This window comes from Strix uralensis, chromosome 29, assembly GCF_047716275.1.
Source record: "Strix uralensis isolate ZFMK-TIS-50842 chromosome 29, bStrUra1, whole genome shotgun sequence".
Classification (NCBI taxonomy): domain Eukaryota; kingdom Metazoa; phylum Chordata; class Aves; order Strigiformes; family Strigidae; genus Strix; species Strix uralensis.
In genome coordinates this window covers 2448172-2590483 of record NC_134000.1, presented here as the reverse complement: position 1 = coordinate 2590483, position 142312 = coordinate 2448172, and the positions used below count along the sequence as shown (strand labels likewise).

General features: G+C 46.1%; 3 protein-coding genes across 10 annotated transcripts in view; 2 read left to right on the top strand and 1 right to left on the bottom strand.

Annotated features, from left to right (window-relative positions):
• Positions 1–35561: 35561 nt before the first annotated feature.
• On the top strand, positions 35562–87057 carry PRDM11 (PR/SET domain 11). Of its 6 annotated transcripts, XM_074852557.1 has the most exons (9): positions 35562–36329; positions 53925–54043; positions 54623–54726; positions 55648–55910; positions 56882–56949; positions 72904–73091; positions 76175–76825; positions 77661–79426; positions 80289–87057. In XM_074852557.1, the coding sequence occupies exons 1-9, from the start codon at positions 36081–36083 to the stop codon at positions 80298–80300; spliced, it is 3420 nt and encodes a 1139-aa protein (XP_074708658.1). In that variant the 5' UTR covers positions 35562–36080; the 3' UTR covers positions 80301–87057. The 6 variants fall into 6 exon arrangements, with proteins under 6 accessions (XP_074708658.1, XP_074708656.1, XP_074708659.1 ...); XM_074852555.1 differs by having other exon boundaries at positions 77661–87057; XM_074852556.1 differs by having other exon boundaries at positions 35796–35802; positions 77661–87057.
• Positions 87058–94023: 6966 nt separating this feature from the next.
• On the bottom strand, positions 94024–112592 carry SYT13 (synaptotagmin 13). 3 transcript variants are annotated; one of them, XR_012626654.1, is made up of 7 exons: positions 112097–112592; positions 106825–107047; positions 104774–104914; positions 102873–103186; positions 98841–98970; positions 95743–98556; positions 94024–95615 (listed from the first exon to the last, which is right to left on the bottom strand). XR_012626654.1 is itself a non-coding variant. In XM_074852545.1 (6 exons), the coding sequence occupies exons 1-6, from the start codon at positions 112277–112279 to the stop codon at positions 98252–98254; spliced, it is 1296 nt and encodes a 431-aa protein (XP_074708646.1). In that variant the 5' UTR covers positions 112280–112592; the 3' UTR covers positions 94024–98251. The 3 variants fall into 3 exon arrangements, 2 of the variants coding, with proteins under 2 accessions (XP_074708646.1, XP_074708647.1); XM_074852545.1 differs by having other exon boundaries at positions 94024–98556; XM_074852546.1 differs by having other exon boundaries at positions 94024–98556; positions 104774–104908.
• Positions 112593–132152: 19560 nt separating this feature from the next.
• LOC141935866 (astacin-like metalloendopeptidase) overlaps positions 132153–142312 on the top strand; it is an 89387-nt gene continuing 79227 nt past the window's right edge. The window contains exons 1-12 of the mRNA XM_074852513.1: positions 132153–132221; positions 132454–132478; positions 134752–134768; positions 135494–135518; positions 136468–136539; positions 137543–137677; positions 138296–138413; positions 139207–139385; positions 139509–139593; positions 139960–140087; positions 141112–141227; positions 141636–141861. Coding sequence (XP_074708614.1) covers positions 132153–132221; positions 132454–132478; positions 134752–134768; positions 135494–135518; positions 136468–136539; positions 137543–137677; positions 138296–138413; positions 139207–139385; positions 139509–139593; positions 139960–140087; positions 141112–141227; positions 141636–141861 — 1195 coding nt within the window. The remainder of the gene's footprint in view (positions 132222–132453; positions 132479–134751; positions 134769–135493; positions 135519–136467; positions 136540–137542; positions 137678–138295; positions 138414–139206; positions 139386–139508; positions 139594–139959; positions 140088–141111; positions 141228–141635; positions 141862–142312) is intronic.

Below are 142312 nucleotides of genomic sequence, written 5' to 3'. Positions count from 1 at the left end.
CCCCTCCCCAGGCCTTGGGGACCTGATCATTGCTCATGCCAGACCACAATACTCCCCTGTTTCCTCGCTCTGTGACAAACGGTGCTAACCTCTGGTGCTACGCTTGCCCATGTCACGCACAAATTTGTCCCAGTACTAAGCCTGCTGTTTGCACAGGCCATTCATTAGGGATAAGTAGAGCAGGGAGCAATGAATGTTGCTAATTGCATATAATTATAGATCCCAATTCTCTTCTTATGCTGTATGTGTGTGTCTGTTTATAGGGCAATTACACAGCAAATAGGATGCAATTAGAGTGATCTATGCTGAAGGGCTGCACTTGTCACTGAGTGCTGAACTGGATGGACTCCAAATGGGGATGCCATCTCCTTTTACTGGAGTTCCCCCAGAATCAAGATCTTGTCAGGTTTTTCAGCTTCAAGCCTGACCATCAGAGGTAATTTTCACAGGTTTGTCTTGTTCTTCTGCCCCTGCAGCAAACAGATGTCTCAGTAATGCACTGTCTCTACTAACTATCCTCTTCTCTTAGTTGTCCTTCTCCTGCCATTCCTTTTCTCTTGGCTGAAACATATGTGCTACCCAGAAACATGTGTCACAGCTTTAGGTCAGGGTCCTACTAAACCAGGATTTTGATGGCAGCCTAAGTAGGTGGTGAGTGATTAGCTGATACCAGATGTTCACACTGTTTCCTGCATGAAATGAGTTTGCAGGTCTTGGTCTGGACAGAAAAAAATCCGCAGTATGTAGCTGTAGCGACATTGGGAGTCTCAGGGGATTGAAAGGTAATTTACTCTCCTGGTCCTGCTTGCTAGAATGGAAGAGGTTATCTATTTTTACAGTGCTCAGCAGAGGGAGTGTAAACTGGTTGGAGCTCCTAAACAGTGATTCAGTATGAATATTAAGTAATAAGAAAAAATTTGGCAGGGAGTGCTGGGAAGGAAGCATTCTCTATTGCTGTCTTTTCTCTCGGTTCAGAGAATAAACAAACCTCAAGTCCCTGCAGTTGTCAGTCCAGCACTTTTTACCAGAACAGGCATCTTAAGCAATACAGATGAAGTTGGGCCAATGAAGTTTCTGCTAAGAATAGCTGTACAAACATTGCTTTGGGCTTCCAATAACATTTGTCTGTGAGCTTCTCAAATCCTATCTACAGAGACTACTCAAACAGGCACATTGTTTAGTACAACCTTTTTGTCTGGCCATGAATGCAAAACCTGAATTCAAGTTGGACTTTGGCCACATCAGAAAAATGTGTCAGATGAACTCTGACTGTGAAATCTTTCTGGCTCTTCCTGAGGTTGGAGGAAACCATGATGCAGTTCGATGGGGTTTTGTTTTCCACTCTGAACTTTTACTGTATAAACAGGTATCTCAGTTTAGTTTCTAGCATAGAGATGCTACTGCTGGAAAACTGAATGCTACCAAGATTTGGAAAGCCACCTATGACAGAAAATAAAAAATCAGATTTCAATAGTTTTCACCCACAGGCTAATGGTTTCACAGGGAAGTTTCTGGGTTGTTCAATGCAGTCAGCTTGGGACTGCTTGGCACAAACAGTTCTTTCATCACCTCTGTGAAGTGGATCAGGTGGAGGAGCCCCCAGTTCATAACATCCCTTGAGTCAAAACAAGCCCAGAACTTTTGTCACCCAAAGAAAAGGTGAGAGATGTAGGCAGGACTATCTCCTAGCTCTTTGTGAGTGTTTTCAGGGAAGGTGGAAGTCACACCAACATGGGCCAGAGCATGGGGGAGATGCAGGTATTGCTACTTCTTGGGTGCATCCATGCTCACCAGGCAAAATGAGTTCTAATTTTCAGCCTTTTCAGCTTTATACCTTTAAATGTTGGACAAATAAATACATGCTTCTTTGAATTTCTCACCATGCACAGAAGATCTCTGCCTGAGCAATCCCTCTCATTGGAAATGGGACTAGACAGTGCCATGCTCACCTCTTCATGGTGAACTTGTGGACACTTCCACATTTAATTCTCCCTTCATAGGAAAGGACTTTGAAAGGAGAGAGGGCCTGGGCTTACTAGCCCTGGCAATAACTGTCAGACTGGTCTGCATTTAGTCTGGTGAGAAAGCAAAATGAAAATGCTTGGCAGGGCAACCATGGTCACAGAAAAATCCAAGACTGAAGGAAAGTGGCTTTTCTGTGAGACTTGTGAGTGGTCTCCATCTCATTTTCCATTGGAAAAAACACCTGAATGATGGAGCCTTGACCAAGTCCATTTAAAACCCAGAGATCAGCTGCTAACTTAGGTCTGCTGGGGACACTCTGGTTCAGCCACTTCATCTCTGGAAAAAGAGCTGGAATGATGCATAATACCCAGCAGGCAGAAATTCAGGATTTGGTCGCAGATATGAAGGAGCTAAAGCTGGGCAAGACGATCACCCATATACTTTCATAGGCTTGAACAATCACAGGTTCTGGGAATGAAAACTTTGAAACTCTGGGAGCTTCAAAACACCTGAACTGGAGAATGCACATTCATCTCTTCAGATCTGCACAAGGTTGACCTGAGTAAAGTCTGGCACGGAAGCTTGCCATCTTAATTCACTACCTTCTCAGCCTGTTCCTTCCTGTTCCCATTTGAGAAAGGCTTGTTGATCTCAATCCACCTACCTCAGATGGTTCAGCACAGCTGGAAACTGCCACCACACACCTTGCTAGCCCAGACAAAACTGCCTGACATACTGAGATTACCTGTCAGACGGCTTTTGGCAACTAAATGGCAAACCCCTTCCTGCCCAATGGAAAGCTGGTACCTTACTTTCCCCAGGGAAGGTTTTTTTTCTTTTATAAGCATGGAATGGCTCTTGATGATCCTTCAAAGATTTCCCTAGCAGGAGAGAAAATTAAAGGCCATGAAGGAATGCGTTAGAAACTGAGGAAACCTTACTAAAGATATCACGAGAGGGTTCAAAGAATGATACTAGTGCAGCTCCTGTCATTGTGTATTCAAGAATAGGAACTGGTTTATTGTCACATGTTAGACCAAATTTTCTTCTTGAAACTCTCTTGACTGGAGGTTTTCTATCTTCATCCCAGGTTGAGCTGTTTTAGGGAGTGCTGAAGTTCATCTTTATGATATCATGCCTAGAAGGGCTGGGCATAAGCTCCATGGATGTAAAAGATTCATGCTCTTGCCAGCAGATGTCCAGTAAGGGCATTAGTCATGAAGCCTCAAGCAGCAAATGTCCCTCTTCAAGGAGTTTTTCTTCACTGTTTATGGAAGGACCCTAGAGAAACCAGCTTTCTTATCCTACCTGTAGAGTCCATGCTGTCATGATTTGAGTGATTCAAGCACTCATCCTCTACTGGAGTGATGCTTTTCCCCATGCTTCACGGACAGCAAATCATTATCTGATCACACCCACTTCATCACATCTCATCAAGACTGGAAACAGCAACCTAGATATGAAAGAGTTTATTGCTCGTGCCCAGTCCTTCTGTGTTCCCAACGGCACAGGTGAACTGGGCATGCTGGAGCAGAGAGGTCCAGTGAAAGAGCTGCAGTAGCTCTGTGATGGTGTTTTCCTCTGAAAAGAGTTAACTCCCTACCATGGCATTCTTGATGTGTTCATCTATTTCCCACAAATATTTGATGAAAGTGCATAAAATCTTGTCTAGAGAAAATGGCATGCATTTATTTGTGCGGGGCATAGTCTCACAGCTATCCCAAAAACCTTGGAGTGGGGTGTGAGTGATGTGGGCATCATGCTTGGCTGGGAAGAAAAGCAATAGTGCTCCTACATTCCCACAGTGCAAGCACTTGAAAAGTCATTAATCGACACAGTTAGAGACTGTCTGTGTTGAGCGGCCACACAGCAGTGTTTGCAGGACCCATTTGGCAAACATTTCAAAATGAGGAAAAAAAAAAAAAGCATTTATTTTTTGGTGTCTAACAAATCCAAAAGGAAACTAAATCCTGCCAATAAATGGATCTTAGAAATTAACTCAGGATGCTCTAAGTCCATTCAGTTTTTTAAGCTTATTATCCCAGGGACTTAGGAAAATGCCTATGAATTTCTCCATTTTGGAGATAACTTAAAAGAGACAAATTTAGCAGACAGGACTCAATACAGTCATCCCGAAAGTGAAGTCCAGTGAAGCTGTGTTTGCTAGGAGCCCCACAGACTGTGGGTGCCTCTAAAAGTGTGCCCTCTCCTTGTGCTACCAGCTTTGACCCTCCACCCTGAACAAGGGCAGCAGCACCTGCACCACGTTGCCATCAGAACAAGCCCCAAAGCCACCTCTCCGGAGAGTGAGAAAGGAAACCCCATGGCACTGAGGAGCAGACGTGCCAGGGACTCGCACCTGGTGGGAAATTCCCTCCACCTACTCTCACCTCTTCAAGTTATCTTCTCACAGATTTTTTCTTTGCCCTGGCACCCATGCTGGTGATTGATCACGTCCCATGTCTCACATGTTGGCCCTTTAACTCTTTTGGTAGGCCTAAAACCAGTTGAACATAGCCCTGTATTATAGCAGAAAATGTTTATAACCACTAGAAATGGAACATTGCATGAATATGAGTAGTGGCTTAGCATGAATGACTAACTGTAACAGGCATCTTACATCATCCTTGCTTTAGTTAAGCGAAGTGGAATTTAAGTGATGGACAAATACTGGAGGTGAGAGACAGAGATGAGTCAGGACTTTCCATGAGAAAAAGGTCAAAAGACTCATCTTGCTGGCAAGTACCAACAGACATACTCTTCATCTTATTTAGAACAAGGTAGGATGGTAGAAACACACTTAATTAGCTCATCTGTAGTCCAATATTTTGTATTATTGATTAAGATCATAAAAAGGGGGTCTCGCATTGAGGGTGACTTTCTCTGACCTGTGTCCCTGCAGAGGTTCTCATCTGCAGTGGCTGAGTCCGAGGGTGACTTTCTCTGACCTGTGTCCCTGCAGAGGTTCTCATCTGCAGTGGCTGAGTCCTTCCTAAAACATAATCTCTATATTTAACTGAGAGAATCCTTAGCAAGGATTCTCTTTCATATCTCTGAATTAACCCTTACTTTTGATTTTTTTTACATGTCTTTCTTACTTTCATTATACAGCCACATAGTCTCCATTTGCATCGATTCCCAACAGACCAGCACATGAACTCCCTGTGTCACATCCCTTTGCTCCTCAGCGTGCTGTGCGATCGGACCGTTAGGTGATCTTCTACTCACCTGTTTCCATGCAAGCTGGTTCTCTTTGAGGTGGCTTACTGGAGCTTTTGTGGCTTTCTGGCCAACGTCTGGGGGTTAACACACCTCTCCTCTTGAATGCCAACTTCCTTGAGGCAGGAGACAGTCTTTAAACGCCGGAGTCTGAGATGAGCGCACAGCTGCATGTTTCTATTCATACAGACATGGCTGTCTGTCAAATACATATAATTGGATATTTATCCATACATTTGCATGAGGAATCAGAGGAACTGTCTACAGAAGCAGAGACCCTGCATTTCAGGGGCTAGCTTGGATCCCTTCTGCCTTTAAAATGTCAGCCTCCGGTAGCTTCCCAGAGGGTCACTCTGTACCCAGAGCAATTACAGCTGCAGATTTGAGCAAAAAGTTAATTATGAATAATGAAAAGAATGGAGGAAAGAACTCTGTGCTTTGTTCTTTTGGCATTAGGCAATTACTGCCCAGCTGATTTCAGAGGTTTATGCTTTTTTTCATTTAGCAATGCCTGGTTGATTTCTCCTTGTGTGGAACTAGAGTATACCATCAGTATTTACCTTTTAGCTCAGGAGCCCTCTTTTAACCTGGTGCTTTGTGGCTGCCTCTGGTGCATATGTTTAATAAATATTTAAATGCTGGAAGAACTTTATACTCTGTGCACTTAATCTTTTAAAATCATGCTGCTGTCAGAATACCCCTCCCATGAAGTGCTAGTGGCAAAGTGCCTTATCTCCTCTGAAAGCTTTTTTGACTCCCAGCTGTACTCTCTCTTGTTTTTTAGCCAGGCTTTCAAAATGACATACACAAACAACCAGCTGCTAGATATTTATGTGGAACATTAGCCTTGCAATTAAAGGGAGAGAAAAAGAAGCTCTACTTTGGGGTCCTTCAGAGTTTCATCACTGCCTGTTCTGCTCCATTACTGCATTTCTTTGAAAAGTGAACTGCATTAGGGGGCCCAGCTGCAAGCAGGTCCCATTGATCACCAGCTGCCTAAGGAATTATCCATGCTAAGCCAAACGAGTAAAGTTATGCTGAAGGTTATGAGTGACTCCCCAGTCCTATCCACAGCTTCTTCCTTCTGGTCAAATGAGCATGGTGAAAAAAAAGGTCCCAGGCTGGAGGTGGAGCCCATCTACAGACACAGTGGCTACACCGTCATCGTCATCCTGCTAGCGGGTTGCTTACTACATCCTAGTCAGGAGAAGGCTGCAGTGCTGGTGCCTCCTGCTTGGGTTGCACTGATCCATATTCCCAGCCCTGCCATTTCACCCTGTATCTCTTCTGGACAGGATTTAGCCTGCCAAATTTCAGCCCATGCTGTTGGAAGCACTTTGTAAACATTTAATCCTAACTCAATCCTAACCAAGTTCTTGTGGGCCCAGCAAGCAGAGGTGGAGGGCATTAACTTTGAGGACCAATGACTAGCAATGAAATGCAGAGCACAGAAAATCCTATCATCTGAACCATAAGCCAAGCAACTAGGGAAGGCTTTAAAAAAAGTAAAGATTGTAAGGATTAGGATATTTTTTAAGAATCTTGTGGTAACCATATTTGCTGTGATGCTGTAGCTGAGGGATCAGGAGTGAACACATCTCCAAGCAGGGGTGTATATTCTGATTTCAGAGAAAGCTATTGGGAGAGGGAGATGCCACTGCCTTGCTTGATAACACTGTCTCCAGTTGGTGAGCAACAAGAGCTAGGGAGGAAAGGGATCACCAAGTCAGCAGAAGAGCCCAGCCTGCTGTTGTGCATCTGGCATGCAGAACAGATTCTCTCATCTCCCACCCAAAGGATGCTTGAAAGGCTCATTAAGGGTAGCCTTGTGGCTGGCGGGAGTTCATAGCACCCAGTAAGAGTCATACATGACACATTTCCTTAGGACAAGAGACTTGTGGGTCTGTTACTGTTCACTGTGGTCAGCGGAGAAGGGGAGTCAACACGGACCTGCGCATGGGGAAGGAAATGTTTTCCCTGCAGCCTTCCAAAGCATTTTACCACCAAAAGCTCACAGTGCTCCCGCGGTAATTTTATTATTTACATTTCACATATGAGAACAATGAATGACACTGTGGCACACAGAGTGAAAAATAAGTTTCCTGGTTTCTATTTCTAGATCTACATCTAGCTATTTGTCTGATCTCCAAACCAGATAGTTATCCTGATCAACAGCACTTCATTTTATCTCTCTGCAAAATAGCAGTAAAAAAGAGCTGCCCTGTAGGAGGACTGTGAATATCCCCTTCACTGCTTTTAAAGCAATTCTTAATCAGTTTTGAACAATGATGTATATATGAAAATAATTTAATTATTATTAACTTATACTTTGTAAAGAGAAAGCTCATGTGGCAAGTAAATGCAGTCAGGAACACCCACACTCGAGATCTCACAACCTTTGACAGGATGCTCTCTGCCTAGACAGAGAAATAGTTGGCGTCTGGACTCCAAGAGTTTTGCCATCTGACAGGATTTAATTAAAATCTGCTTCTCTACACATCAGGGTGGCTGTCCCCACCACACCAGCATCAACCCCAGCGACAGTGCTGGTGGGATGTCTCGCTGCGCATGGCCATGCTGGGGGCAGGTCTTTGGCTTCCCTTTCTCCCTTTGTCCAGGGCCAAGTCCTCTCAAAATGCCTGACAATGGCTGAGATTGTGCCTCTCTTGCAGCAAGGCTGGCAGCACTGGTCGGGCTTCCCTCTGAGCTGCGGATGGACAAACAGTGTTGACAGCACAGCATCAGAAAACACCGCCTCATGAAAACTGAGATACCTTGTGGGAATACTTGGTGTCAGTTTTGAGAAAAATGTTGACCAAAAGGGTTTCATAAGCAACTTTCTGATTTCATTTTGGTTTGATTTTTGTGAACTACTTTGCTGTCTTTTCAAAAAGTTTTAGCTATTAATTGATTTTAACTGTGTGCACATATAACATATGAAAGTTTAAGAACGTTGCATTTTTATCTATGATACTATGATACCTATTTACATTATGGAAACAAAATATTTTAAAACTTTAAAACTTAATTGTCAATGAAATGTATCTTTGTGGTTAGAAAATGGAATAGCTGGATTTTGCCTTTCCTCAATAAATTTTGAAAATACGTTTTGCTCCAACTCAGAAGTCCGGCTCTCCAGCTATAGAAGCTTCCTCTGTTCCATGCAGCTCTGTGTTCAACCTGCTGTCATCAACAGGTGGGGTTTTCAAAAGTGATCTGTGATTATGAGGGTGTGGCAAACACAAATCAGGCATCCAAATTCCTACAGGTTTTACTTCTACCTGACTGAGCTACCTTCTTGGCTACAAAACCTTTAACACTTTGTGATGCTTCCACATCCCTGGCACACTAGTCATTCAGCTGGGGCTTGGGCACACTCTCCAGATGAGACTTGGGTGAAAAGCTGAAGGAGTTTTTAGTAAGTGAGTTTCAGGACAGAAATTGTTCTGTTTGGATTCCCTTCACTTTCTTTCAGAGTCATTATCTCCAATTTGTGTGTGGAAGGCAAAGCTCCTAATTATACACTGCAACGAGTGCATTTTTTATAAATAGCACCAATTGTTCTGCTGGGACATTCTCATCTGAATCAGCTCCTATTCAGCTTCGCAGTCTCTGTCTTCCATGTTTAAGGAGAATATTTTTTACTTACGAAACTCAAGCGCACCACATGTGACACAAAGGCTGAGGCACTAGAACGGGATTTGGGAAATTTGGATTCTGCTGCCTGCTGACAACAGTTTCACCTGCTGTGTCACCCTGAAGTCACTTCACTTCCTTGTAATTCTGGCCCTTTGTCACTCTTGAGTCCCTGGTACAAAGCTCTCTGGATTAGGGTTGTTGCTAATGTGACCGGTCTCACTGCACATGAAAGTGTTACTGTAATACTAAAAATAACAATTTCAGAGTGCTCTTTGGAGCACACCCCAGCTGTGTCATCCCACAGCAGACGTTCAAACCTGGGTTGGTAAGCATCGGCTCTGAAAAATTTATTTTGTGGGGTGCTTTGCTTCTCACCCTGCAGGAGAGAACATTTGGTGTGACCCCTTGCCAATTTTGGCTGATGAGAGAGGGATGCTGCTCAGCTGTCAGGAAGCCCTGATAGCAGATGAGAGGTGGTGACTTTCAAGTGGAGAGGTAGAAGGATATGAAAAAGAGGGTCTAACCAGGAGTAATTTGGGAGATAAATCAAGACAAGATGACAGAGGTATTCATAGTGTATTTTGTTTTAGCATCTTCCCTGCCTACAACCTTCTGATTTAACTAGCTGCGTCCTCAGCTGTCAGCTTTCTGTAGAAACGCCTCACGACTCCATACAGGGAAGAGGGGGCTTTGGACACCCACCTGACTACACACAGGTTGTTAGCAGAGGGCTTCTTGTGCACCCCCATTGATCCCTCTCAACCACTGACTGAGAAGACCCTGTTCTGTCCTGCTTCTACGTGGACCTGTGATGAGAAAAGCCCTTCTCAGCTCTGGTCGAAGGGGATACAGATGCCTAGTTTCACAGCAAGTACTCTTTCCATCCTCACAGAGGGCTTTTCCCCTTCCCTTCCCTTCCCTTCCCTTCCCTTCCCTTCCCTTCCCTTCCCTTCCCTTCCCTTCCCTTCCCTTCCCTTCCCTTCCCTTCCCTTCCCTTCCCTTCCCTTCCCTTCCCTCCCTTCTTTTTTTTCTCCCAGTAAGGCCTCAGTGTATACAACTCCTCTGGGTTTTTTCTCTGAAGATCATGGATAAGGCTCAAATACCAGAGCAGACAGAAGCCCTGGCTGCGCTGCAGTAAATGTCAGTCACTCTCCCCATCACCCCAGAGCCTCACACGGGCCATGGGGCCCAGACCCTGTTGACGGGGTGGGAGCCCATCTGCAGAGGCTGAGCCAGCTTCCACCAAGAGTCCCTCTCCCTGGTCAGCCCCCACGTCCCAGCCAGGCCTCAGCAGCACCCATCCCGACAGTATAGCTGGATCCATGGGTGGGACTTGCCCGCAAACGGCCATGGCAAGAGACCGCGTGCACAGAAGAGGGGACACATCTCTAGCTGGTTGTACCCTCCAGCCAAGGGCAGGGAGAAATTGCCCCATCTCACCCCAGCAGGACCCCAGAGGGGCTCCGGAGAGCCCCCAACTCTGCTGGAAATTCAAACCATCCCTGATGCAGCCCAGTGTCGGAGGCTGTGTTTATGTGGCAGTGAATATGTCACAGAGATGAAATCTCAAGCGTGCTTGGGGCGAGTGATTCACAGGCTGCTCAGTTTATGAATACAGCTCAGCCAGGAGCGTGTGTTTAATTGCTCAATGTACTGTAACACCCGTTGCTTCCTGCATTATCCACTTGCCCCAGCACTAGAGCTGCCACCTTCTCAAAACAGTCATTTCATGAAGTGAATTGCCTTTCCATGATTATCTTTTTATGCAATTAATATATTCTCAGCGAATCACAGATCACTCTACCTCCTCAATATCTAAAGCAATTAATGAGCCCCAGCTGGCAGCCATGGCTGAATGAGTCACTCTGCTGGAGAAAAAGATATCACTGTTGCATATTCTCCCCTCGTGCTGTCACTTGCCAGTTGATATTTTGGACTAAGGGTACTTGTCTGTCATTTCCATGATGGAGCTGGACCAGCCCTCTGAACCTGCCAGGTCAAGAGGCTGCATGTTCAGAGGACTCAGTCCCCTCTCCCTGCTTGTCCTGGTTGCCACCTCTGCCCCAACCATGGCTGGTGAGAAAACAACACTGCAGGCTCACTTCTGGCCAAGCTATAGGTGGGAAAGGCTCCTGCTGGAAAATCATAGCCCACTTGACTTCTCTAATAGGGTTTATGAACTTCTGAGAGCTATTTCGTGCTCCATGCTTTATGAAATTAAAGCACTTTTACAGTCGTTTTCAAAGAAAACTAGCTGGGACATCCCTGGGGCAAATTCTGGATTATTTTTTTAAATATATATACATCAAACCTATATGTCTTTCAGCATGTATGTCACAGGCATGTTTCAGTACATTCCTCCATCTCATTCCTCTTACAGCATGCCACAGTTAGCTTTCCTGACCGAGGTCCAAAAGGCTTTTTTGAACTGTCTGCGATGATGCCTTGGTATCTTCCTTATCTGACACAGCTAATGTGGAAACTTTTACACTGTACAAACAGTTGAATTGCCTTCCTGCACTGAGCCTCTAAAGAAAAAAAAATAACACTGAATTTCTTTTGTTGCCATCTACCCATCTGATTCCACATGAAGTTGCTTTGAGTTCCCTTTCATCTCTACTGACTAAAGAGACAGCTTTGTCATCAGCATATTATTTGGTCTTTCTGCTCACTTACTGTCTTTCCAAAGAGCAAGAAATGTGATTTGTAGGGGGCCATCTGAAGGAGATGAAGGCTCCTGGCTTAGCTCAGGAAAGCAGTTGTGTATATGTCTCAAGAGCTGGAAACTTTTGTACATCTGCAAGAAGCAGACAAGCAAAGCGTTTAGGCCAGCATCACCAGCAAAGAGCACAGACAGCCCGATATGTTACCCTTGCTGACAAGTGGGATAAACAGAAGCCCTGGAGGTAGGGGTCAGGATTCAGAATCTGAAATGACACAAAACCGGGCCATGGCAGGGAGCAGGCAGCAGGGGCAGGACAGGCGAGGAGATTAAGTATAGCTGGAGAGTTTGGGGAGAAGCATCACGCAGGCATTAGTAAAGCCTGAGAAGGAAATCGAGCCAGAAGAGGCAAGGGTTACTTGGATGGCAATTTAGCTGGCAAGCAGAAGAAAATCCAGAACTAAAAAAAATTCACAATGGAAAAACCCAAAATCCTATACTGATGGTTCAAATTCCCTTCCTGACTCAGCTTTGTATAATTTTTCTCCTAAGGTTGTAGTGTCACCTCTTCAAAGTAAAAATAGAAGAAATGCACATAAGAAGGAGGTTGCAGCGAGCAAGGGGCCCTCAAAGTCTACTGAATCACACTGTTCATGTGTTGAAGCTTTGTTTTCAGTCACAAGAACACTCCGGGTCTGCCAAATTGTTGTGTGGCTTTTAGTCTGAAGCTGTTAGCCATCATTTTAGGCAGTAAGCAAAGAAAACCCTCTGGATAGTTTGTAGATTATTTTCGTAGATGGGATTAGTAGTGAGTCCAGCTATATTATGGCTTCTTCCACTCAGGAAGCACTCCTCCAGACCATCTCCTTCCCATACAAAGCGGGGCTCAGGAGGCCTTGTGATGCCCTTCCCTGGATGCCTTTGTTGCTGCCTATTGAACCAAAGACATGTAAGAAAGACACAGCCCACGCATTAGCCTCCTCCTTTCCCCAGCATTGAACAAGATCCAGCAGAACAATACAGACTTCTACTTTGCACATGGCCCTTCCAGTTAATGTTTCTTTTAGAGGGGAGAAAATCAGCCCACCATTATTATTTATTAACATCTACTTCATGCCAGATCTCAATTTCTGACCTACATTGTGCTTGAGCAAAGAGCTCGTTGAAGGAGAATCTTGCCTAGAGTAAGGACTTCAAGTTTAGGCCTATTAATTATTAATTGTTCTATTTATTTATTCAAAAGCCCTGGTGAAATGGGAATATTAGCTGTTTTCCTTCCCCATGAACTCATTCCCTTGCCTGGTCTCATCTGGCTTTGCACATGTTCTTCCCCAAAGAAATGAGTCAAAAAGTGTGTGTATTTGTGGAGGGAGAGGGTAAGAATTTTTGCCAGGCAGGTCAGGGTAGAGTCACATTTATTCTTCTCACATGCTGCTTCGTAGAACAACAAGCTGGCAGATAGAATGAAATATTAGCTTCATTTCCTGCAGATTTGAATTTAAAAAAAAAAAAAAAAGCCAAGGATGGAAGAGGCTGAATTTAGAACAATAAACACCAAAGCTACAGAGACTCTGGCAGTCAAAGAAAATCTTTCACTGTAGGGATTTATTAATTTGGAAGATGCTGTAGAAGATCCTTCTTCATCAAGACTGTTCACTTATAAGCCCATTGGGTTGTTCAAGGTTTAGAGGATATATCTATGCCAGTCAGTGACACTCTTATGTCTTTCCAGCTTATTCTGCCTCCATTGTGTTTTCAGTTTCTTGATAACCCAAAAGAGCAGGAGTCCATAACCTTCCCTTTTGCACTTTCCTCCACACCATCTGCAGCAGGCTGGTGTGTCCTACAGCCAAGCCAAGGCAGCAAGGGTGGCAGGGGATAATTACCCTGTTCTGTGCTGTATAAAACAGCCATAAAGAAGGAGCCTTCCAGCTCACGTGGGACTGGGAGCCAACTCTGGGTGGACATCTCTGAGCCTAACGCTCCTGCAGAAAGAGCCACACTTGTGCCGCTTGCACACTGGCAAGAAGAAATGGCTGCTTCTGAGCCCAGGCTTCAGGGACTAGTCCAAACACACATCACAAAATAAAACAAAAGGATCCCATAGAAACAAAAACCCCTGGATGCTTTCAGGGAGGAGGGACAAAGCCACATACCTTGAGAGAGCTGTAGTCAGACCTGCCAGGCACTCAGGTGTGAGTGTTCAGATGGGACATATTGACATTTGCTAATTTAGACCCTTGACATCTGCAGACATGTCCTAGGATACAAGAACATTGTATCTTTGTACTTCTTAGTGTCACCTACAAATCCAGAAAGAGTAAAGAAACCTTCTTGTCTCTCTGCTTGAGTGTAACTTGGTTTATTTTCGAGGCAGACAACACAGTTGCAGGCTGCTGGCCTTCTGACACTTGTGATGTTGCAGGCATCAATGTCAATAATCCTCATCTCTCTCCTCCAAATGGCTCCTGAAACATTTTGTGTTCAGGAGTGAACAATTGAGGGCATAGACTTTTATTTGAGTGCACTATATTTCTGCTCCTGTGAAGGTCTAGATATTGCTGCTGCATAAATACTGCCCCAAGGGGTCTCCCTGGCAGCTTCTGGGATAAAGTTGTTTTCTTCCTCACAGGGGTGTTCATATTGAGGAAATAAACATGAGATTTCTATCCAGAGTCCTTTGCTTTTCTTTTTGGGTGTTTTGGCAGCTCAGATAAGAGGAGATAAGAAAGTGGTCCTCTCCCCACTGTGCTGCTGACAGCCTGAACTTCTCTCCTTCCTCTCCCTGACATGTCCTGCAATGTTCATTGACCCCAAACCCCACCAACTGCTCCATCAGTAAGTTGTTTGTTGCCTGTGGCTCAATGTGTCACCATGTTGTTAGGAAAAAAAGGCAGCCACACATCCCTTTAGCAGGCTGCTTGTTTCAGTGTTCTAATTGTGCATAGAGATTCCCCGATTAGGTTAAGGGATTATATCCATCACCCAGTGAGAGTGCAGATAAAGACATAACTGCAGGTAATGGCAGTGTAAAGAAGTGCAGACAGGGCAATAGATAGGAACTCTATTCTCTGAAAGCAAAGCAGGGAATAATCTTTTTGGGCTAGATCACCGCTCCAAACATTTGCCTCTTTGGGAGGTAGTTAAGGCAAATGATGTGGTGGGAGCAGGTCTAGGAGGAATTGCAGCAAAATGCCCCCCAGATGTTTTGGAGGGCTGGCACCCTGCATGCTACCCACCTGGGCAGGACCCAAAGCACTGTGCATGGCGATGGCAGGTCTTCTCCACAGTGGGAAACATGAAACATCAGAAATCTTCTGTTCTTGTGGGGTTTCCAGTCTTGCTTTGCAGATGTAACAGTTTGAGCCAATTTGGGGAGATCCAGAGAAGCCTCAGAAGCAGATCCTGGCTTGTTTGGTGTCTTGGCATGGAACAGGCTCCCTTCCTCAGCTCCAGGCTTCCTGCCCCAAGCCAGCCAGGCTGCCACATCTGGGGGTCTGAGCTCCTGAGAGCTTGCTGAGGTACCGCGGGGGACTGTGGAAAGACCTGCTACCAGCCAGCTAGCACCCCAGCTGCTTGGGCATCACCTTTGCAGAGCCTTCTCAGGAAGGACTCAGAGTGTCTCACAAACCTTCACCCATCACATTGGCCCCACTGCTCTGCAGTGCTGGAGGCAAAAATAACACAGACTGGAAAGAGAAATGCAAAGAGAGAGAGAGGCTTGGTAAAGGTCAAAGTAGTGACAAGTAGCAGCAAACTTCACACCACCTCCTTACAGCCTTCAAGGAAAGCTGACTCCTTCCAGGCCTGAGTGGTGCATCTTCTCCCTGCTCATCTCAGCAGACTCCCCACCTCTGCCTATGCAACAGGCTCCCTGCCTCTTTGCTGAAGCTCCTTTTCCTCCCACCCACCTCTTCCCCACCCCTGCATGCCCGGGACTTCTCTCACTTTTGCAAACTCAGTTTCTCTCTTGGCCAGTGTGATTTCTCCCTACACCCAGAAATCCCCATTGGAACCTGAACGCAATTACCAGGACAAAGGAGCAGGCACTCACCCAGCCGCAGAGCACGCAGGCTGTAATAAACTGCAAACAGATAAATGCAAGAGGTATCATCCATCAGAGCAGAGAAGCCCCTAATGTCTGTTGCAGGTCTACACTTCTATGCTTTAACCCAAAGGCAGATGGTTAAAACATGTGAATGTTGGATACAGCAGTTCCAGTTCAGACCTATTCTCATTTCTGAGAATAACAGCACTCTGCATAAGTGTTTGGCTGAACAATTTCCAGCCCATCATTTCTCTTCAGATTGTTTTGCTTCCATACATCATTGTTCATGACTGCGGATGTGTAACTGGTCAGTAGGCGTTTTTTCCTCTCGCTGATTGTATGGTTGAAATGCCTAAACTGGAGAATAATGACTACCCGAAGGTGAATATTGAATCTCATGACTCTGGTACCAACTTCCAGGCAAGTAATAACTCATACTAGATATACTGGATCTCCAAGAGCTTCTGAATATTTTCACCATATTATGCTCAAAGAATTGTTTGGGCTTTGGGGGTTTTGGTGGGGTTTTTTTAGTTTTTTTTTCTGAGGATTCCTTGTTTCACTCTAGGTTTTGGGTAGAAAGCAGGGATTTGGAGTTTTCCTCACCACCACTACTGCATGGGGCTGGTTGCACCTTCTACAAACTAAATCTAGAAAATTTCTGGATGAAAGTAAATTTCTTTCACAGGAGTTTTAAGAGAAATTTATGAGCTGTTTTCTGTGTGCCTGCATGCGTGCATGTGTGTGTGAACACACAGGGAAGAGGTCAGCGGCAGTGGTCCATGTGCAGTACAACCGTGTAGGAGAGCAGATGTGATGGGGGCAGGGGAGCTGTGTTTGCTACACCTAAAATGTCATTTTTGAGCAGGCAGGAGTTTTCAGGACTCAGTGTAGGCTGCAGGGAGGGGGGACCCAGGGAGAGGGGCTGTCTGCCTCTGGGGAACATCAGCAGCCCCTGGGGAGCTGGGCCCTGCCGGGAGCAGCGGGGAGAAAGCCCCTGAAAAAGAATGGGGTTTCCTTCCATATGGCATTAGCTTGCAGCTCTGCTTCAGCAGCTTTGCCTCTAAGGAGAGGCTGCAGAGTTTCCCATAGCAACATTTTTTAGTAACAGGCAAAAAGAGCATCAGCAGCCCCTGAAGACACCAAAAGAAGGTCAAGCTGCAGGAAGAGTCTTCACGCTTCACCCACCTCACCTGCAACTTACTTCTGCTCTCACAACAACCTGTGGCCCAGCTCTGTCCCCACTCCCATCTCACCCCCTTATCCAGCAGCCTGTCAATGCCACCGGGGGCGGGGAGTGAGCCTGGGTCCTCCGAAGGAGCAGAGCCCCTCGCAGCACTCTCCCGCAGCCCCAGCAGGCGAGGAGGAGCAGTCCTGCAGCACCAGCACTGCCTCACACACCTCCTCTAGTGATGGGTGCCCGAGGAGGCTGTGGAGCAGCTGTCCCCCTTCCCCAGGGCACACCTCAGAGCAACACCTCCCTTCACACCCCACCGCCCCTACGCCTCTGGACAACCCCATTTCTTCCACTGCAGATGCTCACTCTTCTTTCAAAGTGAAACAAGGGCCAAGCTCAGTGTGGCGATGTCCAGCACTACCCTTCCAGCCAAGTGTTTGCATTCGGGGGTTTGCTCACCCTCTTTTTAGGGATGCCACCATTGGCTGGCTTTTCTGAGTTACTGCTGGGTGGCCTTAGGGACCAGGAAAGAAGACACCAGGCTATCAATGCCCATGGGGCAAATGCCCTGTTCTCCCTAGCCGGTTTTGTACAGCTGTTCCTGCAGGCAACAGAGGCAAGCTGCTGGGTTAAGGGCCAGAATAGTGTGTTAGATCTGGATAGTACCATGGGGAAAATTAGCAGACTAATTGTAACTGCTCAGGGTGAAACAGAGCAAGATATAAACCTCTTTCTGTTCTTCCCTTCTCCTCACATATGTACTTTGCCTTTTTAATAAAGACCAACTTATTTTTTAATTGTCTTCTATTTGTTTACTAGGCCTAAAGCTCTACAGAAAAAAATGCGTCGTCCAGACAAGACTACCAAGTGCTGCCAGCTGTATTTACAGCCCCACCACCCCTTGCTGAGATGTTGCTTTGGAACAGCGCTGGCCCTGAAGAAGCTGTTACCTTGCCCAGCAGTTACGAAGGTAAGCTTGGTGTGTCTCTGCCCAGAGGTGCTGGCACTTGCAGAGGGGGGGACAACGGGCATCCCTGAAGAAGGATGCTTGCCCCAACCTGCCTCTGTGACCCCCACACACATGGCCTCTTCCTTTTCCCCATGGAGGCACTGTGCAGACACTGAAGGTGCTGGAGTGGATGCAAGAGCACAGGGAGGAGAGGGAGCCTCAAGCAGAGAGCCGTTAGATAAGAAGCCTCTTGCGGTGGCTATTAAGTGCTGCTAGATGAATATATAATCACAAGCTTGTCAGGGCTTGATTTATTTTGGTTATCTGCCTGATGCTAAAAACATACACATCTGTTTCTGAAATCACCACATGGTAAAATGCCACTGCCCTCGCCCCTGATCTTATGGGAAAATTAATTGGCTTCAAAAAAGAAACTCAAGGCAGAGCAGAGACTGTGTCTTGCAAACTCCCTCCCCTCCAGGCTGCAGTGGGAGGGGAGGGGGGCAAGGGCACTGGCGAGCCACCCCTAAGTGTACACAAGGCCAATGACACCATGAGCTGGGTTGGGGGATATGTTCTTCCAAAGTCCTAGCCTGTCCAGGGGCTCCTCTGCATTCAGCTCGTGGTGGTAGGGCAGTCAGGGGCTGCCTGGGACCCCTGAGGTTTAGAGGATATAGCTTCCATTATATTTTACGTGTTGGCTAGGAATGGAAAAATTTCCATCTAGCTTCCCCAGAGGAAATCTACTGCATCAGCATACAACCTCCCCTTGTCGGGGAGTGAAAATGAAACAGCCCTAGTGGGTCCCTTCTGGGCCATTTCCCTGAGAAAAGTCAGGGGGGAGATTCTCTCTTCCAGCTCATTTTTTCTGACGCTTTTTCAGTCTTACTTGAAATCTGGCTTCCCACGTTATTCCTGTGATACTGTCTCACAGCCACATATCCAGCGTCCATATGTTCCTTCCTAAACCTTCCCTGTACCTCCCTGCTTTAGTGCTGTCATTTCCAGATGGAGGTTCCCCTTCAATTCAGCTAGAGGCTCTCCCTCCTCCCCTGCTGTCCTGTAGGTTGATGGATGCTGTACTGGTGCTCAGCCATAGCTTACATGAGTGTTGTAACTTGGCCTCTCTTCATCTCACCTCATGTCCATCCCTGAAACACTTTTGCAGCTGCTCTCTAGGCTCAGTCCAGGTTGCCAGCATCCTTCTGGTGCCACGTGTCTTGGTATTGAAGGCAGCAGCCCTCATTCTCCCTTTCCTCACAGCCTCTGCCCAGATGTTTAATCTTTCCAGAGGGTAAAATCTTAATTTTCAGGAGGAGGCTCTGAACAGACACCTGGGAGCAAGGCAATGGGCCTGCTGTTGGCTGCTGGATTGATATGACACATAACCGATAAACCCAGTGATTGAAGAAATTAATAGCAAAGGCGGTTAACTGGGAAAGAAATCCTTTGTGGACCAGTGGCTTCTCTGTTTGCCTGTGATCTGTTCAATACCATAAGATCCTGCAGATATATAACTCCTTTGCCACTGTCTAACTCTCACAACACACAGAGGCAGGTGCTGTGTTGGGCAGGAGGAGCCCAGAGCCTCCCTGCAGTTTGAGGAAGCTGTGTGCTGCTCCCCATGGGGCACTGCCTCTTAATTACCTCTGTTAAAATGACTTAAATGAGCCCTGTGGCTTGTAGAGTCAAGAGGCTCCTAAGGCTGCTGTGATGCAGACTTGGTCAAGGAAATATTAAGATAGCAGCAAGGAGAGATGGCACATTCCTGCCTGGAAGGGAGAGAAGCAAAGAAACGGAGCTCCCAGAGGCAGCTGAAATGTAGAGGAGAGGCCACTGGCCGTGGGCACACACACCCCCCTGCAGACAGGGTCCGTTGCCCATCCAAGGGCACAGCATCTTCCCTCCTTCAACACGCAGGAGGCACTGACAGCCAGTCACACCTCCCCATCGCTGGCACCGACACAGCACTTCACTGTCAGCTGCCACCAGGCGCAGAGCCAGTCATGTCTCACTCAAATTGGTGCTTTGATGAGTTGTCCCCAAGCGCAGCGAGGCGGGGTGAGGGCGAGGACCACTGCCGGCAGCACTCCTCCCGCGGCACCCTCTCACTGCAGGCTGCCCAACCGGGGAGTTGCACTTTTTGGATGAATCAAGGCCTGAAAGTTTCAAAGCAACCTGGGAACACAGTCCTGCCTCATGCAGCAGTTTTAATGGTAGCTGTGCAGATAAATCCCCTGGACAGCTTTGAATATCACAAGAAAGATCTGGAACAGCGAGTCATCAAAGGGCTCGTTATATTTCCCACAAGAATTAATTGTCCGCCGAGAATTCCAGATCAAGAAACCACATTTTGCTTCCACTTCTCACGTCAGCTGCATGCGAGATCTAACTCATGCTCTGCTCTGAACCTCTGTTGGGTATTGTTAGCCAGCCTCTGTGATGTGTTCCAGCTGCAGAGGATGAAATAGTGCTGCTGTCTCTTACTTTCCCTTCGGGACACCGAGGCTTTGTTCTGGCAGACTTCCCACTGGTGAGCCGTCCCACTGAAGTTGGTCCGATGGTGGCAGCGATGCTCTTGCGGCTCAGCCCAGCTCAGCAAATGACTCTGAGCCTCTTCAGGCTGAGAACTGCTCAGGAGGGGGTAAAGCGCATTGCTGTTACTGCTGCAGATATTTTTATGAGTTGCTTCCTGCTAGAGCCCCACTCCGCTCTATTAGTCTCCAGGTCACCAGCAGCAATAAATGCTTCTCCTTTCTTCCACCTTTTGCAAGAGTTACATGCAGTAGAAGCAGGGCAAAACTGCTTCTAAATCCCTTTACTGTTCATGAAAGTGGATCACATCAAAGATAACCTTCCCCTCCATTCCTGAGAAGGAGATGGTATCACCCTGCAGACTGGCTCCTCCTTACAGTTGTTTAAATCCTCAAAGAAAGGACCATTTTTCAGTGCTTCCCACAAAGTGTTTTGTGCTTTTCCACCAGTCTTGATCTGTGGCCCCTAAATACCTTCAGTTGCCAGGGCAGAGAGCTGCACTGAGAATTTAGGCACTGCCTTGGCTTAGTTTTCCTTTGCTTCCTTTCAAGGGTCCCACAGGAGCAGACCATGGACTTCCCTGTGCCTGCAGAACACAGGCAGAAAGCTAAACCATCCCTGAGCATAATAAATGCTAGTTTGTGTCATATATCAGCAAGCTCCTTCACAGAGTGTATCCAAGCCTGTTTCTCAAAGAACAGGGAACTATAAAGGCCAAAATTTATTTCCATTTTAATCCCATCATAATTCCAGTAGGTGATTGTGAAGCAGAAAAGAGTGGCTCTTTCCATTATAGAAAGCTGAATAATTCAGACAACTTCTTTAGGCCTTTTCCTCTCTTCCCAAGATAATAATCATCCCACATTTTAGTGCTGCAAAAAAACCAGCCACCCAGGACTTCACCGTATTCACTAGGCTTCATACTGACAGGAGGAGAAAGCACAGATCCTCTTGCCCAAACTGGTGCAAGAGATAGCATGAGGGTAGCATCAGAGAGCAGTCTGCCAACGTGTTGTAAGCATTCATTTGATTCAGTCCTAGGTGGCTCAGAGATGCACAGAAACACGCACTCTCTGGACTTCAAGACAGCTTTGCCAAAAACCCAGCAAGCCATGGTGAGGTAGATTCAGGCTTCAGCTGAAGATCTCCCATGCCCCTTGCTGGAGAAAATGTGCAATAACAGAGCTCTGGACAACACTGGAAACAGTAAAGTGGAAGAAAAAAAGCCAAGTACATCATGAATCTATAGCCCCACGGATAAAAAGGTTGCCCAAAACTTATTTCCGGTGGTAGAAATTAACAAATAAACCCATACAACTTAAAATGTAAAATAGCACGGGCCTGTCATATTTTGGAACTGTATGAAATACAGTGCATATTCTTGTGTTTTTAAAACCAGAATGACCACTTCAGAGACTATGGTACACGGGAAATTATATTGGATGCTCATATGGCATAGAGGAATATGGCATAGAAATGACTGTGTTGTAGTATAAAGGTACTAAAATTAGCTTCAAAATAACTGGCTAGTGTCCTGATGGCCATTTGGTGGTCAGGTATTTTATTAGCCCACACTGCACTCTGCATTGCCACAGGCTGTTTCCATTGCTCGAGTCAGCAAGCTCCAGGTCAGCTCAGGAGCCTCCACTTGGCACCGTGTGTAATCTGGCTGCAGTGTGGAGATACCCAAACCTTCTGAGTAGCTCTTGCACACAGCCAATTAATGGTAGACAAAGAGTAAAGAACAAACTTAATTCAACATGGACAAGCGTAAGGTCTTGCACCGGGGACACATAATCCAGGAGCGCAGCACAGGCTGGGATCTACCCAGCTGGGGAGCAGCTCTGTGGAAAGGGACCTGGGTGTCCTCGTGGACAACAAGCTCTGTATGAGTGAACAGTGAGCTGCTGCAGCAAAGAAAGCCAACGGGGTGCTGGGTTGCATCAACAAGGGCATCACCAGCAGAGATAAAGTCATTATCCCACTCTGCTCAGCGCTTGTCAGGCCACACCTGGAATACTGTGTTCAATTCTGGTCCCCATTGTGAAAAAAAGATGTGGCCAGGCTGGAGAGGGTCCAGAGAAGGACCACAAAGATGGTCAGGGGACTGGGCAGCCTGGCACGTGAGGAAAGCCTGAAAGAACTGTGTTTGTTCAGCCTTGAGAAGAGAAGGCTTAGGGGAGACCTTATCACCATGTTCCAGTGTTTAAATGGTAGCTACAAGAGAAGATGGAGACTCCCTTTTTACAAGGAGTCACATGGAAAAGATGAGGAGTAATGGGTATAAGTTACTCCCGGGGAGATTCAGATTGGACAGAAAAGGAAAATTTTTCACAATGAGAACAATCAACCACTGGAATAATCTTCCCACTGATGCACGGAAACAGACTCTACAACTCAGAGAGAGTTATACAGCAGGTATGTTTACTCCAGCACCGGGGTGCAAGGGGATTTCTCCACAAAGCTTGCACCCCAACAGCACATTTTACCAGAAACTTATAGAGTGTGGATATACATATTCATTGGATTACAGAATACAAATATCCATATGCATGAGTAAGGCTGGGTTAGTTCGAAAGGCTGGTGTCAGCAGTTTATGTTCTCTTTGCACCTGCGCATTGCCTCCTGGGGGGTGTCTTCGGGGGTCTGTTGGAGGAAGGCTCGCAGTCTTCTTCACCTTGTACTTTTCCTCGGAGCATGCGCAGATTCTCTTAGCCAATTTCTTGAACAACAAGAGTGTTTCCTGCTGGTTTACCACCTCTATCTTATCTAAAAGCACTAGCATATTAGTTTCTACCGTCCATATATGGCTACAAAAACTCAACTTGTTAGAACCCATCTGCTTTCCAAGGACATGTCTCTTATTTTTGCCGAACACAGTAATTCTTGGTAAGTTTCCACAGAAAACTGCTTTGTCTTGATGGACACAGTAGCCCTTGGTAAGCTTCCCCAGAACAGTCAGGGCAAGCAGGATTATTAAGCCATATTCAGAAATCATTATAAGTTGCTATAAGTAAATAAGTTGCAAAGTAGGTGATCATTTCCTTGTATCACCAGGGAAGTGTTGAATTCCCCTACATTGGACACCTTTAAGTTTCAGCTGGACAGGGTGCTGGGCCATATTGTCTAGACTGTGCTTTTGCCAAGAAAGGTTGGACCAGATGATCTTTGAGGTCTATTCCAACCTGGTATTCTATGATTCTATGAACTTAAAAAGAGAAGTGATTTTGATTTGCTGCAGTTATATAGAAAAAGTTAATGCTACATTAACACGAGCCAGCTGCCCACATGGGCAGTTGCCATCCGGAAGGCTTTGCTGTTGGTTGAGGGATCAGAAGTCCTGGGTGCAAAGGGGCTTTGCAGGGTTCAGCATTATTACTAAAAGTGATACTTTGAGTTCCACACCCCACGGTCTCCCGTCAGTGCTTTTCTTTCCCCTCTCCTTCACCCCACATTGTTCTCTTTCTGGAACAGGCTCTCCCAGTCCCAAAATACCTTCCTGACAATTCCCTCTAGCTCTGGCTTGGTTTCCATCTTCAGGGCGATATCTTCCTTGGAAATGAACTCTGGTAGGAAAAATATGGAAAACCCCATATTTAGAGACACAACTTTGTTCACAAATCAATTTGCACCTTCTGATTCACCAAAGGAAAGAGAAACAACCCCGTCCTTTGTGGGAGGAGTACTACACTTTATTTGCTGTGCTTCAGGTGAAGGAGGAGCTCCAGGGAAAGCCTTGCAAGATACCACTCTAAAGCTGCTGTTCTGCCTCCATAGTCTTCAGGAAGCCTGATGAAAGCCCAGTTTTGTTTAAAATATCTTTTTTTTTTAATTATTTGGCAAACATTTAATGTGTCCCTAATGGAGCATAAAGTAAGTGGACTCGTCTTTTAACATTTCATTTCCTCCTTTATGCTTTGTCTATTGGTAGTGACAGCAACTGAGTGGGCCAGAGGGAACTGGCAATGAAATTTCTGTAGCAGCCCAAAACGAAATTGTTTTTAATCTAGGTCCTGCATAAATGAATAGCTAATTCTCTGACATCCTTTGTTCTAATTCTTAATTTTCCAAAGTTAAAAGCAGCAGCAGCCACACATTTCTGACAACTGCAAGGGTGCATAAAGATTTTTACTCTCAAAAGAAATTTTTGCATTTTATGAGAAATTAGCAAATTTTCTAGTTTTATCAAATAATTAAAAATTTAGTAATGAAATAAATAATAAAAATTTGTCTCAGGAATAAGTATGTCAAGTAAGAAATTGGAAAGGAGAAAATATGTTCTAAAATGTCCCTGAAAACCAGCTAGATGCAAAGGAAATAACCAAAAAGGAAGTGCTTAGAAACTGCCAGAGATGTTTCCTGCATAAATTGTTTTAAATCAGTATGTGTTGATCATGAGAGAGGGACCCTTCCAGGGAGGGGGCAGCCACAACGTCTCTGGGCAACCTGTGCCAGTGTCTCACCACCCTCACAGGAAAGAATTTCGTCCTTGTATCTAATCTAAATCTACTCTCTTTCAGTTTAAAACCGTTACCCCTCGTCCTATCCCTACACTCCCTGATCAAGAGTCCCTCCCAATCTTTCCTGTAGCCCCTTTAAGTACTGGAAGGCCACTATAAGGTCTCCCCGGAGCCTTCTCTTCTCCAGCTGAACACCCCCAACTCTCTCAGCCTGTCCTCACAGGGGAGGTGCTCCAGCCCCTCGATCATCTTTGTGGCCTCCTCTGGACCCGCTCAAGCAGGTCCGTGTCCTTCTGATGTTGGTGCTCCCAGACCTGGACACAGCACTGCAGGGGGGTCTCGTGAGAGCGGAGTAGAGGGGGAGAATCCCCTCCCTCGCCCTGCTGCCCACACTGCTCTGGATGCAGCCCAGCACACGGTTGGCTTTCTGGGCTGCGAGTGCACATTGCTGGCTCACAGTCAGTTTTCCATCCACCAATACCCCCAAGTCCTTCTCCACAGGGCTGCTCTCAATCCACTCACCACCCAGCCTGTGTTTGTGCTTGGGATTGCCCCAACCCATGTATGGGACATTTCTTCCTTATATCTAACGTAAATCTACCCTCTTTTAGTTTAAAACAGTTACTCCTTGCCCTATCTCTTCAGGTCCTGGTAAAAAATCTCTCCCCATCTCTCTAAGCCCCCCTTGAAGTACTGAAAGGCCGCAATAAGGGCTTCGGAGCAAAGGACATGGCGCAAATGAAGTTACACGACGATTACACATGCTTTTCGTAGCTCGAACCCCAAATCAGGCTGGTTTTTGTTGCCCACATTTCAGCGCTGCTGAGCCCCCCGACACCGTCCCTCCCTGTCACCAGGAGGGTGCTGAGGGTGCCCGACCCTGCGTGGCTCCGGGGGCACCCCCAGGTTGCTGAGAGGTTTTGGGGCACCGGGTGCCTGCAAGGTCCATGAGCCTGCCAGCAGCTGGCCGTGTCCCCCCCCCCCCCGTCGGGTCCCGCTGCCGGGTGCTAGCCCAGGGACGCCCGGCAGAGGGGGGTATCTCGCCACCCGTGGGAGCGCCCGGCTCCGCCAACACGCGGGGGCGCAGCCCGGGCCTCGCCCGCGGCCGGAGGGCAGCGGTATCACAGAATCACAGAATCATCTCGGTTGGAAAAGGCCTTGAAGATCATCTAGTCCAAACATGAACCTCACACTGACCGTTACACCAGCCCAATATGCCACAGGAAGGCCCCGCCGGTTTGATAATGCCAGCCCGCATCCCCAGCCGGGAAGCGGGAGGAGTGAGAGGCTGGGATGGAGCATCCTCACAGGCGGCCCACTGGTGATGCCTCCACGTGAAAAAGTCGTGGTTAATGAAAGCGACAGGTATATCGGGATCTTCCCGTGGGGCCTGGCTCCGTGGTGGGGACAGAGTTGGGTTTCTGGCCCAGGTGGGTAGTCTCCAGTTCGGCGACATTGGGGAGCCAACATGGAAAGCAATGCAGCTCCACGAGAAGGGCATTCAAAACCTTTGGCACCAGCCAGTTTGAAAAAACGATTTGAACCCAAAAGAGGCTTATACCTGCAAGGGTTTGTGGGTCAGCTTGGGCATTTTCTCAATTCTTCTTTAAAGTATGAAAGACCCACACAAACAGGGGAAGTTGCCCATACTGGGGAAACAATGAAAGGGAATATACACAATGTACTATCATATTCACAAAGTAAATTGGGAAAAAAAAAAAAACCTCCAACTTATTTTTTCCTCCTACTAGAAGGGCTAGTCATAAAAACATGAGACAAACAATCTTCAGACAAGTCTGGATGAAACTGACAGTGGAAATTTAAATAAAATAAAAACATTCTTAGTAGGAAAATCCACTGAATCTACCCCATATTTTTATGGCATTTCTTTGCTCGCATGTTCTTACAACTGACCAAAATATGAAAATCCATTTTGGTGACATTTTTTAAAGTGTTGAAGCTGTTTTAATTTTGAAACAGTAAAAAAAAATTGCAAAGATTTTACAGATTTCATCTTCAGTTTGCATCTATGTTTATTGAAACAGTTATTAAAAACCCTTTTGACACTTTCTATTAGCCAAACAGCCTTTTCCTTGATAAAGCAAGTCATTAACAATCTTCCTAGCTAAAAGAAAATAGTATTCAGTCTTTGGGGGAAACTAAATCTTTCACTGGCCAAAATCATGCTATTTTAGCCCCACCTAAAAATGAAGCTTATGTGCTAAAAAATAAAAGGTAAAGAAAATGAGAAAAGAATCTTTTCTCATTTTTTAAAAAAGGTATTTTTTGAAATATCTTATCCATGCAAGTCTTTCCCATGGAAACCTTGTTTTCAGCTCAGTGAGACTTTTTTGATGGAGCTCTTCACCTTGAACACTTTTAGTGTTCATGCTTTTGATAAAGTAGTTTGTTTTGCTTTAAAAACACCCTGCATTGTAGTCATTGTTATTACTGATATTAGTCGTTATTATGACTTGTATCAGTGGAAGATGCTGAGACTGTAAGATGACCCAGATGTTACTCAAACGCAGAACACAAAAGGGTGGTTCTTGACTTAAACAGGCTGTCTTTAGGCAGGAGCGCTGCCAGCCTGCAGAGTTCAGAAAAAAAAAAAAAAAAAAGCCAGCCACTGAGCAGCCAGAATTAGATTTAAAATCATGACATTTAAAGTAATAATAAAAAGGTGGCTGCCTTTTATTTACTTCTAGCTTAGGAATCTTTAAATATTTTGTACAGAAGCTCAGGTTTTCTGCAACCTCTTAGCCAGAAGAAAAGAAAGCACTATTTTTAAAACGAAAGCTGAGAAACCTGTGTAATCAGAAGCTTTAATGAAAATACCAAGTGTCATGAGAGTTGGCAACACTATAGTTCTCTACCACTGTTTTTCTTCAGATCCTGGTTTTAATGCAAAATTAAAGGCTGTTTTCCCCTTACATTCTTCAATACTACAGTTAAGTGCAATGTGTTGCCCTTCAAGTGAATGCTCTTTTTACAAAGCAATTTGATTATACTCAATTATGCTATTATCAACAGCTGAGATTAGTAAAATAATCAAAGTTTTATAAGTATATCCAATTTTCTTCTCATTACAGACAATAAGGTCTGGACAGTCATTTTGCATTTTGTTTATTATTAGCTTCCAGTCATGATCCTTTTCAGACTCAGATGAATTAGAACAACATGAAACAATTTGGACTGCAAAAAAACAGGCAACAAATTACTTGCTACAAAAGTCTTTTTTTTTCCTCTAGGACTTCAAAACCATGTGGAAGTATTTATTTGATGTAGATGAATTTGGTTACTTTAAATAAAACTTTAATTCAGAGCTAAATTTGATCTACACATCTCTAATTTGGAAGCGAGAATCCTGAGATTTATAGATCATGTTCTCATGATGTAGTGCCCGTAACATAATACGCCGGTGCAGCATGAATGGCGGGGGCTCCGCCTGCAAAAATCTGCTGGAACTATTTGCTTTGGAGCTCTCTGCTCTGGTCGTGCAGTTGAATTAACCTCGTTTAATAAAATAGCCTGTTAAGGATAACATCAGCTAGTAGATAACTGTAGCACAGATTGTAATGTACCACGTTAGCATTTCTGGAAGTGCAACTCTCCTGCCCCCACAATAAAATGAAATATTAATAAATTATGTGTGCAGGAGGCATTCCGTCTGGCTGTCTTGAAGTCAAACTGTAAGTGCTGTCTGACAAGGGCCATCTTCTCACCATGAAGTAAGTAGCAAAGGGGGTCCCCCAGCCTTCCCAAAAGCAGCAAGGAGTAGCTGTGACCCTCTGGTAAGAGAGTGGGTGGAAGGTTCATCAAAGGTCAACGCAGAAAAAAACTACAACATGTACTGCAAGACTTGGGCTGGAGCGACGATAACCTCTCTCAGATTGTGTCCCCTGCTCAGGAGCTCAGCCTCAAAGGTACTGAAATAGATAAACAACTAGTAACGATCTGATAAATATCCCCAGGAGAGGATATGCAGTTGAGAAAATGATGCAGCAGCATCTGGAGCTCTCCCCATGACACAGACAATGCCGTGGATCTCAGGACGGAGCTGAAAGCCTTCCCAGCTCTCTTCTCAGCAACGTGCTGGTCCCATGGGACAGAGGAGCCGAGGGTACTGGGGCCTACCCCTTGGGGTGCAGCCGGAGAGAAGCAAACGTCGGCTCAGCGAGCTGTCGAACGGCACCCAGCACCGAGCTGGACCTGCAGACACACACCGGGGCTGAGCCCGGGCAGGTGACAGCTGAGTGGGTCAGGCCGGGCACCGCTGTGACGGCTGCATGGCAGGAGCCACCTTCGGCCCGCTGGGATACGCTCTCACATTCAACGTATCCTGAACAGATGAAACCCACGTAGCTGCATATAAGAGAAGAATTATTTTCTCTCCAGCTTAGAAGCTAATGCAAGGAGTCTGTGCCCCTGGGATAGGAATAAAATGCATATTATCAGCATTACAGAAGCCTGGTAAATTAATACCAATGATATTTTAATCAATCCAGAATAGCATGGTTTATATTAATAATGCACCCATTAACTAGATTAAGAACTGTTTCCTTTCAGATCTCAGATCAAAATTGGTGGAAAATGCCCAGCAAACAAAGACGGTGCTGCGGTAAGACTTTCTAAGAAGCAGTATTTACATCTGCCTTATTCAGTGTTTTAATCAGTGACCAGAAAGTTAAATATAAAATTACTGCCTACAAAAATCACAGGTGACATCGAGATTAGCAAACTAGGGAAGAGCAGGCGTTATGCTATCTGATCTGAGAGTGCCTGATGTCAGGAGCACGGGCCCATTCCCAGAAAGGGGGTTTGCGGGCAGCGCCATGCACAGCGGTGCAGGCACGGGCCATTCCCACCGAGGGATGGAACATCCCCTGGGTAACAGCAGCTCTGGAAAAGGTAAAAGGATGAACAGTTCATGGGGAACTTGAGGCGTCATGACATGATGAAATCTTAGGGTGATCCTGAAAGCATAGCTGTAAAGAAGAAATTTGTGTATATATATAGATATGTGTATTTTTGGTTAGGTGGACCCTAGATTGCCAGGGGCAGTTCAGGCTACCATATTTTAAAAGAGATGTTGAAGAACTGGACAGGGTTCAGAGGAAAACCGGGAAAACAATATAAGGATTGGCAAAAACCTCTTTGTTGAGAGGTTTAAAGAGATCAATTTGTTAACTTATCCAGAAGGCAATATTTTGAGTTGACTAGACTACAGTGTAGATAGCATCTCCCCAAGAAGAAAATATCAAGAATGCATCAAAGTATAAAGGAAAACATAAAAAGAACCAGTGGCTAGAAGGTGGATGCAGCCAAATTCATATAGAGAATCCAAGCCCACATTCATAATGAGGAGAGTGAGAACAAAGGGAAAGATAAATTCTTTATCTCTTGGTTTCTTCAGATCAGAACTCAGTGTCTTTCTTAAAGACAGCTTTATAGTTAAACACAAGTTATTCGGCTCAGGACAGGGTAGCTGCTTGTGATATACAGAAGTGCGCATTCCTATGGACTGCCAAAACACGTGACCGATGCCTAGAAACAAACCACTGAGTTTTGAAGTACTTGTGAGCAGAGACATTCCTCACTTCCCAGTCTTTGGGGCAGCTACAGAGAGACCATTTCGTATGGAAAAGCAGTTCTGATTATTCATTAAAAACACACCAGAGCAAATTTTCAAACCCCAGTTTCTGAAAAAGGCACTATTTGTATGTGCCTCATCTAGGTCAAAGTATTTCAGGACTGGTCTTGGGCAGGTGATCTAATCTCTGGGTTTCTGGCCTCGGTTTGAGTGCTCATTCCCATTGCCGTCCCTGCAGCCCGGGACACGGGAGCCGATTTGGGTAAAAGGCAATCCCCACGCATGCACCAATACTACAATAACTAAGCAGCTTTCTTCTTTTTTTTTGGTGGATTATTTTTAACCCATTTCAGTTCTCTGCTCCTGCAAACAGCCTTGTCAGCATGGCCGGGGCTGGGCAGCCATGGCAGCACCTATCCGCTGCCAAGCAGGAAATCCTAAAGCCGGCACTGCCTCAGAGGCACGGATGCAGAGGCTGAGCCAGTGGCTCACTGTTGCCATGGGAGAGGTCCGGCTTTCCTCCTCTCCCCCGACAGCACAGTCCCACCACTTCCTTTTGCTGGTGTTGGCAACTGCCTGGCTAGTTGTCTGCTGGGTTGGCCAGCCAGCTCAGAGAGGGCAGCCGTACCAGCCTAATGGACCATGCCTGCTGGGGTGGCTCTACCTACCTGTTGCATCATGGCATCTTTATCATCCAACCATACCTTCGAATTCCCATATAGCTCTACAGCATTCCTAGGGAGGGCTCCCTGGCTCCGTACACTAATCTAAACCCCAGGCAGGATCATCCCACCCTCTGCACTGTCCCTAGCAGTGCCTTTTCCTCCTCTCTTGTTAGCACCAGAGCTGCTGTGGCCAGGGGGTGAGCAGGCTCGAGTCAGCTCTCAAGACAGGCTCGGCAGATGGTGGCACAACTGCCAGGGCCTGGAGAAGAGAGAAGAGGGGAGAAGGTTGCACCCGAAAGTTTCTTGCTTTCCAGTTGAACTCAGCAACATCTATCTGCCTCCTCGGGGGATGGTTCATCAGGCCTAATCCAGTGACATCCACAAAATTCATGGAGAGCACTGCATTGCTAAAGCATTTGGATTCTTCTACCGGTAACGGTGAAAGACTCATATAGCATGGTGAGGAAAAAGACACAGCACTGCTGGGTAAATGTCATCGCCGCTTCTATTGTACAGCAGAAATAAACACAAGCTGCAGCTCTGCAGAGTTATGCGGTCTTCAAAGGGCTCTTCCCCCGCGCCTCTTTTGGGGCCTGTCCCACCCTGCTGCAGTCATTTGTAACTATGGGTTTCTGGCCGAGTTTCCTTCTCAGTCATGTAATTTCCTTTTTCTTTTCTTTTGTGGGACATTTTAGATATTCAAAGGGAAAAATCTGCGTTCCGATTCACCATCCAACAACCCATCAGTGTGGAAGAGAAATGTCCCTAATTTTGCCATGGCTTCTTACCACTGTTTTTAACTCTACAAGCCAGTTAACAGACTTAACAGCCAGCTAACTTCCCACTGATTGAGAGCATCAGCCCGATGGTCCTGCTTATTTGAATCTTTTCCGTGTGCAGGAAAGGTGTTGCCTGGGTAATGGCAGTAGGATTTTCCTTTCTGCTTGCAACCGAGCGACCTTTCCTGGAGGAAGAGGCAGTCTGGCCCCAAGCAGCTCGTTCCTCGAAGCCTGGGAAGCAGACACCAGCCTCTTGGTATTGATGTGGTTATGTAGGATGTTAACCATCTTAAACGAGAGAATATTCGGTAACGTGACAGCTGCTGTGCATGTCGGCTTGCAGAAGAACCCGAACACTTTTCTACCTTTCCCTGGGCATCCTGTTGAAGACATCCAGGCATCTCCAGGGAAGGCAGCCCCCCCCCACCACCCCACCTCCATCACGGGTCCTGACATCCCCCCTCTTTGCAGTGTTGCGCTTGAGCCACGGAGCATTTTTAGAGGATGACATGTTCATCGCACAAAATACACCCAGTCGCTTCTGCCACAGGGGTCGGACTTTGCAGCTGACAGCGGTACCTGCCGACTCCCAGCATTTTGAGCTCTGAACACCATTTAAGCATAGTTGTTAACAAGCTGGATTCTGTTTTATCCACTTCTGCTCGCGTTACTTTTTATACCATTGGCTAAAAGCTCAGCGTCCGTAGAATAACGCTTTTGCCTCTCTGGGAGACTATCCAGCATTTCATGGAGGAACAGATTTCACAGTCTAATACTGGAAAGTTGACACCTAATTACCTCATTCCTAACTGATGTTGCCGTTGGTAAAGCTTTTTCTGAGAGTCCGGTGTACAGAGGGAAATTGCTGTGGGGAATGGAGTGGGGGCTGAAGGCAAGAAAAAAGTACTGAAGCACTCATTTAAAAAATTAATCCTGTAGCTTCTTAATAAGTGAGGGGGCAGTTTGCTGAGAAAGGGGGAGCCTTTCAAGCCCCAAAGGTAAGATTTTTGCAGAGAGAGTACAAGCTTGCATTGTGTTCCTTCTGTAATTAGTTTCTGGACAGAAAAGACACAAAATCATCTTCATGGGGATTTTATCGCCTGATGTAGTGGGCTGACTCTGTCTGGCCATCAGATGCCCACCAAAGCAGCTCTATTACTCCCCCTCCTCATCTGGATGGAGGAGACAAAATATAATGAAAGGCTCGTGGGTCAAGATAAGGACAGGGAGATCACTCAGCAAGTACCACCATGGGCAAAACAGGCTCAACTTGGGGAAATTAATTTAATTTATTACCAATCAAAATCAGAGTAGGATAATGAGAAAATAAAATCTTAAAGCACCTTTCCCCCACCCCACCCTTCTTCCCAGGCTCTGCTTTGCTCCCGATTTCTCTACCTCCTGCCCCTCAGCAGTGCAGGAGGATGGGGAATGGGGGTTGTGGTCAGTTCATCACCCGTTCATTGTCTCTGCTGATCCTGCCTCCCCAGGGGGAGGACTCCTCAGACTCTTCCCCTGCTCCAGCGTGGACAGCAGACAGTCCTCTACAAACTTCTCAGCATGAGTCCTCCCCATGGGCTGCAGTTCCTCACAAACTGCCCCAGCGTGGGTCCCTTCCAGGGGTTCTGTCCTTCAGGCATAGGCTGCCCCAGCGTGGGTCCCCCATGGGGTCACAAGTGCTGCCAGAAAATCTGCTCCAGCGTGGGCTCCTCTCTCCACGGGCCACAGCTCCTGCCAGGAGCCTGCTCCAGCGTGGGCTTCCCGTGGGGTCACAGCCTCCTTTGGGCACCCACCTGCTCTGGCGTGGGCACCTCCCCGGGCTGCAGGTGGGTGTCTGCTCCCCCGTGGATCTCCCTGGGTGCAGGGCACAGCCTGCATCACCATGGTCTTCATCGTGGGCTGCAGGGGAATCTCTGCTCTGGTGCCTGGAGCACCTCCTCCCCCTCCTGCTTCACTGACCTCGGTGCTTGCAGAGTTGTTTCTCTCGCATATTCTCATTCCTCTCTTCTGGCTGCAATTGCTGTTGTGCAGGTTTTTTTCCCCTTCTTAAACACGTTATCCCAGAGGTGCTACCACCGTCACTGATGGGCTCGGCCTTGGCCAGCGGTGGGCTCTGTCTTGGACCCGGCTGGCATTGGCTCTGTCGGAATGGGGGAAGCTTCTGGCACCTTCTCACAGAAGCCACCCCTGTGCCCACCTTTCATGACCAAAAAACTTGCCACGCAAACCCAATACACCTGACTATTAAACATATAGAGACAACAGGCACATATTAAGGCAAGACAACTCCCTCCCAATAAATTAGCATGCCTGTGTTTGCAAGGAGACATAATGGCTGTTATTTATATTGTATTACATATTTAATTTTCTTTATAAATAAAAGCTTTATGCCTCCCTTTGAGCCTGCTCTTACAGCCTTAGACTCCAGCAGCTACAGAACTATTACTCGAAATTAGCATGGCATTCAGTGTGCATTTGTATTACTTCCCTGATTTTTATTGTTTTTTTAATTATTATTTTTTCTCTCGGTTCATTCATCAATCATATTTACAAGCCCATTGTCGTACTTGCTGCCAGTTTAGTGTTCTCACACATTTCAGCACACAGACAGAAACTGCAAACTAGGGCAGCTCTATTAGGATCTCTAATATTTCTGAGGAGTCTGGAGGTGCTGACAGCTTATGGTATGTCTTTCCCAGGCAAGTGCAAGTGCCTCAAAGTCTATCTATCTGCGATTACTGGAAGGGGTAAAATTACACAGCACGCTTACCCTCCGAGTAGGAATCCTCTCCCCAGAGGTTAGAAACGGGGAACAAAAAGCATACCACAGCTGGAGATCTGACGAATGATACTCATGTGAACTTCCAAATAATCATCTCTGCCACACTGGCTGCCTTTGCAAAGCTATCTTGCTTTGAACCCGAGTTGATTCCCTCCCTCGTTGTTTTGCCAGAGAAATTATCTTCTGCCAACTTAAGTGATACATCAAGACCTGATCCTGCAGTCCTCCCACCCCCCAAACTCTCAGTGATGGCAGCGACAGCAGCTCGACGATGGCAGAAGCGGGCCTCGATTTTGCTTGGGATACGTCCTTTTTGACTTTGCACCCTCACTGATTTTTCTCTGCTCCACACCATCTTTTTATAGTAGGCACCTCAGGGTGGAGGATATTAGGAAACAATTTTATTTCTTGGGACTGCAGAAAAGGGCATTTCTCAGGGCTGCAGAAAAAGGGAAGTAGTTCCAAGTATCCAAGCATGCACATTGTCACCACAGCCCTGTTCACATACAAGCCTATTGTCAACCAAAGGAACTGGAAAATTATGGCTATTTATCCCCCTCTCTCTTTACCCCCCGCTGTGCCTCTTTTGGCAAAGCAGCTAAACAGTTTGCATTGTTTCAAATTTACTGCTTGCAGATGGTTTTATTTAGAATTTGTTTTATTGGTGAGACATGCTTCCTCCATTTATTAAATTATGCCTACGTTTTGTCATCCGTCGTGTTGCCCGTAATTTCTGCACAGAGCTCGAGGGTAGGGTTTGCTGGTTGTTGTTGCTGTTGGGTGGGTTGCTTTTTTTTGGGGGGGGGAGGTGTAATTTGAAATACGACCGAGCTCCGAGCATCGGGGAGACACCGCGCCTTCGCATTTCTCTTTTTGCTCGCAGAAGGCCATGAGCCTCCAGACGGGCGACCAGAGGCGCGCACCGGCGGGGGCCAGCGGCCCTCGCCCGGGGCTACTCGGACTCGTGCCCCGGCCGGCGGAGGCTCGAGCCCCGCGACACGGCCCCAGGGGGGGTTGGAGGCGGGGGGGGGCGCGTCTCACCGCCGTCGCCCAGCGGCGGGCGGCCCCGAGGGCGCGGGCGGGCGGGCGGCTCGGTCCCGTTCCGCGGTCGCCGAGCGGCGGCAGGTGGTGGCCGCGGGGTGTGTGTGTGTGTGGGGCGGGGGGAGCCCAGTGGCTCCGCCGGGCCGGGCCGGGCCCCCTCGGCCAGCGGCTCCCCCCGAGGGCCGCCCGGACGGTTTTTGTCCTTAAGAGCCCCCCCGAGCCCCCGGCCGACCGCGGGCGCAGATCGCCGCCGGCTCCGCGCGGAACTCGCCGGCTCCGGAGCAGGAGGTGGGAACCGGGGACGGTTTGGGTTTGCTCGGCTTTTTTTTTTTTTTTTCCCCTGCTTTGTGCGGCTTTTTGGGTTTGTTTTTTTATTATTTTTTCCCTCCCCCTCCCCTCTCTCTCTCGCGCTCCACCTCGGGTATTTGGAGGGAAGGCGGGAGCGCCGCGGCCCCGGAGAGCCCTGGCGGGCCGGGCCGGGCCGGGCCGGGCGGGCCGGCGGCGCCTCCCCCCGGTTCGGGGGGTCCCCGGGCTCGGCCCCCGAACGCCCCTCTCTTCCGTTCTCCATGTCATTTCCTGTGCTAATAAGATGGTGGTCACGGCCGGGAGGGAGGGAGCCGCCGCCGCCGCCTCCGCCGAGCCCGGCCCGGCCCCGGGACCCGTCCTCGCCTGGGACTAGCCAGCGGGGCCGGCGGGGAGGGAGGGCACAGCCAGCCGGGCTCTCCCCCCCCTCCCCTTCCCCTCCCCTCCCCATCTCCCCGGGCGGAGTGGGCCCCCCGACGCCGAGGCGGGCCCCCCGCGCCCGCAGCGCCGAGGTGAGTCAGCCCCGCTGGTAGCCAAGGTGGCCACGAAAATGGCTGCGGAGCGCTGGGCGGGGGGGGGGGGGGGAGACCCGGCCAAGCTCCGGCGCGGGGGAAGGGGGTGTCCGGGTGAAGGGTGCCCGGCGGAGGGGTGCCCGCAGCGGGCACAGGTAGCCCCCCCTCGCCTCCGCTTTCCCCTACGGGGCGGGCGGCGCTGGGCCCGGCCCGGCCCGGCCCGGCCGCTCCCCTCCCGCCCTTCCCCTCATCGTCCCCCCCCCTCCCACTCCTTCCCCTCCTCCCGCCCTTTCCTTCCCCACGGCCGTTAGACGGGGCCGGTGACTGACGCGGCCGGCGGCCAATGGGCGGCGGAGGCGGGCAGGCGCGCGCCACATTGGAACGCGCGGCGGGGCGGGGCCACGCGGGGCGCTCCCCGGGGGTGACGGCGGCGGCGCCGGGAGCCCGCCGGGATGTTGCACCGGGGGTTGTTTTGGCGGGGCCGAGCGGCTTCGTCGCGGTATTCCCGTCGCTCCGGGCTTCCCGCGGCGAAGCCCGGAGCGGCGGGAACCCTGCCGGTATCTGCATCGAGCCCGCAGACATCATGCCCGCAACATCTCCCGTTTCAGAGTTGCGACGGAAAGAGTTGCCCTTGCACCCCTTAGCCAGGCCACTTCGTTGACTCGTGTGGAGAAACTTCACCAAACGCATATTTTTTCGGCCTTTTCCCCCTCTCTTTTAAGTTATTGAATCTTTCTGGCTTCTTTGCTGCACAACACCGTGATTTATATATATATATATATATATATAATTTTTAAACCCAGGTCCTCTATTCCTTGGCGTATTCCAAAGGGAAAAGGAAGATGCTGCCAGCGTCCCATTTCAGATCCCCGGGGAAAAAAAAAAAAAAAAAAAAAAACCTGGCCCATGGGCAAAACTGTTGGCTTGGTGTTGCTTCCTCTTCATTCCCAGTGATTAATGCTTCTCATTAATGGGAGGAGAACTGGCAGAACCAGCTTAAAAAAAAAAAATTACCGACCTGACCGTAAGAAAGGGCTGTTTTCCAGCACTGCAGGTGCGCGTGGCGTTTTGTTGAGCGGCGAAGGAGCCCCAGCCCCAAATACGCGGCAGCAGCCTGGGTCTGGTTCTGCCGACGAGGTGTGACTCCCCGTGAGAGCAGTGGAGCGCTGCCAGGGTTGGGCTTCGTGTCCCCTAAATTTCTATTTGGGCAGTCACCAAGATAGAAGCAGTGAAAGTGGAAAGGGAAATGACTCTTTCAGCTTTCTAATGTGTTGTGTATAGACGTGCATCCCTGATGAGTACGGCGCAGTTTTTGGTTTCAAGTGCAAGCTGCGATCGGAAACGAAAGTATTCAGATGATGCGCGTTTGCTGCTTGCAAGGGGTGCTTTGACCAAAGGTGCTTCTGCTCTAAGAATAATAGTTTAGCCACACAGCTGAGCAGCGTGGGGCTCTTGAATCACGTGCGGCCTGCAAAGAGTTCGAGCGTCGGGACTGTTGGTGTGGCCAGCGGAAGGACTGTGTTAGCGAAGGAAAGTCTGGTTAGCTGCCTCCACTCACCCGGGAGCATCTGAGGTAGCCACAGGCAATGCTGAAGGTTGCCCTGGCTCTTGGCTAGATGCTGAGTTGACCAATCCCACTGCGGTGTGGAGTAGCAGGATCAGAAGAAGCCACTGTTCCCTCCTGCCTGGGAGTCGTGTCAAAAGCTGCTGCTGGTTCTGACTGTCCGTGGGGCGTGAGGGAGGTCCCGCGGCTCCCGGCTCAGGGCTGGCTTTGCTGCGGAGCTTGCTGGTGTCGGGAGAGAGGCTTGTTGCTCCTCTAGCATCTTTGTGGACCATGCGTGAAGGATGGTGCTTTCTGGACCAGTTTTGGGGGGACTCTCTCATTGTGAGCCTTACTGGTCACTGGTAGCAGTTACTCGTGCTTTTCTGACAATTTAAGGGGGAGGATTATTATGAGGGTGATACCTGATTTTAAATAATAAGGACGAAAGGAAGGACTTGTCCGAAACCTTATTTTTGATGTACTGAGGCAAGGTCGATCTTACTGGGATGGGGTGTGGGCAGCTTCTTTGCTCATATTCCTTTCTGGAAAGCGGTGGACCTGCTCGAAATGAGTAGGAGGGGGGTAAGGTTGTGTCCATGAGCAGTGCAAGAGGAGCCCAAAGCGGGAGGGCTCCTCCCCTGCAGCAGGCTGGCTTTGCAATCAGGGGGCCACGAGCATTGCGGTGAGTGGAAGTTGCCACCCTGAGTCAGGAATCACAGTAAAGTATGTATATTGAGGAGAAAAACGACAAGCCCAGGCAAGAGTGGTCTCTGGTCTTTTTATATAGAGTACCTTGTACACTTTATCCTTCTAGGTTTTTTTTTAATATTCTTTTTTTCCTTTCATAACTTCTGTCTCATGCTGGTTAATTCCCAAGCAAAGCTGTGTCTTTTTGAGTTTTCTTTTCCCCTGTGTTCATTTATGCAAGAGAAGAATGTGCTTTTACCTATCTCTTTGTTCTTAAAGTTGCTGTTAACAGAGCCTCCCTCTTGCTGGTTTGTCTGTAAGCACTACTAGCTATTTCCAGAACTCTTAAAATACTGCCTAATGTTCATGACATTATTGCCTATCTGCTGTTGTTGGCATGTGTGTGAAAATTTGCATGGAGAAACTAAACATAAGTCCCAAAGACAAAATAGTTTGGGTTTTTTTTGTTTGACAATCAGATAATAATACTGGAGATTAACTGGGGGACCTCCAGAAGAAGAAATAAGGTGCTAAAACTTGATCTGAAGATACAAGGCTGGGTAGCTGTAAGAAGTGAGGACTCCTGTTCCCAGTGGTGTGAGCGCAGGTGGAAACTTTTGATGCCTCCTTTGCGTTAGGAACATGTGTATCCCAGACCTATGAACAACCGCTTTTCCTAAGCCAAAACAAGCAAACATGGCTTTTATTCCTCAGTTTGGATTGCTGCTTTCTGGCATTTTAAGAAATCTGGAGTCAGCTGGACACGCATCTGAGTACGCTTGCCGTGTCTTCTCACACCAGCGTTGAGTTCTCCGGTCAGGGCCCTCACCCGAGCACAGGTCTTTGGGACCCCAGGGCTGAGAGCTGTTTGGGGCACAGGCACAGCCGCTGAAGGGGGGTCAGCATGCGCAGCATCCTCTGGCACAGAGCAAGTGGCAGATTTCCTGCCGGCCTGCGCGGGATGCTAGCTTTGCTGCTCCGCATCTCACCCCTTGTTGTCACGCTTGTGGCATATTTCATTGCAGGCGCTTCTGTATGGTGCTCCTGCCTGAAGCTCTGTGGTAGAGGGTGAAGTTTCTTGGCCTAGAGCTCCTGTGCAGCCGCAGACAGTTTTAGTGCCTCCTCTTGCACTGACCTCCCTTGCAGGAGTGGAGTAAAGAAGGCTTTAATTTCACAGGCTTTTCTGTTCTCCCTGTGACCTCTTCTCTGCTGCTGAAGGTGTTTTTAAATAAAGCCTCTAAAGCAATGGTCCTTCTAAAGCTGCATCGTGAAATGTTGCTTTTCAGGAATCCCTGCTAGTTAAACTTGCCCATGCAAGTGGATTCCAGTAGTAAGTCCAACCTCCCGAAGAAAAAGCAGAGAGGACAAGGTGAGAGACAGGTTCATGTTGTCCTGCATGGTGTCTTCAGAAAGAAGGTGAGGGAAAAGTGCTTTGGATAGGGAGGAAGTTTGCAGGTAAAAGAGGCCAAACAAAAGGCGATAGAAAACACAGAGCAGTCCCGTGGCTGGGAGGTGGGAGCAGCCAAGGTAGATGGGGAAGAAACATGGTGAGGAGGGCAACACGAGCATTAGAGAAGTTTTTCTTTAAAAAGCCCACTACATGATAGGCACTAATGGAAAAGACCTGGAGGATTGAGAGCGAGGAGGAAGAAAAGCAGAGGTGAAGGGGATAAATTTTGACTTGACATCTAGAATCACATTTATGATGTGGGTTTTTAGAGGTCTAGTCACTGTCCTGACCATATAGGCTTCGAACTTTAGCTAGAGTCAGTGAAGGTGGTACTAACACTGGCGTTCTTTCTTCCTTCCATCCTAGACTACACACAGTTGCAAGAACCTATGTTTCTGCTGAGAGACAGTCACGCAATTAAAATTATTGACACTTAAAGCTTTGCTGTTGTGCTTCCTGGTCACTGGTCTGTTCGTGCAAGCAGGGTAGCTCATATCCTTGAGAGCTGTTGTTCAAAGACCTCCTCTTTCTGCAAGGCAGGGAGGCAGCACTCTGGCATTTCAGGCTCTGCAGTCAGAAGGTAAAAACATTATACATATAATTTAAGATTTAAGCTGAAGAAACTGGCAGCCTCCAGAGAGAGATCGGTAATGCGTACTACAGAAGACTGTTTCAAGTGCAGTCCCTCGGTCATGGACAGCCATCAATAAGGGGCCCATCAGAAGGGTACTGTAAGCAAAGTCGTCCAATTTGAGCATGCTCTGATAAATGGCTTAGTTTCTCTGGCCCCTTCTTCTCTCCTCTTTAGGCTTTGGCTTTTCAGGAAGGCTAGTTTTACTTTGACTGTAGTGACTTGTACGGGAGGAGGGACTGATGTTCCGAAGTCAGTGTCACTGTCAAGCCCTGCCAGGGCCAGCACTGCTGGCAGCTCAGCTGGGTTGCCTGTGCTGCTGGCAGCTGGGGACTGGCTTTTGCCGGTGGAAGCTTGACTGTGGGTACCAGAGGCGATGTATGAGGACAGAGTGGTGAAAGTGCAGGGCGGGTAAGAAGAGGGTAGATTTAGATTAGATCTGAGGAAGAAATTTTTCCCTGTGAGAGTGGTGAGACACTGGCACAGGTTGCCCAGAGAAGCTGTGGCTGCCCCTTCCCTGGAAGCGTTCAAGGCCAGGTTGGACGGGGCTTTGGGCAGCCTGGGCTAGTGGAAGGTGTCCCTGCCTGGGGCAGGGGGGTGGAACTAGATGATCTTTAAGGTCCCTTCCAACCCAAACCATTCTATGATTCTAGGTGATGTGGGGGATTATCTCATGTAGCAGCTTTAGAATTGCTTTAATTTGCTACCCCTGAGAGCTGGCAGTGCTCCTGCCTTGCACGGCGTGGAGCCAATGCACTGAGCATCCTTTGCTGGTCCCCAAATACACTCCCTGTATGCTGGGGAGTGCTGGCTTCAGGCTCCTGAGCGTGGATCAGGGCGCCGTGGGCACGCAGCTCCTGTGGCCCCCTGCAAACACCCTCTCAGAGTGTTGATGTTGGTCAGGGACATCAGCTGTTTCCAAGCTGATAACCAACATGAAATATTGTCCAGTACATTCCTTTTCAGTACAATGAAGCTTTATTTTGAAAATGTATCGTATAAACTGTATCATAATATGCTGAGTGGAGTTCAATGTGGTCCTTCAACTGCAGACTCAAACAGCTGAGCAGACTAAGTGTACATAGCATCTTCCTTGAACAATGTCGTAAGTTTGTTTGAGATTACCTTTTCACTCCTAGCATGTTCCTCTTTACACCTTTCATTCGGATAAACCTTGACTTCCTCATGTCTGTGTATATCAGCAGGTTTTGCTGTTGTGGTTTTTTTTAATTTCTTTTGTTCAGAGGCTGCTGGCATACTTCATGTGGTCTGCTGCTTTCTTTAAATTGGAGACCTTTTGCTTGGAAAGGCTAATGTGGATACACCACAGTTTGCAGAGTCCAGTCCTTTTATCTTTTCAGAGGAAATTAATGAAAATGCTTGGAAACTGACTGAAGAAAAAATCAATCCTGATGACACATGAACATACTTTTCTGAACAATAAAATATATTCTAGACTTGTCATGTGTACACACCTAGACATTCAGAGCTCAAATGAGATCAATCAGCTTTGAAGAACAGAAGCTTTTTAATTACCGAATTTCTATTCCCTTCATGATTGGGAAGAGAACTTTGTTATGTATGGTGTGTGTGTAAGTTGCTTTGTTCCTTGAGAAGTCTTTCCTAAATCATGTAGTGAAGGACCGCTGGATGGGTGCAGCGGTACCCGACCCTCAGTGCAGAGTCCCACCAGCTTATGCTGCATTGCTGTTGCAATGGCAGTACCTCCAGAAAGGTGGATCCACTTCCTGCGTCTCCTGGACGTGTTGAGAGCTAGCACCAACTAAATCAGATGCTAAGGTATCCTCCTTAGGTCTGATGGACTTCACTGGTGCTTGGTTGGGGGTTTTTTAACCAGGTGTCATTCTGTAGTCAGGTGTTGCAATACTGTTTCTGAAATATCTTGGGGTAGTCAGTGAACTTTTGTAGTCCCTCAGTGACCTGCATACGTGAAGTCAGTGTGACGTGCTCCCTCTTCTTTTTGGACTGGAATTGAATGAGTTCTTGGGCTCTTTCCATGCTTCTGCTAATCAGCATTTTAAAAATGTCTGTAGTGTAGAGGACCAGGTATTTCTGTGCAACCCAATACCTTTATGTAGAAGATGCACTTGAGGGGCGGGGGTTAAAGGAATGGATCAGAACTGCTTGGCCCCTGCTGGAAATTTTTTTGTAGTTAGCTGGGTTAGGATTTAGAGGGTCTGAACACCCCTTGCTCCGAATGGAAGGGAATGTACAGATCAAATGGTGGTAGTGGTGAATTCAGCACACGGATATCTGATTTCTTGGCAGATCTGACACTGGGAGTATCTGGACTGCTGCCTGCCCCAAGGAAGAGGGGGTCGGTGTGACCCATGCTCAGCCAGTACTCATCCAAGTGGTGTAACACGAGCCCCTAACCTGTAGACAGATTTACCAGCCCTGAATAATGTCTGTTGTACGGTGAGATCTTATCTCCCTAATGGCCTGCAAGAGGGTACAAATGAGGAGAAATAAATATGGCTCTTGCTTTTGCTTCCTCTGCATTTTGTGGGAACAGTTGATTTGTTCTCGTTCTGCCTGGTGTGTTCGTTAGTGGTTTTAACGGGCTGAGCTTGTTTGTTAGAATTTTAGGAACAAATGAAAATGTGATTTGCTCCTACCTTCTCGTTTTCCCCCAAAATATTCTTTCCCTTTTTTACTGAACAAGTAAAAAGAAAGGAGCCGCTTGCCATGTCGTGAAACCACTGTAACGGACATAGAGGAACCGTCACGTAACATCCTTCAACAGAAATGAACAGGCACCAACTAGACAAATGGTACCAAAGCAGAATTTTACCTTTATTTTGCATCAGTACCCACAAGTCCCAAGTGAATGGGGATCCCCCTGAAGCTGAGACTGCCTGCCTAGAGGTGTTGGTGCTGCAGAGGCTTCACAATTTGATGTTTGATTTCTGAAGCTTTTGAGTTGGGTGGTGGGAAGGGACATTGCTCAATAGCCAGGTGCCTACTGGAAGTCTGGATGTCTTGTGGAGGGGTGGGGGTTTTTCATCTGCCTTTGGGATAAGCTTTGGGTTGCGATTTCTAAGTAATGCTGTCTGCTCAAGAAACTTCCTGTCGTGGTTGTATGAAGGGTGAAACTATGTCTTGTCATTCAGGCTTTTTATGTGGCAGAATTTAAGGGCAGTCTTAGAAAAGAACACCAGTCTGTATAAAGGCAGACCAGCACTTGGTTGTCACTGTTGAGTGTGGTGATGGCTTTGTGCAGGAAAAGGGTGCTTTGGTGAAATGCACCGAACTTTCTGACTCAGTGGGGCAGTTTGAATTTCATGCATAGCTTGGCCATGGCTTACAGATGTGTATGCAAGCCTGTCTGTCCTGTCAGTCCGTCTGTCCTGCTCTCTAACACCACTAAAAATTCACCAGTAGAAGAAAAAGACAGAGTACTGCAGGTAATCTTTTTTTTAAAAAAAAAAAAAAAAAAAAAGAAAAAGCTGGAACTTCTAGAAAAGTGTTGAGTGAAAGGCTGTCTTGTTAAAAGATGGATGTGTTCTCCAGAGTGGCTAATTTAGACACTAAGGAAATATATGTGGAGCTCATTGCTGGCCAGGTGCCAGTCACTGAAGGGCACCGGAGGCTGAAATGCCAGGCAGTGCTGGTAGAGCTGGCACTTCAGCCCATGACGGTTGGGTTGCATGAATTATCTCTCTGCCTTCCAGCTAATTTTATCCTGTTGATTTTTCATGAATCATTTCCCATCTCTGTGGGTTAGAAATTAAAGTGGAAGTTTGCTAGCCAGAATAGCCACATCTGCTATTTAGAAAGTAGTGTCTGGGGTTTGCTTCCTGCCCACCCCCACGCCTTCCTTTCCCTTTCCCTTTTTACCTCCGTCAGTGTTCGAATATGTGAATCACTGGTGTTGCTCGCCCACAGACATTTCTAGGCCGGCCAGCCTGCACAAGCGCAGGGGTCCTCTGGGCGCGGGTGAGCTGGTGGTGGGCGGCCGGGTGACACTGGCGGCGGGCGGCCGGCGGGTGCTGAGTGCTATGTGGCAGGGTCCCAGGCGCACGGCAAGGCTGGCAGGGCCCGGCCGGGGCGTCTTGAATTTCCTGCGCGTGCCTTATAAAACATTAAAGGCACTCCGCTGTCTTTTCGCTCTCCCAGCACAGCAGAAGAGCAGGAGTGCTGTGTTGGCCCAGCCTGCTGCGTGCCTACCAAGTGCTTTCTCACTCCAGCCTTTTTTTCTGTCCACGGATGAGAGTAGAAGGTCATTTGGGCAGTAAATTCACATCTCTGCTTTCTATAAAAACATCTGCGTGATGAAAAACTTAACTTTTTCAGACCCAAACATAACTTCCCTTTGTTGATTGCCATTTGGGCTAGCAGCAAGGAAAGGGTAAGTTGATTATCTGAAAGCTAAGCCCTATAAGTAGGGATCCAGGGACCCACATAAGAGTTGCACAGCGTGAGTCTTGTGGGTAAGCAAAGTTTTGCTGGCAGCTGCGCTTAGGAAAAAGCACATTCCCTTGAAACAAAGTGAGCACTGCATAAATGTGAGGAGTCTCTAGCTTGCTGATGTTCATTTTTAATCAGTCTTGGTGGATTACAGCAAATCCAGGAGACTGGAAGAGTGATTGTGTTGGGATGGTTCTGAAAATGGCCAAGTGGATGGCCCCGAAAGTGATGGGTTGGGTAGCATGACACCAATCCTGGGTAAATAGAAAGTAATTCATGCTTGAAATTTGATGTTATGGAAAATGTCTTTGTACTCAAACAGGTCTGATTTTGTTCTTTGAGAAGCTTACCGTTGGTTTAAAGAAAGATCTGTAGATGTGATATATAAGGCAGTTAACTCAGTGCATGAGAACCCAATTAATATCTGATGCCAAAGAATATCAATAAAATACGAGTGGCTTAGGAAGTGAAGGTAGTGATTGATAGAGAGTCAGCGTCCAATAAATAAACTGAAGTGGCAGTATAAACAGTAAGGAGGATGAAGGATACTCTAAGCTAAAGGACAGTATTAGCACACTAATAAATCAACTGTTTGTGGATTAACTTCAAGATGAACGTAGAAAATGGTTTTTCAGCATCAAAAGATCAAGGCTCTGGCATTGCTGCCTTAGACGAGGGGAGCAAATAATTCAGCTATTTTAAGATAGAGCTTAATCATTTTACAGAAGAGTCTCTGCAACATGATATGTGGAGACTGTGTTTTCAAAGAAGTAAACTCGATGACCCTTCCCTTGAAATGAGGGGAAAGGAGAAGCCAATTCTGCCTGACACTTACTCAGTGATGCAGAAGAAAGCATGACTCAACACTGGCAAAATGTGTAGGTGAAACAAATTTGTGAATTGTAGCTATTGGTAGGGACAGGACGGAGTAATGCAGCTTGGTAGATGGAGCCATTGAAACAAAATCATCTTCATGCAGACAAGTGGAGAGTTATGAACCTGGAAAGGCATGTCCCGAACGTGATCTGCGAAGGGGAACTGTGTCCCCAGCAGTCCTGGGTGAGAACGTGGGGATCAGACTGGGCAGGCGGCTCCAGGGAGGTTTCTGTGCCAGGTCCTAGCTGGAAAAGACAACCACAGTTTTGGACACGCAAACAAGGAGGTAATGAATCAGGGTGAGGAGGTAGTTTTATGCCTGTAACCCTTATATTTACTTCAGACTCGGTCCTACATCAGCATGGCTTTCTGGTGCCGGCATCTTGAAAGTAATGTAGAGAAAATTATGAGAGTTACACAGAAGAATGATGAAAATTGTTGGAAAACTAAGAAGATACTGCTTACATATCCAGGACTCTGCTATGTGTGAGTTTTTATTCAGTGCTTATCACTATTGCTATCCAAACACCTTTCAGTAGGGCCTTAAGGAACAGGGCTTACATCTGCCACTTGATTGTACCCTTATTCTGTCCTTGGGGAGAAAAATGTTGGTGGAATAGCATCTTGGTTTACTACTGGGTTTTGTGTCTGTTTGTTTTAACTTTATAAGTGTAGGTATGTATTTATGTTGAAGAAGCCAAAGGGAAAGAAGTGCCACTGGCAGTCCTGACCAAAGATGGTGAGGTTTGTTACAGCCATTAACCTGGGAAGCAATTCTTTCCATGTGCTCAAAGCACCGTCCCAACATGCCAGGTATTTCAGCCTCTCCCACTGGGTTGCAGAACTGCTGACTGGTGCCCAGAACTAGACAGACTGACATATAGCTTGTCCGTGGTGGGGATTAACAATTGAAGTGAAATTCTGATGAAGTGTAGGCTTCTATTCCCCTTGTTAGGCTTGGATGGAGATTTTGTCCTGTTTGTAGGCTAAAGGTAAGGGCTTGTGATGTACAAGGATCAGTCAGGTTGACCTAATTCTCCTTCCTACCCTTAAACTGTGAATCTGTGAGATCAATGCAGGCAGCCGAATACAGCAAAAATGAGACTTTTTCAGTTTAAGGGAATTATTTTTAATATATTTTAAAAATGCAAGTTACTTACGTATTCTTTCAGCTGCAGTAAGTAGCTGCCTTGGCTCCATGGCATGCCGCACTGTTTCTGAGGCTTGGAGGCTGCATGGGAGCTTTACATTGTCAGCATCCCCCTGTGTTGAGTCCTTACTCAGCACTTAACGTAGAGAAGTTGCACCAAATAATACCCGGTTTGCAGAGGCTTGTGCTGATCCATGACATTAGCTTCCTACTCTGAGATCAGCAAAGGGCAAATGCTCCCAACTGACCATAATACAGAATTTTGTGTCAAATCCTGTAAACTCAGCAGCATTTTCCACCTTCACTAGAAGCCACCATAAGGGAAAGTTAAGACTAGTTCAGGGGTTCTTCTCCTTCTTCCCTCTGCAATGCATCTGTCGTGAAGTAGATCATGGCAGGTTTTGATGACATGTTTTGCCAGTGAACCATGTAAAAGTGAAAGTGTGAACTCATCTCGCATCCACTTGAAATGACAGGAGGAATTCCAGATTGGCAAACGGGAATTTCCCTGTCCCCAGCCTATCTGCAGTCGGGATGACACTGGGAACTTGGTGTTGTGGCACCCTGATGCTGTTTGTTGTGTCAGTTGCTGGTCTTGAGCAAGTCATTGAAACCACTGGGAACTCTCAGCCCTCCCTGCTGTAAAATGGGTTTAAGTCTCATGGTTTTGAAGCTTGCTCTCCAAGCTTCTTCAGAAAGCTGCAGCAAAACTGGTGGTGCTTCCAGGTATCTTCCTCATACTCCTAACCTTCTTCAGTGTTATCAGAATTTGAAACTCAAAGAAAATGCTCTCATGGTGAATTTATGGCTACCAACTCTAGTGGAGTAATTGGCAATGATTTAAACAAGTCCTAGTCGCAGCCCATGGTGCTCAAATCCTACATCATCCATGCCCTATAATTTTCACTAATTAAGTTTGACTTGGTGACTGCTCCAGCTTGTCTCCAGCTGCACAGGCTGTGTTCAGCCCTGCTCCACGGCTGTCGGCGAAGAGCCTTGGCCTTGCATCAAGCTGGGAGGCAGGTCGTTGGGTCTTGCCCTGCCACCAGCCTTCACCGTGCCGGGACGCTGCTCTACTACACGGCCGGTTGCAGGACAGCTTCCCCCACAGGAATGTTGTACTTCAGGGGGGAAAGTTAAGCCAGCGCTTGTGGCAACTGTCAAGGCAAAAGCAATTTTCCTGGTGGAGCATGGGGTTAGTGTCTGTCTGTGGACAGCGGTCCTCCTCTGAGCGAACTGGTTCTCCCTCTTATTTTGTGGGATCTCTCGGTGTTTGCATTGGCTGTGAGTGTGAGCTGCGTACCCAGCTGGTACTTCATAAAGTGACCTGAATTGGTTGGTATGGCTGAGGATCTTGGTAAGTGAATTCACCTCCGGGAAAACAGTCAGCCTGGATCTTTCGTGGCTGTTTGAGGGGGAGCTCTGAGCCTTGAATGCTGTGCTTTATTCCCCTTTCTTGGCTCATCAGTAGCTGGCTGTTCTAGATTACTATTTCTGGTAATCATATGCAACTGTAGACAAAGCATATGAATTCAAGTCCATCTTTCACCATGGGCCTGCACTTTAAAACATGGTACAAGCTATGCAAGATCTTTCTTAAAAGAAGAGGGGATGACCTCCAGAAGGCCATCAGTGAGACACTGAGTGAAGGAACTGTGTGCTGAGGAGGGGACAGATTCCTATATGGCTGTTTCACATGCAAGAATGTCCCAATCTGGGAAACATGCCAGTAAAATGTAAAATTAAAGCTCTGTTTTGGAGGCTGATCCATGCAGATAAGAGTCTGTGGCTGTTAACTAATAACTACAAGAGGGGCAGTGATAAAGGCGACATGCTTGAGGACAGGAATTCACAGGTTCGTTCATGCTTAACCCCATTTGGACGGTTTTTCCTGCATTAGAGATTAACAGCTCAGATGTTCGCGTGTTTTCTACTTCCCTGATTGTGAGCAACATGGTAAGGCCACTGGAGATGTTAACACGTGTCATGCAGAAACATGACAGGTCCTTGCTTCCTTTGTAAAGAAAACAGGAGAGGTTTTGTGGCACTGCCTGTGAACCCAGAGGATGCTGCTTGGGATTTGTAGCAGTCACACTGGTGTCCTGGGCATTGTGCCTCATACCATGACTGCCTTTGCTGTCTGAAGGACTTGATGTTGTCTGCAAATAGCACCTGGATCTTCACAGCATCCCTCTCACCTCGGGATTGTGTTCTCTGACATGCTGCTAGGACTCTGCATCAGGCTGCGTGCACGCTGACATTGGGAGGACTGACTGTCCCGATGGGCACAGGGATGTGCACGTGGGAGGCCAAGTACCCCCTGGGAATACCTTCAGCAGTAGCCAGGGAGCCTGCTCTGCTTATGCTTGCTTACGTAGTGCTTCACATCATCTGCAATCTTCAGAGGATCTTCATATTTAGGTGTTAGAACAAACACAACTATAAAAATTGCAAAAAAAAATCCCCTAAAACAATGAAGTGGAGGGAGTGAAAAGTGCAGAATGTGAACTAGACTCTTTTAGTTGTGGAGAACTAAAGGGGAAGGAGAAAGGGCAAGAAAGAGAAACTAATGGGCAGTGAAATTAGGGAAAATTAAAAGCAACTTTGAATACATCAGAAGCTAAGAGAGTCCTAAAATCACAGTCATCTCCTGATGCCTGGAACTGGAGAAATACTGAATCTTTCTTTCCTGTAGCTGGCAGAAAAGCTAGGTGATGGTACCAGTTACAGCAGCAGTGTAATGCTCTCTGCTGTAGTGGTGACTTGGGAAATTACTGAACAGCAGCTACTACAGCAGTACATTTTTAAGTTTGCTGCTAGGGCTAACTTGCACCCAGAGGTTTTAAAAGGGATGGCTGAGCAGCACTCTCGGGGCCATAAATGCTAATGTAGTTTTTCTTTTAAAAAAAGTATACATAGTGAGTTAGACTGAAAAAAAAAATGTGTGTTAGTCATAAACAAGTAAACTAATATCAAGTCTAATCTGGGCAAACTAGAATACTAAGCTACCTGCAGTCTGATGTTGGCTTCCAGTAAAGTAATATAATAGCTGATAGGGATTGGATTGGTCATAATTTAAGGGTTTGTTAATCGTAATAATCAGTCTGCACAGATTTTTCTAACATGGTGTGATTTTCTGTTGCTGTTATAATTTTGCTTGATAAAGGTAGAAGTGTCGGTATGTTTTGCGTGTTTGATGCATTGAAATTGTGCCACAGGTCATCGGAATAAGCAGCTGTAATGTTTCCATGTGTCTAACACTGCTGGAGTGGGTCCAGAGGAGAGCCACAAAAATGATCAGGGGGCTGGAACACCTCTCTTACGAGGGCAGGCTGAGAGAGTTGGGGGTGTTCAGCCTGGGGAAGAGAAGGCTCCGGGGAGACCTTACAGTGGCCTTCCAGTACTTAAAGGGGGCTACAGGAAAGCTGGGGACAGGCTTTTTAGTAGGACCTGTTGCGATAGGGCAAGGGGTAATGGTTTTAAGCTAAAAAAAGGGTAGATTCAAACGAGATCTAAGGAAGAAATTTTTTACGATGAGGGTGGTTAAACACTGGCACGGGTTGCCCAGAGAGGTGGTAGATGTCCCCTCCCTGGAAACATTCAAGGTCAGGCTGGAGGGGGCTCTGAGAAACCTGATCTAGTTGAAGACGTCCCTGCTCATTGCAGCGGGGGTGGGCTAGGTGACCTTTAGAGGTCCCTTCCAACCCAAACTATTCTGTGAATAAACGAAAACCTGACTAAATGAAAGGTCACAGTGTGACAAGAAAAGGAGAGCCATTGCTCATAGTGTATTTCTAATAGTGGCAGCTGGGAATTGGTTTTTTGGCTTGATGCTAATCAAGAGGTGGGTGTCAGTCTCTTCTTCCAAGTAACAAGGGATAGGACGAGGGGAAATAGCCTCAGGTTGTGCCAGGGGAGGTTTAGATTGGATATTAGGAAAAAATTATTCACTGAAAGGTTGTCAAGCATTGGAAGAGACTGCCCAGGGAAGTGGTTGAGTCACCAGCCTTGGAGGTATTTAAAAGATGTGTAGATGTGGCACTTAGGGACATGGTTTAGTGGTGGACTTCGCAGTGTTAGAGTTACAGTTGGACTCTAAAGGTATTTTCCAGCCTAAATGATTCTGTGGTTCTAAGTTTGTCAGTGTCCTGGAAGAAAACAGAAAGTTAATTTGGATTATGTTTGTGGGCAACACAAAGTCTGGGCAAGTCGCAAGTAATGAAAAGAGGCAAGTTATTATTGGTGGAGTTGTAATCGCATGTATGCTGGGTGAGACAACAAGGAGTTGTGTGAATGTCTTAAAAAGCAGGCACCTTGTCGCAGAGCAGGTTGGAGGGCTGGCGGGAGGCCTGTGGTGGCCTGGGAGCTGTTGCAGGATCTAGGGCTCTTATGGTGGTTCATTGAACATAAAACCCCAGCTGGGCACCGTGGCCAGAAAGTAAATGAGGTACTTGGATGCACATATGGAAATCCTGAGCAGGGGCAGGGAGGGTGTTATCTCGGTGCAAGGTGCTACTCCCGTCAGTGCAGGAGTGCTGTGGCCGGTGCCGCACAGGAATGTTGCTGATGAGTTGGAGGGAGTTCAGGGAGGATCATGAGAGGGGAGGGCTGCAAAAAGTGCTGTACAGTAAAATGAGGAGTTCTATGTGTAAAATAAACACTGGATTTTATTTTTTTTTCCCCTCTTGTTGGAGGTACACTGTAGTTTAACCAGCAGTTCACTGAAGGAAGCGTGGGTCAGACTGTGCCGTCACAGGGTCTCTCCCGCTCCATAGTGGAGGAGTCTCCGTGAGGGAAGAGTGGGAAAGGAAGAGCCATTGTCTTTTCAGAGACAGATGTCTGCATCTCTTCCTATTGAAGCCTTGGGGATCATGGGTGTTTTAACTCCAGGTGCCCTGTCTGCCAGGCTTCCAAGATGGGTGGGTTTTCTGACCGAGATCATCTGCCTCACAGTGAGCACCCACCTCTCCTGTGTCATCATAGCCCCCACAGCTAACCAGTTCTGGGGGCAGCACCTGCCTCTTCTTGGTTTTTAACTTTTTCCCCCTCCCCCAGCTGCTGCTTTTTCCCTCCTGAGCTGCTTTACCGCAGACTTTTCAGAAAAGATTTTTTCTTGTCCTCTAGGAAGGGCAGGTAGCCCCTGCCTGCAGCACTGTCTGGTGCATGGGGACAGGACTGGAGAGCTTCCCTCTCACTCCGGAGAGCGTGGACCAGGGGCTCAGCCTGCCAAAATAATGAGCCCCTCCTTGCCCTTAGTATCGCTTTCCTTCTCACTGGCTGTGGTAATTCTGAAAGAAAATGTGTCTTGTTTTAGGCATCTTGTAAAGGCTTGAAAGTGCGTGTGTTTGCATGTATCTAGTTGTACTTATGCTGAGGCCTTGCTTTCAGAGCACTATATGAATATTAACTAGTGCTTCCTTGATACAGGCTTGATAAAGGTCTTTCAGGCTGCACATTGGCATGTGAGAGGTTGGGCTGGAAAAATTAATCATTTGTCACCTGGCACAGAGAGGAGCCACCGAGGCTGGGAATAGCATTCCTTCTTGCTATGAAGAGGGCGCAAATGCAGAGACCAGACTTCCGTGGTTTTCAGTCCTGTACAAGCATGTGTGGAATAAGAAAAATTCCTGGCTTCAGGGGTTTGTGGCCTCAGAACACAAATTTCGGGATGCCCAGACCTAGTCGTGATGGGGTCGGGCTCTTCCACCAGCTCCCCTGACAAAAGGGGTCTGATCAGCTGCTGAGGCCCCTCCGAGTATGCAGCATAGCAGAGCATGCCATCAGACAGCAGACAGGGACAGGGAGATCACAGGGGACTTTGCGGGGAGCAGCTGTGAAGTCTGTCCGATCAGGTATGGTGCCTGAGAGCAGCCAGTTTGTGTGCCTTGGAGGAATATAAATGCAGTGAAGAGATGAGCGGTGCTCTGCTTTATTCCTTGTCTTAAGCTGGGATGCCCTGAAGCTTAGTGGCCCTTCCAAAAATCTTAATGTTAATTAAACCAGTTCTGAATTATCATCACTTGCCTTATCAATTATTTTCTCTTCAGTACCATCCCATGATGGGGGGAGGAGGGAAGTGTTATCGTTTTGGAGCTTGCTGTCCTTAGACATGATTAAGTGGTTCCCAGCTCTTGCGTGGTGCTGAGAGAGAAGCATTTTCACCACAGCGGCTTGCGTACCAGAAGGGTGGTGGTAGGTCAGCTCTGGTGGTTGCAAGGGACAGAAAGATCAAGAGCATGACTTGTGCAGTTTTGGTGGAGTCTGGCAGGGCACTGTAGGCACTTACCCGTTTGCCAGAGGTATCTGGAGCACATGGAAAGCTCCATCTGCAGGGATGTAGTACAACACAGCCTGTTCCCAGATGGATACTGGCATATGTTATATTTGTAAACGGATCCTGGTTCATGTCACGACCTGCATTCCTCTTTCTTGTCATTCTGTCCCCAAAGACCTGCTCTGAGGTAGTGGTTCTCTGTGTTTCCATAACACATCCCACCCATCCGTCTTAAATTCCACGTGCAACATCTTTAATGGGCACTGTGGAGCATACTTCAGATTCCCCATGCCTTAGGTTGCTCTGTGGTGTCTCACGCTCTTCACTTGACCTGAGACTGAACTGCTTTTTCCTCCCCAGCGCGAGAAGGGGTTTCTACCTACATTCACACGTAGGTGCCCCATCATGGGATGGTGGTTCTTGGTGCCAGGAGGGAGCCTGGTCTTCTGGCTGCATCCTGGCCTGGGGGAGGAAGGCTGTGGTTCCTGGGGGAGGAAGGTTGTGATTTCCTGGCCGCTCATTTTTTCTCCTCCCTTCCTTCATTCTTTTTCAGAACATGAGTGAAAACTTGAAAGACTGTTTGATCCAGACCCAGGCTTCCTTAGGGGAGATGGTGACGATAAAAACAGAGGCCTGCTCTCCGCGCCGGGACCAGGAGTATGGACAGCCTTGGTATGCAGCTGAGCTTCAGTCCAATGTACTCGTAACTCCCTTCCCTCCACCTCCCCCGCAGCTTAAAGTTGGTTTTGAAGGGATATACTTGAACTTCTCAAAGTTATTAAAACCCTCCTTTGTGAGGTCTGCCTTGAGGTGTATGACAGGGGTGGTCAGCTACTCATGTGATAGGTACGTGTCTGCTCCATATTCTAGTTTGCATCAGGCCTTGCGGTGCCGGCATGCGTTGGGGGTGATGCCTTGCCTTTGAGCAGCATGTTTCCCAGGCCGTAGCAGAGCGGCGCTGCCTGTCTGCTGGTGGGAGTCCCGTCTGCCACTCTTCTGCCCAGTGTGGGACGTGTCAGGTGTGTGCCATGTGTGGAGGTGCTTGGCTGAAGCCACTACCTGCTGTAGGCTTTAGCCTTAAGCCATCTCTCATACCAGCTTTTAGCAGGTGGGATGGCAATTCGAAGCATTTCTCTGCTGTAGGTGTGGGGACTAAGAGAGTTGGTCAGGCCCCATTGCCTCTCCTCCTCGCTGTGTGCAGTCCCAACGTCTTGGTAGGTTAACATCATCTTTCTGTTGTTCCCTCCCCAGCTCTGGAAGGCCTGACCCGCAGTCCATGGAGGTGGAGCCCAAGAAACTGAAAGGGAAACGGGATTTGATCATGACCAAGAGCTTTCAGCAAGTGGATTTCTGGTGTAAGTGTCTTGTGAGTGAGGAAAAAGCAACACAACCACTCATATAGACTTTGGTGTTTCCTAGTCAGTGCCCTGCCGGTTTGGGGTGAGAAGCAGGGAAGAAGAAAGCTGGGAACAAATTTGTGTGCTCTTCTGAAAAGACCGGCCCTTTTCGTAGGGAAGCTGTTACACGAAAGCAGCTTGTCCATCGCGGGGCTTTGCAGCGGTAGGGAGGTTGGTGGAAAGTGTGCTGGAAACATGAAGACACACGTGGGACAACCCCAAGAGTCTGCAAAACCCAAAGGCTTGAATTCAGAAACCACAAAGGCAGTGTTGCACAGACAACAACTCTTTCTCCCCATATTCTGGGAAAGAAAACGTGCCAGTTACGTTGGCATGCCTACCAAATATCAAATTGTAGGCCTGAGTCCCTCTCTGGCCACAGGGCCAGTGCCTGGGGATGCTGTCTCTCTCCCAAGCACAGAATGAAGGCTGTATGATGAGGGTATTTGTTTTCAGGGATGTTTGTTTTAGTCCCTCTCTGGTGTGTGGGGAAACAAACCTTTCAGCTTGACGACATTGCTGCTAACCAGGGATGTGCAAGGAGCCCCCACCCTCTGTCTCTGCAGATGTGACAGGGCCTTTCCCTGTGCGTGTAGCCATTGGTGGCAAATCTGTGTAGGGCACCAGGGCTCACGCAAGCGCTGCGTTGGTCGGGCAGGCAGAGCCCTTGCTGAGAATTGTGTGGCGAAATGAGTGAGCAGCTGGTGAAGTGTCTTGTGTGCGTGGAGGCCCAGCTTCGGGGAGAGGGCTCAGCTGGGCCGGGGGGAGGACGGGGAGCTGGAGTGTGCTGGCCCGAGCGCTGCGCGTCCTGTGAGCTGCGTGAGCATGTACGGGCATCCCGTCTGCCCAGCCTAACCCCTGCTCCCCTCGTACCCACAGTCTGCGAGTCCTGCCAGGAGTACTTCGTGGATGAGTGCCCGAACCATGGTCCCCCAGTGTTCGTGTCTGACACCCCAGTGCCCGTTGGCATCCCTGACCGGGCAGCGCTGACCATTCCGCCTGGAATGGAGGTGGTGAAAGAGCCCAATGGGGAGAACGACGTGCGCTGTATGAACGAGGTGATCCCCAAAGGTCACATCTTCGGGCCATACGAGGGGCAGATCTCTAGCCAGGACAAGTCCGCAGGATTCTTCTCGTGGCTGGTGAGTGACGTGTCTCCTCAACAAAGTGACACCCCAGCCATGCAGCTCAGAGCTGGGGGACTTGCGGGGCTGTGGAGCCAGACCTTAACCATCTTACCCTTTCTCTGAAGATCTTCTGCCAACTCACACGGGCATTAGGCAAACATCGGCCTGCCATAATTACTAGCAGCTTAAGGGTGTGAAAGGAGACCAGGTGCCATGGCACGCGAGTTCAGTTCACAGCTGTAAGAAGCAAAGCTTGCTTCTCCTCTCCTCCTTGCCGTGTTCTTCCATCCCCACTCAATCTCTAGGGCTCCTCCAGTACCTTTCTCTGCTCTGGTCGTCATTTTGAGGCTAGAGGAAGGGTTGTGCCTAGAGATTGCAGAGCTCTCTCATGGGCCTGCAGCAGTCCTTCTCAGCTTGCTTGAGCAGACCAGGTGGCCCAAGGGGGCCCAGAAAGAGGAGATTCAGTCCATCAGGAGCTGATCTACATGCAGACTTCAGCACCAAAACCTGTTTTTTTTTCACTAGTACTACAGGCCTTGGTTAGCCTATGAGATAGAGATGTCACTAGATCAACGGATATTAATTATTGTGAGAAATGAAATGTGGGACTTGTGTTATAGGTGGGAAAAAAATTGAGAGCTGCTAATACAAAATGCTGCTCACACTTTCCTGTCTGTAAAATAAATGTGTGTCTCAGCCCTGTCCAAGTTAATCTTTTATATCTCAGGACTGTTAGCAGTTTCATCAGCTGTATCCGTAGTTCTGTGTTACAGGTATTTGTACATAGGGAAATGCCTCTTACTCAGTTCAGAGTAGCCTCCACACACATATCCAGGGCAGCAGCCTGTAGTACTAGGAGAGCAGAGATTCATGGCATAGTTTCACGTCCTAACTTAAGGCTGGAACTCAAGCAGTGATTTGAGAGTCATAGACCTCCTGTCTGGACCAGATAGTTGACGCGCTGCATCTGTTCTCTTGTTCCGCAGATCGTTGATAAGAACAACCGCTACAAATCCATCGATGGGACGGATGAAACCAAAGCAAACTGGATGAGGTGAGTCCAGTTCTCTTCTGCCTTCCCTTTTGGGGCTCTGTCTTCCAGAGAGAGGCCATCAAACACTCCTTGTTGTTTTGTGTGACAGAAAAACAAACCAGAATGCCACAACCCCTTCTGTAAAGGCTGTGCTTGTGCTCTTCTAGTATTTATTGTGATGAGAATCCTTTGGAGTTGGATTCAGTGAAAGGGACTAAAACAAGAATATGTATATGGAGAATGGCTGTTTTCTGGAATGAGAACAAATGATAAAGATGATCCTATTTATCCACTCTTACAAACACTGACAGTTCTCACTCTATTTTTTAAGATTTTATTTTTTTTTTACTTTATGTTCAAATATTTGCAAAATGCTTTGCATTATCCCCAAGGTAATATTTGATTCTGTTTGGGGTTTTTTGTCCTTTCCCACTTAACAGACGTTGAAAGAGGTGCTTTTTTTTTGTTTTCTTTGCGGGCTTCACTTGAAACAATTGCCTGTGGTTGCTGACTGGGGTAGCGTCAGCTTTACTGTGTTAGGAGGAACATGGAGTGAGTTGCTGCAGCTCTGAACTGCAGAAATGATGCATGTGCTTGCGCTCCCTCTGCCGGCACCGGGACTCATCAGAGCAGAACCCAAATACCAGTCAGGACTGAATCAGGACTGGGGCTGGCTCTGGTTTGTTAACTGCAGCAGTGAGGGAACATGTTTAACCGTGATGCAGTGCTTCAAGTGTCGGCATAGATCTGCAAAATGTAGGTCACTCTTGCAGCTTCCTGAGGCGGAGGCAGAGCACTGAAGCACCTCGTGTGTGTGGCGAGTCACCAGAATGGGGCTTTGCTGCATACTGAGGCCCGTCCCACATTTGGACCAGTCCTGCTTTCAGGGGTGAATTTTGGAAGCGATTGTTGTATGAAATGCCTTCTTGACAAGAGTAAAGCAGCGTGGGAATTAACTGCCTTGTTGGCCTGGATGTCTAGGATTTTCAGTTGCCACTCACTAAGGGAGGAGAGAGCCTGAAGTACAGGTAGATGCAGGACTGACCTAGCTGGTCAAATCTGGTTGCACTGCTTTTGCTCTATTTGAGTCTTCGCATGGATAGCAGCTGTTCTGACACTGATGTTCATAAAGTTCAGCAAAGGATCTCATTTTTCTGTAAGAATTCTAGCCGTTACAGTTGTTCACTACTGGATGGATGAGAGAAAATGCTGGACCTGGTCTGAGGCTGGAGTTGTCACTCCAAAAAGAAGCAGTGGTACAGTGGACAGATAGGTAGGGGGTTGTTTATCTTGAAGTAAAGAGCGCAGAGTTCAAAAATCAGAGTGAGATTTTTCTGCTTAGATCTGGATCTTTATGTGATCTGGATGACAGTGAAGCTGGGGGGAAAACACAGTCTTGGAAAGGAAAAATCCTGTGATGAACTCTTCTTCCTACTGCCATGAACATAAGCTTGATGTCTGGATTTAAATGGGCACTACTCATGGTCCCAGCACCAAAGAACAGAATGTTCTTGTCTAAACTTGTATTTGCCAGGGTTAAGTCTCAAGATGAGTGTGGTCTGGGCCATTCGGTACAGCCTTGAAAGGCAAGGAGGTGATGATTTTGTGGAAAGGGGATGTTTGCAACTCTTCTGGGAAAGGATGTATCAAAGGACGTGTGCAGGCTATACCAGTCTTACTGATCTTTCTGGTTTTACTCTTGAAAATCGCTTCTAATAGCAGTGTTGTGTAGAATCTGGCTGACAGTTCAAGTGGAGATAGCAGTCCTCAAAAAGCCTTGGTTTTCTTTGTCAGCAGCTTTCAAACAGAGGTGCACTCGATATCCTGCGCTAGGACGTTACCTGTCACGGAGATTACCCACAGAAGCCATACTTCCAGGACGCTGTAGACAGCGCTCTTTTTGTTTTTCAGATGGTGCTCTTTGCCATCACTCACAGATGGAGTGCTTTGCAAAGCAGATCTACTCACCCTCTGTGTAGGTGGGTATGGCATGGGAAGGGCAGCTTGGGCTGACTCCTCTCTCTTCTTGTAGATCTGGCTATTGTTTTGTTGTTTGACTACCACATCTGAGTCCATTTTCATGTTCCCACTGAGGACGGTGTGTATGCTGCAGCACTTGCTGGTTTAATTTCAAGTGACTGTTTACCCAGGGCAGTGGATGTCAGGGAGGAAGGAGAACAAAGCATAGCAGATGGCACGACAGTGGTAATGTCCTCTTGCCCTTTCCCTCGCCAGTCAGTCAGTCAAGACAAACTCCTGATGCTGGGAGCATGTTGTCCTAAGCTGGCCACTGGCACAAGAATAATACACCCTTCATCTCTGTTCAGAGTAAAGTGCTGTTGTTTCCAACACTTTATGAAACTCTGTGGCTTTGACTTCCAGGGATGTGTGCAAACCTCTTCCTCTGTTTTTATTTTTCTGGGGGCTCGGGGTGACTGATTACCATGGATCACAGCAAACCTCAAGCGAAATTGGTGCTTTCTCGGACACAAACTGTAAACTGCTGCTGATGGGAGTTCTTTGGGCTTCTGAAGGATTGCACAGAACCAGCTGTTGTTCCTGGTTACTTCTGAGGAAATTCTGTTATTCAGTTGTTGGGGGCCTCTAAAAAAAACATGGGTCTGACCAAAAAATGAAAGTAATTCAGAAAGTCCAGGAAACATCCCTCTGTGTATGTATCACTTGGCCCAGACTGAGATGCAGGATAGGAACTACCAGCAAACTGGTGGTGGCTAGCTGAATTGTTGGCGTGAAGTGCCTTATGTGTGGGGTTTCCAGTCTAGCTTGGGCATTTATAGTCTGTATCCCTTCTTACATGTGAGTACCTGAGTTCTCAGGCTTCAGGCACAGTTGAAATTCATCCTTTCCCTCAGCCCATGTGAAAAGGCTGGTGCAAGACTTCCTCAATGCTTTCTCCTTTGCCTTCCTCTCTGCTCCCTTTTCCCTCCAAACAGTAATAAAGAGGTTACCTGTTCCTGGGGAGCAAGACTGTTCTGTAACTCTTCCTCTATCTCCTTATAATGGAGATGTCTGTGGTTTGATCTTTGTACAATAATAGAGCTTGGAAGGGAGCTTTGGTCAGGTGCTCCTGTGGCCTGCTCAAAGCAGGACCTACTTTAGATCAGTAGATCTTTTAAGTACTGAGCTGCTGTTTCGACTTTACAGGACCTTTTTAAAATAAAAATTTTTAAGAAGTCAGGGTTACTATGTCTAACCATCTGCTCAGGGAGACTAAAAGTCACCAGCCTATGCACAGGTCATTTTGTTGAACTTCATAAACTGGTCTCTGTTACCTTGCAGCAAGTGGAGCAAATGTTCTTATCTGTTACAGACTGAAATTTATGTGGAGCAAAAGAATCCTAAAGTGCTGCAGGACTGTGATCCCTGTAAAAAAAGCTACTTCAGAGCCCTGGGAAAAGTTATATGCTTGTTTCTTAGAGACCAAGAAAAGTGGAGTTGGTTGATATCTTTGTGGGGTGATCATTAAGTGCCCACTGTTCACGTAGTTCACAATGTCACCTGTGTTTTTAAAGAAATAGCTGTACTGTCTTGTACTTTCAGATTGACCTGGGCTGAGGTGTGAATTCACGGCCTCACAGCTGGGGGAGGTACTTCCAAATATCAGTGACTGCTCCTAGGGACACCCTGCATGCTAGAGGATATGCATGAGGGGAAGATCTCTCTGACTGTAATACTGTCTGCATTTTTTATAAGGAGGAAGTTAATGTGCCTGCTGGGAACCTAACATTAATTGAATTAGTGATTAAAACTGGCCAGAACTCATTACTCTTTGCGTGGTGAGTTTGCTCTTAGAATACTTGGGTTATCTTTAATTGTTTTGACTCAAGTCACGCTGGAGCAAATGAGTTGAAACACTGAAATCTGAATATCCAGGTATATTACAGGTTGTCCTAAGTGCTCTTGATGGAATGCCCTGCCTGGGAAGAGCAGAAAGGGCTCTATTTCCCCACCGGTCCAGCTTTGCTAGTGACAGCAGCCATGGGTTCAGCAGGGAAGAGGGGACGCAGGTTTCCTGACCCTGCCAGCAACTCTGAGCAGCTCGGGAGAGACCTCTGTTCGCAGGCTCGCCCCTACCCTGGGGCACTTCGCAAAATACTGTTACTCCTTTTCACCACTCCTTTTCACCAGCTTGTCAGCGGAGGCTTGTTTCCACCACGTGGAGGCACTGATGATGCTGTGCAGTCGTGGGTACCTGCGGAGAGTGTATATGAAACCCAGTTTCGCTGAATGTGATAAAAATAAAACCATAAATGTTCCCTTGCTCAATATTCCATGTAGCCTTTTCCCTCCTTCCAGTGTTCCACTGTTCCACTGGGAGAACTCCTTTTTCATTTTAAGTTTGGTTTTGTTGCTTTTTTTTTTCTTGAGGTCAGTGTAGCAGGTGCTTTGCTGGCTCTCCATCATTTCATTACCATCTTCCCTAAACGCTCCTTCTATCCTGTAAATGAAGCTCCACCAAAACATTATCTCAAGGATGCATTTACATTTGTCCCAGTGAAATGCATCTATGCACTTAGTTCCCAGCTCTCCCTGTATGTGGCCTGGATTTGAGCAGCATTTCCATAGATTTGAGCAGCATTTCCAGCATACTGGTTTTCCATTTTTAACCAAGGTTAACAGCTTCTGACGCTTAACCCCGATGGAGGGCAGCAGTGGGTTTCAATAAACAGCAGTGTAACAGCACTAAGGAGAAACTAGAACGGCATCTGGCAAGGGCCACTCTGCCTTTCTGTAGGTTTTTCTTAGTCTGCAGCTCACAAGCACCTTTCACACAAGTGCATCCCAAACCACCTCTCTCCTGCTGGGCCACGGCAGTGCTGAAAGGCACCCATCTCTGAGGAGGTGCCAGCAGGGCCATCACAAACGTGGGGCGAGGGGGAAAAATGCTGAGGCCTTTGCTTATACCAGTTTTTCAGAAAGTATTTGGAGGTGGCTAAAGTATGCCTGCAAGAGATAGGGCGTACAGCTAAGATTTTAGGATTAAATGCAGTTTTTTGAATGAGGAGGGTCTGAGCTCTCCCAGCCAGACTTTATTTCCCTAACATTGCAAAATACTCATAATAGATCTCAAATTAAATGAAACCAAAGATGCTATCTACTAGTAATAGCATCTTTGGTTTCAATTTGGGGCCATAAGCAGAAAGAAAACTTAACCCATAGTGTCACTTCAGAGATACAGTTGTTAGATGTCCTTAACCATTAAGATGTCTTATTTCTTGTATGTTACATCTTAATATCCTTTTTAAACATTAATTTTCTAGGCTCGTAGTGACAGCTTTTTGGGGCAATTTATATTAACACTGAAGACTTCTACCTGGGATGAGTGTTGTGTTCTCCACCATAACTCCATGCTGTTCTAGATTTCTATCTGAGAACTTCCTTTTAAAACATTAAGAACTAATGACATGAGCACCAGAATGGTTGACCTCTTTCAAAAAAGTTCCCAACATCCCTGCTTTTAATTGTTGGAAGATGTGTAAAAGCAGTCTTTTGTAATGTGTAGCACTAGAATAACCATTTTGGCATTTTATTTCACTCTGCTATAATTCAAATCAAGACATACACTGAGTTTTCCCAACAGTTCTGCTCCTCTGTGGCCTCTGATCTTTTCTGTGCTGTTTCTGCATGCTTATACACAGGTGTCCATTGCCCAGGCTGTGGGTTATTACCCTGTCCACAATCCCACCTTGTTTATGTGCAAAACTGCATGTTCACACAGTCCATTTTCTCCTTCCCTATTGAATAGATCTGCCGCTGCCTTCCTTTCTCCCCCAGTAAAAAGCCGTAGTTAGGACTAATGTTTTGTTTATTTGTGAAGTTTCTTTTGACCGTGGCTGGAAAAATTAACACACAGCCCCCTTTGTACAAAACTGCTTGTTCTCAGGATGGCTGCCTCCTCTTCTCAATGGGCTGAGGCTATGAGTTGTTCATTTGAAGCAGCAGAAACTGGGTGCAGGCTCCTGTCAGCAGCAGTGACAGCAAAGCCTCGCCAGGAAAAACAAGTGGGTGGCCTCATTCCTTTTGAGAACAATGGGAAACGGCAAGCATTTCTGCGTGAAACAAGAGCTTGCTGTGAAGCAGACAAATGCAGCGCCTCTGGTGCTGAGGAAGAGACTTTTCCTTAGGAAAAGTGAGTTGTAGAAATTGCCCGTGAGTCTAGTTGAAACCTCCCTCCCCTGAAAAAAGTCTAATTTGATGTAGCCTCTGCATGACATCCTGTAAGTTTTCACAGAAAGGGTGGTGTTAAAGTTTCCATTGCATGTTGTGTCAGGCAGAACAATAAGATGTGTTTTAGGCCTCTAATTTCCCTCAAGAAGCCATTTTTGAGCAATGTCACCTTAGGAGCTAATTCATCAATGTGATTGCAAGTTCTCATGCTTTTTTCTGTGCACAAACTGTGGCAAGTGATGTGAGGTTGTACTGAAATCATACGTAAGTCAGGGCATCAGACGAAGTGTAAAATTCCATTTTAACTGTAAAGTTGAGAAGGCTCCTTCACACTGGTGTTGCTTGGTGTTTTTTTCCTTAAGCTTGAAAATTGCCTCTTAAAAACAAAACGTCTGCCTTTTCCTGGTGCGATTGAGGAAAACTGAGAGGTTGTTGCGGGTGGGGGGAGCTGGATCCCACCGAACTCCTCTGCCCCAGTGCTGCACTGGCCAAGTGGTTGGATGCAGGGGGATGCTTTGTGCTGATTTCCTTTTACCCAATTGTGCTTTGTGGGATGTTCAACCCAAGGAACATGGCTGAACGAAAGAGGAAGCCCAAGTTTTCCAAGGAAGAACTGGACATTTTGGTCACTGAGGTGACCCGAAATGAAGCCATGCTGTTTGGGAGGGAGACAATGCGTCTATCCCATGCTGACAGGGACAAGATCTGGGAAGGCATAGCCAGGCAGATCACATCAGTCAGCCAGGTCCCCAGGTCTGTAAAAGACATTAAACACAGATGGGACGACATGAAGAGAAGGACCAAGGACAAACTGGCATTCATGCAGAGGTCCCTCTCCAGCCCTGGCAGTGCGGGGCGGCCCTCGGCCATCGTCCTGACCGCCCACGAGAGAGCCATCGAGTCGACGCTGCATTCGTCACACCAGATGCACGGCTTCCGGAGAGCGGATCTGGACGTGGTTGACAGCCCGTCAACAAGCAGTAAGTATCATTGCCTTAACACCTCTTTGTCTTATGCTTGCATATCTCAGTTTGACACCAGAAGAGCGTTGTGTGTTTTGTGAGATGCTGGGTTGCCTGTCAAGCCAGGTCCTACTGCCGTGTTTGGTTTCAAGACAGCCTGCTCTGGTGATCATGGGGTGTTGAGATGGATTGAGGGAAAGCTGTTTCCAAGATCATCTTATTTATCTGTTTATCTAGTCCTTTTCCATACTGTCTTCTAAGGGTAGACGTTCAGATTCCACTTTCTTAATGGGTTGAAAGTCTGAACTAATCCCTACAAGTGAGGGAACATCTTTAGTTGAAGTGCAACTACCTCCAGTCTGTGAAGAAGTGTTTGTAAAGGATTAGGAGTTCTTCATCTTGCATGCACCCCAATAAAACAGCAATGCTGTCAAGCTGAGAATCATGTGGCAGTCACTAATGGACCACTGCATGGTAACCATCTTCCAAGAGGGCTGTCAGGAGGCTCAGCGATCACTGGTGTTCATGCTCTGAGGTCAGGTCACTAATGATTTCTCACTAATGGTCTGAAGGGTCAGCACAAGTGCTGTGAAAATGGTAGATGATAATGACTCCCGTCTTCACTGTTTTTTAAGAAATTACTGGCCCTGCTTCCTAAGTTAATCTTCTTACACTACAATTCTCAGACACTTTCCAGTGCTGAACCACAAGCTGCTTTTTGCAGGTTCTTTCCCCAGTTGTGTACATACGGTTTTCTTGTGTGGAGGGGCAGCTTCTTGGTCTGTTAGCTTTTAGGGATACAAAGGAGAGAAAGAGGGGATAACTTCTTGGGAACTGAGCCAACTAACACTTCATGGGTGGCACTGTCCTACCACATTAGGTCTTACCTCATACTGAGGTAATGTTGTTAGTGGGAAAGCAAAGACAAAAATCTTAAAGAACTGACAAAGTGGGACTTCAACATTCTTTGCTTCTATCTTGGAAGCCAGTTGCGCTGTTTCAGAGGTAAAATGAATACAGCTTGTGCAAGGAGGTAGTGGGCAGTTGGAACAAGTGAAGTATTGTCTCTTCTTACTCTTGATGTGCCTGTACCCGTGAACTGGCACATCACTAGATATTTATCAAACTAATAAGAACTTTCCCCATGGTGTTTTGCTCTGGGTTTGGTGGTTTTGCATCAAGTATACTTGCCCGATTAATATAGGACCTGTTGCTGCTACGCCTGACTGCCTGGTTATCTTAGTGATGCCAAGCCACATCGTGGCTTTGCAGTACAGACTTTGTGAGCAGCAAATACTACATCTATGCTTTTCTCAGTGCAGAGGATCTAAGAAGTGACATGAGAGCAGAGTTTTGGCATGAGGAACCAAATGTGTCAGGGTGTTCTGAGACTGGACCGAAGGCCAGGAGCCTTTGTCCCCCCAAAATGTTGGAGTGTTCTAGCTACTTACGTTTTTGGGGAAGGGGAGTCATTGCTACTGTCTGAAATGGATTTATATTCTAGTAATGAACGATGCTGTGTACAGGATACCATGGCAGCTTGGATTCCTCCTCGGTTGACTGGGTTCACCTGCTCTTCAGGCCTCTTACAGCTAAGCTTGTCACCCAGGTGCTAACGTTGCAGCACGTGCATGTTGAGTTACGCGTCAGGAGCTACAGGCTTGTCTCAACTGGCAGACTGGGGGGAGGGGAAAACCCTTTTTCTGTGTGTGCTTTGAGATACCGTGAAACAGAAGTCAGAGCCGTGAGGGATTTCACATTAATAATTCATGCTTCCTCTTCTGTTTAAGCTGACGAAGATGAAGAGATGCCAGGCACTTCTCGGGAACACCTCTTCTCATCGCTGCAAAGGGCTGGTGCAGGAGTCGGCCAGCTCTCCGGGCCCTCCTTCCTCCACACTTCTTCCTCATCAGAGCACTCGGAAGCTACCAGCCAAAGGCAGGAACTGCACCGTCCATCCTCACGCACCACCTCGTCCTGCAGACCCCCGCACCCCCGCACACGGAGCCCGCCCCTCTCCAGCTTCGATCGCCAGCTTCTCCATTCCCACATGCAGCAAACAGACCTGTTCAGGCAGTTCTGCCAGGAGCTGGTGGCTGTTCACAGAGACATGGCCGACAGCATGCATGTCATCGGTCAGAGGATGGCTGACCTCACCAGCCAGGTTGGCCAGATGTGCCAGACTCTCTCGGAAATCCGTGATGGGGTCCAGGCTTTCCGTAGGATACAGGATCCTAGTGTCACGCAGGGGTCTGTTCTGCAAGCAGCTTGCTCAAAACAGCCCCCTGAGCCCAGTGCAGAGTCTAACCAAAATCCCCCAAAACAGACTCCTCCTGCACGGACTACCAGGTCACGAAAGAGAAAACACCATTTCTAGTCTGCTTCGTGTAACATAACGAAGGGTGCTCCTTCCTGAGCTGCTGCATGCTCACGTGGCCTCCCCATGTGTATCAGTACTCCGTGGGGAAGGTCAACAGCTGCCCCGACCCGTCCATCCCCCTGCTAGCTAGCAGAGCAGTATGAATCGTGGCAGCTGAATAGTAGGGCTGGCCCGCTGCAACGGCAAAGAGGAATCTTAAATCTTATAGAGCTTGGGATGTAGCACATCTTTCTGTTCATGGAGATTAGGAGTTTTCAGTGGCTTCCCTATGCTTTGAACACTGTATAAGCTAAGAGATGCAATAGGAATCATTATCTTGATCTCTTCTCATGCCTGTGAAATGGTATTTACTAAGACAGTGTACTACAGAGCTTCCTTTGCAGTCAACCCACAAATTTACCCTACTACTGCCTTCCCATCATCCTCTCCAAATTACTATATGCACTGTGTAGAGATGCATCCTTACTGCTCTGAAGACTTACTGCTCATTATTTTTATCTTGCGTTCAGCAATAATGGGCAACCCGGGGCTTACTGTGACTTACGCACAGGTTTGGGGAGAGGGATGTAAAAACAGAGCTTGTGCAGGGAAGGGAAGAAGGCCGGGAGGACAGGTCTGAGCACTGTGGGGTTTTAGACTGCTGAGAATGGCTGCGATGGCACGGCCTGCATCCTGCAGTACCCCATGCACTTATATCAGAGTTTAATCTTTGTCTGCTCCAATCTGAAACCCCTACCTACCCTTCACAATTGCAGTTAAAATACAATTATTTCACCATATGACAACATTTAAAGAGAATTGTATCATATTACTTTTTTGCATGTTATAATCTTCAGTTTTGAACCACCTCACCCTCTTCAAAACGTGAACAACTGCACAGAAACAAGGAAAGATATAGGGTCTGCTTCTGACCTCAGGAACAGTTTGGTTTTGTATCACTGTAATTCTGTCAACTTCAGTACAGTTACTTGCACCTAGTGTTATTTAGGGTGGGATCTGTACTGTGTTCTCCTGTCGTGAAGAGTTTACAATCTAAATTCACAGCTATACAGGTTAAAAGTTTAGACATGTTGTGTTTGTACTGCTTGCTTCCCCCATGCAGATTCAAGAAAGAACTGTGTTACAACATCTGAACTGCTTTAGTGCTGCGCGAGGTTCCCATGTACAACCCCGATTCCGAAACTAGGCTTTAATAATGTCACCTCAGGTGGTGATGACAAATGTGGCAGCTTTTTTACAACATGTCTGTCTTCTCCTTTTATTTGTACATCTGCACCTACCATGCTGCCCCCAACTCTGGAAAAGTCTGGACCATTATCACGAGATGCTTCAACAGGGAAAAGGGCCAAGGTGTTACCCACACACAGCTAGCACGCCGCTGCACTTCAGGGCTGTCCTACTGGGTGTGGAGGTGGACTGCAGGAAACTATTCAAGTTAATATGAATGAGCATCGTCATGCCATGTCTGGCCTACAGACTTGGCTAAAAAGTTGTATAAACTTCAGTGGCAATTGAACATAGGCAATGCAGTATAGCAGAAGGATGGTTTGCTTTATGTGATGTTGAAGGATCTTCTTTAATCTGTCTGGCCTGTCCTTTGAAAGTATAGTGCACTAGCTTCTCTTCTGGAAAGTTCACTGTATGCCTGCTGTGTCAGGCATTCCTGACGTGCTTTTCCTTTTTTCTTTTTAATTGTTCTGTAATTATGATTCAAGTAATTTATTTTTAGTGGTGTGGTAAAAGGCCCTTGCTCAAGGAAGTAGAGGTCTGGCAAGGAGAAAAACCTTCTTTCTGAGGTATGACCCACACTGGTTTCATGCAGAGGGTATTCCTCGTGATGCTGGTGCCAGACCAGGGCAGTACTTGTTCACCTTCCTCTGAGGATGTCATTTTACTTCAGTTGAAGGGAAGATTGGGAAATCTGATAGAAATGGACCTAATTTATGAATTGCAGAGAACTGAAAAAATGGTGTTATGTCTAAAGGCTTTCTGAGTCAATATAGTGCTGCTGCTATACATTAGAAGTAGTATTTTATATTTTTATAATATTTGGTCCCTGCTGATGTTTTCCCATGGGTATACTGATAGGATTAGCTCCTCTGATGTTCTCCAGGGGGATTCCTTCTGGGAACCCTCAGGTCTGCAGAGGAGGAGACTCCTGCAGGTGCTGGGTGCTGGAGGCAGTTGACATTGTCACTGCCATCAGTTTGCCCACACAGATGCGTTTAGAGAGAGAATCCTGGTGCAGGATGCACAGCCTTCAATAAAAAACCCCAAAGGCTGGGCTATGGTCAGGAGGAAAAACCTTCTATTGTAAACTGCCTGATGTCTCCCCCAGTTTCCTCTGTGGACTATCACAGATTGGCCCACATCTGGGGACATGTCTCCTGTTCTGTGTAGACCCCTCTGTGGAGTGGCTTTTCTGTACTGGCTTGCAAAGGATACTTCCTCCTGCACCCATCATGTTAACTGGCTGTTGAAGTAAGTGCCTGTGTCAAAGCAAACTGCTGTGCTCAAACCCAGTATCTCCATGTCTTGTACATGCTGAAAAAATTCTCTCTTTAAAAAGTATTTTTGTTAAGAATGCAATAAATATGTAACACTTTTAACACAGCTGCTGTTGAGTCATTTGTTTCTCTCCTATAATATGTGGGTGCGGCACCCCGGGGTGTCTGCCTGGGCTGGTGGCAGCGCTCTTGCGCGGCATCTCCTGCCCTGTCTCTGCACCCGGCGTTGATTTGAGAAAAAAACAGTGGCCTTTTCCCTGCGGTGCTCTGTCCTGGCAGGATGTCAGCCGAGCATCCACAGGGCCGGCCAGAGGGTGAGCAACGGAGGGGCCAGCGGGCAGGGGGGAGGCATGGGGCAAGTCCTGGCGGGGCAGGGTGGGCAGAGGCCTGAGCATCCCTCCAGTTGCAGGGCTCTCCTTCCTCCACGCTGTCTCTCCTGGCTGCTCTGGTCCCCTCCTGGAGAGGAATGGAATGATCCCAGCTGCCAAAAAATACCTTGATGTTTTTCTGGGCATGCTTACTGGCCCATCCCAGAACTTCGCAATTTGGAGTCCTGAGTGGGTTGCGGCTTAGAAGAAAGGGAGATGAGGATGTTTTTTGCTGCTAGCTAGAAAAGTTATGGGAAGGGTGGCCCTGTAGAGCAAGAGGCAGTGCCTCTGACAGCCATGGGGTTGATCCAAGCCCCAGTAGCTGCAAGTGGGTCATAAATGGTCTCCACTGGTACAGTGGCTGGTCCTGAGTAGCCTGGGCAGAATTTGTGGTGGTCTTGAGCCTGGGGCCAGGGACTGAGCAGAACATGAAATGACCCACTTGCAGCTGGTGTCCACAGGAACAGGAGCAGCTCTGTGTGGTTGGGGCTGCCCCAACGGTGGTCCCAACCCTCCTCTTCCTCTGGGGATCGCTGTCCGTTGGGAAACCTGCAGTGCAAGCGGGGCCGTGCCCGTCTGCGCGCGGTATTTGTGTCAGACTAGCCGTGCCTGGCCTGAGCATCTAAGCCAAGGCAGCCGCCTTGCCTCAATTCAGCTTGAGTGTTTGGCATCAGGAGGGAGACTGGCTGCTTTCCAGCCTTCGCAGGGAGGGTTGCTTCAGGACGTGACCACTTCAGCCTCAGGAAGATATGTCAGTGAAGGCAGACTGGTACAGTCTCTCCTCAGCAGACAGTTTGTGTGCCCCTGCCTCACCAAGCAGGCATTGTGTGGAGTGACTTCCTCCGTCCTCAGATAATTGCCTGCCTCTAACCCGTGGCGTGCAGCGGCCTGAGGTGTCTTAGACAGGTGGAATTTGGGTTTTATGCAATCCTTTCTAACCTATGTCATTTGTGCCCCTGGGGTCCCCTTCCTTACTGGGCCACGCTAGTTGGAAAGCAGTTCATTGATGTGGATGATCTCATCCCCATTTACGTTACCTCAGGGAAGTATCACAGATGTAAAGCTTCCTCTCAGAGCGTAAACCAGTTACTAACAGCCAGCAGCTGTGAAGAAACTGTGAGTTTGTGACTGGACTATTCCATGACTGTCTCTTAAGGGCTTGCTTCACCTCCGGGTGAAATCGGTAGCGCTGGCTGCTGCAAATCGCAGGGTGGGAGCGGGCGGCTGGGCAGCGTGCTGCAGGGTGCAGCAGTGATGCAGGGCTGCAGCTCGCACCCTCCCTCCTGCGCTCTCCTCCCAGCTCCCCACCGCTCCAGGAGCAGCTGGAGTTGCAGGACAACAGGGCAACAGAGCTGAAGGATACTCTAGGGCAGAAACTTGGAGGGGTATAGAGGCAGGAGAGTAAATGGAAAAAGCGTGCTCATGCTTAATAAAATACTTGGTAATAAAAGTAAGCCTTGGTGGGAATAGTTAACCAGGCTCCCCCATTCCCACGCAAAGTTGCGTTTTAGAGAATTTTCTAAATCACGCTGTGAAATGCAGTTTGCTGGGAAGGCACCAGATTGTCCTGCCACTGCCCTGTGGACTCCTCAGTGCCACTGGCTGTGGGTCCTGTATGTTGTATTAAGGAGCTGTGAACAACTTCAGGGTGATAAATCTTTGCAGGTAACCAGGCTCCTTCACGGGGCAGCCTGATCTTGTCATTGCTCTGGCCAATGTTTGGGCAGTGGGATGCAGAGCAGCTGCAGAGCCTCTCCTTAGCTGGTGCTAGGAAGCATCCTGGCATTCTGCTTGGACTGGGGAGAGCATCCTCTAGGATCTCCTGTGCTGCAGGTCATCAGACTGACCGCAGCACACAGCTGTATCCCAAGGGTTGTGTATCTCCTGGCTGGCTGAATGCCTGATACACCTTTTGTGGAGTGATGGTTAACACCCAGAAGTGACAGCCTGGCAGTGCTGGCTGTGTGCCATTGCGGGACCTCCTTCCCACCACGCTGGTCCAGGCTCCTTCTCAAATATACAAACCAGTGGTTTAAAAGTTCCTTCGTTTTGTGATTAAAAGTAAAATAAGGGTTAACAAAAGCCAACCTTCGGCTAATTTTGGCAGTGCCAGAGCCTGCTGTTTAAATAATTACTGAAGATTGCGGAGCATCTTGGGTAGGAAAAATTAGGAAAAATACAGCTGATTGCAGGCACATGCACAGTTGCTTAACATTAAAACCAGAATTGCTGGAGCCTCGGGCAGTCTGAGACACTGCAGACTTGTTTTCTGTGTTTTGCAGGAAGTTTCACCAAGTTTGTGACCTTATATGTGTGGGTTGGTGTGATCATGTGCAGGTGGGCTTGTGTCTTGTGCATGCACATGGCTGGAGAAGGGGAGAGCATTCAAGGAAAAATTGACAGATTTCTTAAGCTGAAGAAACACCTGTGAGCTATAAGGGAATGTTTGGGCAAGGACTAGTAGGAGCAGATGTCAGAGGAGCCATTTGCCACTTGGCTTCGTTAATATTACTGCAGCAGGAAGTGCTGAATAATAGAGGCAAATGGCATAAGAGAAGAAAAAGCTTTTAGCTGTGAACCACTCAGATCTGCTTTTGGGTCTATATGACAAGGCCTCCTCCTGGCCCTGGATGGGTGTTATGAGCTCATGTTGGGGGCAGCTGGAACTGGTATTACCAGGCCTTCTTCATGTCCTCTAGCAAGAACAGGAGGAGCGTGAGAGCAAATAATATGATCCTAGCTGTAGATCTCTGTCGTACCAAGTTGCACAGAGACACAGTTGCTTGGAGTGGGAATTAATACATTTCTGCTGAGCTGAAATATAGCTGTTTTAAATCTGGAGAATAAATACCATGCCCAGAAAGCGATTTTTCTGTCAGCACTGCCAGGAGATCCCTGCAGTGTGGTGCTGGGCTTTCCTGAGACTTGCAGGGCTGTTTGTATTTTTATGTCACACCCCACTGAATGCCCTAGTGCAAAACCTCCCAGTACTGGCATGTCCTTGGCTTCCTTTTGGACAACTAGTGAAATTTACACTTGGTTTCCTTTTGGACAACCCATGCACATCAGGTGTCCGTGTTTCTGCTTGTCTGAAAGAAGCAAAGAAATCTGGCATCTACTAAAAAAGGAAGACAGTGTTTTGGGGCAGAGGCATCCTGCTATATTCCAGGTGTTCCTGAGAACAAGGGAGGAGGCCCTGGGATGTGAAGTGATGGTAGGGAGTTCAGAAGTCCTTGTTTCCATCACTAGGTAAAGATATTTCTGCCCATGAGCGTCTGTGTCACCCTTACTGGCAGAGATACTCCTTCAGGGTGGATGTACGTCGTTGTCATCCTTTCCGCAACAGAAATGGCCCTGCTGGTTTAGTGTTCCCTGGGTATCCATTCTCGTTGTCCTGTATCTCTGGCAATTTGCACACCATTACTTATAACTCCATGCTTTCCAGTCTGGCTGTGTTGATGGCTCTCTCTGAAGGTCATTCTGGCTTCATCGTGGTTGTCATTCTGGTGCAAGGGGGGGCACAGGAGAGAAGTTTGTGCTTCACGCCTGCCTTGTCACCTCGCCCTCAGGTATGTGATCATCTCCCGGGAGGAGCGGGAGCAGAACCTGATGGCCTTCCAGCACAGCGAGAGGATTTACTTCCGTGCCTGCCGTGATATCCGCCCTGGGGAGAAGCTGCGGGTCTGGTACAGTGAGGATTACATGAAACGGTTGCATAGTATGTCCCAGGAGACCATCAACAGAAATTTCACAAGCGGTGAGTCCTCTCTCTTTCCACCCTTTCCCCCGATCCCCTTGGGGTGCCACACTTGTCAGACCGAGTGTGGTGGGTGAAGTAGGTGATGCACAAGCTGTGCGAGGAGAACGGCATTTCTAGAAGCAGAGCACCTCTGGGTGAGATCTCTGCATGGCACGGATGGTGGGTGTACAAGAAGAGTAATGTAGCCACTGTCGTGGAGATCAGGAAAGAAAGATTTGTGCTGTGTTGTGTCATGTGTTGTGTTGTGTTGTGTTGTGTGTGTGTGCTGCAAGGGCCTGAGGGATCACAGTGCTCCTCTGCCACAAGACTTTCTGGCCTGAAAATTGCCAAGCTGGTGGTCCCACAGACAGGGATTAGGTTTTTCTTCTGAACATGCTGCTTTCTCTGGCTCCTGTGAGCAGCCTGTTTGAGGGAGCTCTGGCTGGTTTTGTGTTCATATGAAAGTGAGATTTCCTTGGTGTGTTTGTATGTCCATTTTCCTCGCTTAATTTATCTCCTCTTTCTTCAGAAATTGGGGATCAGCGCGACATCAGCTAGAGACTCCTTAGTCTCACAACCTTAGAGTGCGTGTACAACGTACAGGAGGCTGTGTACTTGTCAGACTGATTCTTCCCTGGATAAAAATTGTTATCTTATTTTAAGAGTAGCCATGCTGGAACAAACCCAGCGGTCCTTTAGGTCAGTGTAATGTCAGCAATACAGGAAGCTTTAGAGGAAGGCAAAAATTCTTAATGCATCTGTTCATCTATACAATGCTGAGACCTGAAGTTAATTAAGGGCATTTCTTTCCAGGCCTAGCCACAGAATGGCAGGACCTCAGCGGGGCAGCCACACTAAATATAACTTTCTAATTAAGGTTCCCGTGTATATTATTACACAGCTGCTGTTGCTGCCTTGACTTGGTAAAAGGTGTCTCCTCTTTAATCGTGGGGTGGACAAGGTGTCCTGAAAAAGCTGGTTATCTATCCTCCATCACCTTGGAGTTATTATGCACTTGCAGTGTTACATCTTGATGGTTGTACTTGGGCAATTCCCACTTCTGAATGAACATCGGTATGAATGTGCTTTGTTATATTAATGAACATCACTGAGTGATTAGGTACAGGCTGCAGTGATTTTGCTGCATCCCATGCACACGTTAGTTGTCCAGATGGCTTAGTACTTTCTGAAAGTACTGCAAGAGGAAGACTGTGCCCTTGGAGCAGCAGCTCTGGAGGGGCACCAAGGCTATGAGTGATTGCCCTGCCGTACAGACATGCCTTTAAGTCATAGCTTGTCACGGTTCGTGAGAGCTGAAACGGTAACTCACAGCCTGCTCTGTGCTGCGAGTGCAGTGAAGATCTGCCTCTGGGCTGCTCAGGACCCGCCGTAGCCTACCACACACTCAGGTAGAAACCCATGTGGCTGCAGAGACCATCCTAGAACCCCTCTGACATCTCGGTGAGCTCATCCTGTGGCAAGCTGGGCTCAGCCTGTGTTCACAAAAGAAGCGCAGAGACGTGGTTAGAACGGAGCATCACTTGGGCTGTTGCTAGACTTGCGAGAGACATCACAGCCTTATCTGGGAGGACACTGGGAGGTGGTCAGGAAGCAGCACCAAAATCTGTTGAGTCACTTTCTATTTAAAAGATTTCAAATCCCCTGCAGGCGAGCCTGTCGAATAAAGTGACGTGCTTTATTAACTCACAGGAAAATAACATGGTTCCCAGGTTTTGTTTCTGTCAGTGGTTTCTGACCCACCTCATCAGTGGAGTTGAGACCAATAATATGAGGGATCACCTTGTGATTTCTAGCTTTTCCATAGGGCTGATCCACTCAGTTGGTTGGGGGAAAAATCACCGAGAAAGAAGAAGAATCTGTTCTCTAAATCCCTACCTCTGCCAGTAGTCATTGTACTCCATAACAGGGGAAATACTAGGGCATAGACAAAGTTTTGCCCACAGAAATTCTGTTGAAAATGAGATCTGTTGTTACGGATTCACTCAAGAAGTGGTTGGGTTTGCCAGTCAGCATCCAAACCCAGTGCAAAATCCCTGCCATTCGGGCCAGCCCTTTTTATGGTGCCTTACTCTAACTGTTTTGAGACTTGCATCTTTTCTGCATTCTTAGCATTGCTCTCCTTAGAGAGGGAATGGTAGCTTTTGCTCCGTAACTCTTATGAAAGCATGAATACACTTTAAAAGCAAACAAAACCAAAAATCAGCATAAAGCAGCGTCTTGTTTGGGAAGCCATCAATGCTTGAAGTTATTTACAAGATAGAAGAATGATGGAAATTGAGCCAAACCTATCGTCTTTTGAATTTCCAGGTAAGGAAATCTGGCTATTCCCTTTATTTTAAGCAATTAATAATTTGTATGAGGTTGCTTTTATTATTTTTTTTATTTTTATTCACTGACTGGCCATGCTCTTAGACTCCACCGGGACAAGCTAGATGTCCCATCCTTGGAGGGCATTCACCCGTTGTAGCTCAGTTGACAATGAGTACCTTGGGGTTTAAGAGTGCAAGTTATTTTTACTCCTTTTCCTTTGCATTTCTGGAGCAGCCTCCAAACTGAACGAGAGTAAAGGGGCTTGCAAACTGTGTGCGGTGGCGTGCACAGACGCCAGGGTTGTCATGAAACGGTCCGAATCTCTCGCTGCACTGCTGTACACTTGATACCTTTTACCAAGTCAAAACAGGCACAGGTCTTCCAGCCAGCCGAAACGGCGCTTGGGCTCTGGGTGTTAGGTTCCACCACGATCAGTCATTCACCTCATAGTCTCCTTCTAGCAAAGGTTGGTTATACCTTTAGGTTAAACAAGCTGCCTGTAGTTTTCTCTTCTCTTTAAAGTGTGTGGGTCCTACTCCGCTCTGGCTACCCAGGACTGTCTCTGTTTTTGCAGACGTGCCCATTAGCAGGGCTCCTTCTCTCGCGAGCCTCGGTTTCCACTGAGTTGTGTCAGTTCCCTGGTTTGTAACGCAACGTGCAGACCTGCAGGGATTCAGCCTGCCTTTTTGTTCTTTTTTCGTTTGAGTTTTAGATTGAGGGATGTTGCTCGGTTCCCGGTGATAATCCCCACCCCTCATTTTCCTTTCCAGGAGACAAAAAGTTGCAGAGGGAAAAGTCGGAAAAGAATGTGGAAAGTCAAGAGGACGTGAGGGGACCGCTCCAGCTTGCCACCTTAAAGCAAGGAAAGAGCCCCTACAAGCGCAGTTGTGACGAGGGGGAATCTCACCCCCAAACAAAGAAAAAAAAGATTGACCTCATCTTCAAAGACGTCCTGGAGGCTTCCTTGGGGTCCGCCAAATTTGAAGAGAACCAGTTAGCAACGAGTACGCCGCTTTCCATCAGAAAAGCTTCTAAATACCAGGCTGAAGACATCTTTGAGAGGTGTGGTGGTGCCATGCAGCACAGCTCTCTGAACCTCAGCAGAAACCGGAGTGAGGGGGAATGGAAAGTCCCCCACAGTTCCTCTTTCAGCTCAGCCAAAGAGATGGGCATCCTTGAAGATGAGGAAGAAGAGCCCCTGTCACTCACAGCAGACAGCCCGACCGAGCTGTCCCTGGCCTCTGCACAAGGCAACTCCCACGAAATCCCCACCACCTCCTTCTGCCCCAACTGCATCCGGCTGAAGAAGAAGATCCGGGAGCTGCAGGCCGAGTTAGACATGCTGAGATCTGGAAAGTTACCCGAGCCACCTGTGCTACCGCCCCAGGTACCCGAGCTCCAAGAGTTCTCGGACCCCACAGGTAAGCCTTGCCGAGTAACAGCGTTCTCCAAACCCTGCCTAAGGAGAGTAGTGAGATGCCTGTGTGCTGTGTACCCATCTAAAGCGTTTTGTTCTGAGTATTCAGGTGAACATGTGGCTCCATGGAAGGTTTGCTGTCAGGTTTTGTGACTGGGTGGGCCAGGAGCTGACACAGCTGTGGGCACAGTGGAAAACACTGTCTGGGAAAGACTCTGTATGACAACTTGCTCTATTTGTTGCCGTTGTAATTGATAATGCACTGCCAATAAAAAAGACATTCCATTGCAGACAGTTTGTTTGCTGTATTTTTGACGCATTCTCTTTCAGCGGAATCCCCTCCGCAGTGCCTCACGTGCTACCAAGAAAGTCTGAATGACTCTGTGGTAACACTGAAATGTGTGCTCTTTGTGTATGAAATAATGTCCCACTGTGTCCCTTGTTGGAAAGCCCTCTCTGTTTCCTCCACTGCCTTAACACAACCCTGTGTCCCTTTCTGAAGATATGTTTCATTTCCTCCAGGAACGTGCTGTCGAGGAGCCTTCACCAAAGGGAATATTTGGGTCACACCATGTATTGTGCAGGTGCCTGGGATGTAGTGCCCTTTCTTGCTCCCCGTTGTGGCAAGTTGGAGACAAAGTTCATATGCAGAAACGTTGATTTATTTTCCCTTCAAAGCCATGATTCAGATTCTACCCATAGTGCACTGTGGGCAGGAGAGGGCAGGTTGTGGCCAGCTCATCAGGCAATGCTTCTCTGTCACCAGTAGGATGCTTCTCTAGGTCAGCAACTTTGCAAATACCATATTTTTTTCCTTTTTTTTTCTTTTTTTCTTACAGCTTCAGAAAGCATCATCTCTGTTCCCACCATGATGGAGGACGATGACCAAGAGGTGGATTCTGCCGATGAATCAGTTTCCAATGACATGATTGCTGCTACAGATGAGCCTTCCAAGATGTCTTCTGCGACGGGCCGGAGGATACGGCGGTTCAAGCAAGAGTGGCTTAAAAAGTTTTGGTTTCTGCGGTACTCCCCGACACTGAATGAAATGTGGTGCCACGTCTGTAGGCAGTACACAGTGCAATCCTCTCGGACTTCAGCCTTCATCATTGGCTCAAAGCAGTTCAAGATACACACGATAAAGCTTCACAGCCAGAGCAACCTCCACAAGAAGTGCCTGCAGCTTTACAAGCTCAGGATGCACCCAGAGAAGACAGAAGAGATGTGCCGAAATATGACCCTGCTCTTCAATACAGCCTACCACTTGGCCTTGGAGGGCAGGCCCTACTACGACTTTCGGCCTCTGGCAGAACTACTGAGAAAGTGTGAACTCAAGGTGGTGGATCAATACATGAACGAGGGAGACTGCCAAATCTTAATCCACCATATCGCCCGGGCTCTTCGAGAGGACCTGGTTGAACGCATCCGACAGTCTCCCTTCCTCAGCATCATTCTGGACGGGCAGAGCGACGACTTGCTGGCAGACACGGTTGCGGTTTACGTGCAGTACACGAGCAGCGATGGGCCTCCGGCAACCGAATTCCTGTCTCTTCAGGAACTGGGCTTTTCTACGACAGAGAGTTACCTCCAAGCATTAGACAGGGCTTTTTCCAGCCTGGGAATACGATTGCAGGATGAGAAGCCAACTATTGGCTTAGGAGTTGATGGTGCTAACATTACTGCCAGCCTGAGAGCCAACTTGTTCATGACAATCAGAAAGACCTTGCCCTGGCTTCTCTGCCTGCCCTTTATGGTGCACAGGCCCCACTTGGAAATTTTGGATGCAATCAGTGGGAAGGAGCTGCCATGCCTGGAGGAGCTAGAAAACAATTTGAAGCAACTGCTCAGTTTCTATCGTTACTCTCCCCGACTCATGTGCGAGTTGAGGGTCACTGCTGCCACGCTGTGTGAGGAGACGGAGTTCTTGGGGGACATTCGAGCAGTGAAGTGGATCATTGGGGAGCAGAACGTGCTCAATGCTCTAATCAAGGATTACCTCGAGGTTGTGGCCCATCTCAAAGATGTCAGCGGCCAGACCCAAAGGGCAGACGCTTCTGCCATTGCCTTGGCCCTCCTGCAGTTCCTGATGGACTACCAGTCTATTAAACTCATCTACTTCCTGCTGGATGTGATTGCTGTGCTTTCACGCCTCGCCTACGTCTTCCAAGGGGAGTACCTTCTTGTGTCGCAGGTGGACGATAAAATAGAGGAGGCCATCCAGGAGATCAGCCGGCTAGCAGATTCACCCGGGGAGTACTTGCAGGAGTTTGAGGAAAACTTCCGTGAAAGCTTTAATGGCATTGCTGTGAAAAACCTTCGGGTGGCTGAAGCCAAATTCCAGTCGATCAGAGAAAAGATCTGCCAGAAGACCCAGGTGATCCTAGCCCAAAGGTTCGATTCCCGTAGCCGGACATTTGTGAAGGCCTGTCAGGTATTTGACCTTGCAGCTTGGCCCAGAAGCACTGATGAGCTGATGAGCTATGGGAAAGAGGATATGGTACAAATATTTGAACACCTGGAGACGGTCCCATCATTTTCCAGAGAGGTTTGCAGAGAGGGGATGGACACCCGAGGGAGTCTGCTGATGGAGTGGCGAGAACTTAAGGTGGATTATTATACCAAAAATGGTTTTAAAGACTTGCTCAGTCACATTTGTAAATACAAACAGAGATTCCCCCTCTTAAATAAAATAGTTCAGATCCTCAAAGTCCTTCCCACCTCATCGGCCTGCTGTGAGAAGGGGCGCAATGCCCTGCAGAGAGTGCGCAAAAACAACCGCTCTCGGCTCACACTGGAGCAGCTCAGTGATCTTTTGACGATTGCTGTTAACGGGCCACCCATTGCCAACTTCGATTGCAAAAGGGCACTAGATAGTTGGTTCGAGGAGAAGTCGGGCAATAGTTACGCGCTGTCAGCCGAAATGCTGAGCAGGATGTCGTCTCTTGATCAGAAGCCGATGTTGCAGAGCATGGACCATGGCTCTGAGTTTTACCCCGATATTTAGGAAGGAATGCCTCAGATCAGAAAGCTGTTGAATAATTTTTGTAATCTATACTCTAAACTTTGATATATTATATAAAATATATATATATTATATATATTAAGGAAAAACCCACACTGAAAATTTAAAAGTTAAGACGATGTGCGTCTGATAGAAGCTAAGCAGAATTTTAAAGATTGAGACAATGTTTAGACATTTACTGGTGTCTCCAACCATGGCAGCTGCAGTGTAGGTGGCAACATTTCATTCTTTAGAAGCATGTGCTGGGGCCATACTCTACATGTTCAAACCTAATGATCTATAAGCTAGACGACGGGTCTTTGTCAGCCTCATCCTCCCGGCGGTTTCCTTTGTATGTGTGTTGTTGGTTTGTTGGGTTGGTTTTTGTGTTGTTTTGTTTTGGGGTTGTTTGTTTGTTTGTTTTTTCCCCTCGGTTTTAATCTCTGCCTCTCTTTCTGTTGTTCAGTCCAGTTATTGAGCCATTTGAGCCTTTTGTTGACGACCGTCAGATTTCTGATTTCCGACAGAGCATCCCGTGCGTTTATGTTGCCCTCGGCTCTCCAGCTCCACCCAGTTCTCTTCACTTGAGTGGGAGCTTTCTTCACTGGTAGAGATTACTGGCAGGAGGGAAAGGCTGGGGACATGGTTTTAGGTTTTTCTTCTGATTTAGAAAAAAATGCCTCCACTAAACTGTGATGCCCCTTTCTCAGTTCTCCCTACTTTTGGGCTGTAGAGTAATACTTGGCTTTCAGCTCCTTTTATGATAAACGTAGTACCAGTCTATCATACATATATTATAACATGATGTCATGTGCAGACTATAAAATAGCAAAATAGAGAAGGCAGGGGGAAATTTTTGCATTTATATTTTTATATTGTAGGAGATAAAAATATATATATATACAACTATTCATTCAAAACCAGGGCTGCTGTGGAAGCTAGACAGCCAATGAGTCAAGAGCCATCTCTGGGCGGAGATTCAAAGGCTTAAAAAATTATATTCTAATTTACATTATTTATACTATGTCTTTATAATCCTAGATTGTTGTGGGTTTTTTGTTTTGTTTTGTTTTGTTTTGTTTGGAATGACTGAAAGAAAAACCTGCTGCAGTTTGGTGGCAGGAGCTATCAATGCAAGATTATCTTGGATTATATTCATGTGATGATGTTGTACAAAGGTTCACGTATTCTCTTGTGACCAAGGTAACATGTTCCACAGCACAGCAGACTGATGACAGCAGGAAGAAGGGATGCTCTGCTTCTTCCTGCAAAATATTTCTTCCTTTCTTGAAGGGATGCGGAGTCCAGCTGAAATGCGAATGGGGGACTTGCACCTTCCATCACAAAGAGATTGTTCTGTGGGCTCGGGGTTCTTCTTTGTTTTATTCTTTTAAAGTAAACGAGCTCCAGGCATTCACACAATATCACTTCAGGTTAGAAAAGCAAAAAAAAAAAAAAAAAAAAAAAAAACCAAACAAAAAAAACCACAAATATAAAAGGTGCAAAAACTCCACAGATGCTAGTGCCTTGCCCCGCTGATGTGGCATGGACAGCACCAACCTGACCAGACCATCGTGGGGGTGAGAACCTGTTGTCCAGAAGGTGTCCGAGCTGACATGTTCTCACTTCCTAGAGGGACGAGCTTTGTGCCAAGCTGTGTTGTTTGGAAACATGATGGTGGTATCAGCAACACTGAACCTTTCCTTTCTCCTGTTACCCCCCTGCCCTTGGTCTTGGTGCTAAGATATCTCTAGAACCGTTGCTGCTAGTTGATAGCTTTTCATTTATATAAATATATATATATATAATATTATTTTATTTTTTAAACTTTTTTGTTTGTTTTCAATGGAGATGTAGCATGTTTGGAATCGATCTCTCTCGGAGTCACTTTCACTGCCAGGGTTCACGCACTGTCTTCCCCAGGAAAACACGCACTTCTACCTAGGTCTCGCTCACCTCCTGCTAACCCCTTTGCCTTCAGCAGAGCTACACAGCCAACGCCGGGCAGAGGCTTGCAGCCAAGCCGCTACCCGCTGCCTCAGCTTTCGGACCCCACAGGAACAGCTAGACCTGCGTTGGTCAGAGTTTTGGAAGTGCTTCCCCGCTGTCCCTGCGGGGCTGAGAAGGGACTGAGTCTGCCCAAAGCACTCGCGGTGCCCAGTCCTTTCGTCCTGACTCCACCCCCTTTGCTGTAAAACAGGGCTCTTTGGCCAGGCGGCCCGAGGGGAGCAGAGCGGACCCCACGAATGTAGCGGCGAGGGCTGGGCAGGCAGCGTACCCTCTGTAGCACTTACTCCATGTCCCCTCTGCCTTAACTCAGGTGGCTTGTGCAGCCTGCGGGCTGGCTTGGGCAGGAGCAGGCACCTGCACCGGGGTGAGGAGATCAGCTTCTTCCGGCGGTCCTCACGGGAACATTGCGAGCTAGGTCAGGGCATCGCGCCGTCGCAGTGCAGGGGCATCAATACACAACACCTAGCAAGCAAAAAAATGGCTTTGTTAGCATTTTTTCCTGTCTTTCCCAATAAGTGATGTGATGTGATCGAATTGACCTGTTCATCTAGAGGAGTGAAAATTAAACTGTCTGCCGGCTTGGGTGGTTGTTTGCAGGACTGTAAAACAGGGATCTCTCCCCATGAGGGGCTTGTAGCCCTCCAGGCCCGGCGAGTCAGCTCTGCTCAGGGTGCTGCCACAAAGCTCACAGAGCGGCTCCCTGGCAGGCTCCCTCCTTAGGTAAAATCTGAGGAGTTGTAAGAAGAAGAGAAAAGATAGATGAATTGCTGCTCCGTTAGTCTCTGGCCTGGAGAAGGGCAAGGTGAATGTAGATGTTGGAGACAAGAAGTGAATTGATGTGCCGGAGGGGAACGGGCAGGTGGGGGAGAGTCTTCCTTGCCAAGTGTGCACATGGCAGCAGACGCAAAAGTTACAAAGATATTTGATGCAAGCTGCTGTGGCTGTTGGAGAGTCTGTAAAGACAGTTTCCCTCCTCCCCTTTTTTTTTCATTTTTCTTTGCTCAACTCTATAGGTCTTTGTGGGGGAAAAAAAAGTCACCTGCCTTTCTGTTTGCAGCAGTGAAAGCTCCTCGGTATGTGTCTCTGTCACAGAGGCCCGTCAAAGTGCCTGGCCTACGTGGAGGGAAGGTACACTTGCGTACAGTCTCCCGACACCTTTGCAGACAGGAGCACTCTCCCAGGGCTTGTGGTGAGCCACCCAAGAGGCCTGTTTACAGCTCCTGCTCTGAGCCTCTTTATTTTTGCCACTGGGGAGAAAACGGTGCCTTGCTTTGTCAGCGAGGTGCAAGCTGCCAGAGGCTTGTTCAGAAACAATTCCTCTAATATGTCACTGCTTTCCTTTGGTTCATTTGCAAATCCCTCTTTCATCAGTGACATCTTTCACCGGCTGCCCTTACTCCTAATGGCAGAGCAGAACGTGCAGTGAGTCGTGGTTCTTCTCCAGGCAGTCATCTGGCATTGGGAAAGCCCTTGTTTCTTTTGCAAATAACTTTGCGTGCACCTATGAGTGGTGTCAGGAGGAAGCACGATTCCCTGCCACGGGATGTTGCACATACCCGTGATGGGAAAGGTCAGAGACCCCTTTCATTGGCGATGGGGGAAACAAGTGCTTGGCAGAGCAGCTGGCCCGGCCCAGCCCAGCTCCTCCAACACAAACAATTCCCCCGTCATCCCCACATCAGAAAATAAACCCAGCCTTTGTCCTAGGGAACGCAGGTGCTTTGCAAGCTTTCCCTCTAGGTTTACCCACCTATCTCAGATCTGTAGCTGTTACTCTCCCATGGATAGTCAGTGGATGAGAACGTGACTGCCGGCATGAGCAAGATAGGGAGGAGGGAGGAATACCAATGCAAAGTGCCCCTGGCTTCCCAATGCTCCGCCTGCCCAGCCTTTCCTTGGAGCAGATGCGTTTCTGTGCCCTGTTTGCAAACCCCGGGGCCCGGACAGGCAGCAGCAAGGCCGGGGGGCAGCGACAGGCATGGGGAGGGCTTCTTCTTGGCTCGGAGATGGCCATGAGTTGGGTTTAATCCATGCCTTTCCTGCTGTGCTGAGCGAGCGAGAGGAGGTTGTTTTGAACATGTTGCTCACAGCATCTTGAACTGCTTTGGCTGCAAAGAGAGAAGGGTTTCGTTTTTCTCAAATGAGCTCTTTATTCTCTCCTTTCCCCCGCGTCTTAGGTATGGCATCTGACTGTGAATAATACACACTTCTCCAGACCCTGGGGTTTGTGTTTCGAGCCCGTGGGCTTTTTGGTTGCCAATTTCCCCTCCCCACTTTCTGCTCAGGCTCCTTGCCTCTTTTACCCTGCTGTGAAGCAGAAATCCATGAAGCACATGCAGACATCTCCTTCTGCAGGGCTCGCCAGCGGCCACAGGGGTCCAGGCCCTCCGGCCACGAGACCGAACTCAGCAGGGATAATCCTCACAAGAGACCAAAGCTCTTCCCATACCAGCAAAAGCACACAGGAGCCACGGGGTGTTGCGAGGGGATGCAGTGGGCAGGGTCCCAGTGTGTCACCTGCCTTGGATCTCAAGCTGGCCATGGCCATGTCCCCTGTGCTGGTTGCGCTTTTGCTGATACGGCTCCTCAGACGTGATTCGGGCTCAGTCCATCTCTCACAGCACAAACTCAACCAAGGTGGCCTGCAGGGTCGTTGGGGTCCACTTTCTTTCTTATCTCATGAGGATTGCTGTTTGTTTGACCAGTGGGTAAGACAAACTAGACAGCCGACTTGCAAATAAGCAGCAACAGCCTCTGCTTTTGCAGATTCCCCTCTCAGCCCTGTCAAAAGAGGTCTTAAAAGCAGAGAAACGGTACGTTGCTCCCCCAGCCATTGTATTCAATGCAGTAATGCCTATGCAATTCCTGTCTCCCTTGGAGACACGTATGATGTGTGTGCATGTAAGCTAGTGTATGTATACAGTACATATGCATATGGTCTATATATTGTATATACGCACATCCCAGTACATATACACACAATACAAAAGATTAAAATCACATGCTTATATATCTATAAATAAAATCCTATATATTTATATATTTCTATGTTTTCGATAGATATAAAGATATAATATAGAGATAGACTCAACCACCCTTGTGTAAGGCTGGCCCTGTGTTCTGGCACAAGGCACGTAACACTGAAGACTTCGGACTTTGGGATTGTTTTAGCCATACACTGAGGCCTACATTTACATGTATAGCACTCTATGGAGAGGGGCTTTGCTGTGGTTAGGGCAAGGGGTTTCCTTGCTGGCATGTTAACCAAGTGCTAAATAAGGTTTGTGTAATAGGGGGATGTTTTGGTGGGGGAGAATGCTCAAGTGTCCTTGTCTTCTCCTGAGTAAGCCTCTGGCTGAGGTTCTGTGTGTTCACACTTGGACAGATACATATCCCACCCTCAGATGCACTTTTCTCTCTCTGCAAGGATGCGGTTGGCAGCTGCAGGTACCGGTGCCGTGAAAACGTGGCTTTGCTGTTCCACCCGGCGTTCCTCGACAGTCTCCAGCAGGCTGCCAGGGACACCCCGCTCGCGGGCACCGCTCAGCGACACAGCCATGGCACTGGGGTAAAGGCAGCAGGAGAGCAAAGGCATTCCTGAGCAGAGGGAGGGTCGCCGCCGCACAGTCAGAGGTGGCAGGGATGGCGTACGGAGCTGGAGCAGCACGAATGAGAAGGGACCGCGATTCGGAGCGATAGGGATGGGACCGTGCAAGCCCTGTTGGGGAGGCACATGCAGCTCTGTCAGGTCGGGCTGGCCTATGTTCTGCTGCCGGAGCTGCTCTGCTCCCTCAGGTCTCGCAGCCGCTCCTCGGCCGACGAGCAGCTTGCCTGGCTGGGGGCCTGGGTGATTCTTCTGGAGGAAAGGGAAGGATGTGATTGCGCGGAAGACGTGGTCAGTGGTGCATGTGTGCCTTTGGGCCCCAACGCACAGCACGCTGACCTTGCCAGACTAAAGCACCAAAGGGTGCAACCCTCTTGCCCAGCCTGTGCAAAGAGAAACCTATTTTTGCATGACAGGCGTTTCCTCACCAGGACTGGGGGTGGATCCGGGCAATGGATCAGCCTTCCCTGAGTTTCTGCCGATGCCTGCGGGATGAACAGCTGCCTTGTCCCTCCATCCCTCCCTTCGCACGGCCACTCCTAGGACACTGACCCCACTGCAGAGTGAAGCCCTTGGCTGGTGCCTGGGGGGGGACCTGAGAGGTGCCTCTGGCCGGGCTGGCAGCAGGTGGTGGGTCACCGTGCTGCTTCCCCACGAGGGTCGAAGGGAAGGCATGGAGGTTTGGCTTTGCAGCTTCACACCAGGCCTAGCAACTCCTGCACTCCTCACTGTTTGTTTTAATTGTCGGGCTTCGGTCGGGAGGAGGGTGAGTTGTAATTCCGACGGCTGAATGACTCGTTACACTGGTATTGCATGAGCAGATGCTGTGCAAGCTCCCCCCAAGCCCTGTCACACACCTCAGAGCCCTCTCCCAGGCCTCTCTCCTCCACACAACTGGTAATCCACCTCAGCCGCAACCCGCCCGCCGGAGCTCCCCGGCACGTGTTCCTCACGAACCTCAAGAGACGGTTTCCTCACTCCCAGCCCCCCTCCTTCAGATGCCACTGACACTCACGTAGGCTCAGCCCACGGCCTCGCCACCCGCCCGCCCGTGCCGGCGGTGCTGCCGCCCGGCGAGGGGCTCCCATGCACTGCACCTCATGTCGAATAAGCTCACTGGGCTACGTGGGGGAATCCTGTCTCATATGCTGTAATGTTCCGAATGCTATAGGAGGGCTGTGGAGTTTTCTGCCAGTCATGGCATCCTCATAGACTCACCCGACTGTTGGTAAAAATGCATTTCTACTTCCAGAAAACAAGAGGTTTTCTCTCAAACCTCTCCATATCCACATTCAAGCACAGCCCTGCTGAACTGTCAAGCGATCTCTCACCCACCCACCACACACACACACACACACACACACACACACACGAAATGAGAGAAAAATATCTAGACGTCTATTACTACATATGTATTAATATGTTAATATCACTCTTTTGGAGAACATTAAAATGATATTACTTTACAGACTATGCTTTATAGTACCTGTGTGAAAGGACCTAGGACACTGGATACGAATAGAGCTATGTTGATATATCATAGTATGTACACGAGACCTTCCTTTTGTCATATTATCCTTGTAATGTAAAATGATTGTTAATAAAAAAACATTTAAATTTATCAAGTTGGGTTGCTAATTCTTTACATTGTTCTTGGAGGTTAACGTCATTTTCCCGGAGAGAGGGCATCTAAGCTGATGCACTCCCTCTTCCCCAGCCCACGACTGTAAGGAACGGGTCCAGTGCTAATTTATCCAGAAGGGTCAGTTGCAGCCCCCCAAGGTGCTGGTAGCTCTCCCTCCTGGGTGAACCTCCTGGGCCCACAGTGGATTAACTAAAGGTTAACTGTTTTAAAGCAGTTCAATGAAATAAGAGTAATTTTGTATGTGGAGGTTCTTATATCTGCTAAAGTAGTGTGGGTGAGAGAGCCAACCTCTGAAGCAAGTACGAGTGACCATGGATTAGCACTGGGCTGTGGGTTGTGTTTCTGACCAAACAGATGTCAGAGCTGAAAACATTGTCGTCTCCTTGGGCTCAGCCCAACTGCTGCTGGAGATAGGCCCCACAGCAAGGGCATGGCAGGGACCCTGGGCCGTCCTTCCCTCTCTGCAGTTCAGGTTTGCACAGCAGCGCAAACAGGGAGGATGTTGCAAAGGTTTAGGCCAACCCTGCTGCAGGGTGCCAACTTCAGCTAGAGAGAAACATAGGCAGAAGAAAAACCATTCCAGCTCAAACAGTTGCTCTCTCAGCTGTAAATGTGTCTGTGTATCAAGTGGGGGGGAACCAGAAAACACAGGTGGAAGCTGTGCAGCTGACTATGGATCCTGTACGTGGTGATTTGCGGAAACAGACTCTACAACTCAGAGAGAGTTATACAGCAGGTATGTTTACTCCAGCACCGGGGTGCAAGGGGATTTCTCCACAAAGCTTGCACCCCAACAGCACATTTTACCAGAAACTTATAGAGTGTGGATATACATATTCATTGGATTACAGAATACAAATATCCATATGCATGAGTAAGGCTGGGTTAGTTCGAAAGGCTGGTGTCAGCAGTTTATGTTCTCTTTGCACCTGCGCATTGCCTCCTGGGGGGCGTCTTCGGGGGTCTGTTGGAGGAAGGCTCGCAGTCTTCTTCACCTTGTACTTTTCCTCGGAGCATGCGCAGATTCTCTTAGCCAATTTCTTGAACAACAAGAGTGTTTCCTGCTGGTTTACCACCTCTATCTTATCTAAAAGCACTAGCATATTAGTTTCTACCGTCCATATATGGCTACAAAAACTCAACTTGTTAGAACCCATCTGCTTTCCAAGGACATGTCTCTTATTTTTGCCGAACACAGTAATTCTTGGTAAGTTTCCACAGAAAACTGCTTTGTCTTGATGGACACAGTAGCCCTTGGTAAGCTTCCCCAGAACAGTCAGGGCAAGCAGGATTATTAAGCCATATTCAGAAATCATTATAAGTTGCTATAAGTAAATAAGTTGCAAAGTAGGTGATCATTTCCTTGTATCAGTGGCACTGCGTACTACAAGTGTTGATACTGATAGTGTTGCTGAGCTTCAGTATGTAGAGGCGAAAGTTCTCATAAACAGGCCTTGCTCTTTAATTTAACCAGGTCTGGAGATATCTCAGTTTTCCAACTGATCCTGTGTATGGATACCTGGGAATCAATACCAGTAGATGAGCCAGTGTTACACAAAGTGAGCAAGCAGTTTAGCCCTCTAGCAAACGTTTAATGCAAAGGATGCATATAGTATAAAAAAGTTTTTGCTTCCCCCCTTGAGACTCTAATGTCATATGGATGCTCATAGTCTTGCACTTCAACCTGGTGCCCAGCTGTGTCCACTGGTGGCAGTTCTGATTGCAAGGTGCCAGCGCTATACAGCCCTCCAGTTGTCTGTGAGGGACTGTGTCAGCCATTTTGTCTCGGCATTGCTGTTACCCCATTACCCACACACACACACACACCCCCCCCCCCCGAGCCGCAGGTGTAAGATGACAGCGGGTGGTTTCAGCCCCATGCCATTTCATAGGCCAGACCTCAATGTCCCGTTGCCGGGAGGACAAAATCCGCCCGGAGCTAGGAAAGCTGGGCGTGCGCGCAGGGCTGGGGGACGAGGGGGACGTGCGGAGGCTGAAGGCATCAATGGCCAACCCCCTCCTCGGTACGAGCACTGTGGGCATCTGGACATGCACCCATGGGGGAACGCGGGTGGCGAATGTGCGACTGAGCTCTGTGGCAGCGGGCGAGCTGCTGCTGGGGACTGGATAAACAGGGCTGCATGCTCCTCTCTAGCGAAGCTTCTCACTTGCAGTAGTTTTTCCTTTGCCTTTCCTCTGTTGCTCTCCGAAGCTTTCACTTGCTGAAGTTCTCTCGCTTGCCATGCCTTCAAGTTCTCTCTCCTGCCATGCCTTCTCACTTTCGCCTGTCAAAGCTTTCGTCTGCTGAGCTCTCTCGCCTGCCTTCACCTGCCGGCTTTCTCCCCATCGCCTGCCCCGGGACCAGACCAGCGGCATTCATCCCCATCGCCTAGCAGGGGATTCCCCCCATCACCTGTAGATGATTCTCCATTGCCTGGGGGATCCGCCCCCTACCTGCACCGGGACCGGACCGAGGACACGCCACTAGACACATGGTGGCAGCTTTCCCCATCGCCTGCAGGAACCACCCCATCACCTGCACCAGGGCGGTCCAAAGGGACGCAGCTAGACTCATGGTGGTGGTAACTAGTATTGATGCATCTCTTTGTTGGCTTGCTTAGGTATTCTGACTTTTCCTTTCTTCTTCCTTCTGTCCTGTCACTATTATTGGTTTGTTTCGCAAAATAAAGCTTATAAGGTTTGTGCGGCATCTGACCTCATTTGCATCTTAATCTCGCTCTTGGGATCATTTAAGAACCCTCCCCGATATTGGATCGGGACATCCTCCCAAAGGAAAGGAAATTTGGATGGAAATTCTGTCAGTGAGGCAGGTTTGGGCTTAGAGGGCTCTGGGCCCGGGGGAAGCATGTGTGTGGACACGTCAGTCCCTGTGGCTGATGGGCTGTGCAGAGCCCTTGGTGTCAGAGTGAATGCCCCACAGTTTTACCAGGGGCAGTAGCCACAGGGGCTGGAAGCAAGAGGCAATTTCCAGACTCAGAAGTGAAAATAGCCCAAAATCAGTGTTCCAATAGAAAAGGTTGCTTTTAGTGACTTCCTCGAAGTCATCGAGCCGTCCAAATACTACAAACAATTTGCCATTTTCTGGCAGCTTTCACCACAGTAATTTAAAATCACTTATTTCTGAGCAGTAAGCAAGCCCAGCAAAATCCTGGTGGTTGTCAGGGCTTGGCCCAACTTAATGCGCTCCGCGTTTGCTGGGCACCCACCAGCCAGCGGTGGAAACCTCATCTCTGGGGTTTTGCCTTTGCTAGTCAATTAGCAGTACACAAAGCAGGACGACGCTGCCCTTTCAGCAGCTCAACCGTGTGTAAAGAGTAAGAGCGGCGTGTGAAATGCATTGCTGATTTGTAATTAATTTCCTAGAAGTGGTTTTGTGCTGTGGACACTTGACCGCTGCCGTTGGCAGAGATCAGCTTCCTTGCTGATAACTTCAAACCAAGGACTTAAAAGCAAGATCCCTTCAAGCAAAGTGCACAGTCTGAGCCGGTGTCAGGGAGGGAAGCTTGCACAAACTCATGTGATCCAGAGCTAAAGGTGCCCTTCATTTTTAGGACTGATGATTCTTATGTCAATATGAGTGAAAAGGAAATTGAAAAATTCCTCCGTGATGGTTGTCATAGCATTAAAGCCTGGCACGCTTTTCCCCAGCTCTGCTGGTGTCCTGGACATGCTCCATGGAGACGGCTGTTGTTAGCAGCTGGCACTTAAAACTTGATTTAGCAAAAAAACCCAATATGTTGTTTCATCCTGGAAACAGGAGGAGTGTGGTGTCTGCAATGCTGAGGGTTTGCAGGCATAACCAGAGGGGGTTTGCAGTGCTTCCTGGGGGCTGTCTTCCCTACCTGCCTCTCCTGAGGCAGGAGGGAAGATGCAGGCAGCTGAGCACATCAGTGGGTTTAGATGGGTGCCCCCCCGAGGTGTTTAAATCAGAGGGCCGGAGCAAGCGTCGGGGCGGTGCCATGAGTCCAGCCCCACAGTGGCACAGAGCAGTGGGCACAGGGGACCAGAGGTTGCTGCTCACAGAGCTGTTGCCACATGAACAGAGCCACACCTCATCTACAAGAGGCTCTAAAAATATCTGAAGGATAATCAAAGGCTCCCACAGAACAGCATATGCGCTAACTAGACTTTTCGGCTCTCTGAAGTCCCCCGTCTGAAGTTTCAATCCAAGGGAAAAAACAAGCGTGCTGTCAGCTGCCCCATTTCTGGGGAGACTGGTGGTCCCTCTGGAGGCATGCAGGGGTCTCCGGGAGAGCAGCACCGAGGACAGGATGGGGATGGGACAGGGACCCGTGTGTGGCGGGGGGACGGGGCTTGCAGGGCCGCGTGCCAGGCCACCGCAGCACCTCGTGACGCTCAGGCGAGCTGCCCTGGAAAACCGGGCAGCAGGCAGGTTTTAGGTCTGAACTATCTTCTCAGAGGCATCTTGGAGCCCCTTCGTCCATGAGTTTATTCCATGTTCAGCGGTCACTAAGAGTTCAGAGAAGCGGAGGAACTGGCTGCAAACCTCCAGGGCTAGCACTGGTAATGGCTTCGACACAACTGCTGGATTAGGTGCCACTCGCTCCTGGCAAACAGAGGATTACGGGCCAGTCCCATTTTAATTTTCAAATACTGGGGGGGGAGGAAAAAGCTTCTAGTAAATCCAAAGTGACAATGAACAGCAGGATTAAGAGAGGAACTGTTCTGCAGAGGCTATCGCTGCTTTTCAATACACAGGGCTGGGAATTACTGAGTAACCCCGCACTAATCCCCTAGGTGGGAAGGATTGACCCTGGCAAACTTGCCACTCGTCTTCAACTTCCTGTGCGGCAAAAATACAGCTCCTTTCCCTCCACCTCTGTGACAAATGCTTCAGTAGCATCAGGCTAGCTGTGCAGCTGACAGGCTGGTGGCAACTGTCTTTGCAAAGCAAGCAGCAGCCTGGGGCCCCACAGACTCACTTTGTTGTTTCTCCTTGTGCTTTAATGCTGACTGTGATGGGTGAGGGAGTGCCCCCAAACTGTCAGTGAGGTAAATACTTCCCACTCCTGCCCCAAAAATCTCTTTTCTCTTACTTTTATGTGCAGTTTTTGATCTCTATGCCTTGTCAGGAACCAGCTAATTCCAGTGACTGTATTAGGTCAGCTAAGTAGGTATTCCTCCTTAGATGCATGGTTTACAGAGTATCATCAGCACCACCTGAAAGTACAGAGACTGGCAAAAAGACTGAACCCAAATTCAGTTCATAGTTTTGTTTCGGAGATGGAGCCAGTATGTGGGAGAAAACTGATTCCCAGATCCTATACCCTAACCTCCTTGCAGCTGCAGGAAAGCCTTTACAGCTTTGTTTAGCTGCCACCTTGCTGAAAAAGCCAATAGATATCCTGTGCTTGTCCAGGATAGGACTCCATTGCCAACTGCTCCCCTTCCCATTATACATCCACCCCTTGATGACACCCTTCAGACGACCTTCTCTGTTGACTCACCCCAGTACTTTGTACCCCTTACACGAGCTGCAAGCAGAAGGGACTTACACCAGAGTAAACAATGCAGACACACTATTGATAGAATTTGGAATTATTTACTTGCAGTGATTTACATATTGTGCTGTAACATTAGACACAATGGCCAAACCTCATGCTCTGTATTTGTGCTTTGGACTGTGCCAACAATATAGTCTTGACAAACAATATCTGGCTTCATACAATAAACACATTGAGATGCTAAAGGACTGAATAAGCAGAAAAGCCTTCTCATGCTGGAAGGCCACAAAGCACTATTTTACTTTGCTACTCTTGCACAATTTGATTATTACCAATGGAAGAATCAATATAAAGGGTCAAGTATTAGTATTTACTCATCATGCTTATCTTTCAGCAAATGAATGAAATACATTTTGAGACTTAGTTAAATTCTGAAACACATAAAAAATGCTGCCAAACCTCTGCCCTTCAATTCAATCAAACTTCAAATGGACCTTCTAAAGAGCGCAAGCAAGTGTAGTCCAAGCCACCTTAGCTCCCAGCTCTTACTAAATGTCATCGTGCTCAACCCATCCTAGACATCAGGAAAATTTGGGCAAACTTTGGGTTGTATTTCTAGAGCCCAAATTACAAAATTCTTTCTGGAAAAAAAATGGGTGTCTTTGGACACTACTGCCAGACAATACTGATGACAGATGCTAGCAAAATACCAAGTACTTTTGTTCAAGGTGTTGAAAGCACAGTAATGCCTGGGAGAATAGTTGACCCTGAAAATTTTCCCAGCCCTGTTGAAGGGAATTTTCCATTAATTTCTGATGTGTTACCTCTTTGCAAAGCACACATGGTTCCTATCACCTTGCAAGGGTATTTGGGACAAGAAGTGAGGGGAAAACTGTGCACTGAAAAAGTGTTACCCTTACAGGACACCAGATGCAACTGCTCCCCCTTACAACTGGGGAAGCAGACTGAGGGTAGTAATGAGTCTAAAACATCCCAGAGATGATTTAGTGACTATTGTTGATCTGTGCTTTTAAATCTTTTCTACTGTAGCACAAATAGCCTAAAATCAAACCAGATCATTTGTTGGGGAAGATGTAGCTCTGATGGCAGGTTGAAGCAAAGCAACATATGGCTACAATCCGTATTTTAATCAAGTAACTCCTTAGTGTAGTCACAAGTTATTTTCTCTGGCCTCTCAGTCCCCTCCTCTGAACAGCAGCCACAGCAGGAGATCACCTCTGCCAGGTGATGCTGGATGCAATACGGGAGCTGCATTTCTCATTCTGTTTTACAGTAGTCATGTTGTGTGGGTTTTGTCACTGGATGAGGGACTGTGAATCCCTGTCCTGAAACTCACAGCTCTCTGGCCCTTTGTGAAAAGGATTGTTCATTCCGACCAGGTGGACTACCCCCTACCCCCCCCGCCCCCCCCCCCCCGTTTTTTTCCCTACAGTCCCTTGGCTTCCAGCTTCTTCATGTTAATGGGTTATAGTAGGCAGAATAATCACTGCAACCACTGAACAGCCATTGGGGACTCTTAATGGCTAGTTTTGGTCACACACATATAGCTAAAGAACATTAATTGCCATAACTGGTTTTTTTGCTTCTTTTATGCAGTTTATAAGCAGCACCCTTTAATTTAAGACATGTTAGTGATGCTCACTGATGCTCCTGCATTTACAGCTTCAGGAGCTGAAAACCATGGGGCTGTCTGGATTGGTTCTCTGGCTTTATTGCACTTAAGTGACACTTTAACAACTTGTGTTGCTGAAGTTGTTTGATATGATGGCACTGAGCGTTTCCAAATACTTTGTGTTTATATTCATGTCGTTGTCATCTACCACAAGCACTGCCTGCAGTTTGTCCGCTTGGGCCAGTTTAGCACCTCCGGCCCTTGGGGTGCTGGGGCTCAGGGGCATATGAGGGTTGCTAAACAGGCGATACAGGAGGTTCAGAGGGATGAGGACAGGGCCCTGGGCAGGTGCTGGAATGTGATGACAAACAGCTCCTATTACCAGAGTTCAAAAGGGCCCAGGCTGAGCATCCCTGGCCCTCCGGTACCACACGTAGCAGCATTCCTCCTGGTCAGGCCAGCCAGCACCTTGCTTTCAGACTCAGCGCAGCAAATGGCTGCCTCGTTAAATAAACACCTGGCAGTCTTTGTTCAGCCTGGGCTGAATGGGAGAAACATTCTTTCCAGGCTAAAATGCCAGAGAACAAAAATGATCCGGCCGGGAAACATGCATGCATTTTCACTCTTCCTCTTTTCCCCATTTAAATCCCATTGCAGCAAAGGAGAGAACAACACTGTTGGTTAACACTGATGGCACTGCTTTGCTCCTAAGACAGATTTGTGGTTAAGCAGTGTGCATATACATATTTTTCTGCTGTAAAAGAGGACATTATTTTGTCACAGCAAAATCAGATTGCAAGAGGCAATTCCTATAGGATTGCTGTCTAATTACAGGGTGTGCCAAAATCACCAGGGGCAGAGGCAGATAATGCTGTTTACAGTCACCGAGATGTTATAAAAAGCTCATCTGCAGGAGGCAGAACTAGAGAAATCTCTTGGCAGCAAGGCAAATATTTGGCCCTTCAGGCTTTCCGGTGCCAGGCAAATATCCTTCTTATCATTATCCTAAAAAGAAGGAAGAATCACAGTGCTGCCAGGAACCACTAGGTAGAGTAGACCAGAATTACAACAATTTTTGCACTTAAATGGAAATAATGATTCTAAATGTATAGGTATATCTACAGGCAAATCATGAACACAGCAGCTATTAATTCACTGTCAACTAAAACCCTGTGTCTAGTTTATTCACAACATTCTACAGCTTTTTGTTAATGAACAAAAACCCATAGAGCAAAACAAGAAGTCAATTTTTTTGTTTGTTTAAATCCCCTCTATCCAGTGGAGCAATATCAGATATTAAAACATGGGGTATAAGATTCATTAGCATACTTAGCTTTTCTGTTTGTTTGTTGGTTTGGTCAAAGCTATTTTTATCACTCTCTTCAAAATGATCCTGCAACTCCTGGCTACACCACCTATAAAGGGAATAGCAGTGTAAAGATAACAGTTTTCAGTGTGCATCAACCTTGTCGGTCTCTTCACAGAATCACAGCATCACTGAGGATAGGAAGGACCTCTGGAGATAATCTTGTAAAAACCTACCTCTGCTCAAAGTCAGGTAAACTAGAGCGGGTTGTTCAGCGCTGTATCCCATCAGATTTTGAGTGTGTCCAGGGTTGGGCACTGCCAACAACCTCTCTTGGCAGCTTGTTCCAGTGTTTGATCATTCTCACAGTAAAAAAGTTTTTTTGTATTTGTTTTTTCATGTGTTCAAATGGAATTTCCTGTATTGCGATTTGTGCCCTTGCCTCTTGTCCTGTCATTGGACATCAGTGAAAATAGTTTGTCTCCATCTTCTTTTCTCCTCTCCCAGATCAGGTTTTTATACATGTTGGTAAGTTGCCCCCCTGACCCTTCTCTTGACCAGGCTGAAGAGTCCCAGCTCTCTCAGCCTCTCCTCTTACAGAAGATGCTCCAGTCCCTTAATCATCTTCATGGCCATTTGCTGCACTCTCTCCAGTAAGTCCATATCTTTCTTTCACTGGGGAGCCTGGAACTAGACAGATGTGCCCTCACCAGTGCCAAGTAGAGAGGAAGGATCACCCCCACTTGACGTGCTGGTAATGCTTTTCCTAATGCAGCCCAAGACACCATTGGCCTTCTTTGCTGCAAGAGCACATTGCTGGCTCACGTTCAACTTGGTGTCCACCAGGACACCCCATGTCCTTTTCTGGAAAGCCGCTTTCCAGATGGTCAGCACCCAGCCCTGCACTGGTGCATGGGGTTGTTCTTCCCCAGGTTCATGACTTTGCACTTCTCCTTGATGAACTTCAGGAGGTTTCTGCCAGCCCGTTTCTCCAGCCTCTCCACATCCCTCTGAATGGCAGCACAATTGCCTAGTGTGTCAAGCACTACTCCCAGTTTTCTGTCATCTCCAAACTTGCTCTGCCCCATTGTCCAGGTCATTTATGAAGATGTCAAACAGTGTCAGTCCCACTATTGGCCCCAGTCACCACTAGTGACTGGCTTCCAGCTGAACTTCATTCCCCTGTTCATAATCTGCTCCGCCTGGTGCTTCAGCCAGTTTTCAGATGCTGCTTCTGCTGGCCTCCCCATGCTAACGGGATGGCAACCTTCACCTGAATCTGCCAGACATGTTGGACTAAGCCATCAAAATGGGATGGATACTAGATAAAGTGTAGCTTAATATTTTGAATTAAACAGAGAATCAATCTGACACTGCCACTATGAAGTTCTTTGAGTTTTTCAGTGCTACAAACTATATTGTTCTGGTTTCAGATTTTTGGATGCCTTGTCCCCAGGGAAGTCTCTTAAAGCTGTGTCTACGACTTGAAATAAAGCAGTAGGAAAGGAGTGTGCTTATGGGGTCATAACATCATCACTACCGATGCCAGACTTTCAGGCCATCTAGACACAAAAAAGGGATAGTAAACAGTAACATTTAAACCACGTCAAATCTTGAAAGTGCACGCAAAAAAACAAGCCCTGGAGAGTCTGTCTGGTCAGTGAATTCCTTCTGTCTGGAGGTGATGAAATACATGGCAGTTCTTAAGGGTTGTCTTTGAGTAGTGCTGGTATGAGGATCTGAGTGCAATAGTTAACTGTCAAACCAAAAACATCAATCAACTGCTAAGGTATTAAATGATTCCACTTCTTTTGCGTAGTCTTAGATGTAGTTTGGAATATAATTAGAGTGTCTGAAACTTTCTAGCTCAGGAAAAACTCAGAAAAGATGTCAATAAGGACAAAGATTTGGTCCAAGTTTTTGGAGGTAACATCAACAATAACTTCTTGTCCATGTTTAGTGTCTTCCTGGGTGACACTGTAGAAAAATAGAAGATATCGGTATTCTGCTAAAGGATCCTGAAGCGTTCATATTTTCGGTAGTTTTAATGAATCCTAAATACGAGGTATCAAACACTCCAGGAAACAAAAGTAAAGGAAGGTATCTGACTTCTTGTTTGGCAGTGTTTGCTTCAAAGGCTGCACAGGATGATAGTGTTAACTGTCTCACTCTCTCTTCTTCCTCTGCTCTCTTCCTTAGTTCTGTATCTTTTTCTAGGTACCCATCTACTGCACATTGGCTTCACTCTCGTGGTGATACCTTGAGTCTGCAGTGAAAGTTAGTTTTGTGATCTTCATTTCTCAAAGTCTTTTAAAGTATTATGAAAAAAAGTGACTGGTAAAACATCTGCTGCGTGTCTATGATTATGGAGCCAGCACTCATCAAGAGCCTTGGGTGACAGTGCCAGATGCCAAGGAGTGGCTTACATTTCCATGATACCTTTGCTCCCCTCTGCTTCTCTACAGAAACAGGGACCTCATAGAAATGACAGTGGGCAAGCTAATAAAATTAATTCAAATCATTCAGGCAGACAAAACCCTTGTTTGAGAGAACTACTTGATTAGGTGAGAGATTGTCCTTTAAATACATTTTCCAGACAGTTTCCTGGGCTAGGATGAGGCAGGAAAATCAGAGAAGGTGGTGTACGAAGAATGCTATTCTGAGCAACTTTGTGGAGGGGAAGGTGGAAGGTGAAATGCAGCTTACTCCCCCAGGCTCAGAGGCCTGGTGGAAATCTGGTTGAGCCTACAAGTGGAGCTGGTGCCACATGGCTATCTGTCTCCGGGGGTTCCTCAGCATTTCTTCCCAGTGGTTCCTCTCTGTTCCTGTGACATGTAAGCCCAGGCTGCACTTGCCAAGCACGTGGCTCTGCCCATCACCATCCTGGCTCAGCATTTCCAGCTCCACGCTGGAGGCACGCAGGAGCTCATGAGGCACCTCAAACATGATCATCTCATTCCACACAGGGTTGATCTTGTGTTTTGCACGTTTGGTCTGCTTCTTCTTCAGCTTCAAGGACTGGTGCCTCAGTGTCACCTTGACAGAAACATCTGTATAGGAAGTGGAGAGAGACACCATATTGATGAGCATGCAACAAAATTAATGCAAGATAATTTTAACTGGTGACATCAGACTGAGAGAGAGAACATAAGAAACTGATCTTGCAGGGTTTGGTTTTCACTTTTTAGAAATTATTAAAATCTCTTTGGCTTTCTAAGCCAAACATCTTTTTTTTTTTTTTTTTTTTCCTGCCAAATACCACCCTTGTCACTTTCTTCCTAGATTTACATAACAACAGAAGCAACAGTCTCTGTCTTCTAGCTATTCTACTCACCGTTGCCAAGTAGATCTTTCAGCTGCTTGGAGTGGAGATTTTTAGCCTTAATAATCACCACCAGCAGGCGGTTAGCTGCTGGCAGGTAGCTGATAGAGAGCAGAACCTCCCCATGGCCTGTAGACGGCTCCTGGAAATGGAGACACAGGAAGCTTTAATTTCTTATACAATCTTGACCATACCGTTAGGAAAACTAAATAGTACAAGGTGATGGGTAGAAGGTCCTGGACTGACCAAGTTGTCTCCTTGTCTTTGTACAGATTTTTCCAGTTACACTGGATGAGAATAAACCTGGCAAAGATATCTGAGAGGGCTCCTCCACTCATAAAGCCCTGGTCATGTGAGTTACTGGTTTCATTTGTTTCTGAAAAGTAACTGCTTCTTAACATCTACTTTTAGTGGAATATTTAGTCAGAAGAAGAGAATTTGGGGCTGAACTACATGCGAGTAGATGAATATTCTTTTTTTGAGAGATTACCTAGCTGCCCTTTGTTAACGTCCCCTACTTCCGTTACTGCTTTTCATATTTCACTCTTCACTTCAGCTGCTCTTTTCATCAGGAGGGTCTGACCAGACATGGACCTCGGCCCACCCTGCCTAGCAGGAGTGTAGGGCTCTCTGGGGAACAGCAGGCGATACCCAGGTCTGTGCTTCACAGCCAGACCTGGAGCTGGAGATGAACCCCCTCTGATACGCTTACTTGGTGTGGGGAAAAAGCCCAGCCAACCTGAAATCCTCCATGAGTTCGGAACAATCTTCCTTCCCTGCCTGTCTTCCCCAGGCCTGTGAGCAGCTCTCCCTTGAGGGATTTCCTCCAGGGCAAAGGCACTGAACCATCAGGCCACTTGCTTCAGGGGGCCACACTTTTTTTTTTTCCCCCTTTTCTTTTCTTTTATGCCTTTCTTCCCATTAGTGATAGGCCTCTTAGCCTCCTGACCTTTCTCCTTTTCCTTCCCCCTTGCAATGGACAAGCATGCCCGGAGGGGGAAGCGGAGGGAGGTGACCACACCATCCATCGCTCTCCACTGGGAGAGCAGTGCCACTTCCTCCTCGGGAGCTAGCGGGGAAGGAGGGAAAGCCCATGCCAGCGTGTGCAGGGCTGCCAGCCTGTGGCAAGGAGGAAAAGGGAAGCAGTTATTCTCTCAGTGAGTAGGAGCTTGTGACAGAAATCTGGTGTAGTGTGAGGTTAATGACCCAGAAGAGTCCCAGAAAGCCAATGTCGATTCAATAGACTCCCTTTGGACTCCTTAGCATGATTTACACGCATTAGGACAGACGGCCCTTCTCCAGGCCATTTCTGTGCTCTGCACTCTCGCTTCTAAGTGAGCCATAAATATTTGAAATTAAGTTTTCACCCGAGTACTTGCAACAGGCAAGGACAGGCCCCTGTATGCTCCACATGAGCTGATTGACTCTCCAGAAAACATGGCTGTCATCGCTGTCTGGTTTGAATGACTTATTTGTCGTGCACAAATCAGGTGGGAGGCCATTAGTAAGGAAGCCTGAAATTCAATCCCAAATCAGCCAAAGTAAATCTTTTTTACAAGCACTAGGGTAGCAATGAAGGGCTCATATGCCTTTCACTTACATAAATCCTGTCCTAAATCTAGGTGGATCTTAAAAAAACCCACACATAAAACCAAACAGAGGTAGATTCAAATAGCTCTGTATCCACTACAAAAGAATAGGTGTTTGTACATGGAGAGACAAATACAATACTACCTCAATACCAAACCACTTTTTAGGCAAGTCATAAGCTGCTTTTTTTTATTTATCCCCTCTACATCTCACCAGGTCCCACTCTATAGCTCTTGGCTAGAATTTGGTTCCTGTAGCTCCAGGCACAGATAGATACAGTGGTGATTGGGGGATAGGGGGTGGCAGGGCGCTGTAAACGTGCACACAGGCACGCACTCATGCACACACAAACACACACATTGTACGTACGTGTCACATCTTGTACTTATGGCTTTCTAGCTCTTAATATTCTCAGCAAGTTTTTGACCAGCCTCTATCCACACGAAACCAAAATCTACAGTGGTTGGTCTCTGCTGGAGTTTTGCATGAAGAGACCAAGCCAGAGGTACTTTTCCTTCCCCTTCCTTATGGGTTTTTGTTTTATTTTTCCTGTTAAATCCATAACCTGCACTTTGTGCTGTAACCCTGCAAATTCACACAACCACTAGAGCTTCAGCTTCCTTTCTGTGCAATAAGGATAAAAAGCATCAGGGGGCCATCAATGAATTACGTGGTGTGCAGGGCACTGTGAAATCACAAAAGGGAAGGTGCTATGCAAGGAGCCACTATCATCGCTGTCATTAACAAAGCACTGGGAGGAAAGGAAGACAAGATAAGGATATCAGTCTGCAATATCTAGGCTTTGCATTGCTCACAGCAGTCCATGAATTCCTGAATACTAATTACATTACCTGGTTAGCTGTAAGCTCCCCTCTGAGCTTGTGTGTGTGGGAGAATTACTGGGAAGGTAGGAATGAAATTTCTGCAGCTCATGGCTTTTCAAGGAAATGTCAGACTTTAAACAAAGCCCAGTAACTTTGTTCCTGGATGGATGCTGTCAAAAATAGCTCCTTTTTTTTTTTTTGATCAGCTCTTCCTCACTCCCTCCCGCTCTGGTTCTTGATGAATGATTCAAGATCTGTATATACGCTATCTGTGCAATGGTTGGCTCTCTCAGGTCCCAGATGACGCAAATTCAGCTTTCACTGCACATCTTCAGCTCAAACTGGGGCACTGTGCAGCAGTACTGTTAGTGTTAACCTTGTGCTGTCAGCCTGGAGAAGAAATGAATGCTGCCCTCTTTCTATGCAGGAGAAGCTGGACCAAGGCAGAGTACCCAGTATGTCAGGACTCTGTCAGGTGTACTTGAGTCACAACCGACCATTGCTGTGAACAGGCTCTTCCTTGGGCATTGCTTACAAAACACACACTACAGTAGATTAGTGGGGCGGGGGGGGGGGGCTCCATCTATCTCAGTTTAGGAATTTAAATCATTATATTGAAATAATTTCTTTTGGACATCTCCTTTTACAGCAGCAGACTGGGAATTCATTTCAATTTATGGCTATTAGGCAAATGTTTAACCTTGTGCCTGAAGTTTATTAAACTGATTCAGACCACCCATTTGATTCTGCTGCCTCTCTCTCTGCCAGAGGTTTTCTAGAGTGGCCAGCCCTATTAGCATTCAAGTGGCGATCAGATAAATTAGCATTATCGGAAATAAGAAATGCTAACTATGTCTGTGGCCAACTCAGTGGAGATTCCTCACCCCTGATGGTGACAGGCAATAATTTATATTTCAGCATGCTTAGCGACAATGCTGGTGTTGTTTTGCATTGCTCACTCCGTGCTGTACCAGAACAGAATAGGTACCTGTTTGTAGCAATGTACTAGTAGTAACAATAGCAGTGCCCTGCTGCCATGCTGTTAAGTGTGTTGTTGCTGCTAGAAGACTTATCTAGTTCATGTCAGGGAAAAGGCTCCTGAGGAAATGTGCAAGAAGTTAGTGAACATGAAGCATCCCCTGTACCTACTTCAAGTACTGTTGGAATCCTTCTCTCCATTTTCCCTGTCTGTGCAGCAGGGAAGGTGTGGATAAGGAAGGAAAGGGAGGTTTTGACATTTAAGAAAACCAACACAGTGCAGTGATTGATATTTGACATCTCCCAGAACAAATAGCACTTCTGAATTGATTCCAGTAGGGATAAGTGGCCTTCAGTCAAATATTTCATTCCCAACAGTGTATTTCACTCCTAACTTAAGGGTCTCTGGGGTGCCACCACATGCCCTACCTGAACCCAGCTCTGCAGAGTCCCTCCGTTCCTGCTCTGTAGGCACTCTCTGTTCTTGACATCGTGGTCCTGCCCCGCTGATTCACAGGAACTCACATAAGTTTTTCTGGACATAGGCTTTGAATTACAGATATCACTGTCAGATTTTCATGTAATTGAGGGGAGGAGGGGGAGTTTTGACACATCTTATTTTCCAGACTACCAACACAGACTTAGTCCCTACCTTCTCTGGGGTCTTTAGCCTTTCCCACCGGGCCATCCCAAAGGACTCCTCCATGTTAGAAAGACTCAGTTTGAGTTCCCCCACAATGCTGTGTCTGGAGAACTTGTCGCAGTTTCTCAGGGTGAGAGTCAGCGTCCCCTCTGGCATCTCTTCCTCCATTAATGGGAATCGCAAAACCTCCTCCCAGATGGTGTGAAGTACCTTCTTCTTCAGCTCTGTCTGGGCCTCAGCAATACCCGACTTGCTCACCAGTGTACCCAGTATGTAGCAATGGCAGCCAGCATCTTGGTCCCCTCTCATTCTGCCATGCATAGCTGGAAAAGAAAGACTGATTTTAAGAACCTCTTACAAAAGAGAACCCTGAAATATCTGTGGCTAAATTGCTTATTTCATGAGAGTCATAAAATAAATCAGCTGCATAGATATTGACCCCTGTTCCTGCTTGCATGGGGCAGACTAAGCCGTGAGACCATGTTGTGTTTTCCTCATGCTGCACAATGTCTTGTCCTTCTGCCGCTGCAGAAGGATTCTGTCAGTGTTTGGGGGAGAAACAGCTGAGTTGAAGTAAACATGAAAGATGCAGAGCAGCAATGAGATGAGACACAGCATGGCACAGGGATGGGCAGCTCTCATTTACTTTTTCCCTGACATGCAAAGAAAGCTTCTTACAAAGTGTTTAAAAGCAGGGTGGTCAGTCACAGGCATCAGAGTTGGGGGAGACCTCCCTCTTGTCACACATCCACCTCTGCAGGCCAGTCTGGGATACATCTAAGGGTTATTACATTCTGCTTGTCCAGACTCTGGTAAATGACTCCTTCAGAAGCCATTCCACAGCCCAACTTTCATCCCTAATTTTATATCCCCTTTACATGAAAAGCCTAGAGTGAGAATAGCATTTCACACTCCTTCAGTTGCATTGACAGAGTTGTGCTGCCCCACAGCAACAGGAGCACACCTTCCTCCAAGGGGTTCATGGAACAGCATGGCTTTGTGGGCAAAGCTGAAGCCCTTGCAGTCTGAGGACAGCTGCACCTGAGCTGCCAGGTGCCATGGTTCATAAGGGTCTTCTGGCTTCTCAGGGGAGTGGAGCTGGGGAGAAGAGACAGATCCTGCCTGGGTGGCAGTGGGGCACCCAGGGTGGAACACGCATGGGAGAAAACCCCGGGTGGCACCAGCAAACCCGGGTGTCCACCCTGGAGGGGAGCTGTGGGCTTGCTGCTAGCAGGCAGCCCGCAGCAGCGGCTGCCATTTAGCACCCTTCCAATTCCTTCAGAGGGTGTGATTTGATTAGGCTTCCACGGAGATCTGCACTGTGCATGAATTATTCAGTCAGCTTATTTTACTTTCCCAGAGGAACAGATAATGCTCCAGCCCTGAGCAGAGAAGCTGTTACAGTTGTCAGTTCCCACTTCAGAGAGTGACACAGAGCCTGGCCAGGCGCAGCCAGAGGGACCTTCCTCAGTGCCCTACAAGATAAGTCTGGTATCTCCAGCTCAGCCTTTGACTGGACTTGAGGAAGAGATCGTAGGGAGTGGGTCATGTTGAAGAATGAAAGTTATAGAGAGGAAGGAGATAGCAACCCCCTTTCCCCTTCCCTGAAAGTAAAAAATAAAAATAAGATGTTGCTTTGTACCATGTCTGGGGCTGGAGGAGCCCAGCCTGGTTCCTGACATCTGCTTTTGAGCTGTGCAAACAATTGTTCCCAAGCCATGCCCTACACGCTCACTTCAAGCAGTGACATTGCCAGGTATTTCTATTCTGCGAGCCCAGAACCAGTGAGACATCCAGTGGTCCTGGGGCCACATGTTGATTTTAAGGTAGGAGGGATTGTCTCTATAAAATCACAGATGTCTTGTAGCTTCCAGATGGAGAATCACCAGTGGAAGATCTCTGTGCCTTACCTTCCAGAAGGGCCACACGCAGCTCGGCTTTTTGTTGATCATATGCAAGGGAGTAGCGCAGCTCAGGGGCCTGGTTACAGCTGCCTGCCCTCTCGGGGTTCAAGTGTTCTGTGACACACACGTCCTTTACGACACCTGGAACTGAAATAACCCCTTTAGCAAGCAGGTCTTCACCTTCCAAGGAGAACAAATCCACATCCACCCTGTCATGACTCAACTTTTCTAAATGTCTTACTATTCCTGCACCTTGTATGCAGAGTATAATTTATGTTCCTTCTTCCTCCATCACCATATCTCCTTTTTGCTCTGTTTTCTCACACTTTCAGCTCTTTCTACAGCACTTGAACAAGCCTTCTGCTCTCTACTACCTTGTGCTCTAAGATGGTTCACACACTTTCTCTTCCACCTTGTGCCTAGGCCAAGGTGTCTAAACTACACTCATTACTTGTTTTATTGTTTTAAATTGTTTTTAACTCACACTGGTAAAATAAAACTTGTGTTCTTTGGACTGAGAACTTGAGTCTGCTTTTGAGCTGCCATGCAACTCTACGTTAGTTCAGACGTCTCTAAACATTTTTTAATTTTAACAATACAGTCTTTGTGATGCAGAAGACATCTATTTCCATAGCTCTTGACCAGGTTGAAGATAATGAGCTCAGGGAGCTGTGAGACAGTTTCTCCACGTGTGATTTTGAAGTGGAGTACATATTTCATACTGAAATAAAGCAAGTTGCAAGACTAAAAGGGAAGCCACAGCTTTTTGTCATCAAAAGCTGTTATCTGCAAGGTCAGTTTTGATTCATACAGAAAACAAAAGTGGGACCAGCCCTCCTAAAAACCTCAGCCACAGTCCAGACCAGTTCAATGTGACACTGAAAGGAGAATTCAACAATTCGTGGTTTATTTCGGCAACACTTGAGCTATGAAATCAGGCACAGCAGGAAGCAAACTTGCTTGTGCCGTTAGCAGTGTGGAGAGGCTCTTACACCAACACACTTATATAAAGCTTTAGCCTACATGCAGCCATCATCCTTTAGCCTCTCCACCCTATAATCTTCTCCCTGATATGTAAGGATGTGGCTAAGTCTCTTCCTCCAATGCAGCTGCTTCCCATGGTATACCTTCTTTTCCATACTCACTAGTCTCAGGGTGGAGGGGTGAATGCAGCAATCGTCCTCCCAGAAGGACAAAAATATAATGTTAAGCAATTTTAAAAAACTAGAAAGAGTTTTCTTAAAAAAAAAATCATGACAGATGGCATAGTGTCTCTGACAAATCTTCAGGAAAGTTTCATTAATGTGGTAACCATAATAGCCAATTATCCTGTTAAAAGACAGCTATGAAGGTAAAAATCAGTATGGAAGCAACCCAGACATGCTGCCAGATGTGTATAATTAACATTGTATTTTCTCTCAGGCTCCAGGAATCTTATGTTCCAGGCATTGGCACGTTACCCTTTGGGCTGGCTGGAAAACAAGAATTCTGTTTGGCAAAAATATCTGAGGTGTCAACCTTTGGTTTCACTGCATATTGCAACAAGCCAAGACCATCTCACCTAACTGATGGAAAAAAAGCAGCAGAGAAAATAAAGTAGAAGCTTGAACCCCTGCTGCCAATGTCCCAGGCAAGGACAGTGCTGGACAGCTAGCATTTGTCCTGGAGGAGATACTCCGCCTAGTTTTGGCCAGGTGTTTCACCATACTCTGCAACTGCTTTCAGTAAAACTACACTAAATACACATTTTTCTACAAAATGTCTGCTTCCAGTGAGCCAGATTCTTCAATACTAAAGATGTTTAGGTAAAAAAAAAAATTACAGCTAGACAGAACTACAGCTTTGTTATCTGAATGTCCTGATGAGCTCCATGACTACTTTCTATTAAACACGTACATTGAAGACTGAACTCACAATGCTCATGATAAGAGAGTGAAAAGCACCCCATGTCTTCATTTTCACATTTATTTCTCTAACTACAATCACATTATGCACAGAAGTATTACAGATCTACACCCAGAAAAGCAACTGTTAATCTGAAGACCAAATGCTCCTACCGTTTTGAGGGACAACAAACAGCTCTTCGTTGACTTGTATCTTCATCCTGTTCTCATCCAAACCAGTATGTTTTCCAGTAGCTGGTTCTTCTGTTGTCTTCAGGGAGTACTGCGTGTAGTTAACAATTTCAGGTGAGGTTACTACTGGTTTGGGGCCATAAATGTTGGGAAACTTCAGGAGTGCTCGAGGCTGGACTGGCTCTGCAGTTTTCTTAACGTTGAACTGAAAATTAAAACCTTTTTTATTACTTTGCACTAATTAGACTAATTCTGTTAATTGTCTCAATGTTAAATGAGCTGAGACAAAGGGAGGAAAGATGGTGCCTCTGGTCATTCTTATCATCATTGTTTCTTGGGTTGAAGAAATGACTGCCTATATACCCAGAGATTTTCTTGACAAAGCCAATACCCTTCTACTTGGTGTATGTATTTTCAGATTTACCTTTTTACGGCTGTTTGGTTGCAACAAAAAAAGTTATGCTCTTATTGTTTAACTACTCCTCTGTTCCCATACCAGTGAATCCTTCTTTCATAAGTCTGTGTTTTCTCTTAGCACAGAAATCAACCATGAAGTTAATTTTGCTGTGACTGAAGTATAGTTTTTACCCTGATGTCTGAAGTCAAATCCAACATCAAGGGGTTATAGCCACCCAAGTATTTCAGAACATTTTACATGAGTATGTAGTAAGCATCAGAAAGGCAAAGGCATGGATCGTACAGTCACCTGGAGCAAGTACGACCATGGTGTCACAAGATAAAAGAGAACTGGTTGAACAAATGAGCCCTGCAATGGCATTCCAAGAGTGGTTGATTCAGTGGTCATTTCAGTCTCTTGGACTATCTCTTGGGTCTGTGGACCAGAGCCTCACATGACCCTCAGACACACATTTCTCCTTTATTATACCAGGATTGAAATTTGGATTTATGTCAGAGTTTGTTCGTAACATTTCAATTCCCTGCCAAATCCTGAACATGGAATGCGCTGAAGAACCTGAAAGAGGGTGTAGTGCTCTTTTCGTTATGTCATTTTTTATGTCAGTCCTCTTTTCCTTATGTCCCAAGAAAGAATCCTGTCTGCTCACAACTGAAATCATTCCTGATTCATGTATAATTGGATTAATCAATGGGAAAGAATAAAAGCTGACTAGCAAATGACCCTGACCCTTGCAACAGATTTCAATAATGTTTCCAAAACGCAGAAGACAAAAAGCAGAAGTAAAACTGACATTTTGGTTGATTATTGTGCAGTGGGATTCTCTCCAACCCTGCTGCCTGCCAACCTATTCTGTGTTTAGATCAAGGGTGAGCCAGAAAATGTTCGTAATTGTAATTGAAGTTTTTCATTAGTCTCATTGTTACCTATTAATAATGAATGTAGATAATGCCCTGAAGCACTTGTCTGTGTTGGGACTTTGTGGTCCCAGTTCACAAGTCCTGAGGGAGCATACCTATTCCTCAAGAAATAGAGCTGAGGAAAGAGAGCAGTCTTGGGCTTCAGCTCTTTAGTCATACTCTGCTTATGGAGATCATAGCACTATGGTTACATGCACTTGGCAGTGGTAAAGAAGAATTGCCACTTGGAAGTGGTAATTAGGTCAGCCATCTTCCCAAGGCAGGCAGTGCATCAGTGTTTAGGAAGTCCACTAGCATTTTGTCTTGTCTAATTTTAAGGGCTCTGAAAGAAAAGTGGGCTGAGAGAGAGACGTCACTGTGTGCAGTCCCCACCTAGCATTCAGCTGAGTATAGATATTATGTAAGTAAGTCATACAGTGCGGGTCTGTAAGTGAGATCCCTCTTTTAGAGATGTGAGCCTCATCAGTCCTAAAATAGACAGGAAATTTGAAGCTACTCATCCAAACCTTAAATGCATTTTTCCAGTCTTCTAAAATTAAAGCAGACCAGCCAAGCAAAATATGTTAGGAATCACTAGACAACAGCTTGGAGAAATGGGTTGCTTGTGTTCTGCAAAAACATTACTTCTAACGTGCGTACGGTGCCTGCCATGGTGGTCAGTCTGTACTGTGCTTTCTCTCCCGAAGCCGCTGCGTAAGGCTGCTGTCCCACCAGTCCCTGACCGTCACACCAGAGCAGTATGCCTGTATTGCTGTGTGCTGCCAGCACACGAAGCACTTTGGGATCCTTTGGGATGAAAAACACCATACAAATGTGAGGTATTGTTAGTGCGATCTTTTCCACTTGCTAAAAGTCAGACATTCAGTCAGGAAATCCATCAGCACACAGCAACAAAGAGCTCCACTGGGTCTAAATATTCCTCTTGTTTGTCTGCTCTGCAGAATTAGAGATGAGAGACATATGCAAGCACAGTGGGACTAGCCCACCCTCTCTTCCAACTGCATCTGCCTCTGTTTATTATTTTTGCTGCCAGCTCTGTTCCCAAGTGCTGTCTGCTCATCTAGTTACATAGCAGTGCCCTGTGGAAGTTCCCTTTGCAAGTTAGCAGCCGTATCTTAAATAAAGAGGTGAGCAGAAAAGTTCAGATAGTTCTGCATAAAATATGTGAAAGTAAAGAAACCAAAAGTAGCAAGGAGACTGCAACTGACCCTTCTGGGTCCCTGCCCAGTGTCACTCAAACAATGCACCAGATTGTTGCCATTGCTGGATGTGCTTAGGAATCTTCATTCTGCATGCTTTGCTGAGAATTTGCAAATTTATAGCAGTTTTTAATTCTTTTGTAGATGTGTCTTTGTGTTCGAACTCTTCCTCCTCACTTATGAAGGGCATGTCCATAGGGAGCCTCTGTCTATAGCAAATACAAGCATCACTGTCATGGGAGACATGCCAAGTGAATAAAATGCAGTCTTGTTTCATCTTTCTTTGGTCATCTCTGTTTATCAGAATCAGTGGCCCTGACAGGCTTCAATAATTAAGTGTGTCAGGCACTGGCTGGAACATACAGTGCACTAATGTAGTTGGGAAAATGTCCTGACAGGACAATTTATAAACATAGACACAGATGATAAAACTTTACAAGCTCAGAACTCAATTTGAGATTCATTCCTTCAAGGTATATAGACTGATTCTGAATCAGTGATAGCACAGGAGAATGCATGTGCCTGGCAAGAAAACTATTTTAATTGGAAAGAATTGTTAAACATACGGACTATGCAAACTAAGAACATTTTGCACTTTCTGTGACAGAATGTTCATTCGGCTGCTATAATTTGGCCAGATTTCTTTAAAAACAAACAAACAAACAAACAAAACAAAACTAACATTAGAAATAATACTTCTAATTAGAAAGTCTACAATGCTAAAAGAATACTATCACTCAGGTAATAGTGATACACTGAGGGCAAGTTGAATAATCTGATCCCTTGTTGGTCAAATACTGGATAAAGTTATGGCAAAACTTGATGAATGTAGAAATATTGTGAGGACCATAACCTAATAGCTGCTGGATACTGGAGGCTTAATAGGACTTTACGGTGACTTAGTGCTCCTTTCAGTCATGCAAGCAGGATGACACCCTGGAGGACAAGCTCCAGGATGGATTAACACTTTCCCAAGATGTTTCCCAATAGGCTGTATAAAAGAAAAATGTCCAGTCCAAGGATGGAGTTAAAGATTTGAGAGTTTTCTGAGCTAGATTACCACAACAAAAAGTCTCTTGTAGAAAGAGACTCATAGTAAAGTTGTCTGTGGGTAGTGTTGCTCCAGACAACAGCTAAAAAAATTCTATGCAAAGTGATATGACTGTCAAAGTTACACATTTCTCATTCATTTTAACAGTAAACTCAGAAAATCTCAGCATTATAGTACATCCTTATATGCAGGAGTTGGCAAATCCCCTGTATAGGTTAGAAGAAAGCAGAAAAGAGCCTGGAAAGGAAATGACAAAACTATCAGACACAAGAGCTGGTGAAATTCATCCTAGGAGACTGCAAACAGATACTAGGAATTGCTCACCATGCTCATGGTGAGCTCAGAATTAGCAGCAATCTCTTAAGAAGCTCAGTGCAGATGTTCACCCGTGGTCAGTGGAGCTGTCCTCCCACCCCCCAGCAACCAGAAGATCTGCTAATGCAATTCTGTGTATCTGCACCAGATCTTAAAATACAATTAGTAGATTTGGTCATCTTTCCTCAGAACAAACTGCAACAGGAGCATGAGGATGCCAGGGCTCTTTTCTACTAAGAGCGGTAGCCAGAGAGAGTGAGTATGTAATTATAAACGTTATAGAGAAGTTCAGTTAGGACTCCTGCTACACTCTTTAAGAATACAAAAATAATAGGCAGCTCAGATAATTAAAAGGCAAACAAAGTCCATTATACAGTGGGTCACTGACTTTTGGAATTGGCTGCTGTGGCATAACATTTGGTTGAATGACTAGATGAAAGTGAACGTAGGCACATACAAACATCAAGAGCAACAGTCAACAAGTAACACTTTCAGAGACTGACCGGTGTTACAGCTCATGCTAAAGACCATAGTCAACCAAGGAAATCAGTCAAACATTTCCCTCTGAAGGACAGCTTCCTGTTAATAAGCATATTAGAAGGGTCCTATAATTCCCTTTGCTCTCTCTTGCACTGAGCTTGCAGGACTAAATCAGGGGTTTTGGATTCTAACAAGAAAGACCACACAGGGATGCCCGATATTATCCATACTCCACATTGCTCTTACAGTAAGTGAAAAAGCAATTCACAGTGTGAGAGATTGTCCAGTCATCACACTCTAGATTCTCATTTGCATTTTATTATAATTTCAATGCCTTGTTTTAACTTCACACATCATTAATCCCCTCAGTTAGAGGGGCAGAGTGAGGAGGAGGGAAGGTTTTTACAAGAAACCAGCTATTGACAGGGAACCATCCTGCAGTAACCGCAAGATATTGTGAATAGAGTTAGAGAAATAGCTACTATAGGAGATCCCAGCAGGAGTCATCTCCTCTTTACAATGCTGCATGCCACCTGCTAAAGTCCAGTCACCTCCCCTCAGGAAATTATTTCCCTTGTGATCTAGCTTGACAGCTAAGCAGCATTTCCAGTCCTTGTCCCCTATTTTTGCCATTAGCAGCTTTCTCTTTGGCAATGTGGCAGCTATCTCCTGCTCCGGTAATTCTGTGGGTCATGCAGCCCATCTCTGTTTTTCCCTCACTCCTCCTCCCATTAACATGTTGTTACATCCTGAACACAGTAAGCAGATAAATAGACAGCATAAATCACATGCTGAGTAGCCTAACAGAGAGGTTGCATTCCCATCCTCTGCATTTAAAGCAAAATCACAGAGTAAATTAGAGACTGTGTCTTACTTGCTGGGCTGGCTGAAGCACACTGGGCTTAGTATTTTCCGTGTCCTCCTCTTGGTCCTTTTCTGAGAGTCCCTTCTCAGGTTGCTTACATTTGCAGAAGCAGGTGAGACCACAGAGGGCAAGGATGCTAGTTGCAGTCCCCAAGGTAGCCCCCAGGGCTATAACTGGGGCAGATAAAACCATTGTCCTGTGCTGCACAGCCACAAAAATCACAGAAACCCCGTGGCTCCTTCTCCTCCCTGGAAGAGCAGCTCTCACGCATCCACTCCAATTTCTAGCCTGGCTTCATTCTCCTTGGAAGTCTGAAAACAATTCTCTTGTGCAGCAAATGGACCAATCTAGAGACAGAAATAAATCATCCCACCTTTGCTAGGCAACAAGGCTACCTTTCTATCCTGATGATGAAGTTTCTGCTCCAGGTCAGGTAGAGGAAATAGTGATTGTGGTGCCTGCAATCTCCATGTAGCTGCAAACAGGCAGTTTTCATTGAAGCCTGTTCTCCAGCTCCACTGGGAAAAGTCTGATGTGTGATAGAGAGGAAAGACGTCAGCAGAAGGGGCTGAGCCTTGCTAGCTAACTCACAGAAAGTGCATCCAAATGTTTGATCAGCTCTCTACCAATATTTCTGAGGGCTAGCTTGCTAATTTGATCAAGAGGTTGAATTTTTCTGTCTTAAGGCAAAAAGAGTGATTGCCAAAAGGTGCTGGCCTGAGAAGCCCTGATATGATAGCATTGCATGATAACACTATAGCCAGAGTAAAGCCTGCGTGTAAGTCAGGCAAAACTTTCTCGTTCTTCAGAGGCTGGGGAACAAACACATGCAGGAATTAAGTGCTGTCCCACACCTCACCAGCTTCCCGTCAAAGCACAGGTTCTGAACCTTTTGGAGCTGCTTTCTGTAGCATCAATGCAGAGCAGCATTTCTATTTAAATAGACAACAGAATCCCTATCAAACAAGACACACTGGTGCATAAGCTGCTTCCTCTGGAGAGGAGGAGAGAGCAAACAACATATGCTAAGTATTAGTCATACTGCTTACTACACTGGTGTCAGGCAGCGGGCTGGTGAGCACAGTACAAGAACCTACATGAATTGACCTGAAGGGCTGCATGTCCATCTCAGTTTTCTCTTGAGGTGACGGAGTGATTAAGTTTTGCTGACTCATTTATTTTTGCCTTATTTCTCAGACTGCCCAACTTGGGGAAGAGGAGAATAAATTTCGATGTGTTTCTTGTGACACATACAACCATTTTCTGGGTACTTCACAAGGAGTACCTAGTGGCCAGAAGATAATTATAATTCTGGGTCACTATATATCTGAGACAGAGTGGAACCAGTAAGCAAGAAGCAAAATATTCCTTATAAGGCTCTGGAAAAAATATCCAGTTCTACCTACTGGGAGTTTCTTTGTCATTCTATTTTAGAATACAGTTGGTGCCTGTGGATCAGGAAAAAAAAAGAACTACGTGCACAGAAATGTTTAGAAATTCAGGGGTTTTTGATCTTTCTGCAGCTCAGGTTTTGCCATGGATTTTTATTGATTTTTTTTTTTTTTGGGTGTTTCATATCTTACTCATGACGACTCACCCAGCCTTTGTTCCGTTATAGATGACATGTTCACCTCCCTGGCACAAAGCTTCCCTCACACATCTGACTCTCACTTTAATTGTTGAAGATTCCTCTGTAACATCGTAGCATCCTTATGGATGCAGTGCATATTGCGTCATTTTTTCTTCTCCTCACACTACCATGCTTGTCAGACACCTCCCAAACCTCTCGACCCCCCATCAAGAAGAGAATCACGATAGACACCTTAAGCAGAGACAATCCCTCAATACAGAATCACAGAATCATCTCGGTGGGAAAAGACCTTGAAGATCATCGAGTCCAACCATGAACCTCACACTGACCGTTCTTAACTGCTGAGCCCATGGAAACTGGGCTTTCAGCTCAGCTCACAGAAGGAAAATCTTGAGCTTTGCCTTCTGTCTATACAAGAACATAAAAGTGGCCACACCAGGCTGGACCACTGGCACATCTCTCACTGTGCTCAGTAGTAGGAAGAACATCACATAGAGGGGATTGAGAAGTCTGACTAAACGCTCCCTTTGTTTCTTGTTCTTTGTGGCTCAGGAGCTTCCAAAGCCTTGAGCAACATCCTTGTGCTTACCTCTGCTGATCTGAACTTTCTCTGCCACAGGTAGACTGTTGCAACCATTAGCTGACTTACCTAACAGCTACTTCCTTCAGCCCATAGTTGAACAGGTAACATTGTAATCATAGGGCCGCAAGGTCTTATCTTGAATTTGAAGAATGTACCATATTGTTACGGACTTCCACCACCACTCAAGAGATGTAGAAGGTAGGGCAGTCTGAAAGAAGAGAAAAAGGATGGACATGCTGTTTAGATGTCTTTGATTTCCTCCACAGGGTAGGTTCTTCCTCAGGGTGATAATGAAATCTAACACAGCTAGATCAGAGACCCCCGAGATTTAGAAACCATATGAAAAGAAAGAAGGTGCTGTTAAGGGCAGAATACATTGACAGAGATTTGGACTGGAGAGGGCATTCAGTCCACCCATGAGATGCAATCTTCATGTGTTTTCTACAAGCTGTTCCAAGAATTATATAAAGACTCCTTGCAACAGGCTGTGGAAGGAAGGCCACATCAAAATCTCTCTTCAAGACAATAATTCAATAGCATACCTCTCCAAGATGTTTTCTAGCTGTTCATATATGAAGATTAAGATTTTCTTGCCAGAAATTATATATGCTGTGAAATGTAAGATGTACAGATTCATCATCAGATATCATATTTTAATAATACTAGCCAGGCAGCAGCCTTTTACTGCTATTGTTAGGAAAACAAAGCAGCTCTTGCTAAACATTGAATATTAGAAGCATGTGAGGTTCTACAAGCAACAGGCCAAAGATTGCGGAATTTTGTGTGTGCCCTGATGCATGTAACTGGTACAGATACATAATTTAACTGCAGCTTTGGCACATACCGTCACTGCATCTATCTCTCATGGTTGCTTATTTTTAACACATCCTGTTCTAAAAAAAAATCGGACCATAGATGTATTTCAAAGTTAGCTTTACACTTGCTTGTTTTAACACCCAATAATAGAATTGCTGCTTTTCCTTTAAAGCAGTAGCAAGCTAAAATGGGGCCAGGCCTTCTCACTGGTCATTCATAGTGATATTGTCCAGAGTCACATAGCTTTTTTATCTGTCACATCTGCCATTGGAAAGAGACTTGCCAAGGCAGAAAGATGAAAGCCTGTTTTTGCAAGCTAAACTTTATGGGCAGGTTCAGGCCTGACAACATATTTTACAGTCACTGTATCCACATATTTTCTCCAGATGCAGTGACAAGACATGTACAAAATCATAAACAGGGTTTTCAGCTCCTGATACTTAAAACATGAATATTCCGTGATGACAAAATATAAGGCACTGGACAACTTTTAGTGCTTACAGATCCTTTGTTCCTGCTGTGAGCTTTTCCATTGATATTTTGTGCCTTTCTGTCCATTGGCTGTACAAAAGAGGCTTTCTCTGAATGAAGAATTGGTAGTACAGATCACATGGAGAATTACAAGAGCTTTCATATTGCCTGTCTGTAGTTCATGCCTTACCAGAAAAAAAGCCTTTCATGTAATTGCCAGCCACTTGAATAAGCTGGTCAGGGATTTGCAACTTTTCTTCTGGCATTAGACGTCACAAATTAAAGTTCCAGAATCCCTCATTATCACAAGGAAAAACTGACATACATCTGAAGGAAAGATGGTTGCAGACTACGTTCCCTGACTCAGCCCACTCTGTCAGGGTATTTGTCAGAGATACTCTGATTCTCACTGAGGCATTTCACCAGGCAGAAGTGTGAGTTAACAGACGGAAATGGGAAAAAGAGGGTTTTTTGCAGGGAAATCCTTGTAACAGTCAGATTTAGACTGAAGGTGCAAGCTCATGTTTTCGCTTGTATTGACTTGTTATGAGATTCTGAGATTCTGCGCTACAGAAATGGGACGGTTTGAGCAGGATGATGGTCTAAAATAGCATGCTAGATCATAGCAAGGTGTTTACACCACCCAACTTTGGGCACTGAAATAGCCAGTTAATGACAGAAGACCACATACGGCTGTCATGCATTTCTTTAACAAGGAAATGAAGCATACTGAAAACAAAAGTGAAGGTAAAAGGCTTGTGCTTACAATGACTACGTCTACCTCCTTATGCTTTTGTATGCTGTTGCCTCAGCTTGTAAATGCTTTAAGAAATGGATTTTTGTCTTCCTCCAAATGGTGAAGTATTCCTCCACCAGATGGTGAAGTATTACAGACCACTAAAATAACCTGTTACAGTGCTATTAAGACAAAGCAGTTGTCTCTACATATTCTTATGCAAAAAAAAAAAAAAAGGAAGATTTGTTAGAGGAATGTGGGCTTGGCCCCTCCATCACTGTCACTGAAACAGACTTGTAAATATAAAACAAGTAAATTAAGTAATTAAGAGAAGAACAAAGAATCATTTTCTAAAAGGAAGGTATACAATGATCAACCTCAAGAAAATGAACTTCAAGCTGTGGTGTTTCAGCTGGTGTTAATGGATATAGAGCTCCTGAAACCTCCAGATTTACAGGAGTACCTGCCAGCTGCCTGTGTAGCCTTTTGCTGCTCTGCTACCCTCAGGATGATGATAAGGATTTAGCACAAAAAAGGGTACAGCTAATCGCATGCATGCCATGTAGCACTCATGGTAAATGGTTCTACTAGGACACTACACTGTCCTGAGACCAAGATCTGTGAGATTCAGGAGAAAAAAATCTGGCTGTGTACCTATTTCAGGAGGCTGCCAGGTACCCCGTACCACCAGCAACAACTGTAAACTTGGCCATGGCACAGCTCTTGCATCCCCTGTGGCAGCATTGGATGAATACAGAGGCTGGGAGGCTCGACACTAGGAAGCAGTGAGAAGGAGCCAAAAAGCCAAAGTAGTCAGGAAGGGTAGTGTGATCCACAGGAGGGTAAGAGGAGAAACACTGAGCAGGACTAGGAAGGGTCTGTACCATGTGAATTGGTGTGACTGCTGTGGGACAACACTGCACCCCATTCTACTGGACAGAGCACCAACTTGCTGGGCAAATTAGAGGGAGTTCAGGAAAGAGCCACGTAAATGAATAAAGGGCTGGAAGGCACTGGACTGCAGTGTGACTCAAGGAGGTCGGTCTGTTTATTGATGAAAAGACTAAGGGGTGACTTGGCCAAAATCCTTAAGCTGGGGAATAAATCTTTGATAGTAGAGGGCCTCTTCTGTCAAGCAAACAGGAGGTAATGGCCAGAAGCTGATGCCAAACAAACTCAGAGTAGAAATACGTTGCAGATTGCCAACAATGGGCATAATTTCAGTGGGAGCAATTTCCAAGGGATTGTGGAGGGTTCTGCATCATGGGTAGTTTCGAAATCAAGACTACTGTTGTGCAGCTTGTTTTTATGGGATCTATTTTTATTCAATTACAAGTTAAACAGATGTTTAACCACCAATGACACTACCAATGTAGTGTCCTCTGTTGTTTCATGTTTACATAGGGCCTGCTTGGGATGTTATAAGAGTATTAATGTGTGAGGCAGTTTTTCAAAAAATCACAATTCCTCTGAGAGCACCAAAGGGCCATCTGCAAAGAGCAAGGCAGCCGTGCTTTAGAAAGTCACATCACACGACAAAGCCCAGCAGAAAAACAGTGTCTGTGCTTCATCAGGTGAACTGCTTTAGCGTGAGGTCTGAGCACCTCAGTAATAGATACTCAGAAAGAAAAGGTCAGCTGCAGCTCAGGACAGAGCTGGGCAAAAGAAAGAAAAACAAATCACTGCAGATGCAACTGAAAGGAAAGTGTTGCTCAGTAAAGTGGCAAGCGCCAGGTTAAGCACGTTCCCAATTAGCAAGTGAAGTTAAGCAAATGAGCAAATGTTTTCCTAAATGGGGGAGGGTGTCTTGGCGAGGGCAGATGAACAACCCAGATAGTCTGTTTTTCCATCGAACTCTGATAACTTGCTGTTGAAAACCCAGGAAAACGGGCGTTTTGTGCCTGACTATCTCTATTACCTCTGAGAACTGGCTCTTGCTGGCTGGAGAAGCAGAGCTTATTTTTGCACAGGTAGTTCCACTGCAAGTGTATGTTTATTTCTTTTCAACTATATTTTTTTTTATATAATCACAGGAGATTTGAGAAGCCTCAAAACCCTTTGAAGTGTCAGACATCAAATTATACATCGTGTATTTGCAATAAAATGCTGCCTCCTAGAGGTGTTTATGTTTTTCTTATAGTTTCTTTCAAGAGTTGGTTAACATGCTAGAGTTTCAATGCTGTAAAGAATATTTTGCAGAGAAAAGCACTGGGATCTCATGATTTTAGCTAAAGTTGTATCTCTAGCTATGTTAAGGCTGCAAATCCAGGAAATTCAAGAATATGGTTGCCTATAAAGCCTTAGTTCTATCCACTTCCATATCAGCCTTGTCTTTAAATCTTTAAGTACAGGATGACATACCATTTTATTTCCAAATGAACCCTGAATAGTTTGCTGATAAGATGCACTCTTTTTGGGAATGAATCAGGGTTACATACTGAAAGCAGCTGTTTCTTATGTGTGTCCCCCTCCAATGAAGGAGTAGATAAAGAAAAATAAGATTCCAGATTGCTGGTTGATCCTGTGGTTTAAGCAGCTGGAAACATATCCAGTCATTACACTCTCTTTTTTAACAAGAATTACATTCTTTCTCACTTTCTGTACACCCAACCTGGTACCTTGTGATCTGATTTACACAAGATCTGAGTGCTTGCATTTGCAGCAAAATGTCGTACAAGCCATGCTGGAGCATGTACAGCACTGTGTGATATTAAGCATTGTGAAAAAAATAACCTACAGCAGGTCTTTAGGAGGCAGCATTGTAGGAGAAAGCCCAAGGAGGCAATCAGTCCTTCTGGATTTGCAGCAGGGCTTGGAGGCTGTGTCTTCCACCTTGCCGCATTCCTCATCCCACTGCCTCTCGGACCACAGATACCACTGTCACTGCAGAAGAAACCTTCAGAGAAAGAAAGGGAACACTCATAAAAAAGGCTGTCGTGTTTTTCGCTGCAGTGCAAGAATCAAACTAGCAACATAACAGTCAAAGCAGCATCTGCTTTTGTGTGAGTTAATTCTGGTTTGGGAGCAGATTGCCTTTCCCTTAAATGTTATGTGCAGTTCTCGCCTCTCCGGTCTAAAAAAGGATGTCACCAAAATGAAAAAAGTGCACAGAAAGGATGATTGAAGGTGTGGAACAGCTTCTACCTAAGGAGTGAACGAGCAAGCTACAACTGCTCAGCCTGGCAAAGGGGAAGAAAGAGCAAGAAACTGCAAGGGGAGAAGAAAGAGGTCTCTGAAGTCCTGAGTGTACTGGGGAAACTGGCTAGGGGTCAACTTCCCAATTCCAGTATGAAAACGACAGGAAAGATTCAAGCAGGATCCAAGTTCAAAACAAACAAAGGGGAAGTATCATATATGTTCACCCTGTTCTTATGTGCTTTTCTAGGCAGCCACTTTTGGCCCCTGTCAGAGAGAGGACACAGGGTCAGAGAGGCCTGTGGTCTAATCCTGGGTGGCTATTCTACCAGACATCACATGCTGTACAATTTTTTTTTTTTTTTTTCCTGCAGCTTTTAGGTAAAACCCTGAGAATCAGTATCTTTTTTGGAAATGTTGAGTCACTGACTCATGTAAAGTAGCAGTTTGACAGCAGCTGTTGGCCTCTTAATTCCCTATGAGTCTTGGTCAGAGTTTTCATGTATTCCCTCCCTCTGTCAAAGAGGCACAGGTAGGAGATCACAGTGAACAGCCTGCGAGCCGATCTGCTCCGTCTAGTCGCTCACTGTGTTTATTGGGGTCTTTTGCTAGGTATCCCCATCAGCAGAAGCTGCAAGTACCTCAGCAGCGGTAATTCTTAGTGCCAAATGATGAATCACTTTTTGCAGTGATTTTTGTACTGTTAATAATATCAAGGATACCACAGGAACAGTTTTCCCTAAGACAACATTGCTTGATCCTGTTCCTTGACATAGAGGCAGAGAAAAGAGCAGAGGAAATCATTACAGATAAGAGAGACTCACAGTTTCTAGTTCTGGAGTTGAGGAATTACGTTTCCATTCATGTTCACCTCTAGTGATTGTTTGTGGCCCACAAGTTTTCATCTGGTTTTGGAACATTTTCTATAACACTGGTTTACAAATTTCAGCCAGCACTCCGATAAAGACAGTTGCCCACACGATCGTGTACCCAGACATTCCAGTCAAGAGACAAAGAGACCTCACAAACACCCTCTACAAAACCAGCCTTGTCAGAAAACAGCCTCCAGCTATCAAGATAGATGCCTTCCATTGAGTTTATTGACAATGAGTTAAGCGCAAAGAGTGCCATGGATCCATGCTTATGATATCCTTACTGTTCCACTGCTGTGACCTGCCTGACCTCCATGCCTTCCTTCAAAATAGTTGAGCCTGGGAATTGGTTTTGCAGTCTGCAGAAATATATGCTATTTTCAGCTTTTCAGATTGAGATCATAGTGAGATCTGACCTCACCCTGGTCAAGTTTGACAGGTAATTGCTACTCAGAATCAATGTTGTCCAGTGTGAAATAGAGCAATAGGTCTTTCACACTTCACACTCCAGCCAGCACTGTTATTGACAGCTTTGCAGTCAGGCCTAATCTAAATGATCTTCAGATAGTCACCACCTTCAGGATTTAGGCATTTCTGTGGTGGAAAGCACAGGGGCATGGCCTGTGATTGCCCCAGAGGGGTGTACTTGCTTTGTACGCAACTTTCAGTCTCCAAAGTACTCATGACAGAACCTTCCTCTAACATGAGACCGAAAATGTTACATCCAAATCTGAAAGGAGGCCTCCCATGTGTGCTCCTTTCAGGAGCTCTAGGGAATTGTTTCCTTCATTTTCACAACTGCCCAAATTATATTTCAGAGTGGACTGTCCTCTCCCCAGTGGGGTCCCTGACTTGAAGCCCTGTGTCCTCAGCTGTTCCCTAGCCCCTCTCAAACTTCCTGAGCAAATTGTTTTCCAGCTGCAAAATTTCAAAGTGGGTCAAAGGCTCTTCCCTGGTAAAGTAGGAGGAAATCTGATACAGTTATGGTGAAGAGTAAAACCCTTATTGCAAATTCCCTTACTTGACTCAGTTGTTTCCACTCCGGTTTCCACAGTCTCTACTCCACTGCTGTGCTTACACTGGCCAGCTCTCTTTGTCCTTTTTTCCTGGACACATTCATGACTTTTGAAACTCAGTTATACCCTCCCTCTACTTTCATAAACCTTTCCCTCCTCTTTCTCCCCTTACTTCCTCTATCTGTCCATTCTGTAGGTCTTCTCTTGTCCTCACCATATGAGAATCAATTATCTATTGAGAGAATAGATAATTCTTTTTCCTCTGTAACTTATCTCTACCTGATCTTTTCCTGATCCATTTCCATTGTCATATTTCATAAATAGCTTACAGAGCCCATACCAACATCTGACTAATCTGTCTTCTTACAATGCGAAATCTCAAGTTGACACTGATGTCTTCGCCCAAGAAACTTCATATGAGCTTAGGTGTAACATAGTCCTATTAAAACTCATGATTTTCCCATCCAAGTTGCCTTCACCATCCAACATCTTCTGTCACACCACTAGTTACATATCAGAAGTCCTCATCACTCAAGCCCATACATCTTGGATGTCTCCAGCATGACGTATACTTATCATACCAGCAGCAGTTTGCATCTTCTTGGTCAGTGTGAGGCTTTTCTTGCTGTCCATACAGCCTAACTCCTCTGAAGTAACAATTCCACTGAAGATGCTTCATGGCATTATCAGACAAAAACATGTGATTAAGTCACCCCAAAGCTATGAGTTTGGAGAGAAAGACCTTTTGTTCCAACAAAGTTTAAATTTTGCATTTCACCAAAATTATGGCAAAATACATGAATCTTGTGTCAAAATTTCTGTTTAAAGTTGAGACACACTTGGTACCAGACAGTAGGAGGGAAAGGTCGGCTCCTGTCTCTAGGACAGGAACAGTTGTGTAATCTTCAACAATTGCATGGCAAGGTGTGTAGGAGAGATGGCTGCCTACAACTTCTTTTCCCAGTTTGGCTAACTCTGTACAGATCAGGACACAGAAAGGATGGGGCACAGAAACCAAACCACAGTATGATTAGATTCAGAGGCTACTTCTTTATTTAAAACAACAGTGTAGATGGTCTAAACATCCTGAGAATCTTGGTAGAGTTGTTCCAGCCACAGTGGAATACACAGTGCCTTTTGGGTCATATTAACTCCATAATGTCCAATTCCTTGAGGAAGCTCCCAAACCCCCTTCTTCTCATGTCACAGGCAGAGAAAAGACAAGGCAAAAAGACACCAGTCTCTGCAAAGTGTGGTGCCACATACACACCTTATAATGCTGTACTCAGTAGCAATGCCCAAGTAGTCTACTACGTGAGAAGGAGCTCAGATGGACTCTCTTCCCCCAAAACTGTAAAATTTGTAGCTTGATCTTCTAAATCTGGCATGTCATTAGAAAAGAGAAACCCTTTTTCCTCTGTTGCCACGGAACAGGATCACTTCCAAACACTGCAATGATCTTTGTCTCTGGCAAAATCAGAAATTCAGCTACTAGAGTGATCGTAAGGCTAAATGAGGCTACAGCTACCAGGCAGCAAATATTGCCAGCCCTTTCTCATGCTGCATTACCAGCACATGGCAGCCTGTCACCACTGCCTCTGCACAGTGGCACTGTTGATGGGTAGGGCAGGGTGCAGAGCCCAGACCTCAGATAGGAGGAGGCCTCATTCCTTCCCCATGCCCTGCAACATAAGGAAAGGTGAGGGGCAAAAGGAAGATGAGAAGGAGCTACTCCCAAGCTGAAGGTAAAGAGATGGCAGTGCCCCATTTTCACCCCAGCTCTTCTGTCACTCCCCTCCAGACCTGGCCAGGTGAGCACATTTAGACAAGAGTGGAGGGCTGCAAACCCAGACAATTATTCAGTACAAGGATCAGCCTGGTGTTTCCCCTGCCTCCCCAGTTGTAGTTAACAGAGAGACACACAACCAGCATACGGGCTCCAAATGTACTCAGAACATCATTCCCAGATGCACTTTCTGCCACCAGGAAGAAGAGCTGCAAGTCCTTGGCAGATTCAATGGCACAGGGCAGGAGAAGCCCTGGAAAGAGGTAAGGGAGCCCCTTGACCACCAGCAGGAACCTGGGCTGGGACAGGAGAGTTGCCTGGGGGGAATGACCCATTCTGATGTGATCCAAGGGGAAATGCACTCAAAGTGTGACAGTGACTGTCTATCACTCTGGAGAAACACCACTGCTTCCCTCTTCCTAGGCTTGGTTGTTATCCCTAGCAAGTGGCTTATAGCAAAGATGTATGTGTAAGCAGCAGAGTGTGAGGAATTTAAGTGAAAATACTGCTTAATGAAAGGTTACTCTAAATCACCCTAGGATAGCAGTCAAACCATCTGCTCCAGTAACCATACACTGGAGTGTGGAAAAGATATCATTGCCTCATAACAGCTCATAATTTGGGCCAACTGCCTGCCCTGACAGCAGAGTATCCCCATTAGTTTCAGTCTGTGAGTGCTTTAATCACGTACACCCATCAGCAGAGATGAATGTGGTCCTGCTCCTGTGAGGACCTGTAGGTCATCAAGACTGCTGCCCAGTTAGTTGCAAGATTAGGCAAAAAATGACAAAGTTTTCCAGGTTAATTGGGTAAAAAGGTTGACTTGATCATTTCATACATATGAATTTTTTTTTTCTATTTGCTTTTTACTTTTTTTTTTTTTTTTTTTAGTTATGTCATCACATAGACCAACACCTTAGTGCTTGTTTCTTCATCAGACCTCAAGATACCAGAATTGCAGTGTTCTGAGGGTAGAGGCATAATTCATCTAATGGCAGGCCACAGAGACTGCCTCTATGGCCCTCATAAATTCTTGGAGAGACACTCTGCATTCTCTTCTCCTTTTTATGATGGTCCAAAATGGGTAACACATGCTCCTCTTTCTCTTCTAGGTAAGAAAAAATTGTCAGAATAAAGAAAGTGATAAATGCTGCACCCTTCTTTCCTTTGCAGAAACCAACCACTTTGAATATTCCACATCACTCACTTCTTCAATTTCCTACAAAAATTATTTACTTATTTAACGAAGTGTGGTGGTTTAGTCCCTGCCGGGGTCTGAGACCACGGGCCGCTGCCCCTCCCCCACAAAGGGAGTGAAATGCAAAGCCCCGGGGCTGAGATAAGAAGAGGTTTAATACAACAGTGCAACTGCAACGCAACAAACAACAACAATAACAATAAGAATAACAGTAATAACAATGAACAGAGCAAAATATCTACCAATACAGCAGTGAGAACAGAACAAATCCCACAGTACACGCGGTAACCGGTAACCGACTGTCCCGCTTCGATGCCAGGCCGCATGATATATGAATAACCCGGCTAGAGCTCCCCCCCCCCCCCCCGCTGGGGAAACTTAACCCTATCCTGGCTAAACCAGGACACGGAGGAATACAAATATCCTCACAGATCCTGTTTATGACATTCCTTATCAGAGATAGAAGGCAGATACATATGTAAAGGATGGGAACAGACCTCTAAGTAGAAGCTTTCTCAGAGTGCCTTGACCTTGATTTGTTGCTGAACTCACACTGTATCATCTGCAGATCCACAACAGAACTATCCCTGTAAGAAACAAAAGCTGCTGTTCAAATCTCCCAGTACAAATAAATGGTTTTTCTGCATACAAGCCTTTGAACTGAGAGCCAAAGCTGAGTCCACTGAGGAGAACTGAAACTACAGCAAAGACGAATCTGAAGCCAAAAGACTTGAAAGCCCTCAGATTAAAGTTTGGCCACGCACACTTCTATCAGCTAATTACATAAATCTAAAATAAATGAAATATGAAAACATAGCTAGGCTTTTCTCTCCAGCAGAATATCTCAAGGCAGCTTCTCTAATTTATTGCAACTGCAGGTTCTCTAAGGAGAGGGATGTGTTCATCAAACGACAGAGAGAACACGGGTAAGTGCTTGAAAAATGGTAATCGTAGGTAATGTGGCAATGTCCCTTTAATGTGTTCAATAACTAATGGCAGAGTCGCTGCAGATGAGTGGAAAAGAGAAGCCCCCTTGGAAGCTTTTTCTTTAATGTGATCACAGCTGTAAGCTGGGGTTGATGTAGACACAGCTCCCCTGGGAAGCATCATGGATAGATCAGTCATGGTTTGGGTAGCAGCCGTCCACTGTTCCCCTGAAGGCACTGGACTGGCACCCACCTCCTGCAGGATCCTTCCAGGCCCTGTGGTAGAAAATCCTGCAATTCCTGGGTGACCTGGAGCAAATTAGTAGTGGGAAGGGGAGAGAGGTGCATGTGTGTGCATACACATTCAGGTCCTCCTGCTGTGAAATGGGGAAAAAATCTTATTTCCTTTCCAGATGGGAGTGCTGGAAGGGTAAATCCATAACGATTTATGGCACGTTTGTACATGCTGATAGCAGGAGCCCTAGTAGGACACAAAGAAAGGGGCAATCTTCCACTCCTTCAGAAACTGAAAGAGGATGAAGAGGGTTTTCCTGTGACAGATAACACAGTTCAATCTTGAGTTGGAATTGTAGATTTTAAAATGTAAAATATTTCCTTGTAAAAGCTAAACTGCAGCAATAAGAGGCAGCAGGGGTGGTTAGCCCAGGCCGAGGCTGCTCTGCGCAAACCACCCCAGGGTCTCTGCCACCACAGAGCAGGGAAGCCTTCAGCCTCCCACCCCTCTTCCCCTCCCCACTGCAGCTCTGCCAGTGCTCCTCCAGCCTGCCTTGCAGCAAACCTGCTAGTCCGGTCACTCGCCCCGTTGTCCCCAGCTCTGCTGCAGCACCCCTGTCCAACACAGCAGGGTGGCAGGCCCCCCAGTCTGGCTGGCTGAGACCCACCCTGTTTTGCCAACGTGCTCACAACAGACGATGAGCAAAACAAACTTGCTGGCTGTGTCCAGGAATCCACACTGCATCAGCTATGGTGGTCAAAGCTGTGAAAGATCAATGGTTTCTTCTCTGGAGGCAAATGTTCTCTTTGGCAAAAAACTCTGTGAACAACGAGCAGATTTTTTGTTATTTAATGGTTTAAAGTTTATTATCAGGCAATCTTTCCAATGTCAATATTTAGCCACTACTGTCTGAGTGGATAGCAGCTCTCTTAAAGCAAGACAGGGGCTGCAAGGACTATGCTTTAACTTTTCCTAAAGTACTTTTCTGTGGATCCAGATAAAGTCAGAAGTAGCAGGGGAAGGGGTCCGAACTCACCTGCCCAGGAGGCATGAGAGGAGCTACAGATTATCCTCGCAAAAGAGGGAGCAAAGCCATATGCTAACCTGGTAAATGGGTGTAACACATGGTGAGGCTCACGTTGCATAGGGAATTGGCATTCAGAAAAACACAGTAAGACTGAAACTATCTTCTCAAGAGTCTCATTGAAACATTCAAAAATCCTGCAGAGGGGACAGTTGGGAAGCCAGTAAGTGAATAACAAGCAAAGGTATTGAGATAGGTGTTATAGACAGCTTTTCTGATGAGGGAGGTACAAAGGAAAAAAAAGTCAGTGAAGTGGGGCTAGCTGAGGATGATGGTAATGTATGGGAGCATATTTGTTCCAGGGTGAAGGACAATGACTAGGATTACCAATGGACCCTTTATCAGGCAGATCTGTGTACCGTAAAGGCAGAGATGTGGTGCTTTTCACTTACAGCACACACAGCTCTCATGCACCCATCTGAGAAGCAGGCATGAGATGATGTTTCGATTCCCTTAGGTGAACCACCAAACGGGTGTTCACAAAGATAACTTCCATGGCACAGTTAATGTGACCAAAAGTTGGTAAAAGACCCTTTCTCACAGAAGATGAAGCCAAGCAGGGGAGTTGGCTGGCATTGCACAACCTGTCACAAGGAGACGCAGAGAGGAGACCTCCCCAGTGCTGTACGTGTGTGGCTGGGGCAGCACCGTGTGATGGCATGTCTCCCTTCGGAGGGCAGAGAGACCAGCGATAACCCCAGGCACCGCTCCGACAGCTCAGCTCGCACCTTACCCCATCACATGGATTCCTTTGCAATCAGCACAACATTGCTCCGCAGGCTGGAAACATCATGTAAAACCTTTGATCCATCCATTCTTCACCTAAGGGCAGCAGACAAATCAGATGGCTTTTCCTGATAAAAGAAAGGAATTTGTTGTTTTTTTCAAGGCAATCAGAAGTTCATTACTAGAGTTGTCCAAATTAAAGTTCCAGTTTCATCACCTCCCTTGGCCCAAATAATCATTGGATCATACATCTTTACAAGTGCTAGTTTAATTGCTAAATTATGTTTTTCTAAATTTGGCCTTGAAATCTGATTTTGAAATAAAAATCAACTTTGTTTCAACATTTATTTCAGAAGTTACAATGTTTTGACTTTTCCAATTTGTTTCTTTACTTGTTTTCTTTCTTTTTTTTGGGGGGGGGGTGGGGTGGGTTCTTTTGCTAGCTACATATTTTTCTTTTGTAAAGAACAATCCATCACTAAAAAAATATCTTTCTCTTCATTGTCCCTCTTCTTCTGATGTCAGACTGAAAATCAAAGTTTTTAGATTTGGCTCTTTCAGTAGAAAAGTGACTAGTCAATAACAAGCCCATGTTCATCATTTAGGTTTGAGTTCTCTCACAGAAACACTGCCAGGACTAGGACTACATCTGGAGCTAGTCGTTAATATGGAGGATGTGTAAGTGCTCTGCTAAAGAATCTGCAGACCATGCAGATTATTGCTACAGATGATGTTAGCAAGGACATGGGAATCACTCAGGACCCCCTCAGAAACTGGAAGTAAACAGAAAGCAGAATAGAAATCATGTTGAGCAACTCCAGGTCTTCTCTGTGAGGTAGGATCCAAAGAAGAAGTGTGGAGAGAGACATGAAGGACAGGTAAATCTATTCATTCAAGAAGAATGCTCTCAGGTGTGGGAAAACAGCTTCTATCTGCACTTTGCCTTATCTAGAGTTGTCTTTTATGACACGTCAGTCTTCTATACAGAGACTGGAAGTCTATGCTGGCTACCTATGAAAACCTCAGCAGCTGCCAGTGCTTCAATAATAGGCTCAACTAGCAAAGTGCAGTACTGGCTGACATGAATTCAACTGAAATTATCCACTCCTGATCACTGTATTACCAAAAAGGTATGGGCAATTTGGAAATAATTGAAATGTGATTGTAGAACCAAGAAGAGTTGAATTACAAGAAAGACTAAAGGGCTGAAAGTCCTTTAAGCCAGCATAGAAAAAACTTGTGTGAGGACTGATTTATATCTGAAAAGTAGCTGATAATAAAGACACCACAGAAAAGGAAGTAAACTCTGTGCGATAGAGTGTTATGATACCTGGAATTAGTGGGAGGGAGACTAAAAAGCACTGAGCTGGAAGCAGTGCACGGGAGCAGACTTCCTGGCCAGAGGTCTGGGGTTCAGAGTGAATGAGCCCAGAGCTAAGCTGAAACCAGAATTCCTCTTCCAAACAAAAGTGAGCCACAATACTGAAATGCTCCACAAAGCAGACATTCCTGAGAAATGATATTGAGCAGTTCTGTCTAAAATAATATATTCCTGGTTCAGACTTGTCATTAACCCCAGACTGTAAATATAATTGTGTGGTGTTTATTTACGTGATGCCAATCCACAGCAATTTCAGTTATGTCTTGTGGACTATCCCATTGATTCAGCGGTTGGTTTTGGTAAACCCGGATGATTTTAAACCTTTAAGATTTGTTAATATCTTACCATGAATTGGGTATAGTAGCTACCACATAACTTCCATAAACCGTTCAACATAAATGTGTCTATTTTCTTATTTCCTGCAATTATTTTTTCCTGCATTTTACTAAGCAGTAATTAGTAGCTAGTAGTTATAGAGGTTAATAGTTAGCCATAACAGACACTTTATTTCTTTTTTGTAAATAAGTCTTGATAATTTACGTTATGTTTTGGGAGCTGCTTACAATGAAACACTCCAAAGAGAATAATAATTGTATAACACATATGACTAAATGACACACGACTGCGCAAAAACTGAAAGATGTCTACAAAATTGTTGTAACTTTTATACATCTGCTGTTTTGATTTTGGCTACATGAACTCCCATATGCAACAGAAGAGAAAATACATTTTTTCATTGGTATGTCTGTAAAGGCTTTCCTTGGTTATGCATACAGGTCTCTGCAAATCACCGTGTGTCCTCAGGCATAACTCCAGGTTCTGTAGTGGTCTTTCAGGAGCAATGCTCTTTTTGCTGACAGACTTCTTGCAAACTATGACACTGTCCATGTAATTCTTGACATTTTGTTGTTGGTTTTGGACACCTGCCAATCGTTGTTGACATCTGCAAAGTCTGTGTGGTCCCTACTGTCCACCAGAAACTGGGCTACACAGACAGGAGAACTTGAGTCTGACAAAATTTCCCACATGCTTTTCTTCTAGACATGCAAAGACAGCTTCTCTTTGCTAAGCCCTAGTTTGGTTTCTAAAGGTTCAAGACAATTCAAGTGACACTTTTTCTGCTAGAGGTACCAGCTTTACTGCATCTGGTAAAACTATGTCCTATTTTTGCAATATCTCAGAACATTAGGTCATTTTTTGGTTAGTGAAAACAGGACTGATGACAGTTCCGTCCCCATGAATATCCCACTTAGGAAAACAACCAAATATTGAATCTAAATATCAGGCAGAAGCCAAAGCTGATAGGATCTTCAGGACAGGCACCAGGCATGATTGTCAGCACTCACCTTCACTCTGTTCTGTGTACTTTGCCAGCTGTAGCATTTACAGCCACATTCTTCACCGTAACAGCAGGCTCCCCAGTCATCACTAGTGTTAGCACATGGAAAAGGTGGCATGCATAAATCCATCTGATGAACTGCTTAATATGTTACTATATTTGTGCATCCAGAACAAAATGTGGAGCACCCTTTTTGACAGCCCAGTTCCCTTACTCTTTTCTGAGCAAAAGCAGTTAATCAGTCACTCAGGAGGGTGTAGTATTTTCCCAATAACATGCTATAAAGATGCTAAGGTTACCAAAATTCCCAACTTGCTTTTAAACTTTGTTTTATTCCCTCACTATCTCTGATCCCTCCTTTTGCTCCTGGATTGGTTTTCCCTGAGAGCCGTCTGACCTTTCTTTTTTTCCCCCTAAACTCTAATGAGAGCAGATTATATGCAAGCCCCATTCTGCAGTGTCTTTTTAGTATGGTTTTGGCATACCAAGGCATCACGGACATTTGTTTTGCCCTTGTATTGATTGAGAAACCTGGAAAACCACTCTAGGACTGCACAGCTTTTCTTCAGCACAGGGAATGCTTTCATCCCTATGAAACATGAATGTGAAGAAAGGCACTTAGCATTGCTTAGTGCGGACACTTCTGTGCACAGAGGACACACAAGCTGCCTGTGTCAGCAGGATTAGCATGCTGACAATGCCTGCTTGATCTTTGTTCTTTGCCCTGCTTTTTACTACCTGGTGCCTAGGTATGCCCTTCAGCCAGAGTACAGGGACAGAAAGGGAGAAGTAGTATTCCCCTATGCTGCCTCCCTGTGGGGGTAATGAAAGTTCATCCCTGGACTTTGTCAGTCCAGACTTTCTTAAATAGTCAGCAGTGTGTGACTGTGAACTTTCCTCCACTAAAATGAAGAGTAATCCCCACCAATGCAATTCAGATTACATTTCCGTGTAACTCCTAGCCTTGACTAGGTATGATTTGGAGACAAATAGGTGGAAAACCCTCTGCTGCTTCTTGATTCATTCACCAACATGGATAACTTCTAGAACATCTTATTCAATACAGAAAGAAGGAATAACAGTGTGAGTGGGTTTCAAACTTATTCTGAGGGTGCCTGAGCACTGGCATGGTACAGACACAGAATCTGTATATTCTGTAATTCAGTTTCCTTCTTCATGCATGGAGAATGTACTCTGACACAAAAGAAGCGTTTGTCAAAGACCAGACAATTCCTCAGTTGCAGAACCTTCAGCCAATTGTTCACCAAGCAGAGCTTTGCTGAGAGAAGAGGTTGTGACAAAAGGTTGCTGCAACAAGAGGCTCAGTGGTTGTTGGTTTACCTCCTACACGCATTTCTTGCTAGGTCTGCTCACTGCTTCCTACATCCACTCTGGACAAGTGCACTCCAGCAAGCAGCAGGTCTGTTCATCATTCTCAAAATGAATAAGAGCTACTTATGCTGCTGCTGTCTTTGTATCTTTTTACCCTTCTCCAACTTCTGGTCACAAAGCTCATGAGGACACCTACAACTGCCAAACTGCCAGAAATTATGGAACACAGGAAATGTTCCTAATGTTATGAAACATCAGGAAACAAGGAGGAAGAAACAAAAAGTCTACTTATAGAACCATAAGCTGAGAAGATGAAGGGTATCTTCTCAAGGAAGACACAGACGTGACCTCACTGAGTAGTGATGTGTTGTAGATTCCAAAGCAACACAATACTGTCATGGCCTTCTGTGCTTTCTGTAACATGAAGAAAAAAGTCACCCACCATCTGACGTCGCAACAATATAGTGCTCTGGAAAGTTAGCCAGGAAAAAGGGCTTCCTAGGTGGTGTCAGTCAAACTGAACACTTAAGGAAAGATCCTCCAAGAAACAGAGGAAGCTCATGGCAGTCCAAGCATGAGGCTGATCCAGCTCTAGAGAGCGGCATGAATGACAGCATGAAGACAAGGGATGCTATAGATCACAGTGACAGCAATAGCACCGGAAGATGCCCAGAGGCTAAACTGGCTCTTGAGGCTGCAAAAGAGATTTGCTCCCTGCTGGGATCCCCATTGGCTGGTGCGGGTTTTTCAGCCCTGGCAGAGCAGGCTCTGCTGGTATATCTAGTGGCTGACCGGGCAGAGATAAGGACACGAACTGGTGGTCTGTCAGGGCTGGAGAATGGATCTGAAGAGGTTCCTAGTCTTCACTGCATTTTTGCTGCATGTTACCCTGGGGTTCCCTATTCAGGTGAGAGCAGTTCCATGAAACTGTGTTTTGTCTCTAATTGACCTGTTCTTCCTGGAGTGAAGCTGTGGAGACCCATTTTGATAAATTCATTGCAAGAAAAAACATTAGTAATATAATAATATATAAAGCAAATCTAATAATTTAGTTCCTCCCTTTGGCCTGATTTTGATGCTATTGTTGCTGCATTTATGAGCTGTGGAAGAATAATGCCTTTTACCTGTTGGTTTTGCAGGAGAACTATGAAAACAGCACAACAAGTAAGTAGAATTTATACTGTATTTTAAAGTCATCTGTTAATTCTTGACTGTGTATCACACACTTTGTTGGTGCATGAGTGACCTGGCTTTAGAGCATGTGAAAGCACTGACTCTCAGGCCTTTTGTATAAGGCCATGTCACCTAAGTTGTTATTGGGCCAAGTGCAGATGTGTTTTCACGGAGATGTTGTCTACATATACTTTTGGGGTATGGTGTGTAAGGTTAATTTAGATGTGCTTTCTCAGGCTTGAAAATAAAATTTTAATAAGACATTTTGATACTTTTCCATTATGTTAAGTGTTACAAAAAGACTGCTATTCATTTGCCTCCTTGCCTACCTTGGTGCAGCAGTAAGAGAAAGGGAAATCAGGCATCAGAGAAAGCTTTGCTTTGTGCTGGGATAGAAAACAGGTAGCACAGGCTTAGCTGAATGGCTTTTGTCAACACAAAAATAGAAGGAGGTAATTGCAGGTATTCAGAGACAGTCAATGCAAATAAACCTGTAGTTAGACTTTAACTACAGCAAGAAACTTCCAGGTCAGGGGTGATGTGTTGTGAGAGGAAGAGGCCTTGGAAAAATTTGCTTGACATAATCAGACTAAGTAAGTGGCTAATTAAAACTGACCAGTTCTTCTTTTGAGTTGTCATTTATGGCATGGAAGCAAATTATTGTAAAATTACTGCTCAGTACGGCCAAGGGACATGCTTGCTTGAGTTCAAAGTAGTCAGTTGCTGGGACTCAAAGTTGCAGGGTTACTGGGTCAAATGCATACAATTACTTTTAATTTACCATTGTTACTACGTTTTGTGCCTTTTGAGACATCTTTCAGTATTTACAGTGCAGTGAAAACATGAACTGTATCATTTTGAGAGCTGTATCATACCAGATGTTCATTTGATCAAGGACATGGCAGGTACCTTCTGTGATGTCTCATTTGGGTTTTAAAAAGGGGTTGCAGGCTTTATGTGCCTCGTAATCTGGAGCTTAATTTCCACTGACTTTGACTAGTCAATGAATCTAGTGCCTCTTGGGTGCGGTGCATGAATTCTGAATCCTGTCAACTCATCTCAAAAATGTGCTTCCCTGAAGAATTTTTTTAGATGCCATGGATCTCTCTGATGCAGCTGGTGGGAACTGACTGAATTTTTCTATAATAAAACCATCATCATTACAGTGGATTTTCATTGCCATGTAACCAAAGTAACAGTCTGGAAAGACAGACTGAAACCTTTTTGGCTCAATAAAAGCAATTCTGTTGCAGGTTCTAGATAGAGTATGAATAAGAGTACGTTTGGGCAATAACCACTGTGAAAAGGGAAAGGTGCTGCAAGGTGTGATGGAGCTTGGCACATCTTCCATTGAAAAAGAATGGTCAAAAAGATAATAAACATGGATAGGCTTAGAAATAAGAACTATTTGCATAAGTGTTCTCTGTGTCAGTGTTGGATGAGGAAAAAAAAGGCTTTATATTTTGACAAGGAAGAGTGCAACTATTGGCAAACTGGAAAAGATCGCCAGAAAGGCTTGTGGCATATCCATCATACTTAAGAACAGGTCAAACAAAACAGTGGTCAGGAATAACACAGATAAAACTGTTTCTGCCTTAGGGAAAGTAGACAAACTGGATGACCTCTGGAGGTCCTTGCAATTTCTAAACTTTTATGATATTATAACAATGAAGTTTCTGCTTAGAAATTTGTATATTGGATCAGATTTTCACTTCCATGTTTGTATCTAGAAACTGACTTTTGGTAAAAATCAAAAGACTTCACACTAGAAAGACACCTTAGGACTCAGAATGCTTCCAACTGCTGTCAGGTACATACCAAAGCTAAGATTATTTGCCCCATGCTAAATTATAGCCTTCATCCCATTTTATAACCTTACTCTGTGAAACCAGAGAGGATTGTTGAGCTGGTTAGCCTGCACCTGTTGCAGTGAAATCTAGGGACAAAGCATATTTTTGTCCCTAGTTTCCTTTGTCATTTTCCACACTGAAGCTGATAAAATGCTTTGCTGATTCTTAGATGGTAAATGACCAGGATTCTGTCCCTCAGCACAATCTCCTAGGAATTTTCATAGCTGTTTGTCTAAACATCAATTTAATTTCTGTGCCTATGCATTGGTTAGGGCACCCTGTTCTCCTCCATGCAAAGGGACCTGCCAAAGGCATTACCATGGCTGAGGAGGCCTGTGCTACTGAACATTGTGCAGCTGCATTCAGATTCTAATTTGCCCCTTTTTCTTGTTTTTTCTTCCTTGCTTTTTGCAGCAACAGAGCCTACTGAGGTAAGAACAGCTAAACAAGCTCTTTTGATCACTTTGAGGTTCAGCATTGTGAAAAGTGAGGTCAAGGCTCATGTACTTCAACTGTATCTCCATTCGTGCAGGAAAGCCTTCTCAGTTCAACAGTGTAACAGAGTGAACAGTTTCCATCCCTATTCCATTTATTGCTTCACAATGCCCAGATATATCCCATATCCAAGGAAGCTTTTGCCTTCTCTGGGGTCATAGAGAAAACTCAAACTTGCTTTTTATTTATACAAGGCAAGGGAACTATGGCAATCTGTTTTGCTACAGACAAGACCCCCACAGCTGGGTACCAGCCCCACAGTTCCCTAGAACCAGTACGTACCACAGCCTTTCACTGCTGTGTTGGGAGGTGATGCTGGGACGACTTCATTGGTGATTTCATCAGCCTTGCAATCCTACTAGTGGGGACATAAATAAAGCTGGAAGATCTGAAACTTGCTCCACCTTTCAGATTGCATTTCTCAAGTCTCCTATGCTGATTCCCTTTATGATATCCATATTTGCCAAGATATCAAAGAAGAATAGCTACTACGCCATGGTACTTCTTTACACGTGGCACAGTATATAAAAGCTCAAGACTGCACTGGTGAAAGATACTTTCAGTGGTAGCCTGGACACTTTTGATCCTTTGCATGTTGTATTATTTAATATTTATGTTATAATATAAAGCATGAGATAATATTAATACATCATTCTTGCAGGTTACTACACAAGAGGATATATACGGTATGTATCATTCCATCTAAATGTAAGTATTTGATAGGATATACTGATTGTTAGCTACCCAGTTACTCCAGGAAATAACACATGCTTAACACAAATTAATCTTGAGGAAGACATTTTAAATGAATGCACTCACCATAATATTTCATGCATAGCAGAGTCTCTTGGTTTTGGCCGATTGCTTGGCCATGATAAAAACCTCAGCTGCTACTTTTGCTAAAAATAGCTCTGCTTAGATAATGTCCTGACTTAAGCCACTTCCAAAGTTACAGAAAGCGCAGAGGCCATGTTCTTGTGCTTTTTATTGATGCCAAGGCTTCCTGCATAATGCTCAGAGCTGACTGATTCAACTTGTAAAGCCTAGGAATACTAGTAGTTGGGGACATCTGTCTGACCCATGGAAAAGGAATGCAGTTCCCATTTCATTGGTTTCAAAGGTTTTTCAAGAGGTCAGCATGTCTGGCAGCAAGCAGCAGGACTGCTCTCCATCCTTTTTTACTCCAGGTGTCTTACGTTGGGGGTTTGAGTGTGAACTGTGCATGCATAAAGGAAAACTGTGCTGTCAGAGTGCACAAAGGGTGCAGCCAGCTGGCCACTTGAGCAGGACAATACAGACTTATAAGAACCAAAGGTGCAGGCCTTAAAATGCAATGTCTAGGGATTAAAAAAAAAAAAAAAAAATAGAGAGAGGGAAAGACTGAAAGACAATGGCTCTTGGGACTGGATTAATGCCAAAATAACCACAGCTGGGAGGTTTACAAGATTGTGTCACTCAGCAAGTATCTACATGACTGAACACCATGCCAGTCCCTAAATAGGCTCTGCAAGTTTTATAGGCATCACTGTAGTTGGGACCCGATTTAAATGAGTTCCTGGAAACTCATTAGGTTAAAAATCAGCATTCATATTTTCCCTGGAAATGAGAAAGTGATACTTTTGTATTTCTGCACAGAATCTCCATCACCTACAGAGACTTACTCTGAGGACGACGTTATTTTTAACAGAATTCTGAAAGTTAACAAAGGTAATGCCACCAAAGCCCTGCTTATAATCAATCTCTGTTGCTTTCTGGGGGTGATGTGCGAGGTACAATATCTTACCACAATCTGTGCAAGTATTTTTCCCATCTTACACACCATCATGTAAGAGATGCCCAGAGGCAGGCTGCTGGGACTACTGTGTGGTCTGCTGAAGCCCCATGGCATCTCAAATCTATAGTGTCAATACTGAAGATGATAGCAGGTGTGGAGGCAACTGAACTATCCAGGCAGCTTGAAGAAGCTTTAGCTTTTGACATCTTTCTCATTCTTTGGACATAAAAAGATAACTTGGATATTTGGATGCTTGTTTATTTAACTGACTTCTTTGTGACTGCGAGCATTGCTTGCAGCTAGTCATCGTATATCTTTGTAGTACAGACTCCTAGATAAGCTATGGTCAGTTCCATGCTCCCTGCTCCAGACTTCCTGTTCCTTGATTCTTCCAAAAATTCCCTGTTCTGTCAACTTGTCCTTCTCATATTTTCCCCTTCAGCAGTCATTCAAGAAGCTTTACTACTGTCTGTAGAAATGGACAACAAACATTCCTACAGTTTTCTCTAGACAACACCGACTTCTTTTTTTGGTTTGCTTTCCTTCTTGTGTTACGGTGTTGGCACCTCCTGCCTTTGCCCAGAACCCTTCCTGGGCAGATATTTGATGCCATTCATTCAGGGTCACATGATAGTACCAAAGTACAGCATCCCACTCACTATTGCAACCGCTTTCAGTCATTCCTTGTCTTGCCTCAACCCCATCCTACACAGTTGAAGCTCCCATCTCTTCTCTTAGCTAAGGACACAGCAGCAAAGGTAGAGAAGCAGGTAAAATGTCCCTCCAGCCCAATAGTCCATTTCTCATGCTAGCCAGGAGCAGATGCTTAGGGAAAAATAGAAAAGATAAGTAGAGAGTGACACTTTTCCAAGGGTGCTTAGCAAGTGTCCATCAATTTATGGATCACATACTTCCACCCTTTCTCTCCCACCACAGACAGCTCTAAGTACTTGCAAGAAGGTGACATAGTTCCACAAAGGAGTCGCAGTGCCATCAACTGTCGTCATTGCATTTGGCCCCAGTCCAGCGATGGGATTGTTCGTGTTCCCTATGTCTTGGATCCTACTTACGGTGGGTGTAGATTTTGATATTTTTTTTTTTTAAATTGATTTTATCCGATAAGCTTCAGGTAAAACCCTACTTCTAGTGGCCACAGAAAGAGTTCTTTAAATAAATCATAATGATTTACTTGTGCTGCACAAGCACAGATGGATTGTAAATTACAAAGACCTGAACAGGCAAAAGTAAAGAGATCAAATTTCCTTGAGAAGTTTGCATCCATGATGTTTTGGGTCTGGTCTCTTGGGGACAAGAATGATCATTCCCTCTAATATCTGCCAGAATACCTGCCTTTATAACATTCATGCCCACTGCAGTGTGGCTTCAATGGCTGACTTTTCTTTAGCAAAATAGCATTCCATAGCTGTCTCCAGTCACCACTATAATTTAAAACAAGTAGTTGAGAAAAAAAGGCTCCCGCCTGAATCCATTTGTACAAATATCTGGATAAAGAGGATCTTGTGCCAGGTTATTAATACCTTAAATTAAATTCATCACTGAGCAAAAAGCAAAAGAGCCTAGGATAATGTTCCTGTCCCTCATTTGCTCTGTTTTTGAGCACATGTGAGATTTTAATGGCACCTGCCATTGTCCTTGTGTGACCCCCAAAATTAACCCTTTCTTCTCCAGAGGAGAGCCACATAAAGGGGATTCATGAAGCCATGGCAGAATTTGAAACACTGACTTGTATTAATTTTGTAAAACGCAAGACAGAACGTGACTACCTCAGCATTAAATCTGCCGATGGGTGAGTTGAATGATAAGTTAACAAGTTATTTCTACATTGTTTTTCAATTCTTCACTACACTTATTTTGTGTTACCTTAGAGTAGAAGGAGGAATGGATTTAGAGAAGAAACTTTATGTTTTCTCACATTGCCATGGTATCTTCCCTGGGTACCTTGCTAGCGCAAGGACTCAGCAGTTTACATCAAGGACTCACCGAAGACACTGAAGTGATGCAGATCATGGGACAGCACCATTAAGGTGGAAAGAATATCTAAGCTTATGTTTTTTGTGTGGTATAATGCACACTTGAGCACAACATAGAACATTACTGTAGGTCTTAGGTACACAGGCAAAACCAATTTCAACTTATGAAATAAACAGTTCTCTGGATCACACAGTTGTCTGTCAAGGTCAGAATTAGAGCCTATGAGAGAATTGTTCAACAGCCATTAGCTTAAAAGTGCTATTCTTCTTAGCTCCAGCTCTGATACAGTGTTCAGTGTTTTGGAAAAAAAAAAAAAAAAAAGAAGTAATTTCTAGGGGATTAAAGTCACTGTGTACAGAAAGTCAAAGCAGGAGCCTCTGTGCTAATGAAGGTTTTCTGGGAAGCTTTAGCTATGATCCTACTGTTTGTTGTTTTATACGCCATGGTCAGTTTTGCCCTTCTGTAGACTCTGACTATCACAGTGGACAGGAAGAAATCCTTCCACCCCCACAAGATGTTTGTGAAGCAAGGTTCTCTGTACTGTCTCTTTAACTGCCTGGCAATAAAAATCCTGTAAGTCTTCTGTTGGTGTTCAATGCTTCTCTCAGCTGCTGGTCCAACTATGGGAAAGTAGGAGGTGGACAGACTGTCTCTGTGATGAAAGGAGGCTGCATGTGGAAGGGAATAATTCAACATGAACTGGATCATGCTCTGGGCTTTTTGCATGAACATTCTCGAAGTGACAGGGATAAACATGTAAAGATCATGTGGGAGTACATCAGTCCATGTAAGTACCTTTGAACTCCTCAGTGTAGAAGGTGTAGATACACCCTACTGTTCCCAGCTCTTCTTTCTTCCCTGAAGGAAGTAGACAGGAAGCATACTCTAAGTACAATATCATGTATTACAGCTGACAGACCAGACTTCAGGAAATTTGAAAACTCCAATAACCTGGGTCTTCCATATGATTATGCCTCAGTAATGCACTATGGCCCGTAAGTAGCAGCATGACATTTCTTTTGTTGGAACTCAAATCTTACATTAAAATTAGTTTCTGTAACAATTCTCTCCTAAATACCAGTTTCCCCATTTCCCCCTTCTGAGAAAAATGCTGTGAGTCAGTTCAGACAAGACACTCCCTAAGATTAGTTAATTATCCTTTAGCTTTCCATTAAGGAGCCATTCACATCTTGAGATTGACTTTGCTTACTTCTGGACATCTTAATCAAGCGTATTTGAACAGCATTGTTAGTCACAACAACAATATGTGTACAATTCTTGTTCTTCCTCTGAAGCATGTCATTAAATCCTGCAAGAAGTAATTGTACTTAAAGAACATGATTTTTCGTGGTTTTTTGCAGCTACACATTCACTAATACCACTGGGAAAGCAACTATTGTACCAATTCCTGATGAATCGGTACAAATTGGACAGAGGCAGGGACTGAGCAACTTGGACGTGGCCAAAATCAACAAACTTTACAACTGCAGTAAGTAGCTCAAAGCCATCCTTTCATCTTCTACTCAGATCCTTCACAGAGATGTTTGGGCACACTGCAGAGGCAGCAGTTTCTCATCAAAGACTGTGAGACTATTCTCCTAAATTCATAGTACCCATTAAGGTACCATGGGAGAGAATGCAAAGGTGAAACTGGAGGCACATTGTGATTAGTAAGAAAATGCTTTCTACCTCCAAATTAAATCAGACACATTCACTATTGGCATAAGTGGCTGCTGTGCAACTGACCTAACTGCATACCACTTTGTGTGCTTTACTGGAGTAATTTGGTTTCTTACAGCTCGGGAGACAGCTATAAACCCCACAAAGAGCCAAACATCTCTGTTCCTAACTGCAGTTTGTATTTAAGACTTGAGCCAAACCAAAACAGTCGTAGGCTCCTCTGAACTGGAACAGTTTCATGATGTCTTGTCCAGTTTTCAAGTGTTTAAGCTGTCGTATGTATTTTTAACACTTTAATTTTAACCTCTGATAGAAGAAATTCTCCCATATGACCAGAGAAATTTAATTCAAAGGGCAAAAGAACCTGATGAGTAAAGTATTACCCCTTGCACAGAGGAAAGCCCAAGTCCTCCTCCTAAGCTTAGAATTTAAGTATTGCAGAGACATCATATTTGTGCTTGACTCTTCTAACATCACTTGACTTCCCAATCTCGGTGGAAAACAATGCCACCAATTGCAGTGAATTGAAACCTCTCACACTCTTTATAGAGGTGCAGAAAGAGATCCCTTGTTAAACTATGGAGCTAATCAATAAAAGCTAACGCTTTTTCCAAGCACTAGTTTACTTTCTCTTTTGATGCAGATGATACTTATGCATTATGTGAAAATTAGGACAACAAGATTCTTCATTTTAATCAAGATGTATTAGTACTCTGAAATGAATGCTGGCAGATCAGAAAATCAAGATCAGCCCATTCTGAAGAGATTGTAATTGTAAATGAGTGGAAGCTTTTGCAAGCCTGGTGCTGGAGCAAATGTTATTTCTTTCTCAGGTTGCTGCAGCACTATTCTTGATGCACCATCTGGGTCACTGAGATCTGCCAACCATCCAAGAAATTATTCAGATAACACCAACTGTGTCTGGCTCATCCGAACCCGATCCAGAAAGGTAATCCCAGGTTAATAGGGGTCTTGGAATACGGCATTTTGCGCTTTGTCTGCATACCAGTTGCCAGATAAGATCTTTTCCATGAGAGAGATTTCAGACCAGTCTCTACTTCTTCATGTCCTTAAGCCAGGTATGGGCAAAGACAACTGCAGAGTTGCAATTTTGAAAAAACTCCATACGTTGGGCTTCAGGTTTGCAAAATCAAGACAAAACAATCTGAGCATGGGAGCACTCAGTCACAGGCCCATTAGATCTGAAGCCTGCACCGTCAGGGGATGAGAGGCAAGGCTGGGTAAGCAGTTCCAGTTCAGGCTTGGCTACAGCTTAGACTTTGTCTGTCTTAAATGATGCTTCATGAAAGAAGTCCCATGCATGTATGTTAAAGGCTGGTTTTCTCTTCCCTTCCAGATTTCCCTGCACTTTCAAGCCTTTGAGCTGCAGAGAACCAGAGGCTGTCAGGGTGATTATGTTAAAATTTATGATGGATCCATCAAGTCTTCTGCAGTTCTAATGGACAAGACCTGTGGATCAAAGATACCCGATGATGTAGTTTCTTCTAGTAATCTTATGCTCGTGGAGTTTGTCACAGATGGTGCTGATACAGCTTCTGGTTTCCAAGCCACCTTTACTTCTGGTAGGTCTGAGAACAAGGAGAATGGCAAAGAAAAACAATCTGTGGCAAATCAACCTTCCTCTTCTCAGAGGAAAAACATTGTTTGAGGAACTGCTCTCTGCAAAAGCCATCACTTCTTGCTTTTGATATAATGGATCAGTCCTACACTGACACCATTTATTCATTCAAGCAGATGGGGCTGTGCTCAGGACAACTGGTGTTAGGCAGGTGATCCACTGTTTGCCTTGCCTCTCAGATATAGGCCATTCCAAAGCATGTGCCAGTAAGGGTAACACCAATTTAATGTTGCTGCTAGTGTTACTAGCACAGTAGAAAGAGAATAAATCATAATGTAGTATTTAAATATATTGCTCCTCTGAAAAAGATGCAATTTTTAATCACACAGTTCAGAGGGCGAGACAGATCTATGGTGAACCAGGTCACCCAGCCCCATGGCAAGAAGAGAGGCAAT

Coding starts and splice junctions, on each gene's coding strand:
- SYT13 (XM_074852545.1), bottom strand. CDS start 112,279: ATGGTTTTATCTGCCCCAGTTATAGCCCTGGGGGCTACCTTGGGGACT. Junction 107,048..112,096: donor TGCTTCAGCCAGCCCAGCAA/GTAAGACACAGT, acceptor TTTAATTTTCAG/TTCAACGTTAAGAAAACTGC. Junction 104,915..106,824: donor GTTTGTTGTCCCTCAAAACG/GTAGGAGCATTT, acceptor GGGTTATTTCAG/TTCCAGGTGTCGTAAAGGAC.
- PRDM11 (XM_074852555.1), top strand. CDS start 36,081: ATGTCATTTCCTGTGCTAATAAGATGGTGGTCACGGCCGGGAGGGAGG. Junction 55,911..56,881: donor CAGGATTCTTCTCGTGGCTG/GTGAGTGACGTG, acceptor CTTGTTCCGCAG/ATCGTTGATAAGAACAACCG. Junction 56,950..72,903: donor ACCAAAGCAAACTGGATGAG/GTGAGTCCAGTT, acceptor CCTCGCCCTCAG/GTATGTGATCATCTCCCGGG.